Source organism: Rana temporaria, chromosome 10 (assembly GCF_905171775.1).
Source record: "Rana temporaria chromosome 10, aRanTem1.1, whole genome shotgun sequence".
Taxonomy (NCBI): Eukaryota; Metazoa; Chordata; class Amphibia; order Anura; family Ranidae; genus Rana; species Rana temporaria.
The window spans coordinates 126,432,130-126,542,422 of NC_053498.1; the positions used below are offsets into that span (position 1 = coordinate 126,432,130).

The 110,293-nt window shown below is 43.7% G+C and overlaps 1 protein-coding gene across 2 annotated transcripts; it reads left to right on the plus strand.

Annotated features, from left to right (window-relative positions):
- The first annotated feature begins 9,317 nt into the window (after positions 1-9,317).
- On the plus strand, positions 9,318-74,263 carry ADAMTS8 (ADAM metallopeptidase with thrombospondin type 1 motif 8). Of its 2 annotated transcripts, XR_005743896.1 has the most exons (10): positions 9,318-10,630; positions 28,487-28,723; positions 33,318-33,450; positions 41,314-41,481; positions 50,640-50,938; positions 53,596-53,779; positions 54,470-54,642; positions 63,619-63,794; positions 71,697-73,636; positions 74,149-74,263. XR_005743896.1 is itself a non-coding variant. In XM_040326225.1 (9 exons), the coding sequence occupies exons 1-9, from the start codon at positions 9,857-9,859 to the stop codon at positions 72,430-72,432; spliced, it is 2,880 nt and encodes a 959-aa protein (XP_040182159.1). In that variant the 5' UTR covers positions 9,318-9,856; the 3' UTR covers positions 72,433-73,637. The 2 variants fall into 2 exon arrangements, 1 of the variants encoding a protein (XP_040182159.1); XM_040326225.1 differs by lacking the exon at positions 74,149-74,263 and having other exon boundaries at positions 71,697-73,637.
- Positions 74,264-110,293: the final 36,030 nt, after the last annotated feature.

The following is a 110,293-nucleotide window of genomic DNA, read 5'->3' on the forward strand; positions in this document are numbered from 1 at the left end:
TTACGGCGGCGCAACGTAAATACGATACGCTGCGCCGCCATAATATTGCGCGCAGCTACCTGAATCTAGCCCAGGTAGATCAAAATCTAAGGTAATCAGCCTGTTTGGAAGGTGGAATAAGCACTCTGTGGTAGTGATTCATTTAGAATACCCGTGGATGCACGTTTCAGTTTTTATGGACTCGAATTGAGGTGGAAGAAAAAGGAGATGGGCTATTAATATATATATATATGTTTTTTTCACTATATATTTTTTCACTATTATCATTTGCATATAAGTGGATGTTACACTGCATTTTGGATTGGCACTTTATATTTTGGGATTTCAATTGTTTTAGTCACATGGATTTATTATTCATGCATTTGAAAGTGATTTATATGCTTTGTACATGGTTTCATTTTGTTTGATTACACAGAGTTTTAGTTATTTTTATTGCATTTTTTGGTGTGGGAATACATGAGAACAGCTGTAGCACAGCTGAAGCACAGGAACAGGGACAATCGAGGCAAAAGGAGCACGGCTACTGTACCACTTGTAGCACGCACGCTCAGAAATGCGTCGCACTATAATGACATCATCATCCTGTGCCACGCCGCTTGCGATCAAAGCCTCGTTTTGGCTCCTACACTGCACGGCCGTCCTCTATCTTTGCGGTGACGAGACAAGAGGTCTGATGCTACAGCGGTGATACCCTGCAAAGGACCCGATGACTCACTGCCCTCAATGCTCCTGGGATTTGATGTGCTGCTTCCTGCCAGGATAAAGGACTCTCTGCTACCTGTAGAACCTCCTGCTCATCCCAGTGATGCACCCAATGTCATTTATTCCATGTGAGTGGATATTGTACTTTACAATAAAGTGTTTTTGATATATTCTCAGATGCGCCCCTCTCCTTGTTTCTATCTAATAAACCAAAGAAATCCCTGCTGAAAAAAAACATTGTAATTAATAGGGGTGCACCGATATATCGGTGCCGATACATATCGGCCGAAAATCGTGATTTTGGTATCATGCCAAAACAACAGAAATAATTGCCGATAATGACCCACCTCAGAGCCGGACTTAATTACCGTCCGTACGGCTCATTTCCTGTTTCTCCTGCTCTGCCACTGCCAGCGTCGGCGTCGTGACATCGCAGCCAGTGACTGGCGGGTGCGAGTCCGACCATCGGCTGTCCATGCGGCTCCCCTCAGTCAACAGTGAAGTCCGCGTTCTGTGGGGGCTGGGCGCCATCCAACCTCGCGTGACTCCGAGCAAGCTGCTCATCACCCGACGGCGGGACTCGCTTACGCCAGCAGTCAAGGTAAGGTCTGTGACTGACTGTCACAGACCACCAGTCCCCGACTGTATGACTAATCTATAGTGCAATCTTTTGATTAATGTGCCCTGCGCGACTCAGCCTTTTTAAATGCAAGCCTGCAAGGTGCTGACTAGGTCTATATGTCATGTACCATTTTTTTAAATATAATATGAATGAAATGAATGCCTCGTTATTATCCTCCTCATATCTCACTTAGTGCAGTACACACAGACATCTAAGATCTTGTATATATTATATGATATCATTCATTAATTATATAAAGATGTCTGGCAATACACAGACATCTTTATATATTATATGATAAACGATGTGACGTCTGTGTATTGCACTAGGTGAGGTATGAGGCAGTTGAATTAAAATGGACAAATAAATAATGTCACACATATATACAACATATTGCATGATGAGGCACTGAATCTGAAGCTTCCCCTGCTATGCCCTCTGAGCAGTGACTGGGCAGCTCAGCTCCTCCTCGCAACAGTGAATTCACAGCTCATTTTTTTGTGCTTCTTCTCCTCTGCCTCCCAGTAGGGATTCAGCAGCTCAGCTCACCCTGCTCCCCCTCCCCAGCAGTGACTCCACAGCTCAGTGACTTCTGCAACCCTTCCTAGAAGTGACCCAGCACAGCTCCCCCTCCCCCCACTCCCTGTAGGAACTTGAAAACCTACCAGCTTTCTAATTTCTAATATAAACACAGAGCAGGTACTCTGTGTTTATTCACTTCATTACTGGTACTTTCACCCCCTTCCTGCCCAGGCCAATTCTCAGCTTTCAGCGCAGTTATGAATGACAATCGCAGTCATGCAACACTATATTCAAATAAAAATGTTTTCATATTTTTGAGACATATAAAGCTTCTTTTTTGTTGTGGTAATTATTCACCAATGTTTATTTTTGCTAAACAAATGAAAAAAGACTGAAAATTAATCTGCGCAAATACTGCAAGTAATTTTTCTTCTTCAATGATGAGCCCTGATAAGCAGCACTTGATGGGCACTGATGAGGAATCACTGACGAATCTGCACTGATGAGGCGGCACTGACAAGCTGCACTGATAAGCTGCACTGATGGGGCTGCACTGATAATCAGTGTAAATAATGTACTCACTGTGCTCTGTCAGACTTGCTGGTTATCAGCTCTCCTTTCCCCACAGAAGAGACAGCGTGTGAGGAAAGGAATGCCGATAACCGGCAAATCTGTTTACATGTGATCAGCTGTGATTGAACACAGCTGATCACATGGTAAAGGGCTGCTGTGATTGGCCCTTTACCGCAATATGTGATGACTTGTAGCCAAAAGACACATTGGTCACCGAGCACACTTGAAGTGCGCCTCTTCTATTTAGAGAACTAATACTAGTGTAAACTAGCAAAAAGAGGGGCAAGTGCTGAGACCAGACTTGAAAAATGTCACTGCTTCCATTGTAATTTTAAAAATCAATTTCCCCACAGTGCCTGCAGCTTCAAAGGCCAAAGAGGGCTTGTTGTAAAGCTTAGGTATATGGAAATATGTTTATGTCTATAGCCTGGTTACAGTTAAATTATGGTGGCTAAGTACTCCTTAAACACCCACACATTCCACTTACTCCTCTATCACTACACAAATACTGTATTTCATTCTTTCTTTGTTATGATAAAAATATTGAATTAAAAACTGCAGGAGAAATAAGATAACACAGTAACCGAAAGGGCAATTCATCAACCTAACAAGTCAAAGTCCAGTTTTTACCAACACAAACCTATTCTAAGAAGAGGCTTCATGCCACCAAATCAGCCTGAGCACCAAATGACCTCAGTAGTTTCATATTTTAATCAGTAACACGGGTATATTGATGCCTTGTCATACAGGTCATAAAATATTTAATTATTCAGCAGGTAATAGAGCTATTTCTGGATCTGACTGCTTTATTATTTTATAACATATAGAGTTCTATGTCTCAAAAGATTTGTCATAAGTGACTCACCTATATTTGGCATCACATCATGTCTCACTGTACACGTTTTCCTAAGCAAATCTTTTTTTCATTTTTTTTTTTATGCAAATCTGTTGCAAAATGTCATAGCTGGAGATCCTGCTAGTAACAGCCCTTCCTGTTGCAGCCTGCCATGTTCACTCCTTCGGTTGGCTCTTCGTTTGCCTATTGGGTCTATACAACTGAAAGCGTTCACACATTTTTGTCTGACAATGCTGCTGCATTGGAAGGTGTTGGTAGCCTGAAAACAGGAAATGCTGTTACTGGCAATAGTGGTAGGATCTCCAGGTACGAAAAGCAACAGATTCACCAAAAAATATTTGCTTGCAAAAATGTATACAGTAACACAAGATGCCAACTATATTGAAAAACAGTTTTGGGGTGTACGTACACTTTAGTCTTGTATATGGTCAACCCTTATCAGTTCACTGTCATCACTTTGTTATACATCAGAATGGTGGACATGCAGAGGGCTCCTATGCTAAGAAACATCTGTGCACCCTTCCAGGTTCATTGATTCAAATAGCTTTGTGAACTCGTTGGTCTGTTCCTACTTACAAAGTGCCTAAAGTGTTCTAATACTGCAAAGGCTACTGCCTATTGTCCTGTCGTGTGCTGTACACAGTCTTCACTATGCCATTCATTCCAGTTGTGCCCTGTCACTTGCAGGCAGCATGTGTTTTTGAGAAGCTAAGAATCAAAGGACCATCCAAGAACCAGAAAAGTGAGTTTGCATATGGTTGTATGATACTACCATGTTGTAAGCCCACTCATATATATCCCACCAGTGACAATTTTTTTTTTTTAGTAAGCCAACTCTGAAAAATATTCTGACTTTGGGGGAGATATGGGGGTGTGCCACGGTTTACAAAATTGTGAGTCTTTAACAAGCCAAAGAGGTAACATGGAAACCAGAAATATGATAACCTAAAAAAAAAGTCGCCATCTCCATGCATAGAACTGGCAAGGTCCTAGTTATGATCAAACACAAGAAAGAGAGCTGGTGTGAAGGAAGTGGCAATCCCTACACCTCTTAGTGGGGCTAAACCAGGATCCATGCATAGTGGGCAAAGCACCTGGCTGAGAATATGTGGTGACAAATTGTAGAAAGAAAGACTAATCAATCAGGCACCAGTATCTGTGTCCTACGCCACTTCTAGTCCCAGTAACAATGTTGTCCTCAGAAAGTAAAAAGGAGTCTCCCCAACAAAGGATACAAAACAGAGAATTAAGCCCTTCCCTTCTATTTCTCTCTTTATCTTTAGATTTTTTTAGAGCTCTCTTAAAAGTTTAGCTGAGATGGATATAGAAAAATAACAGTACAGGTGAAGTATGTCACCTGAAGGAAAACCTTCTGCAGTGCAAAATCGCATGTAATACAGTGAGTGTTTGCTCACATAGTCTTTGCAGGAGGGGGGAATCGACCAACCTGAACTTTGACTTTTTCCTTTAGCATAGATCACATGACCAGATGCCTAGGCTTTTGGATATGCAACCAGAATGGTAGGGAACCTGGAGCTGCTTTTTCTCAAGGAACAGTAAATATTTGAGCCATCCAATTACTCTTTATTAGGGATGAGCTGAACACCCCCCCCCCCCATTCTGTTCGCACCAGAACCTTCGAACGGACCGACCGTTCACGCGAACATTTAGAACCCCATTGACGTCTATGGGACTCGAACGTTCGAATTCAAAAGTGCTAATTTTAAAGCCTAATATGCAAGTTATTGTCATAAAACGAGTTTGAGAACCCGGGTCTTGCCCCAGGGAACATGTATCGATGCTTAAAGTGAAAAAGTGAAAAAGAAAAAAAAGAAAAATTACTTTAAATATCGGACCTGCTGGGTGTCTATAGTAGTGGCACATGTTTAGAACTGTCCCTGCACAAAATGAGATTACTATAAGAAAAAAGTCAATTTAAACTGCTTGCGGCTTTAATGTAATGTCTGGTCCCTGCAATATGGATGAAAATCATTGAGAAAAATAGCACAGACACAGACAGTACACACACCACGTAGCTTTAGGTGCACACTGCAGAGGACAATGGCAGTACACACAGCACGTAGCTTTAGGTGCATACTGCAGAGGACACGGGCAGTACACACCATGTAGCTTTAGGTGCACACTGCAGAGGACACAGGCAGTACACACCACGTAGCTTTAGGTGCAAACTGCAGAGGACACAGGCAGTACACACCATGTAGCTTTAGGTGCACACTGCAGAGGACACAGGCAGTACACCACGTGAGAATACTGCAGCTAGCACAATCACCTGCCTGCCTGTCAGTAAATTAGGAAGAGCGGATCTAGCTAAACTATACAGTGTATAAATATATATACAACACCGGGGATGCAAATATATCCTCTACACACTGTAACTTTAACTGACTAGCCTGCCTGCCTGCTCTATCTACCTACAAAAAATTACACTCTCTCTCTCTCTCTCTCTCTCTCTCTCTTCTCTCTCTTAACCACCGCAACACACTACACAAGGCCGACCTGCAGGCGGCCTTTTATAGCAAGCTGTGATTGGCCAAGCATGCGGGTCATAGTTCATGCTTGGCCAATCATCAGCCAGCAATGCACTGCAAAGCTGCAGTGAATTATGGGCCGTGACACGCCACTCGAATTTGGCGCGAACGGCCCAAAACTTTCGTAATTCGACGAACGATCGAACATACGATGTTCGAGTCGAACATTAGTTTTACTCGAATACGAAGCTCATCCCTACTCTTTATTTCATCCATGCCTCTTCAAGCGTCAGAGGCTGGGGTGAGGTAATTTATTTTTTTGCAAACAATTTGTTTACAGTTGCCTTTTTACAGCCATTTATGTTGGAGGAAGGGGGTAGGGGCTGGAAAAAAAGGACCTTCTGTTTGTCAGGAAAGGCTGGTTTACTGTATTATTTTTAATTTGCAGAGAATCAGAATTATGACTGTCAAGTTTTAGTAATAGAGACACTGACAGATAGACCCAAGTGCCTGGAACAGATTAGTTATCAAGTGTATTAAGCCCCATTCCCCTTGTGCTATTGCACTGTGGCAGATTACCGCACATATGTTAAAGCACACTTTTTTGCATGTGATATGCACAGCAATGAAACAAAAAACAGGCCTGATTTTTTTTTTTTTAAGTAGTTCACTATGGCATGTGAAGCCAGCCTAATGTTTAAATCTCATGACCACCAACAGAAGACAAGGCTGAGTGAATATTGCAGCGCACCATGGAAGCAGTGCTGGGAAAAATCCTTTAGTACCAAAGTGTGAGTCCCCCCACCCTCACTTATGCCGCATACACGCGATCGGAAATCCAGACAAGAAAAGTCCGATGTGAGATTTTGGTCGGAAATTCCGACCGTGTGTAGGCTCCATCTGACTTTTGCTGTCGCAATTTTCGCCAACAAAAGATTGAGAGCTGGTTCTCTATTTTTTCTCAAGGAAAAAAATCCTATAGGAAAATCCGCTTGGCTGTATGCAATTCCAACGCGCAAAAAAACATGCATGCTCAGAATCAAGCAGAAGAGCCAAACTGCCTATTGAACTTCATTGATCTTGACTAACGCCGATATACGTCGGCAGAATGGCACGGCTGGGCACAATCACATACCTGTACGACCCGGTGGAAAGCTCCGTGACCGCGATCGGTCCCTGGAGCTGAAGAACGGGGAGAGGTGTGTGTAAACACACCTTCCCCGTTTTTCACAGTGGCGCTGTCATTGATCGTCTGTTCCCTGATATAGGGAAAGGCAATCAATGATGTCACACGTCCAGCCCCGCCCCCCTACAGTTAGAAACACATATGAGGTCACACTTAACCCCTTCAGCGCCCCCTAGTGGTTAACTCCCAAACTGCAATTGTCATTTTCACAGTAATCAGTGCATTTTTATAAAAAATTTTGCTGTGAAAATGACAATGGTCCCAAAAATGTGTCAAAATTGTCCGATGTGTCCGCCATAATGTCGCAGTCACGAAAAAAAATCAATGATCGCCGCCATTAGTAGTAAAAAAAAAATTATTAATAAAAATTCAATAAAACTATCCCCTATCCCCACAAACTCGCTCATCCATGTCTTTATGGACCTGGCTTTGAGCACTGGTCCAAATCATTTGGTGGAGGGGAAGATTATGGCGTGGGGTTGTTTTTTAGGGGTTGGGCTTGGCCCCTTAGTTCCAGTGAAGGGAATGCTTAAGGCGTCAGCATACCAAGACATTTTGGACAATTTCATGCTTCCAACTTTGTGGGAACAGTTTGGGAAAGGCCCCTACCTGTTCCAACATGGCTGCGCACCAGTGCACAAAGCAAGCCTCATAAAGACATAGATGAGCGAATTTAGGGTGGAGGAACTTGACTGGCCTGCACAGAGTCCTGATCTCAACCTGATAGAACACCTTTGGGATGAATTAGAGTGGCGACTGCGAGCCAAGCCTCACTTCACAAATGTGCTTCTGGAAGAATGGTCAAATATTCCCATAGACACTCCTTGTGGACGGCCTTCCTAGAAGAGCTGAAGCTGTTATAGCTGCAACGGGTGGGTCAGTTCACTATTTAACCCTATGGACTAAGACTGGGATGCCATTAAAGATCATGTGCGTATAAAGGCAGGTGTCCAAATACTTTTGACAATATAGTGTATGTGCTCTAAACTACTTCAGCAGAAAAAGTCTCAGGTCTTGCCCATTTTTGCAGAACTTTCTATTCTCGTGCTGAAGCATCCAAGGCAGCTGCCTCTTCTGACTACCCCTCAGTCCAGCGCTGCTTGGACCTGTGAATAGCCACTACAATTAACAAATAGGCAAAACCGGCAAAGATAGTACATAGTATAGAAAGTCGTGTGTGTGTGTACACATTGACATCATTCCCTGCCTTCAAGGAGCTCACAATCCTAAACTGACAGACAGCATGAACTGGCCAAATTACGGTCCTTGCGTCCCCCTGTGTGTTCAACAGAAGCTGGTCTTGCTGGTAAACCATCATTAAGGCTGCATTCACACCTGAGCGTTTTGTCGCCTGAAGCGCGACGCTCAAAGACGCTAGAGGGGAAAAATAACATTATTCTCTATGGAGATGGTTCACATCTCCAACGCAAAACGCTGAAAGAACGCCGAACGCCTGAATTTCAAACAAGTCCCGAACCCTTTTTTGACGCGCGAATCGGGCGGCTTGGGCGTTTTACATTGATGCCAATGACCTGTACAAAACCGCGGGGAAAAACGCAGCGCTTTGTCGCGGCAAATCGCGGGGAAAAACGCCACAATTTGTCACGGTAAAAAACGCCGCAAATCGCCTACGCCTAGGTGTGAATGCAGCCTAAATCAGCACTTACAGCCAACGGCTGCAGCACTGGTTAGTGTATCCTGAAGGGGGGGGGAGCCCCCACTGTCAGAATGCAATAGTGCGGAGGGGAGATCCATGCAACCACATTGCTTGTGAGGATTCAGGAACCTTATGAGTATTTTTCGTTCAACCTACTGGTCGAATGAGAAAAAACTCCTAGAGCCCCCGCCAATTTAGACAGGAGACAGTTACCTACCAGTATGTATTTGGAGTATGAGAGTAAACCCACCCAAGCACAGGGGGAACATGCAAACAGCAGGCAGTGTCCTGGCTGGGATTGGAGTCGAAGGCTACAGGAAGAAGTGATAAATAAGTAAATAATTCAGCAGGGATTGCAAGGGGTTCCCTGTCATGGTGTCAAGATGTGAGAAGTCAAGCACAAAGATTTCAAAGACAACGAAAACCATTAGGGGGGGTTAACTCTTCAGCCCCAAACTGGTATCGTTTTCGTAGCTGATGTTGGAGTGGCCCTTTAATTAAAGCAATGCTGCAAAAGTGTGGGAGGAGGTAACCAGCAAAGTAATTCCGATAAGTGCAAGGTGCCAACTTAATCTTGCTCCAACAGGCCAGGGAAAGGGTTAAATCACTCAATGATCCTTTTTTTGTATTCATGCCTCTCCTCCTTCTCCTGTATGACAAGGAGGCGAGGAGGGAGGGACAAGAGTAACTAAAGATCAAAAATAAACCTCTCGGGGGGTGGAGGGAGCTGTGTGTGTGTGTGTATATATACTGGGATCTTTCCCAACCAGCTCTGGTGCTTCAACTATTTCTGGGAATAGAAGGAGAGCAAAGGGGGCTGAAAGATCCCACACAGACAATCACACACCTCTACTGCTACTGCTGCTGCTGCTGCTGCTCACGGGAAGAGAACCTGTCATCCATCACTTTCCTCCTTATTCCACCTTGGGACACATCTGTCTGGATGACACCTTCAAATGACCTCATCTGATGCTGCTGGTCACACTGTCACACTTCAGTTGCGTTGAATTGACTGTTCTGCAAAAAAAAGAACTAGGAGATTTAGTTGGTATCCAGTAAATGATTAACACATGTGGAACTTTTAGAGGGAAACTGGCACATTTTCAGCTTGTGTAGAGTCCAGTTACATCATCATTTATTTATTGCATAATACCCATGTATTGGCATTTTTTGTTTTTCAGTTAGCCGACTAAGAAGGAGCTGCTACGCACACCTGTTCACTTATTATACCATTTAGAAAAGTAGCGCAATGGCTCTCAGACACCTCTGGGGCTCCTGGATGGTGCTTTGGTTGATGGGTACCCAAGCTTTGCCTAGGGGAGAGGTGACAGTGCCAGAATTATCTTCAGGCGTGGATGGGAAGGTGACACTGAGGCTGACTGCTCTGGGTGGAGTGTTGGAATTTCAACTGTTCCCTGACCATGCTTTCCTGGCACCTGGGGTCCATATCACACACTTGGGCAGGGACGGCGCGGATGAGGAGGACACTGCTGGACTGAGAAACTGTTTTTACTCCAGCCAGAAGCAACTGGCAGCTTTTAGCCTATGCAGAGGGGTTCAGGGGGTTTTCCATAATGGTGAAGACAGGTATGTGGTCCAGCCTCTACGGACACTGGCAGGATGGGGGGCTTTAGGTCAACACATTGTATTCAAAGTGGGCAAGGCTGAGAATGTGGGCAGCAGGGCTGGAGAGAACAAAGAAGAAATGATCAGCCAAAGCAGGGAAGATAAAGACTATATCAGAGTACATAGGGAACATACAGCAGGGAAGTTAGGGAAGAAGAGGAAGAATAAAGATGTAAAATGGGGCAGACCTGGCTCTTTATCCACTGACTGGAGAAACTCCATACAAGAGGCGAAGGAACATTTGGTTCTTGACAGGAGCATCTCTGAAAGACCTATTAGCCATGCTGGCACCATTCCTCGAAACCGCCAGAGGAGGTTTGTGTCATCTGAGCGTTTTGTGGAAATTCTCCTTGTGGCAGACACATCAATGGTTCGCTTCTACGGGGAAGACCTACAGGTAAAATGCCAAACTTGTTATGCTTCACTGCTTTTTTTTGAGTCCCATTTTTGGATGATTTCTGTAGTTTACAGATGCTATAAAATTCTCATGCCGCGTACACACGATCATTTTTCATCATGAAAAAAACGTTGTTTTTAAAAACGTCATTTAAAATGATCGTGTGTGGGCTGCACATCGTTTTTCATCTTCTGAAAAACGACAAAAAAAAAATTCGAACATGCTGCATTTTTTATAGTAGTTTTAAACCATGTAGTTTTTCGGGTAGTAAAAAATGATCGTGTGTGGGCTAAAACGTTAAACGTTAAAAACCCGCGCATGCTCAGAAGCAAGTTATGAGACGGGAGCGCTCGTTCTGGTAAAACTACCATTCTGAATGAAGTAAGCAGACAGACAGAAAAGCGCGAATCGTCTTTTACTAACACTGAATCAGCTAAAGCAGCCCAAAGGCGAATGGAACTTCCCCTTTAGAGTGCCGTCGTACATGTTGTACGTCACCGCGCTTTGCTAGAGCATTTTTAAAAACGATGGTGTGTGGGCAACGTCGTTTTTAATGATGAAGTTGGAAAAACTTCGTTTTTTTTTCATGATGAAAAATGATCGTGTGTTTTCTTGTGAAAAAAAAAAATGATCGTGTGTACGCGGCATCAGAGTTTGTTAATGTGTGTTAAACATAACAGTGATCTTCTCTTATTTGCTCCCTTTTAATTTGTTAAATATACCATTAAAAGCATTTGGTTATATCTGTTCCATAATTGCAAGGAAAAAAATTGATTCTGCCATAAATCTAGTGAACTTTCTGTGCTCTTTGCTGCACTCTTATCAGATACATTGTTCCCAGCTATCCCTGAGGACTAAAGAACCCCACCCCACCCCCCTCCTATAGTTTTATGAAGTAGAGGAGAGAAGGAGGTGTTCTGTAGTACTGTCCTAGGGTGACAATGCTTTTCCTCTATAGACAGAGTACTGTAAGCAAGAATTGTCACCCTAAGACAGGAAGGGAGAGACTTACTAAAACTGGTGCACACAGAATCTGGTGCAGCTGTGCATAGTAACCAATCAGCTTCTAGGTTTTATTGTTACAACTAAAAAGTTGTTGCTGGATTTCGATATACTGTAATAAAAAATCTGGACGTCAGTCAGTCACATAAAAAAGGTCTCTAGCAGAGAACAGCACTGCCAAATACACACGCAGCATGTTGGATGAGCGCTCAGCTCTGCAGGTGCATGAAGGCTTATTATTCTATATGGGGGGGGGGGATTATAAATTGCCCAGCGCAAACAGGTTCCTTATTTTATTTTTACGCTGGTGGTAAAATACCAATCTCACTCCATTTTTGCAGCAGTTCCCATTCTGCACATTTTTTTGAAAATGCAGCAAAAGTTCTGCAGACTTGAAAACTCGGACTCTCTAGCTTCTCAGTTTTGGGTAGACTGACCAAGAAGGGAGGGGAAATCTAAAACAGGGATACAGACAGCAGTAAAAAAAAAACTGACAGATGTTTAGCCTTCCGTTTAAAAAAAAATATATTTCTGTCTGTGTTCCAATCCCAACCCCCCCATCCAAGATTTAAGAACAAAGTTTTGGCTACACTTAAACTTTAAGGAACCAGAGATAACTAGAGAAGAACCCTTGTTGAAAATGATTAATCTAAGGGCTGTACACAACGGATGCGAATCCCTTATCTGCAAGAAGAGAGTTCAATGCAATGGGAAAAATAGGGATTATTTTAAAAATCATAAAAGTGTTTATTCCCCATAGCAACAATCCTGAGCTCTTTTTTTTGTGTGTTGAAAATATGACGTCTGCAATCTAATCGGATGCTGCAAGCAACATTGGTGCTTTCCTACTCTATTATCTTATATCTGGAATAGGGATAACACAGTCCAGATGAATCTGGAGGTATGGAGATAGCTGTGTGCAGTGTTCTGCTGTCCAATGCAGAGTAGGGAGGCTTTTCCCGTATTGATCCCATTCCCAGAAACACGAATGACAAGTACTACCAAAATTCCGCATTATGCTGATACATGAAATGTGGGGAGAAAAAAACAAAATACATAATTGGAATGGTTGTCACCAGCAGCCAGTTCGTTGTTCCTTTTTTTTTTTTTTCTGTAAAATGAAACAAAAATCTGATGGTTGCTATGGGCAATAACTCCATCTTTGAGCTCATCTTCTTTCCTCCAGTCTTCATGAGTCAGATCCATAGTGAGTAGCACATTACATGGTGGACATGGGCACACCCTAATCACCCTGTGTGGTACAGATTGTCCCGAATTATACTGAGTTAAACCTGCACTAACGCACAGAAAAATACAGCATTAAACGGCACATAACACACTGAAATATACAACGTTAAACGCAGAAATATGCTGCATTAAATGTGCAGTAAAACACTGGAATATACTGTGTTAAACATGCAGTAATGCACAGAAATATACTGCGTTAAGCGTGCAGTAACGCACAGAAATAGACCCCTGATATTTCACCAAAGCAAAAAATAAAAAACTACTGACACTGTCAACTGCCCTACTGACACCATCAGTATACTGTATATACACATGCAAATATGTTTGAGCTTTGGGATGCACACCCTAATGCTATAGGCTGCGCACACCTATGATGGTGGAAGATCAACAGACACAACACACACCCCCCAAAAAAGAATCCCATGTAGAATATACAGTTTATCAGGGGAGGACTAGGACAGTACTATTGACATAGGCGTGTGTACAGGGTGTGCTAGCTGTGCCTGGGCATACCCTAATCACCCTATGTGGTGCTGATTCCCCCTGCTTCCGCGTCTCTCCCCTGTAGTGCTAACAGCTTCCCTCCTCTCCTCTCAGGAGTGGGGAAGGGGCTGGTAAATATTTCATTAACCGCCCTTCCTTTTCTGAATGAACACAGTGAGTGATCTATACCGATCGGTCCTGTATTCATTCCTAACTGTTTGCTGCAGGCTGCAGAGAAAGGGACTGGGGAATCTCTTAGTTTCTTTCTCTGTCTCAAAACGAAAAGACATTAGGGTTCTGTTTAGACCCTTAGGCTGCATTCACACCTTGGCGTACAAAATCGCGGCGTTTTGTCCCGCGAATTTCTGCGTCAAATTGCGGCGTTTTGTACCGCGATTTGCGGCGACAAAACGCAGCGATTGTGAATGCAGCTGTACCCCCTCTATGGAGATGGTTCACATCTCCTATGCCGAACGCTGCCTGAAAAAAAGGTCCGGGACTTGTTTTCAGGCGGCAGGCGTTCGGCGTGGAGATGTATCCATAGAGGGCAATGTGAAATCATCCCTCCAGCGTCTCAGGGGCGGCTGCGGCGTATATACGCCTAGGTGTGAACAGAGCCTTAATCTTTCACCAAAGCCCCATAATGGGGCTTGTACAAAATGAATAAACAATAATATTGTAAAAAAATATTTAAAAATAATAAAAATAAAAAAAAACTGCCCTACTGACACCAATCTTTGCTCGTACTGACACCGTACACTGCTCTGCTGATATACACACACGTGTGTTTGTGCTCTGGGGTGCACACCCTAATGCAATAGGCTGCGTACACCAATGACTATTGAGATATGTTGGGCTGGTGTTCTTTACCATTCAGACATTGATCTGAGCGGGACCTGCATGGTGAGCAATATGTAGCTACCTGTTCCCTATTGTAATTATAATGTGTAGCAGAGAAAAGGTTCCTCCCTAGCACTAAGATATCATGTGACCCAAAACCCCAAGTAGGCTGATACTAGCACATATGAAAGGGTGCATCATAATAACATAGCTCCCAACTGTCCCTGATTTGGAGGGACTGTCCCTGATTTGGAGCAATGTCCCTCTTTCCTCCTCATTTGTCCCTCATTTTGGTCTGATTTATATAGTTGTATATAAAATGCACTTTTTATCTATCAAAAAGTGTTTTCCAGTGCTAAACCCTCCATCCAAATTCTAAATGGCTGCATTTGTAAATTCCATGAGCCAATATAAAGGAATAGTAGTGGTAAAAAAGCACTTGTGGGTTTGAGAAATCTTTTTTTTTTTACAATTCTCTTTTAAGGGGGCGTGGCAAGGGGTGTGTCCTATGCCTGCATACTTTTGCTGATAGGTGTCCCTCATTCCCATCTGAAAATGTTGGGAGGTATGTAATAATAATAATAATAATGTTCTTTACAAATACTGTATACACTTTGCATTATACATCTTTAGCCTATCATGAAAGAGCTTGGTTGTGTTTGACCAACAGGCCAAAATTTCCATCATCTCCTGATATATATATAAATACTGTACATATAAAAATATGTACACTGCTTATACACTGATTATTACATACAGTTTGTACTAATACTATGAACAATGTATGCTTGTGTTGTATTGCTGTGAAGGTGGATGGCTGCTACTTATCACATTGTGCCTGAATCTCCACTGCCTTCACAGACTGAAACCTCTTGGATATAAAGCAATGCTAAGGATCAAATGTCTCCATCTGGAAATGGGTACCTCTTACTAGAACCAGAGGTTTCTCATCAGTAATATACAGTAGAAGGACATGAGCTGTATATCTCCCACACATTGACTCATCGTTCTCTGCAATGTGCCAGTCTGCCAACTCATACTGCAAAGATTTAAATTCTCTAATGCAAAAACAACAGAATTGGGAAGCGCAGATTCAGAAGGTGGCAAGGAATCAATTGGAGATGGAATCCATGTGAAATTTAAAACAAGGAGCCAAATTACTTTAGTTTACTTTCTGCTTCGCTCCTTGCTGAATTTCTCTAACGCAGCCTTTCTCAAGTAGGGTTCCTCCACAGATTGCTAGGGGTTCCTTGGGCAATGAGCAATTTGTGCCTCCTAGATCAATAACGACTGACATTCTTTTTAGATATCTGTAAGGGTGACATACTGAGTGCCAATTTAAAGCGGGGGTTCACCCAAATAATTTTTTTTAACATTAGATTGAGGCTAATTACGGGAAGCAGAATCAGGTGGTTTTTTTTAAATTTAATGCAGTACTTACCGTTTTAGAGATAGATGTTCTCCGCCGCTTCCGGGTATGGTCTTCGGGACTGGGCGTTCCTATTAGATTGACAGCCTTCCGACGGTCGCATACAGCGCGTCACGAGTTGCCGAACGTCGGTGCGGCTCTATACGGCGCCTGCGCACCGACGTTGGGCTACTTTCGGAAACTCGTGACGCGCTGTATGCGACGGTCGGAAGGCTGTCAATCAAATAGGAATGCCCAGTCCCGCAGCCCATACCCGGAAGCCACGGAGAACATCTATCTCTAAAACGGTAAGTACTGCATTGATTTAAAAAGAAAACACCCGATTGTGCTTCCCGTAATTAGCCTCAATCTAATGTTAAAAATTAATTTTTTTGGGTGAACCTCCACTTTAAGTGACTTTCTTCCCACTGATCACCAGTGTATTGTGCCCTTGTCCTATCGGTTAGCAATGTAAGAGCATCCTTCTTCCGGATCCCCAGAGTAGGAGAGCACTTCACTGATCACCTATGTAAGGGGCACTCTATTGACAGTCAATGTAAGCATTTCTCCTCAACCAATGTGAGCCAACACTACCATTTTCATTGTCTGCATTTTTTATCTGGTCATTATTATTATCTGTTTCTTTTTTCTTTTAATTTTTATTAAGGAAAATAATGTTGTTCTAGAGTTTAGAACTGCGTGTAAGATATGCGAAGTACACCACATTTATTAACTTTTTACTTCTTCTTCTATCTACAACTTACTGTTAATGATAATTTTTCCTGAGCTGTCGATATAATAATTGTAAGAAGCGGTTCCCTGAGACCTGAAAATTAGTTTCATGCCGCGTACACACGATCATTTTTCGGCATTAATAAAAATGTTTTTAAAAACGTAATTTAAAATGATTGTGTGTTGGCTGGGCTGCACATTGTTTTTCAGTTTCTGAAAAACTACAAAAAAAAAATTCGAACATGCTGCATTTTTTAACGTCGTTTTAAAAAATGATTTTTTTTGTGTTGTAAAAAATGATCGTGTGTGGGCTAAAACGACGTTTTAAACCCACGCATGTTTAGAAGCAAGTTATGAGACGGGAGCGCTCGTTCTGGTAAAACTACCGTTCATAATGGCTTAAGCACATTCATCACGCTGTAACAGACAAAAAAGCGTGAATCGTCTTTTACTAACAAGGAATCAGCTAAAGCAGCCCAAAGGCGAATAGAACTTCCCCTTTAGAGTGCCGTTGTACGTGTTGTACGTAACCGCGCTTTGTTCATAATTTTTTAAAAACGATGGTGTGTGGGCAACGTCGTTTTTAATGATGAAGTTGGAAAAACTTCGTTTTTTGGACATGCTGAAAAAATAAGTTTTCTTTCATGCCGAAAAATGATCGTGTGTACGCGGCATGAAGCCTCGTACACACGACCGAGGAACTCGACGGGCGAAACACATCGTTTTCCTCGTCGAGTTCCTTGTCAGGCTGTCGAGGAACTCGACAAGGCAAGTTTCTCCATTCCCGTCTCTCTTTTTGGCTTGTTGAGTTTCTCGACAGTTTCCTCTACGAAAATGTACACACGACCGGTTTCCTCTGCAAAAAAATATCTCCCAGCAAGTTTCTTGCTGGTTTTTGCCAAGAAACTCGGACGTGTGTATGAGGCCTAAGAGTTCCTTGTGGTTAAAACAGTTGAGAAAGGCTAATCTAAGATTTAGCTGGTTTCAATCCTCCAGAAAGCAAAAGCATTTGTTCGATGATGTAAGCAGAATGTACATCTCTGAATCCTACTGTTGCCTGTGCTCTGACCATCAGCAGCTTTGTGCCAATTGGCATGATCTGCCTTGTGTTCTGGCTGCAGAGCAATCTATAGGGAAGGAGTTCAGACACCTGTAACACATTGCGCAGCAGCCTGACAGTGGGGGAAACATTAGTGTTTGTAACTCCCTCGGGCTTGCCAGGGCTTGTGCCGTTTTCATTTCTTGTGGTTAGAGCAGATAGTCTGTGGTTGATGATGCATCTCAAATGGCAGTTAGGAAGGAAACATCGCTTCCTTATTTTTACAGAAGGTTAATCTCTTACCATATAAGCAGTGTGGATGCAGCTATGTCAGCACCTCATGCATACACCTATGTGCATGCTTGCCTCTGTATTGCCTATTTCAATCAATAAGAAAAAAAATTCTGCTATATACATCAAGTTTTATTCCATATTTAAATTCTATAAAAATCCAACCCGAGGTTACTTTTTGCTTTACTGGCCACCCAACCATTTTTATTCCATAATTTAAACAACTTTTTATTGGAATATCAAGGAATAAAAACAATCAATAAAAACCTATTCCAATAGGATTGTATCAGAAATTACAAAGAGAAAGGTTGAATAGAAGATATATATATATATATATATATATATACAACCATACTTTTTCAAATCTAAAATGATCAGAACTTTCCTGAGCTGTCTGACTTCTGAATCAACCCTGAACAATACTGGTTGACAATTGTGGTAAAGCACAGATTTATTGGGCCAGATCCACAAAGATCTGCCTATCTTTAGGCAGGTGTAGCGTATCTCAGATACACTACGCCGCCGTAACTTAGAGTGTAGTTTCCGTATTCAGAATTTGCGCCGTAAGTTACGGCGGCGTAGTGTAAATGTGTCGGCGTAAGGGTGCGCAATTCAAATGACTAAGATGTGGGCGTGTTTTATGTAAATTCATCTTGACCCCACGTAAATTAAGTTTTTTTTTTTAACGGCGCATGCGCCGTCCGTGGGGGTGTCCCAGTGCGCATGCTTGAAATCACGTCGCAAATAGTCAATGCTTTCGACGTGAACGTAATTTACGCAAAGCCCTATTCGCGAACGTTTTACGTAAACGACGGAAAATTCGACGCTGTCCCGACGTCCATACTTAACATAGCGTACGCCTCATAGACCCAGGGGTAACGTTACGCCGAAAAAAAAAGCCTTACGTAAACGACGTAAAAAAAAATGCACCGGGCGGACGTACGTTTGAGGATCGGCGTATCTAGCTAATTTGCATACTCTACGCGGAAATCAACGGAAGCGCCACCTAGCGGCCAGCGTAAATATGCACCTAAGATACGACGGCGTACCAAGACGTACGTCAGTCGGATCGAGCCCACATTCAGTCGTATCTTGTTTTGTGGATACAAAACAAAGATACGACAGGGCATCGTAGAACTTACACGGCGTATCAATAGATACGCCGGCGTAAGTTCTTTGTGGATCTGGCCCATTGATTTCACTTAGAGTTTGGAATATTATCTTGTCTTATATTATCTTCTATGATTGTAAATGAACAGATGACTATAACATTTAGCAGTCATAATGAATAGAAGGGGTGGGCAAGGGACAGCCAAGCTTTGGAGATAAGAACTTGATGATGCTGAATGTTCTCTGGCCAAGAAATTAGGAAGCTTTTATCGGGCTTGCTGCAACTTCTAAAGAACATTATGAGAAGCTCACTGTGTGCAGTGAAATCAGAGTAAGCAATTTCAGTACAGGAGAGGAGCCTGTACAACTGTACAAGACTGAAGGGAAGGCTGGAGATCAGCTTTAAGGATAAGCTTGTTAAGTAATGAGTCACCGCTAGATATTTATTACCTCTCAAATGTCAGAAATGCACTCAGATTTGTAAAATGGCAGGTTCACTTTAATGTAACCAAGGATAGCAACTCCTGTCTCTTGTAGATCTGAAGTTTGCGAGGCTGTATGTTGGCTAATGCCGCGTACACACGATCGGAATTCCGCTCATGCTTGGCTTGGCTTGCATACACACGGTCACACAAAAGTTCTCTGAACTTTCGATCATCAAGAACGCGTACAACAGTACGACAAGCCGAGAAAATGAAGTTCAGTGCTTCCGAGCATGCGTCAAATTGTTTACGTGCATGAGTCGGAATTTTGCGCATACAATATGCTGTCCATTGTATCATTTGCATAGGCATTTGAGGGCAGTGGCGGTGCGTCCATAGTGGGTGCAGGAGCGCCACCCCCTCTCTCTCCTGCACCCATCAATCAATACATACATTCATGCATTGCATGAATGTATGTATTGTCGCCGGCGCTGCTGCCGCCCACTATTCAGATGGCCGGCCCCCTGGCGAGCGCTGGCCATCTGAATTACAGCGGTGGCCAGCGGTGGGTGTGTTTTGGAAGTGCCTATCAGAGCCAGCGGCTCTGATAGGTTTCCCGATTACAGGCTGTGGGCTGTAATCGGCTTCCAAATAGTTAACCATAGGGCGCACAGCCACACGCCTCTCAGCCAATCAGATTCACCAGGTCTGGTTACCGGTAACCTGATTGGCTGAAGCGACTACGAGGGCGGGAGAAGACATCAAGGGAACGTGGAGGTCTGGAGGAGGATGGCTGACCCGACAAAGGTAAGGGTGGGGGGGGGGGGAAACTGGCGGTTTTTGTTGGGGCAAACTGGCGGTTTTTGTGGGGGCAAACTGGTGGCAATTGATGGCATGGCACAGTGGCGAAAATTGATGGCATGGAACAGTGGCGAAAATTGATGGCATGGCACAGTGGTGATAATTGATGGCATGGCACAGTGGTGACAATTGATGGCATGGCACAGTGGCTGCGTTTGATGGCACAGTGGCGACAATTGATGGCATGGCACAGTCGTGACAATTGATGGCATGGCAATTCTCCCCCTGTGTCTCCCAGCAGTGGTGTGATCAGTGCAGCTCTCTGGTGTGAAAGAGCCATTATGTTTCTGGAGATGGAAAATATTATAAAGCTAAAAGGAATGAGTAGATTTATTGTAGGTAAATAGGATGCTTATTCAAACAGACCTTCAAAAGAGGAAAAAGGGATACCAACAACTGGACACCTGGGAGATGTGCAGATAACAGTCATTAGTAATGCATTGATGTACAATAGTGGAGATTTCAAGCTGTATGGGAGACCTCCGCCACCAGTGCCGATTTTGCTGTGGAACTTTCCATGCCATTGCTGTGTCTTGTGTAATGTAAATACAAGCAATGTGTAATTAACATCATAGCACTATGTGGCCTCTAAAAAAAAGATTTGTCATCATAGATCACTCCACAAAATTGGCGTTCAAAAGTGTTCTTTAATCCCAGGACAAAGACTCCAGTGAACTGTTCCGACATCCTTTATGCCCTTCCACCCCCTACCTGGGCAACTATAGTTTCAGAGTCAGACTGTTCCCAGACAAAGTGCTCCGACTACCCCACAACGTCTCTTTCTTTATACAGGACACTCCCTCTCTCTTCCTATTACAGCTCTGTGGGAATTGCTATTGAAAGGCCAGCGGGTGGCAAGATGGGTCACAGCTTCCCATTAGTTAACCCTCATAGTACCGTGTTGGATTTATAATGTATAATTACTTTAATAAGCTAAAAGGGGTCACTTACCTGCAGGGAAGGACTGGACAGGGGGTCTGGAGAGCATTTGCTGTAAAATTAATATGTCAAACAGTGGGAACTTTTTTTGGGGAGTGCTATAAATAATGAAAGCCTTATTACAACTAATACCTAAATTAGAGATATAGGGCCAGATTCACAGACAAATACGTTGCTCCCCTGCGGCGTAACGTATCTGATCTACGTTACACCGCCGCAGGTTTACAGCGTAAGTGCCTGATTCACAAAGCTCTTACCTGTAAACTTGCGGCGGTGTAACGTAATTCCGCTCGGCACAAGCCCGCCTAATTCAAATGGGGCGGGCCCCATTTAAATTAGGCGCGTTCCCGCGCCGAACGTTCTGCGCATGCTTCGTGTTAAAATTTCCCGACGTGCTTTGCGCGAAATTACGGCGACCCGATGTTTTTTTTGAACGGCGACGTGCGTTACGGCGTTTCGTATTCCCGGACATCTTACGCAAAAAAAAGAAAATCGAAATTCGACGCGGGAACGACGGCCATACTTTAACATGGCTGATCTAAAGATAAGCCATGTTAAAGCAGGTGTGACTTTGCGACGGGAAAAAACGACGAGCGACGACGTACGAGATTGCGGCGAACGTGCGGAACTTTGTGGATCGCCGTAACTAGTCATTTGCATATTCTACACCGACCGCAATGGAATCGCCACCTAGCGGCCGGCCTAGAATTGCATCCTAAGATCCGACGGTGTAATGAATCAGCCATGAAGCTATGAATCAGCCGTCGTATCTCTTCTGTGAATCTGGCCCCTACTTCTTACCTTAAACTATAAAATGAATACAGTACCTGTATATGTTTGGATGGTGGCCCTGATCAACTTTATTTGTGACTCTGATGCCTTGTATACACAACCGTTTTCCTCGGCAAAAACCATCAAGAAAAATGCTGGCAGAGCTTTTTTGCCGAGAAAAACAGTCGTGTGTATGTTTTTCGTTGAGAAAACTGTGGTGAATCTCGACGAGAAACACGTTCGTGTGTATGCTTAAAAACCCGCGCATGCTCAAAATAAAGTATGAGACAGGAGCGCACCTTCGGTAAAAGTAGCGCTCGTAATGGAGATAGCACATTCATCACGCTGTAACAGACTGAAAAGCGCGAATCGTCTCTCACCAAACTTTTACTAACACGCAGTAACATAAGATTAGCAAAAGCAGCCCCAAGAGTGGAGCCAGTGGAATCGAACTTCCCCTTTATAGTGCCGTTGTACATGTTGTACGTCACCGCATTTGAGAACAACGAGATTTTGTCTCGACAGTGTGTATGCAAGGAAAGCTAGACAAGAATCTCGCCAAGCTTGACAAGAACCTCTTCTAGGAAAACAATGTTTCTTTTACAACGAGATTCTCGGTCGTCTGTACGAGGCCTGAGACTTTCTTTGTGACTCAGCGGAATACCGAGAGCTGTAAATTAAGTCACTGGTGGAAAAGTGCAAAACTTTAAAATGTGTTGCGGTCAGTAGTTTTGTGGCAATTTGGGCCCCAAAGCAGGAAAAAATTGCTTTATATTTCATGAGTCATGCCCAGGTTCGTTATGTGGATCCATTTAGTTGCGTTCAAAACTAATGGAACCGCAACACACTGCACTGTGCTTGGTGCACTAATGTGTTTGCAGTAATACAAGCTTTTTACCACACATTACCACATTGGTGCGGTGGTGTAAACAAGCCCTAAAGGAACGGGAATGATTACGATTATTTATGATGATGGCATGGTGTTTTACTTAGCGGTCCATATCATTTTCCAGGGCAGCAGTCAATGCTTTTTTTTTAGTATTTCATCATTAACAATTAATCCATTACAATCATCTTTTTTTATCATATATATTGTATGTAAAAAGGTGTGTTACAATAAAATATAGTCTTTAAAGGGGTTGTAAAGGTAAATTTTTTTCCCCTAAATAGCTTCCTTTACCTTAGTGCAGTCCTCCTTCACTTACCTCATCCTTCCATTTTGCTTTTAAATGTCCTTATTTCTTCTGAGAAATCCTCACTTCCTGTTCTTCTGTCTGTAACTACACACAGTAATGCAAGGCTTTCTCCCCGGTGTGGTGAAAGCCTCTTGAGGGGGCGAGCAGGAGTGTCAGGACGCCCACTAACACACAGCTCCTTTCTCTATCTGCAAAGTAGAGAGCGTCCTGACTTGCCTGCTCGCCCCTCAAGAGGCTTTTTCCACACCATGGAGAAAGCCTTGCATTACTGTGTGGAGTTACAGAAAGAAGAACAGGAAGTGAGGATTTCTCAGAAGAAATAAGGACATTTAAAAGCAAAATGGAAGGATGAGGTAAGTGAAGCAGGACTGCACTGAGGTAAAGGAAGCTATTTAGGGAAAACATTTTTTACCTTTACAACCCCTTTAAGACAACCCCCCACCTTTCACGATGGTAGCCAGTTCCCAGTCTGCCCCTGCGCACACAATGTGCCACATCATGGTCCATTACAGATGGCTAGCCCAGACTTTCCATTAATGTGGAAAATGAAAACAGTTTTGATAACAGAAGTAAAATCTGATTACAGGAACTTGCTAAGGAGTGTCGTGCTTTTCCATTGAGGTCATTAATCAGAGGATGGCTGGCAATCATTCAGAGTCCAGCTATTCCGGGAGAGATTACACCAATTATCGCGCCGTGAGCGTATTAACCCGGCCATAGCGATAAGACAAGGACAAAACACAGCATTTTCACACATATGTCATCATTCTACAACTAGGTGGGACATGAGAAGGGCAGAAATATAATTCTTTGATGCACCATACAGACATTCACTTGTCTTTCTTTCATGTATTGGATCACATTATCACTGACTTTTCAATTACTGATTTACCCGAGGGCAGTTCAGACCTCCACCCATCGGCCTTAGTCCAGTCGTACATACAGTATGACACTGACTCATTCTGAAGTACTGCGGAAGACGCACCCTGATCGAAGGATAACTTTGTAAAAGGAATGTGCAGGTTGGACCAATTATACGTGTTCCGTTATTTCATGTGGCCTTGAAAGGGTCAGCCTTTTGGTGGATGCAGGAGAGTTAAATTCACCCTTTGTCCTTCCCTCTCTCGCCCCTGCCCCCTAACATTTTTTTTTAAATGTATTTATTTTTATTAATTTATTTATTTTTATTTGAATATTTATCTTTTTTGCAGGGAGCTTTAGTCCAGTTGCATGACCTCATGGGTCCTGTAGGGCAGTCCTGAATGGTGAAAACACATTATGTGGTGCCCTTCCCTGCAGCATTCCCCTATAAGCTTAGGGCAGCTTCATGACATGACATGATGGTTCCTTGATGCCCTGCACTTACAGGAATTGGGTTGAATGGATGGGTGTCACTTTCATCCTGGTAGAAGATCGGTGTTGGATCCCAGAGCCACAGTAATCCAGCAGGTTCAAAAGCGCATAAATATATTTCAAATAAAATACACTAGATGAAATAAAACCACCTGGAAGACCCTCGTCTTTTGGAAACTCTAGCAGTGACATCTCTGCACTTGCATTCAATGGTCTGCACGCCTCCTTTGGTCATTACCAGACATCCTACACTCCCTGGTGCATCTTATTCTTTTTTTTTTTCAAATAACAATTTTTTTATTTATATAGAACAGTTCACAGGATACAGGTAAATGCAGGCAATAAAAAGACCAAAACAGACATTTATCCAGGAATGTAATTATTTCCTGTGCCCTAATTGGGCAGAAGGGGAGTTAAGCTTCCGGCCAATAGGGCCCAATTCTGAGAGCTAGCTTTTCCAACAGTCATGTCAACAAACTAGGCGTATCAAACCGTTTTCTATACTCTGGTGTCAACAGTGACAACAAAACAGTAGATTGTAAGAGAGGACAGGGAAGTCAAGAAGAGAGGAGAAGGAAAGAAAGAAAAAGTCCAGAAGAGAAAGGGGATTTAGGTTACCGCGTCTGCCACCTCGTCCGCCCCCGGCATATCCTCCCGCCGATGCCACTCACTCCAGACCTCGTTGTGGGCGTCCATGCCATTGCGTATCCTAGCTGTCATCCGTTCCATCAACTCCACGTCCTTGACCCTAGCGTAGAGGGCCTCCTGGGATGGGGGTGTGGATTTTTTCCAATTAAGGGCTATCAAGCATCTAGCCGCCGTTAGTATGTGCCTAAGTAGTTTTTTGTACGGCTTGGCCTGTCGGGGTTTCGGAGATGCCTAGCAAAAATAGTTTAGGGGTCAGGGGGATTGGAGTCTCAAAGAGATGGGTAAGCAGTTGTTGCGTGGACTGCCAAAACGGGGTAATGAGGGGGCACGTCCAGAAAATGTGGAAGAGAGAGCCTCTGTCTTGATGGCAGCGCCGACATCGGTCAGAAGTGGGTGCATCTTATTCTTATACAGAAGGCAACAGAAGGAGTGAGAGCACCACAAGGGAGTCAAGGAACACAAGGAGGGACTACGGCAGGTAGATATCTGTGCTGGAGTTCTCAAAGGGATAAAAAGACACAGGATGACTCAGCAGGTTCCACCCTTTTTAGAAGACTAAACTTTTAAAGGGTTGCAAAATATAACAGTCTACAATCTGAAGTAAAACACAAACAACAACCTACGAAGTATAGGAAAGAATGAAATAGTTTGGATGTAGGTCAACAATGTTGGCCATCTCACTTGCTTTTGTCTAGACAAGTGATTGGAACAAAGTGTGATTATTTCACTGTAATTCTGAGTCATTTTAAGAAACCATGACAACCAGTAAAAATACACTGAACATAACAGTTACTGTTAATATCTTGGGAAGTTTTCGCTCTAATAAGTTTATTAACGTATGTACCACAGCTGTGGTCATGATAACCTAGCTTACTATCTGGACTCTATAAAATTTGCAGCAATAAAATGATACACCCAGAGCACAGGTCATCAATGATAAATGAAATAATATTTTTATCCCTGGGTTAACTTTGTGCAGCGATAGTGTTCCTGGGTGTGATGGCTTGGAAAGCATCACTTTTGAAGAACAAATCTTAGAAATGAATCCCATTCCTACTATTCCTTATATCTGTCATAAATGAGCTCAGCACCTGCAGAGCAACTCCAGATATACCCAGCCTGGGTCCAATAATATATATTTTCCGCTTATATATTTTTTTATATATAATATATTATAATGTATTATATATATTTTATATATGATATATATTTTTCAGGTGGCTTTATTTATTTTTTTTAAAGCTAGTCAAACATACTTACCGTATTTATCGGCGTATAACACGCACAGGGGTATAACACGCACCCTAACTTTAAGAGGGAAGTTTCAGGAAAAAAACGTTACACAGCCCCCTGCGTATAACACACAGGCACAGTTTACCCTCTATTTTCAGGGTAAAAAAGTGAGTGTTATACACCAATAAATACAGTATATCTAACATATGTTAATAAAATCATTGGTACTAGGGGAAAGTTCGCCTGCAGCATTTTATGCCTCGTACACACGTACAGGACTTCTGACGGGAAAAGTTCCTGTCGGAAATCCAGAGGGGGAAGCTGAGAACCTGCTCGGTTCAGTCTTTTCCCTACACACGGACAGTTTTCCCGGCAGGAAAACTGCGATGGAGCATACACACGGCCGGGGTTCCCAGCCAAAGCTCCATTGCAGTTTCCTGCCGGGAAAACTGGCCGTGTGTAGGGAAAAGACTGAACCAAGCAGGTTCTCGGCTTTCCCCTCTGGATTTCCGACAGGAACTTTTCTCGTCGGAAATCCTGTACGTGTGTACGAGGCATAAAGTGCTGCAGGCGAACTTTCCCCTAGTACCAATGATTTTTCCCATAGAAAACTACCAAAAACTGCCGGACAAAAGTCCGTCGGTTTTCCTGGCGGGAAAAAAGAGAACTGCAGGCAGTCAAGTCATGCAGGCAGAAGGCGGGGTGGAGGAGGGAACATCCCTCTGGGCATTCCTAGCCCTTCGGTGCAAACAGTGCTGGACAGCAGGTCTCACCATGACACCATCCACAATACCACTTCTGCAGGTGGGCTCTCAGTGCAGCCATCTCAACAGTTCCCACTCCAGCTCCTACCCCGTGGCCTCTGAGTCCCGAGCATTCAAGCTGCATAGGGTGGGGTCAGAGCATCACCGGACTCTGGCCCTGCCCCACCCTGCTGGCTGTGAAATCGGTATCGTTCTGCACAGCACAGTGCACCGCTGCCAGCCTGCCTCCCTGTGTATCCATTGCTTCGTCATCATGGGGCCCCCAATTTTCAGGCAGCGTGGGCTCAAGAAGCAGCTGTTTTGGGGAAAGTGCAGGAACCCTCCCATGCAGCTGGGGCCCCTGGGCAGTGGCCATGTGTGCCCACTCATTTAGATAGCCCTGAAACCATATGGCCAAAAGTATGTGGGCCCCCCTCAAAATCATTGAGGAGTTTCCAGTGAAGGGTACTGCCGCAGCATACAAAGATATTTTCACTTCAAACCTTGTGGTAATGGTTTTGGGAACTCCCATTACTGTTCCAGCATGACAGTCCCCTCTGCACAAAGCCACCTCCACAATTACATGGTTTTGCAGGTTTGGTGAGGAGGAGCTCAAGTGGTCTGCATAGAACCCTGACCTCAAACAAAAAAATACCTTTGGAATCAGTGCCTAATAATGAGCCAAATACTCACAAGGCCTTACAAATACTCTTTTGGCTAAATTGGCACGTGCATAAACATTTTGTGGAACTCCTTCCTTTAAGTGAAGGCTGTTATAGTTTGTGAATGTAAGCCCAATAAACTCATATAGGTGTGATGGTCAGGTGTACGCAAGTGCATGAAGAAATGATAACATCCAATCTGAATCTCTCTTTAATTTTCTCCTTTTAAAAGTAGAGAATCTTCTGGCCAACAAGGAGTTCTTTCAGTAATAATGCTCACTGTATATAAATGTTTATTATAGTGGAACCTTGGTTTACAAGTAATGCGGTTAACAAGCGTTTTGAAAGACGAGCAACTTAAAAAAAAATCCTGACTCGGTAATTCAAGATAATAGGGTGTGCAGTACCACATTTGGCCAGAGGGCCGGGGGCGCCGGTTACACTCAGAACGGTTTGAAACCGTTTGGAAATACGCAGAATCACTCGGAAATACTTGAAAATACTCAGTTTCGAGATCAGCCAAGCTGTCCCCGAGTATTTCTGAGGCTCCCCCACCTCTGGCCACCTAGAAGTCAATGCGGAACTAATTATCTTATTTTCCATTGACTTCTATGGGGAAAACTTGCTTTGCTATGCAAGCACTTTGGATTACAAGCATTGTCCTGGAACGGATTCCTCTGTTTTAGATAAACATAACTGTGTTTCCTAGGTCTGACCTATGAAATGAGGGTTCTCTGGCTAAAGTAATGCTAAGCATCACATGGTGAAGGCTGAGCTCTTTTATTTTATGTATAGATGTCATCTATCTGCAATGTACTTATATCTGTAAATGGCAATAATAAACCAAACTGCAATAAACGAATGTTCCCCTTTAGCTCCATCTCCTGACATTGATGTCTGTGGCCTCTCGCATCTACAAGCACCCCAGCCTGAGGAACTCTGTGAACTTAGTTGTAGTAAACGTTCTGATCGTGGATGGAGATACAGGTCCAGAAGTGTCTGACAACGGTGGTCTGACCTTACGGAACTTCTGCAGGTGGCAGCAGAAGTACAACCCATCGAGTGATCGCCATCCAGAGCATTACGATACCGCCATTCTCATCACGCGTCAGGTATGTGACCCCTAGCAATGACACTTCCTAAAGACTGAGCTTCCAATATACAACACGTCAGGCTAAGAATATCACTTACATCTATTCCAAAACTGACTGCTACAGTCTAGCCACAGACTCAGGAATATGATACGCTGTACAGGAAAACCTCACAGGCAAAGCACTTCTCTTCTAGGTTACACTGCTAATCTGGGATTCCACACACATTATTATTTTATTCATTTTTTATTGTTTAGCTAGAGAGATTGGCCCAGATTCTTGTATCTCGGTGTATCTATGCGGCGGCGTAACGTATCCGATTTACATTACGCCGCCGCAACTTACACGGGCAAGTGCTGTATTCACAAAGCACTTGCTCTGTAAATTGCGGCGGCGTAGCGTAAAGCACCCGGCGGAATTCAAATTCGGCGGGTAGGGGGCGTGTATCATTTAAATCAAGCGCGTCCCCGCGCCGAACGAACAGCGCATGCGCCGTCTGTAAAATATCCCAGTGTGCATTGCTCCAAATGACGTCGCAAGGTTTCGACGTGAACGTAAATGACGTCCAGCCCCATTCACAGACGACTTTCGCAAACGACGTAACTTTTTAAAATTTCGACACGGGAACGACGGCCATACTTAACATTGTTGCGCCGCACTTATGCCACCATATAGCAGGGGCAACATTACGCCGGGAAAAGCCTAACGTAAACGTCGTAACTTTACTGCATCGGCCACGCGTACGTTCGGGAATTCGCGTATCTAGCTAATTTGCATACTCGACGCAGAATTTGACTGAAGCGCCACCTAGCGGGCAAAAAAAAATTGCAGTTTAGATCCGACGGCGTAAGAGACTTACGCCTGCCGGATCTAATGGATATCTATGCGTAACTGATTCTAAGAATCAGTCGTGTAGATACGACGGGTCAGATTAGGACTTACGACGGCGTACATGGCGCTGCGCCGTCGTAAGTCCTTTGAGAATCTGGCCCATTGTATCTATGTTACACTAAGGCCTCGTACACACGGCCGAGGAACTCGACGTGCCAAACACATCGAGTTCCTCGGCCAGTTCAGCACTGAAGCCGCCGAGGAGCTCAGCGGGACGAGAGCTCCCATAGAACAACGAGGAAATAGAGAACATGTTCTCTATTTCCTCGTCGAGCTCCTCGTCGGCTTCCTCGGCCGAAAGTGTACACACGACCAGTTTCCTCGGCAGAATTCAGCCAGAAACTCGGTCGGAAGCTGAATTCTGCCGAGGAAACTGGTCGTGTGTACGGGGCCTCAGAAGTAAAATATTCTGCCTATTTTGTGCACAGTATCAGCTTGCTATATTCACCTGAGTCACTTAATTTTTGTCTTGGCAAAGTTAACCTATGTTTAAAGTGTAACTACACCCTTGCTGCAGTCACATAATGAGGGGCCTCCAGCCCTTCTCCCCCACTAGTCTTATTCCTGTGACAATCTGATTGTACAATCTCCACTGGAGCGACCAATATACCACCTAGGCACAGACTGTATGGACCTCTAGTATAGTATGTGGTCCTCAGTGCTTATGAAATACAGAAATGACAAGTGCCCCGCTCTAAATATAAATCACAATACACTCAAGTGCAAAAATAAATGAAAATAATGTGTGCTAAACAATAATTACTTCTATAAAGATGTGCAATAAAAAACTCATGTGCAAATTACAATTTAAAAAAAAAAAACGCTCTTTGTTGTGCTATCAGTGAATGAATAAATATTTAGGTGCTCAAAAGTCCCTTCAAGATAAATGAAATAAAAGTCCCATAATAATTGTTCAAAACACATCCACAAAAGGAAAAATCAACCTAAAATCCCACTGTGATGTCAAAGTGCTGACATCAGGGAAATAAGCCGTGTAACTATAAAACACCTTCTTCATTTCACCCTGTACTCCCCATTGGGTGATACACTCAACAGATCTCCATGATCCCTTAAGTCAGCACAGCGGGTCCAGCACAGTCTTTTCCAGTGTTATATATCTCTCCAATCTACTCCCTTGGCTCCAGCTTAAAGGGGTTGTAAAGGTACAATTTTTTTCCCTAAATAGCTTCCTTTACCTTAGTGCAGTCCTCCTTCACTTACCTCATCCTTCCATTTTGCTTTTAAATGTCCTTATTTCTTCTGAGAAATCCTCACTTCCTGTTCTTCTGTCTGTAACTCCACACAGTAATGCAAGGCTTTCTCCCTGGTGTGGAGTGTCGTGCTCGCCCCCTCCCTTGTACTACAGGAGAGTCAGGACGCCCACTAACACACAGCTCCTTTCTCTATCCGCAACGTAGAGAGCGTCCTGACTCTCCTGTAGCCCAAGGGAGGGGCGAGCACGACACTCCACACCAGGGAGAAAGCCTTGCATTACTGTGTGGAGTTATAGACAGAAGAACAGGAGGTGAGGATTTCTCAGAAGAAATAAGGATATTTAAAAGCAAAATGGAAGGATGAGGTAAGTGAAGGAGGACTGCACTAAGGTAAAGGAAGCCATTTAGGAAAAAATATTGTACCTTTACAACCCCTTTTATTCTTTTAAGAAACCCTCAGAGGACCTGACAATGTCAATACTAAGATGAAACGCGTCAGTCAGAGCTATAGGTTTGGCACATCTGCCTATATTTCGCTGCGTGGAATGTACGCCCGGGGATACAGGAACTTGGGCCAGTGTGGGGTGCTTTTCCATATACTGGTAATTTTATGACATATTTGAACCTGGCATTATTTTTTTTAAAGTAAGTGAGCACATGGTGTATTAGTTTTAAGCTTTTTAATAAATTATACTGCACAATGGATTGCTCCTTGTTGTTTTTTTTTTTCTTGTGATGGTGAATTTGGAGCTGGAGGAGAAAACAGTCAAGGAAATAGATCAGAGAGTTGTACAACACTGGAAAAGGCTGTGCTGGACCCATTTGTTGAGATCTGGGGAGTGTATGACCTGATGGGGAGCACAAAGTGAATTGGAGGAGGTGTTTTATAATTCCACAGCTTAAGTCTTTGAAATCAGCACTTTGAGATCACAGTGGGATTTTGGAGTAATTTTCTCTCTTGCGAATGTGTTTTGGAAAAATTGGTGCAGGACTTTTATTTTATTTATTTTGAAAGCACTTTTGAGCACCTGAATATTTAATAAACAGTGATAGCACAATTTGCAGCTTTTTTTAATATTCATTTGCACGACTTATTTATTACACATCTTTTTTAGAAATAATTATCGTTTAGCACACATATTTTTCATTTATTTTTGCACTTGAGTGTATTGTGATTTGACTTTAGAGGTTGGCACTTATTATTTTTGTATTTCATCTAGTGCAGCAATTCTCAACCCTCTAGTGCCGTGACCCCTTGATAAAATTAAAAGTTGTGGGGACCCCCAACAGTAAAATAATTTTCGTAGCGTGGGTTGTCTGCAAAGGCAAGACAAGTATTTTTGCACCTCTAACCCACGGACATTTAGCGCTCCCTGAGTCCCTTCCACTCGTACAGTATTAAAACCTCTTATGGTGAATTTTAAAATGTACCACTCTTTCTTTGTTCTCCTTTCTTTCCCTTTTATCTCTTTCTATCCTAATTTCTTTTTTCCCCCATCCCTATCTCTAGCCGCCTTTCTTATTCTTTCTCTCCCCTTTTCATTCTTCCTTCCCCTGTTTTTCTCTCCCTTCCATGTATTCTCTATTTTTATTCCTTCTCTTACTCCTTGTTGGGGGGAATGGGGTCAGTGGCAATGCTGGGGGGAGTTCTGATCAGCCAACTTAGGTGCTCTTGATCAAGGTCATCTGCTGATCTGAGAACTGTAGTGGGGACTTTTAATGGCAACTATAATCACAGGTAGTGTTATTCTGACTTTGTGGTGTCTCGTAGCAGTGACACCTATGCTGAAATCAGATGATGGGGTCTCCTCCAGCCCTTCCCACCAGTCAGCTGACCTCTAGTCTCTGCCCTCGAGCCATGGTGTGAACTAAATGGGAGGCTGCAAAGAGCCTGAGTGGGCGGCCGCAGGCCTCAGGAACAGCCCAGCTGGGTGGCCACAAGCTCCAGGGACAGCCCTGCTGGGCAGCCGCAAAAAGTCTGGGAGAGGGCGGCAGGCTTCAGGAACAGGCCAGGATTCGGTGACCCCTGGCAAATCATCATTCGACCCCCAGGTTCAGAACCACTGATCTAGTGTAAAGGCCCTTGTTAAATTGATGGTCACTGTAGTGACGACTCACACTATCAATCATTGGCATGAAGAGTGCCCTCTGTACACTGGTTATTATTGGCAGTGAGTAAACCCCTTAACTAACAGAAGATCAGCGGTTTCAGAGGTAATTTACCTCAAAGATGACAGGAGTAATGCCTGTTCCTGGGTGTGGCAAGCAAAGAGAACCAGGGAACATGTCCCAGTTGCCTGGGCCTAGCTATGCCCACATGATGGTGGCCAAGTGTTTTAGACTTTTTAGGATTCAAGACCCCTAAAGGAATCTTGAGTACATTTTTTTTCTCATAGATTGAAAGTACTTTTTTTTCAATATCCCATTATTAATATACTGAGTTATATTTACTGTGAATTACATTTATTGATATTTTCCTGTAAAGATCACGGTTCAATTTTTTGTGTCAGGACTTTTGTGGACATGAGAGCTGTGACACGCTGGGAGTAGCTGACATCGGGACAGTGTGTGACCCCAGCAAGAGTTGTTCTGTGATTGAAGATGACGGACTACAGGCAGCCTACACCCTGGCCCATGAGCTTGGTAAATATCCTTCTCTACCAATCAATCACTGGTCTCACCTGGAAGATTAGCTATCAGGTCTAATGAGACTCAACAGATTTTTCATTTCAACACTTTCCTAAAACTGTAGCTTTTATTACGTCTTTGGGGCTTATCTTTCTCTAAAATGCAGTGCGAAGCATGTGAACCAGTATTATTTCTGGTATTTGCTAATAATGTATTAAATAGCTGAGGCTCAGGTGTCCTCTGTAACAAACGCTTGGGCATTGTAAATAATTCTGCAGCGTTGCCAACATAAAATAATGAAGCAGCTCCTTCTTTGGAATTGAAAGAAAATCAATAAAACTAGAGAAAACACACACATGCAAACTCCATGCAGAAAGTGTCCCAGGGTGGACTTATCCAGCAAACCCTTTGGGTGCTGAAGACTAGAGCATTGCACATTCCCTTGTTGTACAACAGAGGCAGCACTACAAAATTCCAATATAACCCCTTCTAGACTTTCTTAAACAACAAACAATAACACCTAACACCATGTACCAATAATCAAGTGTATTTTGGATGGAACCAGTGCTTTAACTGGGCCGGAACGCGGCGGTACTCAGTACCGCCACTTCCAAAAATGGCCCTGGAGAGTACCAGCACCTCTCCGTGCGCCCAGTACGTGGGTTTACAGTACCGGAACGCAGCCGGTGGGCTTGTCGAGTTGCGGGCCGGTAATGTGTGTCAGACAGGCAGCGCAGTCACAATAGAAACTGTATGCCGCTCCGCCGGAGCCGACTCACTGCTGCCGAGTGTGCTCCTGGCTCCCTTTCCTCTGTCCTGTCACTCCTGTCCTGTGTGTTTCCTCGACCCCCCCCCCATGGAGGAGAGTTGGTTCATTCCCCGGCGTGCGCCGCGTGACGTCACGCCGGAGGCGAGGTGAGAGGTGAGAGGAGGACTCGCGCAGGGAGCTGTGTCGGCAAGGAAAGAAGCCCAAGTCACGAGGAGCCTCAGCTCAGCCTGCGTCTACAGTTCCTAGTGCTGCTACTGTCTGGATCCTGGATTTAGGACTGCAACAGAAGAAAGTAAGAAACGAATTGACTGTATTGGAGGGAGGGGGGGTTGGACTGAGGTGACCATCAGTTTTTTAATAAAAAAATGGCAGAAAAAAATATTTTTGAGTTATTTTGAGCTTGCCTTCTCTAACTAAAAAAACCCCCCATTAATTGCAGCCTCACTGTGCCACCAAACGCAGCCACTGTGCCCATCAAACGCAGCCACTGTGCCATCAATTGTCGCCACTCTGCCCATCACACGCAGCCACTGTGCCACCAAACGCAGCCACTGTGCCATCACACGCAGCCACAGTGCCATCAATTGTCGCCACTGTGCCATCACATGCAGCCACTGTGCCAGCTCACACTGCCACTGTGCCATCAATTGTCGCCACTGTGCCATCACATGCAGCCACTGTGCCCATCAAACGCAGCCACTGTGCCATCACACGCAGCCACTGTGCCATCACACGCAGCCACTGTGCCATCACACGCAGCCACTGTGCCACCACACGCAGCCACTGTGCCACCATCAATTGTCGCCACTGTGCCCATCAAATGCAGCCACTGTGCCCATCACACGCAGCCAAGGGTATTTTCATGTTCAGTATTGGGGGGGGGGGGGAGCACCGGCGCCTAATAGAGTACCGGCACCTCTTTTGGCCCACTTAAAGCACTGGATGGAACATAGAAAGATTAGAATATAACATTTTACTGATGTCTTCAAGCCAGGAATAGAGGGTAAATCTTCAATTGGGGCACTTCATGGAATGACAACTTTTCCCAATATTGGAGAGATTTCCTCTCATGTTTTGTTGTGTCTCCAGGGCAGGGAGTGAAGGGAAATCACCCCAATGGGACATAGACAGCAAAAAAAAGAAAAAGAAAAATGACAGAGGTTTTACCCTCCCCTACACCAGTGGTTCTCAACCCTGTCCTCAAGTACCCTCAACAGGCCATGTTTGCAGGTTTTCCTTTATCTTGCACAGGTGCTTTAAATCAGCCAATGACTTGGTATTTTGGACAGCTATTTTATCTAGGAGAAATTCCCAAAACATGGCCTGTTGGGGGTACTTGAGGACAGGGTTGAGAACCACTGCCCTACACTATCCAAAAGCGAGAAAAAAGTTTTGGCTTCAGATACACTTTAAATATTCTTTCATTCAACCACATTAAAAATCTATTAAAATACACGTCATTACATTTGTTGCCAGTCGCCATACAGCTAAATGTCTTTACCATTCTGGATAAAATCTACAATTCTTGTAAAAAAGTAGAAAGTATGCCTGGAATTTATACAAGACACATTGCTGACATGATATGACCGAGCTCTACCAAGTGTTTCTGCAGGAAAAGAACTGCTCTGCTCCTTTCTGTGATTCACTACTTAACCACATTCCACTAGTCATACACATACTGTATATGTGGAAGCTAGGAGGTGGACCGCCATTGCTTTGTGCTAGAAAAACGCTGGATAGTGAGAAAGAATAAATCTAACTGCACTTCAGCATAAATGCAGCAAAGATTTATTAGGTGATCTGATGCAAAGCAGACCACCTGATCAATACCCTTTAATGCACTTCACCCATAATGAACTTATTCCCAGAGTTGAGGTGATCTGCCTTGCATGGGATCGCTTAAAGATACTGGTGGCTTTTATCCTGTAGCGGGACTACTTATCTTTCTCTTGATATTTTATGGAGAATAAACCACTTGGTGAGCTGGCAACCATGGATTCAAAGGTACGGGCAGAATATCTGTAGATGAACGCCCCATAATGCACTGTGCTCTGGCAGTAGTTAGTGGATAGTGTGTTTAGTCGGTTTAGTACAGTCAGTGAAGTGTACAGCCACATAGGTGTGCATAGCCTATGGCATTAGGGTGTGCACCCAAAAGCTCCAACACATATGCATTTGACATATTTACCGACCTCTTCCCTACTCGCCATTCTGAAACAATGGGAGGAAGGGAGAGCAAGATAGCACATGGGGGACCCGGGCACCAAGAACAGACAAGGAAAGGAGGGGGCATATATTAGTACCAATCCCCTATATTTTCCTTCTGTGGCAGCTGAATGTTGACAAAAGGGAGAGGAGGAGAAGCCTACTTTCAGCTGCTGCAGGAGGAAAATACAGATCGGTTCCACTAAATACCACCCCCGCCACTTCCAGGTTTTGAGTGTCAGCAAGTAAGGATTCCGGTTTACCTGTCACCTGCCCACCATTGACAGGTTGCCAACCCCAGGATTAGGGTGTACCCAGGCACACCCCTTGCGCACGCCTATATACAGGCATACTCTTTTAGGTACACAATGGTTCCAGAGCGTGTATGTAAAACGAAAATGTACTTAAAGTGAAGCAATAACTTGTTTTACTTCTAAATGCATGTTCTGCATTGCAATAGTCATTTACAGGCATTACTAATTACCTAGGTAAGCTGGCCAACCCAAAGTTGGATATATTGTAGTCCTGGGTCCCCTTTCTGTGTTTGGTGTCCCTGTCACTTATGGTTTGGAAGCAGTGCCATGTCAAGCTGACATGATTTCCCATAGACGCCAATGTTAAATGTTAAAAACCAGGAGCAGTGCAATGTTAAGCTGACCAAAATTTCCCATAGACGCCAATGAGCAACGAAAGCTGAAAATTGGTTGGGGCAGGAAGGGGGTGAAAGTGGCCTGTATTGAAGTGGTTAAGGGAAAACCTATGACAGAATGAAGAAAAAAAATGGCATGGTGTCCCCCCCAAAATCCATGCCAGGCCATGTGGGTCTGGTATAGGGGAACTCCACGCCAAAATGTAAAAAAAAAAACAGCGTGGATCTATACCAGGCCCTAATTTTTCTTATTTTTTATTTTTAATAAAGGACTTGTTAAAAACAGTTGATTGTGCTACATACTTTTGGACAATTGTTTGGTGAATGGGTAGGGGTATGATGTACTGGATACCCATTCACATGGGGGGAACTGGGGGCCCCCTTGTTAAAGGGGGTTTCAGGATTCCGATAAGCCCAGGGTTGTCAGAAAGAGGCCCTTGTCCCCATCAAGATGGGGACAAGGTGCCTTTGAGTGGAGCATCATTTAAGCATCACTAACCACTTCCCGGCATATTGCAGAATGACGGCTGGGCAGTGGTTGCGTTATCCTGACTGGACGTCATATGATGCCCAGCAGCCACCATTGCCACCTCATCGGTGCTGCCATATCAGTGCCCGTCAGTGAAGGAGAAAGCGTACTTATTTACAAAATGATATAATGGAAACAAAAGAAAACGTTTTTTTTCCAAATTTTCTGTGTTTTTTTATTTGTTTAGCAAAAAATAAAAACCGCTGAGGTGATCAAATACCACCAAAAGAAAGCTCTATTTGTGGGAACAAAATAATAAAAATTCTGTTTGGGTACAGTGTATCATGACCGAGCAATTGTCATTTAAACAGCGCAGCGCTGAAAATTGGCTTGGGCAGGAAGGGGGGTAAGTGCCTGATATTGAAGTGGTTAAAATCACTTCTCCTTTAAAAATGATTGTTTTTAAAAAAAAAGTTTGCATTGATACATGTCCCACACAGGGCAGTACACAGATCCCCATACACTTTTTATGGCAATAACTTGTATTTAAAGCGGGAGTTCAACCATTTCTTTTTTTTTTTTTTTTTTTTCCCTTAGCTTCCTGCTCGTTCGGTCTAGGGGAATCGGCTATTTGTATTAAAATATGATCCGTACTTACCCGTTTTCGAGCTGCATCTTCTTCCGTCGCTTCCGGGTATGGGTCTTCGGGAGCGGGCGTTCCTTCTTGATTGACAGTCTTCCGAGAGGCTTCCGACGGTCGCATCCATCGCGTCACTCGTAGCCGAAAGAAGCCGAACGTCGGTGCGGCTCTATACTGCGCCTGCGCACCGACGTTCGGCTTCTTTCGGAAAATCGTGACGCGATGGATGCGACCGTCGGAAGCCTCTCGGAAGACTGTCAATCAAGAAGGAAGGCCCATTCCCGCAGCCCATACCCGGAAGCGACGGAGAGGATGCATCTCGTAAACAGGTAAGTAATGCTCATATTTTAAAACAAATAGCCGATTCCCCTAGTAAAAACGAGCATCCATCTAAGGCTAAAAAATGCCCTCTAAGGGGGAACCACCGCTTTAATTAGGACTTTTGAGTTTTCATGTCAGTGTCCCATAAACTTTAATAGGGTTAATAGGGTTTGCATGTTCACTAGAGCTTTTTCCCTGTTTGAGATGTTCTGGTGCAAACCAAACATGGGCAGTGGTGTATTTAGGTTTTGTGCTGCCCTAGGCCTGACGAAACTCGTGCACCCCCCTAATTTAAATATGACCCACAGCTCCTGTCAAGGCCACACCCCCATTTAAGACCTGCCCTGACATTTTCCAGTGGGGACACTAGTTCTGAGGGCCTTGGGGGGGGGGCAGTAGAGTCCCCTAATTTGCAGGGATTTATTCTGACTTCCTGTCTTGCTTTGGAGCCCGTCAGCTGACTGTTTGACAGTTTTTAGCCTCCGACATGGCATCTGTCTCTCTCTAGCTGAGAACTCAGGTGGGAGGTCCACTGTTATGATAGGACATTTAAAACTAGAAGCAACGCAAAACCCCGCCCCCCAGTTGCGGAACGCCACCCGCCCACACAACAATTAATTGGTTGGGGTCTGACTCCCTAGCCTCCTTCATGTGTATGGGCTGGCCCCCCCGATGATGGCCCTGCCAGTATCATTATACCGACAGTAGTGTGGTCTCTTTATGGGGGCACTAGACTGATTTGCCTCCCGGCCCATTCCCCCAAAGTCTGGCGCTACACTAAAAGTGTAGCTCAAGCTACGGGGACTCTTTTCGTGCTGCCCTAGGCCTGGGCCTTGTTAGCCTAGGCCAAGATAAAGCATTGAACATGGCAGTGTTCGGCTCATCCCTACCTGGGATTCATATCTTCTCTCCATTCCAGGGATGCAGACTCTGCCAGTCTCATTGGCACTCAAGAACTCATTGTGTGTCAGATGCTTGTTTTCCCTGCCTTGATTGGTGGTTCAATTCTCTGACCCCTACATCACCACAGGACACGGTAGTGATGTGGGAGTTGAGAGAAGGAACGACAATGCGCAGCAAGGGACTTACACTTGGCACCTTTAAATATCAAAGAGACTGACATTCACTGCAGAGCTGGAACAGGGCAAAATAAGAGACCTAGGCCACCTGAAAGGTGAGTATAGTACCTCATTTATTGCAGAGACCTGTTTTGATTCATCTAGAAACCTGTCAGGGTCTTTGTATTACATTTTTTTTAAAAAGGGGCCCATTTATAACAATTGGCCTGATTTCATTTCACTGCACTTTGCCCTATTTCAACATGAAATTATTGCTCAATTTTGTAAGTTTGATATGCAGAGCCATAAAGAGAAAGAACAGCGAAGAGCAGAAAAATGGCTGCATTATAATTAATGGAAAGGTTCTACCTATAAAAGTGATAAATATTCCAGTTCCTGTACAATGAAAATAATGGACTGCACTGTGTTTAAGGCGACATAAACTACCAATATTAAAATTTCAGTGAAATACCAAACTGTAACCCATTAAAAAAAAATGACTGTCATTTTTAACTTTGGCAGAATATGAGCAGAGAGATTGCCCAGAGCTGCTTTATAATTATAGAGTATGTTTGGAGTATGTCCCAAGCTATATTTCCCAGAAAATAATAGCAGAAAGATATTAGTGATGCCATTCTGCAACTTGCAATAAAGCTCCGCCCTGGGGTGCTAAAAGAACAAAAATATAATATATTGCAGCTTACCAGTTCTATGATGTGGTGACTGCATTTCCTTTTTTTTTTTAGGTTTTATTTTCTTTAAAGTATAACTGAAGGAAAAACATTTTTTTTTTTATTCTGGACCGAGTTGAGAAGGATTAGTCAGTTTTTTGCGAAGGACATGTCGGACGGCCCGCTCATTTTCCTGGGTTGCAGATAGGGGTACACATAACAGTATTGAGGAGGAGAGAGCTGGGAGGCGGTGCCGGCAGTGCTTCCCCCCCTCCTGTCTGTACATGGGGCTTAAGACTGTACAGAGCTTAATTAATAACTACATTTTTGTATGTTACACGCACACACAGCAGCCCATTAAAAAACGTGCTGCATGGGAACGTACAAAAAAGCGAGCACGCTCAGACGCACCCCCTGGTGTGAACGAGTCCCCAGGACTGTATGCAATTTTTAAGGGTGCCCTGACTAAAGAAAGGTTGAAAAACACTGCTCTACAGAGAACAGTGAGCAAGTCACATAACGCTCTGTACCAGAGGAGCTTACACTGTGGTAATGTCCCCACCACAGTGTTATTATACATTTATACATGGGTGGACTGACACCTCATGGGGCCCCTGGGCAATAGAAGATTATGGGGCCCCTGGGATTACAGATGGCCACCACGCCAGGAGGCAGTGTAGAGGCGGGGCAGCTAAAATCTCAGGATTTTCACATCAAACGCATGTCGGTTTCGGACATATAAGGGACAGATGTAAAAAAAACACACATTTTTACATACTGTCCCTGGTATTATTGAGCCTGGCAACTCTGATGGGGCCCCCTAGTGGCATGGGGCCCTTGGGCAGTGCCCAAGAGTCCGAATGATCAGTCCGCCCCTGCATTTATATAGCTTTGAGAGTTTCCAAACTGCTGTACAGAGAACACTGATCTATTCACATGAGTCTCTATCAGAGAAGCTTACACTCCTACTTTGTTGGGAATATATTTTCAATATTACCATTACATGTGATTTTATTTCCTAAAGTGTAATTTTAAAGCCTGCGATCTAATAAATTTTAGATTATTTACAGCTCTGATAAATTACTTCTCTCTCCAGCTCACGTCCTCAGTATTCCACATGACAACTCCAACAATTGCAGGAAGGTGTTTGGTGATCTGGACAGACACCACTTGATGGCTCCGGTCTTTCTGCAGCTAAACAAGTCCATGCCATGGTCACCATGCAGTGCCATGCACCTTACAGATTTCTTTGAAAGCGGCCATGGTAAGAAGTGACAGAAGAAAGACGATTATCTGCTGTGGTAAAATAGGGAAGATCCTTATACATTCTTTAAAGTTCATTTTAAAGTTGATTTCACCAAGCCTTTCAGAGGAAGCATCACACCTCCTATGTGTATAGGTATACATTTTGCATATGCCCCATCCACTATTCCTATCAGGACAATTCATTTCATGGATGCAGGTTTAGATACTTACAATGATCGACATAAAAAAACATTTGGGGGAAATTTAATGCAAAAAAAACACATTACCCGATTTTTTTGTAAAATATAAAATATGATGTTACGGCAAGTAAATAGATACCAAACATGTCACGCCCTTAAAATGCGCACACCCACGCAACGGCAACAAATGTAAATTTTACCATCCCTCAGGCCTCGTACACACGACCGGTTTCTTCGGCAGAATCCATCAAGAAACTTGGTGGCAGAGCTTTTTTGCCAAGGAAACCGGTCGTGTGTATGTTTTTCATCGAGGAAACTGTCGAGGAACTCGACAAGCAAAAAAGAGAGCAAGTTCTCTTTTTCCTCGAGGGGAGTCTGAATTTGCTCGCCGTGTTCCTAGTCGGGCTGGTTTCCGACGAGAAACTCGAGCGTGTGTATGCTAAGAAACCCGCGCTTGCTCAGAATAAAGTATGAGATGGGAGTAAAAGTAGCATTTGTAATGGAGATAACACATTTTTCAAGCTGTAACAGACTGAAAAGTGCAAATCGTCTCTTACCAAACTTTTACTTAACACGCAAACAGTTGTGCCAATGGAATCGAACTTCCCCTGCCGTTGTATGTGTTGTATGTCACCGCGTTTGAGAACGAGGAGATTTTGTCTTGACCATGTGTACGCAAAGCAAGCTTGTCGAGTTCCTGGACAAGTCTAACAAGGAACTTGTCGAGGAAAACAATGTGTCTTTTCCGGCGAGTTCCTCGGTCGTATGTACGAGGCCTTAGCCACGCTTTCAAAGACTTTACAATTTACCACTTTAGATTTACAGAGGAGATCTGGTGCTACGATTACTGCCCATCATCTGACGTTCGCGTCCATACCTCACATGTGTGGGATGATTGCTGTTTGGGTACATGCAGGACTAACACGTAGGTTCGCCCTTGCATGCTAGCAGGGGGGGCACTTAATTTTTTTTTTTAATTAATGTGAAGGCTGGCCGCAGGCTAGCCTGTATTTGTAGGAGGAGTCTGAGGGCTATTTATCCCTCCTCCTCTCTCATCTCCTGTGTCGGATGGGGTTTCTGGGTAGGTGCGTCAGACCTGTCATCTTTTGTCCAATTCCCAGCCTGTTCCAAGGGGGTTCACAGACACTTGGGTAGGTTGTGTCATGCCATGTCTGATTCTGTCTGTTATCGTTGCATATCACTACAGCGTGTTGGCCTCATCCGTCAAAATCAGCAACTCATCTTTCAGGTATCCGGCTCTTAGACCCCCTTCCCTCCTATCAGTTCGTCCATTTTTGGCAGCTCTCCCTCTCACGTCCCCTTACCAGGTATGGTCAGTTAGGCCTGGGGTTGTGGGTGTTTTACAGGGCTACTTGTCTTGCGTCCTGTTGGATGGTGTTCAACCTTTGCATTATTTCACAGGGCTCCTCAGGTCAGCCCTTGGTCGCAAGTTCCAACGGATTGGGGTCCCTTCTAATCATCAATTCTTAGGATGCTGGTTTCTGTCATAACGGATGCTTACCGGATCTATTCTTGAGACCATCTGGGCGTGCGTTACTCTACCAGACAGATTGTACATGCCCTTCTTCTACTTTCTTATCACACCTCCTTCTGGGTCTTTTTGCCCACTTATAGGCATACTGAACAGCTAGGCTAAGGCACACTTCAGGCCTTGGTAGTTAGGGAATCGCATTCTTAAGTGAAGACTCTGACTACAAGTGTGAAGGCTGGCCGCAGGGCTATTTATCCCTCCTCCTCTCCTGTGTCAGGTACCCACCCACCCGTTCCCCCCCCCCCCTTTTTTCATATTATCATTTTCATCATTCATTTCTTCACTATCACTTTCAGGGTATGCCCACTTATAGGCATACTGACCAGCTAGGCTAAGGAATACCTCAGGCCTTGGTAGTTAGGGTATCGCATTTTTAAGTGAAGACTCTGACTACAATTAATAATTATCAATAAGACCCCAAATCCCTCCTCTGCACTTAAAAACATTTAAAGACACAGAGATCAGTATTTTTAAATGCATCTCATTATTTGAAAATGGTGCCGAAAAACATCCGGGCAAGAAGTGATGTCAGGTCATCTCTTCCGGGTTACCATCACGGACAGCCTATCAGAGCCTATCAGAGCTTTGTTGGGCTGGCCAGCCAGCTGGCAGGATGTGTCGGCTGGTCACTCAGGTCTCCCGGTGAGACGGGAAAGCCCAAAAGGGCAGCGGAAGGCAAAAGGGGGGGACGTCCCCTCCAGCTGCTTGTAATAGCAATCAAGCAGCTAGTTAGCAGCTAGTTAGCTGCTCTGATTGCTATTACAAGAGAGCCAATCGTCGGCTCTAAAAAATGTTACTAGGGTGATGCCTGTGGCTGCGATCAAAAGCCCCTTACATGTGTAATGTCTGTAACCCCTGATGGCGGCCCTGTATAGAACATTAATTTCCACAGATCTATACATCAGATGATTGTAGAAGGATGAGAGTTTGGGATCAAAAGATAGACAGTTCAGAACAAGGACATACAGGCTGTTAGAAATCACAGGGCCCCATACAGCCTACCTGATGGGGCCGAAATTACATAGATTTATCAGTCCCTTTTCTCTACAGCCTCAGCTGCACAGATGAATGAATAGGAAATACTTTGAGGCTCCCTGCTCATTCACAAACTGAAGCATAGTGAACACAGTTTACTATGCTTCAGCAATAAATGAACACATGAGTGATTGGTACCGATCGCTCACTGTGTTCATTCAGGAAAGAAGAGGACTAATAATAGGGTTGCCACATCAACCCTTTAATCCAGGACACATTAATTGCACAGGTTCTGAGGCTGATTTAATACAGATAATGCACCAAGTGAGTTTAATTACCGCCTTAATCAGCCACAAAACCTGTGTAATTAATGCGTGTCATGGATTAAAGGGATGATGTGGCAACCCTAGCCAGAAAATTACATATTTATTGGCCCCTTTTCCTGCCATCCATTCTGAAACATGCCCCTGTGTGCCCGCAACGGCTGCTGGTGGGAGAAGAGGGAAGCCAGAAATGCCACAAAGGGAAAGGGGCACACGGGGGGCCTGGACAGCAGATGGAAGGGGAACATGTGCTAGAACCAATCCCCCTGCAGTGCAGCCGGAGGAAAGGAGGGAGAGGAGGAGAAACTGGCAGCGCTGCAGGGGGAGGCAAAAGAGGATCGGTGTCTGTAATAAGACAGTACAGCTGGCCCTTCTGCTCCGTAGGTGCCAGTATTTTACTATTTTGCTGGAAGTCAATTCATATATGAGTGTAAAACCCAATAAAGCAGATAAAGATGTTACAGCACCACCATATACTTCAGTGCAGCACGACATCTGTGTGTCGTGGAGAGCTCAAATGTATGTGTGCTAGCAAGGTCCTGCTTTGGTGCAAACAGCACCAGTTTACTGTTTAATGTGGTTTGGTAAAATACAGTAAAATTTACATTTTACCGCATGTCACCACAATGCACAAGTCTGAATAAAATACAGGGGCTACTACTCACACATTTGTATTCTTAGGGCTAGATTCAGAGAGAGTTACGCCGGCGTATCAGTAGATACGCTGACGTAACTCTGAATCTGCGCCGTCGTAAATGTAAGCGTATTCTGGAAACCAGATACGCTTAAATTAGGCTAAGATACGAGCGGCGTACGTCTCCTACGCCGTCGTATCTTAGGGTGCAATATTTACGCTGGCCGCTAGGTGGCGCTTCCGTTGAGTTCGGCGTAGAATATGTAAATGACTAGATACGCCGATTCACGAACGTACGCTTGCCCGTCGCAGTAAAGATACGCAGTTTCCGTAAGAGATACCCCGCGTAAAGGTAAAGCTGCCCCCTAGGTGGCGTAGCCAATGTTAAGTATGGCCGTCGTTCCCGCGTCGAAATTTGAAAATTTTACGTCGTTTGCGTAAGTCGTCCGTGAATGGGGCTGGACGTAATTTACGTTCACGTCGAATCCAATACGTCCTTGCGGCGTACTTTGGAGCAATGCACACTGGGATATGTACACGGACGGCGCATGTAAAAAACGTCAATCACGTCGGGTCACCACCCATTTACATAAAACACGCCCCCCTCATCCTCATTTGAATTAGGCGCGCTTACGCCGGCCCCATTTACGCTACGCCGCCGTAACTTAGGAGGCAAGTGCTTTGTGAATACAGCACTTGCCTCACTTACTTACGGCGGCGTAGCGTAAATACGATACGCTACGCCGCCGTAACAATGCGCAAATCTACCTGAATCTAGCCCTTAAAGAACAAAGCGATGGACAAAAGCGCCATGATATACTGTAGGAACTCACGAGAGAAGAGGAATGAATTGCTTGTAAAATCCACAAAACAGGCACGGTCACATCAGGATTATAAAATCTTCCCATAAATCAAATCACTGACTGTAGCCAACAGTACATAGTAAAGATAACGTGGTTCCAGGGCCACGTTTCTGATGAAGGGCCTGTGGCCCTTGAACTGCATTAGCCTCTTAGTCACACTATTGTACGGTGTACCACTGTCTTTTGGTCGCTTTTGATTTACGTAAAGATATAACCATGGCCTGATTAGGCCTGTTTTAGCCTGCCGGTAAGTTTTACAAGCAATTTGTTCCTTTACTCCTGTCTTGTGAGTACCTTTTTATGAGTATTTTATAATTAACATGCACATATTTTTACGAGGGCGTTTAGTCTATTTTTTTGTTCTCTATTTATAGCAGACCTCCCTGTCTGTCTGTGATATGAGCTGCCTATTCTCTGTAAAGTTTGGACACCAAATAATGGTCTAGTCTGGTTGCATTTGCAAAGACTCTGGCAGTTGTTTCTAGCGCCGTGGAAATGACTTGTTGAGTTTTTTTCTGTATTCATACGGCATAAAAATACATTTCAAATAGAAATCACAATTTTTGTGGGATTGGTTCACATCCATGTGCTGCAGTTTGACATAAAAGGGACATTTAATGGGCATATTCACACCTACCTCTGTGCACTGCCGCACATACTGCAATGTACACCAATCAGCCTAAAGCTTCACACACACACGATCGGATTATCCAATGGGAATTGTGTGATGACAGGCTATTGGCGGAAAATCCGACCGTTTGTATGCTCCATCAGATAATTGTTGTCGGATTTTCCGCGGGATATCTCTGTGGGATAGCATGCTTTAAAATTGTCCGCCAACAATTGTGTGTTGTCGGATTTTCTGTCAGACAAAAATCCAAAGTACAAACACGCATGCTCAGAAGCACTGCTCACCATAACACAACATTAGCTGATTTTTCCCAAAGTGTGGCACTAAAGAGCTGAAAAAACACGTTGTTTCGTGTTTGTTTGCCGACAATTCTTTGCCGTTTGTATGCAAGACAAGTTCCTGGCCAACGCCCTTCGGAAAAAAGTCCTACGCTTTGTCCGCAGAAAATCTGATCATGTATATGAGGCTTTATTGTCTCTTCTCCTATATGGCAAGTAAGGCTTTGCACCGTGTCTGGGTTTCTTTAGAGCCAGAGTAAGAAGTATAGATCATAGAGGGTCTATGCTGTAAGGAGTAGATTGGGATCATATGGTGTCTGTATGATGTAAGCAGAAGACTGGGTCGAACAACATCTGCATGGACATTTTTGGGTGGACAGTATCTGTTTGATATGAGAGGGAGTTTAGGGTGTACAGTGTCTGTATGGTGTGAAGAGGAGATTGGGGTGTTGGTGTCTCTATGATGTAAGGAAGAGATTGGGGTGTTGGTGTCTCTATGGTGTAAGGAAGAGATTGGGGTGTTGGTGTCTCTATGATGTAAGGAAGAGATTGGGGTGTTGGTGTCTCTATGGTGTAAGGAAGAGATTGGGGTGTTGGTGTCTCTATGATGTAAGGAAGAGATTAGGGTGTTGGTGTCTCTATCGTGTAAGGAAGAGATTGGGGTGTTGGTGTCTCTATGATGTAAGGAAGAGATTGGGGTGTTGGTGTCTCTATGGTGTAAGGAAGAGATTGGGGTGTATGGTGTCTCTATCGTGTAAGGAAGAGATTGGGGTGTTGGTGTTCTCTATGGTGTAAGGAAGACATTGGGGTGTATGGTGTCTCTATGGTGTAAGGAAGAGATTGGGGTGTTGGTGTCTCTATGGTGTAAGGAAGAGATTGGGGTGTATGGTGCCTCTATCGTGTAAGGAAGAAATTGGGGTGTATGGTGTCTCTATCGTGTAAGGAAGAGATTGGGGTGTATGGTGTCTCTATCGTGTAAGGAAGAGATTGGGGTGTATGGTGTCTCTATCGTGTAAGGAAGAGATTGGGGTGTTGGTGTCTCTATGGTGTAAGGAAGAGATTGGGGTGTTGGTGTCTCTATGATGTAAGGAAGAGATTAGGGTGTTGGTGTCTCTGTGGTGTAAGGAAGAGATTGGGGTGTTGGTATCTCTATGGTGTAAGGAAGAGATTGGGGTGTATGGTGCCTCTATCGTGTAAGGAAGAGATTGGGGTGTTGGTGTCTCTATGGTGTAAGGAAGAGATTGGGGTGTTGGTGTCTCTATGGTGTAAGGAAGAGATTGGGGTGTTGGTGTCTCTATGGTGTAAGGAAGAGATTGGGGTGTTGGTGTCTCTATGGTGTAAGGAAGAGATTGGGGTGTTGGTGTCTCTATGGTGTAAGGAAGAGATTGGGGTGTTGGTGTCTCTATGGTGTAAGGAAGAGATTGGGGTGTTGGTGCCTCTATCGTGTAAGGAAGAGATTGGAGTGTTGGTGTTCTGTATGGTGTAAGGAAGAGATTGGGGCGTATGGTGTCTTTATAGAGTCCCCCTTACATCAGAGTCTCCTTTAACATCAGTGCCCCCTCTTACACCAGGAGTCTCCCCTGATACCAGAGCCCCCCTCCCAGAATCACTATTATATCAGGAGTCTCCCTTTACATCAGTCTCCTCTTACATCAGAGTTCTCCTTACATTAAAGTGCTCCTTTATATCAGAGTCCCATCTTACATCAGAGTGGCCTATTACATCAGCTCACCCCCTTACATCAGATTCCCCTATAACATCAGAAGTCTCCCCTTACATCAGTCTCCTCCTACATCAGGACTCTTACATCAGAGTCCCCTACACTACATGATCACTAGGGAACAGCGGTTCCTTACTGCTAGGTAATAAGCATCTTTCTGTATCAGTTCACATAAATAAATCCTCCGTGCAAACTCTCAGATAAATTGTGTAAAACACACTGTATTGCACAATATTCTCGTCTGTGGATGGTCAATTATAGAGTCACACAGTAATCTCCCCTATTAACATTCCTATAGGTGAAGTCACGATATTAAGCATCTCGTGGGTTGTTGCACTCTTTAAAGAATGACATATTGATCTTATTTCAAATAAGATCATCTCCTGCTTAGTTCCTCCATCAACTGAACCTTATGCCTTAATTTCAGACTCATAAACGTGGCTCAAAAGTAAAATTCACAGCTGTAATCAATTCATTATGATGAATTGCAAAATCTTCTGTGATTGCCAACATGCTACTATATAGATAAACCAGGTGCAATACTTTGGATATAAAGGGCCAGATTCTTAAAAGAGATACGACGGTGTATCTCAAGATACACTTTCGTATCTCTGTTTTTGGCCCCGGGCATCTATGCGTCTGATTCCTAGAATCATTTACGCATAGATACGGCGTAGATCCGACAGGTGTAAGTCACTTACACCGTCGGATCTTAGATGTAATTCCACGCTGGCCGCTAGATGGCTTTTACGACGATTTCTCATTTGTCTATGCAAATGAGCCTGATACGCCGATTCCTGAACGCTTTTGCGCCGCCTCGTCGTCGTTTCCGTAAGTGTAAACTTACCCCTGCTATATGAGGGGTAAGTTTACGAAGGTCCGTCGTATGCCATGTTAAGTATGGCGTCGGGACAGCGTCGTCTTTTTCCGTCGTTTACGTCGTTTTACTAAGTCGTTTGCGAATAGGGCTTTACGTTAATGACGCTCACGTCGGCTTCAATGACGTTTTCCGTCATGAGCTGGAGCATGCGCACTGTGCTATTTTTACGGCCGGCGCATGCGCAGTGCGATCGTCGCGGGGCACGCTTAATTTAAATACAAGCCGCCCCCTTTGAATTACGCGGCCTAACGCCGGGCCATTTACACTACGCCACCGCAAATTACGGAGCAAGTGCTTTGAGAATAGGGCACTTGCTCCAGTAAGTTGCGGTGGCTTGGTGTAAATGGCTTACGCTACGCCGCCGCGGATTCTACAAGAATCTGGCCCAAAGAGTTTTAAAACAAAATGAAGAGATAGATCCCTTACTCCCAGTGAAAAGGACTTTTCCCTACATTTAGTCCTGGACACCAACGGTCACCAAAACAAACAGAGAGGGTGAATCTTCTTGGGGGGGACACAGCAATAAAAACCTGACAGGGGGGTGCTTTCCCACTGCTTCCAAAACATAGAAATAAAAATTGGCTTTAGATACTGTACAATTTACAACTGAACTAGAAAGCTCCATTATCCATCTCCCCTCTAGTAATGTGGCAACTGCAAGCTCTCACGCAGGTGCCATCATCTTTGCTCAGTCCTCTTCCAGGTTTAGTGTCTTCAGACTTCTTGATTGACCATCATGTGATGATGTAAATCCCTGTGCATGGGTATTACATCATCTCAGCACCAAGGCATGTCGAGAATGTACACGCATCAGAGCAGATAATTTGTCTTCTACACAAAGTTCTACTTTAAATAAAAGTGGGAACAGACAACGAATTATCCCAGGAGCAGATTTAAAAATAGGATAATCTGCATTTTAACAAATTTAAAGCTTCAGGAACTGACAAAATGTTTTCTTTACTGTAAATTGTAGGAACATTCTAACTACTGAATTCTAAAATTCTGATACAGCTGCAATGTTTCCTGAAAACATTACCATTGACCTTTTCCATAGAGCTGATCTTTAATATTGAATAAAAACAGAGGAGGAACAGATGACTAACATGTATTTTCCTCGGCAGGGGACTGTTTGTTGGATGCACCAGGCAGGATTCTGGACCTTCCCCAGGATCTTCCCGGAACATCAGCTCAATACGATTTGGACAATCAGTGTCGTCAGGTTTTTGGCAAAGAGTTCTGTCACTGTCCTAATACCAGGCCAGAAGATATCTGTGCCCAGCTCTGGTGTAAAATCCAAGAGGATCAAGCTTGCCATACCAAAAATGGCAGCCTGCCCTGGGCTGATGGGACGCCTTGTGGGGACGGGCACGTTTGCTGGGAGGGAATCTGTCAGGAGGAAGAGGATGTTCTTAAACCAAAGGTAATTTCAAAACTAATCCTGGCAGTGGTTACACCTTCCAATTCATAAAACACTGCATGCAACGCCTATAGTTGTCACAAGATCATGAACAATTATATGATGTAATGAAATTATATACTGGATCACATAATGGTCACTACACTACAGCCAGGAGCTTCTAAAATGAAATACGATGACTCAGCTTAGACTTGCATTCTGTTCTGTAGAGACACATTAATGGGAAATGGATAAAATCTCAGAACTAAAAAGAGCCAAACACTGGAAAATCCTCTACCCTTTACTCACTGTGAATCATTTCTCAGAGGAAATTACGTTCAACAACTCCAATATAGTAATATCACAGCCAGAATGAATAATAAAAATGTTTTTTCAATAATGTTTGAGCATGTTATAACTTCATTAATGAATAGGACAGCCATAAATTATGTAGCTATAGTTGCAATTCCAACTATCCTACCTAATATAAGAATGCCAGTGTTCTTTTCTTTTTCCTGTTATAACATTTTTGATTTTATATATACAAGTGTCAGTTCTTTTACACTTTATGTTCACACCAGATGCAGTTCCATTCAGTTCTGCATGCTTTTTTCTGCACTAAAAATGCATGCACAGTGTTTTCCATGTATTCCAATGGCTCTAGTTCACACCATGCAGTCAGTTCCAGTTAGTTTCTGGTCAGTTTCCGGTGCAGAAACTGACCGCAACTGACTGTATTGGTGCAGAAGAAAACGGAACTGCATCTGGTGTGAACTGACCCTAAAAAAAAAAAAAATCCTGCAAATAGTTAAAGTTTTTGAATTGCATATTAGTTCACTTGTTCAAAACCCTTTTTCACTCTGCAGGGCTTCCCGGACAGATAAGAAGCTGTCCAAGAAGCCCTAGAGAATGAAGGGGGAGAGGTTCAGGGATTTTAAATCCCCAGACTTCTACACTGGCTGCATGGGCACTGGGAGGTAAGTACAGTGAGGACCGGGCAGGTGAGGAGGGTGTAGTGTTTCTCAACTCCAGTCCTCAAGGTGACCCAGCAGGTCATGTTTCCAATATTTTGCACAGGTTATGTGATCAGATTCACTGACTTATGCTGGCCATACACCATACGAAAAATCGGCTGAAATTCGGTCATTTGGCCAGTGCGTTGGTTTTTCGGCCAGTTAATGGGCACAAAATCGATAATCAATGGCACGTTTTTGAGCTGAAAATATGAAGGACAAGTTTGGAAATGTTCTGTCGAACGAACGATAAACTGAAAGGTTAATGTGTTTGCCATCCAAACTGTTTGCTCTAGGTATATGTAAAAAAAAAAAAAAAAAAATGTATTCATTTATGTCCACCGAACGATTTATCATTCATTACATGATGGCACTATCATTTGCTTCCACTGCCGAATGTTCGTTTTTTGAAAATGGGTTCTGCCGATTTTTTTTTTAATTGCCACAGCTGTTTCATCTGGGGGGAAATCCTGAAAACATGACCTGTTGGGGCGCCTTGAGGACTGGAGTTGAGAAACACTGTTGTAGGATATTAGTTCACCTTTTCAGTTTTTTTTATTTGGTGAACTAACACTTAAATCTTCAGCATTTAGCATTCTTTAATCACTCTTTGAATAAAATGATAAAATGATCCCTAGTGCTCCTAAAATGGAGGTCTATTTTAAGGCACGTTCTGTTATAGGGTGACAATGTCACTGTCTCTCATTTCCAGTTCTGTCTCATCACCCTGTTACATAAGCCTCTGGTGGAGACTGCAAGCAACTGTGCCAACAAACATGGTCCCCGCATGGTTACAATTGGAAAGCCTTTGCAGGGCAATGATGTACTCCAGCAATGCTGGAGCGATTGTATGTAAACAGGAGGCAGTTGGACCAAAAATAATTTAAGCCGAATACCCCAGAGCATCAAACAAGGGACCTCTAAGGCCCCGTACACACGAGAGGATTTATCCGCGGAAACAGTCCGGGGGACCGTTTCCGCAGATAAATCCTCTGGCGGATTTTGATCTCATGGTTGTACTAACCATGAGATCAAAATCCCCGCGGAATTCCGTCCGCGGTGATGTGTCGCGCCGTCGCCGCGATGATGACGCGGCGACGCTGTCATATAAGGAATTCCACGCATGCGTCGAATCATTACGACGCATGCGGGGGATGGATTCGGACGGATTGATCCGGTGAGTCTGTACAGACCAGCGGATCAATCCGTTGGAATGGATTCCAGCGGATCGATTTCTTAGCATGTCAAGAAATTTTGATCCGCTGGAAATCCATCCCCGGGGACAAAAATCCACGGAAACAGATCCGCTGGATCGTACACACCAGGTGATCTATCCACTGGAGCCGGTCCGCGGATCAATTCCAGCGGATCGATCCTCTCGTGTGTACGGGGCCTAAGACTAGGGTTGGTGCACAAATTTTAGGGTTGCTCGTTGGGTGTGATCATTTAAAGGGGTTGTAAAGGTACAATTTTTTTTTCCTAAATAGCTTCCTTACCTTAGTGCAGTCCTCCTTCACTTACCTCATCCTTCGATTTTGCTTTTAAATGTCCTTATTTCTACCTTTACAACCCCTTTAAGTCTAAGATTACAATGGTGTATAATTCTCAAACAATGTAAATTGGGCTTGAAATCAACTACCATTTCCTTGTTTGATTTTTGGCTCCTAGGTTCCTGTGGATGGAAATTGGGGAACTTGGGGTTCCTGGGGCGAATGCTCACGGAGCTGTGAAGGAGGTGTACGTTTTTCCTATCGAGAATGTAACAATCCAGAACCTGAGAATGGTGGCAAGTACTGCCAAGGCCAGAGAGCCATCTATGAATCATGCAACACCCAGGAGTGCCCCTTGCAGGGTAGGTATATTCCCATTGACCAGCTTTATCCTGACTAAATACCCAGAACTAAATCCTAAACTAATATTTTTTTATCCTATCATAGACTGTACATAGATGGTGTGTGGTAGTTTTTTTTTATTCCTCGACAGTTACCTTTTTGACTGTAGAAGTCCTCTTCTAGTCTCTGTGCCCACACAGTACCTGCAGATGCATCTCCAATTATGTAAAAATCCCACTATGCCATGAGCTCCTTGTGGACCCCAAGCTGTTTTGGAACACTGGTATCAGCTTGTAGTCCCCAGAGAGTGCACATCCTAACATCCCTCCTGTTTAGGGAGCTGTTCAGGGTGTTGTCATCGCTAGGACCAGAAGTCTGAAAACTGACAGGATCACCAGATAAAAAAAAAGTAAGAAACTTTTAAAATGAAGAGGCAATAGTTATGTGGCTGGAACAAGGTTTGTTACTATCTTATTTATTTTAGTTATACTCTTGTTTGGTATAGAATAGAAGTAACGTGTAGGCAACCCGGGATCAGCTTGGCTTTCCAAGCATTTGGAGTGTCCCATCTAAGATCACAAGGTACAGAGTGTATGGTACAAAGTGATTTCACATTCCTGGCAGACACATTCACATTCCCCTCTTCCAGCACATACCTGCATGGGCTCTGGCCTCTCCTCACCTGTGTTACGTTGTGTTGTGTTTTGCAGAGAAGAGTTTCCGGGAGGTGCAGTGTGAGAAGTACAATATCTATAACTACACAGACAGACAAGGAAACTTCATTGAGTGGATTCCTAAGTACTCAGGAGTCTCCCCCCGGGACCGATGCAAGCTCATGTGCAGGGCACGTGGGGGCAGCGAATTCAACGTTTTCCAACCTAAGGTGAGATTTTGTGAACTGCACTAAAAGGTGGGCCTGTTCTTTTCTCTGACTTACAAGCTACTAATAACTGAATGATTACATGTTTCAAACCCATCATCACCTTTTTATTTCCCTCTTTTCCCTGATACCTGGCTTACAAACATGGTCATCTGTCCACAAATGATATTTGGAGAGTTAAAGTGTATCAAAAGGCAAAAACGTTTTTTTAGTATTGAAAGGAGTAAGGACCGTCTAGAACCTCTGTAAGATTTTTATTGGCGTCTTTATCCCTGCTGGGGAGATTTGTTCTCTCAACCAGTGTTACCAGGATTGAAAGTGATGGACATATTTAATGACACGGTTGTCACCAGAACAGGAATAAAAGAGAAGTCTTCCAATGCGGACATCTGTTCTGGTGATAACTATCTAGAAGACTTCCCTCAGATTGGAAAGATTTCCTCTTACTTCCTGTTGTGTCTACAGGACAGGAAGTGAAGGAAAATGTCCCCAATGACACAGATACTTTAAAGTCCAGTTCTAGCCTAAGGGGTCCTTAGGCTAAGGGTTTCTATCTTTCTTTCTTTTTTTTTGTATTGGATAAAGTAGGGAGGGATAGGGTCATCAATAGGGAGGTGGGTAAAGCCCTGAATAAGGAATGAATAGGGCCCTTGTAAGAGTTTCATACTGTTGCCATTAGGTATATTTGCTTTTGCTTCCCTCGCTCAAAACTAAACGAAATTAAGTGATTGTAAATCTGTCCAATTGTGACAGACAAAGTAACAGAAACATTTTCCCTATAGTAAAGTGGTTAAGGGTTGAAACCACTTTCAGGTTTTTATTTTTGTGTGCACCTCTCTGTCTTTGTGACAAGATTATACTAAGACCCCTTTCACACTGAGGAGTTTTCAGGCGGTACAGCGCTAAAAATAGCGCTGCTATACCGCCTGAAAAACTCCTTCACTGCCTACTCAACGTGAAAGCCCGAGGGCTTTCACACTGAGGCGATGCGCTGGCGGGAGAGAAAAAAATCTCCTGTCAGCAGCATCTTTGGAGCGGTGAGAGGAGCGGCGTGTATACCGCTCCTTCCCATTTAAAACAATGGGAAACCGCGGCAATACCGCCTGCAATGCGCCTCTGCAGAGGAGCATTGCGGGCGGTATTAACCCTTTATCGGCCGCTAGCGGGGGTTAATACCGCACTGCTAGCAGCCGATTCCCGCGGCAATCCCGGCGGTATAGCGCCGCTATTTTTAGGGCCGCTATACCGCCACCGCGGCTCCCGCTCCAATGTGAAAGGGGCCTTAGGGTTTTTGTCTAGATTAGACCAAAAAAAGGGAGGCTATTATCTGCAATCTGCATCTTTTATCAAACTAATCCCTAGTGATCCTGCCATAAAGGTCCTTGTACAGGCACTTCCAGTTAGGTGGTGACAACTGTCTCTCAACTGTGCTCTTGTGTTGTCTCCCTACTGTCACATATGAGCTTGCAATGGAGACATCAAGTGGCCATTTCAACAGGCATGCTGTCATTATCAGGAGCCATCACAGGGCAATGATGTGCAGTCAACGCTGGAGCGAGAGTTTCTGAAAGAGGATGGAGGAGATCAGCAGCACTGAAATAAGAAAAAAGGTAAACACAAAAATATTAAGGCTGGGTACACATTTCTATGCTGCAAGAACGCACACATTACCACAATGTGCGAAAACACAAGTGTTGCACATTAGGGTGCTGCAGTGTCCTTTATTGTTAATGATGCCCCGATGCACCTCTCCAAAAGATGTGCGTTGTAACAAACTCCAATGCATAGTAATGCACTACTGTGATTTGTGGTGCACTACATAAAAAAAAAAAAACGATTTTTGGTGCTTTTTGATGCTTTAACCACTTAAGCCCCGGACCAATATGCTGCTAAATGCCCAAAGGTGTTTTTACGATTCGGCACTGCGTCGCTTTAACAGACAATTGTGCGCTCGTGCGACGTGGCTCCCAAACAAAATTGGCGTCCTTTTTTCCCCACAAATAGAGCTTTCTTTTGGTGGTATTTGATCACCTCTGCGGTTTTTATTTTTTGCGCTATAAACAAAAATAGAGCGACAATTTTGAAAACAAATGCAATATTTTTTACTTTTTTCTGTAATAAATATCCCGCAAAAACATATATAAAAAAATATTTTTCCTCAGTTTAGGCCGATACGTATTCTTCTACCTATTTTTGGTAAAAAAAAAATCGCAATAAGCGTTTATCGATTGGTTTGCACAAAATTTATAGCGTTTGCAAAATAGGGGATAGTTTTATTTTTTTATTTTTTTTACTACTAATGGCGGCGATCAGCGATTTTTTTTCGTGACTGCGACATTATGGCGGACACTTCGGACAATTTTGACACATTTTTGGGACCATTGTCATTTTCACAGCAAAAAATGCATTTAAATTGCATTCTTTATTGTGAAAATGACAGTTGCAGTTTGGGAGTTAACCACAAGGGGGCGCTGTAGGAGTTAGGGTACACCTAATGTGTGTTTACAACTGTAGGGGGGTGTGGCTGTAGGACTGACGTCATCGATCGAGTCTCCCTATAAAAAGGATCACTCGATTGATGCAGCCGCCACAGTGAAGCACGCGGAAACCGTGTTTACATACGGCTCTCCCCGTTCTTCAGCTCCGGGGAGCAATCGCGCCGTCGTCCCGGATCGCTCCCTGCGGGAATCCGACCGCCGCATGTAGCGGGGGGGGGGGGGGTCCGATCGGACCCCCGACCCGCGGAAAGGCAAGGACGTACCTGTACGCCCATTTGCCTGTACGTGCCATTCTGTGGACGTACATATACATGCGGCGGTCGGGAAGTGGTTAAGCAGCCCATTCAAATGAATAGGCTGCTCTAACACAATTGGGTTGATTTATTAAAGACAAATAGACTGTGCACTTTGCAAGTGCAGTTTCTCTAGAGCTTAGTAAAGGAGGGGAAAGTCTGTTGCCTTCCATTATCCAATTATTTTATTATTCCTTTCATGTGATTGGGTATTCTTTGCAAAGTAAAGCTTCATCTCATTTACTAAGCTCTGGTGCAACTACACTTGCAAAGTGCACAGTCTATTTGCCTTTAGTAAATCAACCCAAGTCCCGTTAAAGTGCAAAACAACTCACATCAACGCACTTGTGTTAATGCACCCAGCCCAAGGGTCTGTTCACACTTGTCAGTTTCCAGAAGAATTTTGCAGCATGAAAAAAGTAGTTCTTTCCTGTTCACTGCAGTTTAGTGTGCAGAGTAAAGAAAATTGAGTACTGTCCGTGATACTTTTTTTATTTGCACTAACATACAATTTTTCAGGACAAGCTTTCGGGGTGTTACCCCTTCTTCAAGGTCCAAGCAGTACTGATTCACAATTTTTTGGCAGAATGTTAAAACAAAACAAAAAAAAGGAAAAAAAATCTCAGAGGGAAAGGAAAAAAAACAAACACATACAAATCAATGGTAATAAAGATAACATCAGAGTTAGTGAGATAAGACAGAGGGAGAGCTAAAGACTTGAGGGGGGGGGGTTGTTAGTCACAGAGGGGGGTCATAAAACTGTAGTATAATGGGTAAGGAAACCAATATCTAAATTTAGGCCATTAGTTTTTGTGTCAAAAAGAATTATCATTCTTAGTTCAAACGTTTTCCTTTCCTGGATAGTTCTGAAATTCCCTTTAAGAACTAAAACATTAAGGTCTTCTATAATGTGGTCAGGTTGTGAGAAGTGATGTCCCACAGGTGTGCAGAAACTGGCCTAAATTTAGATATTGGTTTCCTTACCCATTATACTACAGTTTTATGACCCCCCTCTGTGACTAACAACCCCCCCCCCCCCTCAAGTCTTTAGCTCTCCCTCTGTCTTATCTCACTAACTCTGATGTTATCTTTATTACCATTGATTTGTATGTGTTTGTTTTTTTTCCTTTCCCTCTGAGATTTTTTTTCCTTTTTTTTTGTTTTGTTTTAACATTCTGCCAAAAAATTGTGAATCAGTACTGCTTGGACCTTGAAGAAGGGGTAACACCCCGAAAGCTTGTCCTGAAAAATTGTATGTTAGTGCAAATAAAAAAAGTATCACGGACAGTACTCAATTTTCTTTATCACAATTGCACTAATACGGCTACAATCACGTCAGAGTAAAGAGATAATTAATAGTGTTTGTTTTTTAACTTCACAAGTGGGACTTTGGACTTTGGAAAGTGGTTTGATACAGAAAAATAGAACTTTGTATTTCTGGCTGAGTACCATTTTTAAAATATTACCTTACAGAAAATGATTTTAAAATTAATTAAATGCAAAATTCAGACCCCATGCAGGTGTAGTATGGTGGCTACAAAACAGACAGAGCTCAGCAATTATCTACCCTAACATCTGGAAAACATTTACACAGCTCTCACATTAAAACTCTGCTGAATGTCAAGCTTAGAATGTCTTATTCAGTTATCCAGATTACTGCACATAGCAGTCTATTACATCAGCCTAGATGTGTGTCTGTGTTGGGAAAAGCTCACTATACAGACTGTTGGAATCGTCCCAACCTGAATGTAACTGCAAGTTATTAAATGCATATAGGTTAGACAGTGTTAAAGCCAAAACTTTTTTTTATATATATATATATATATTTAGGGCCAGATTCAGAGAAGAAGTACGCCGGAGTATCTGCTGATACTCCGGCGTACTTTCAAATTTGCCGCGTCGTATCTTAATTTGTGATTCACAAACAAGATACAACGGCATTTGGCTAAGATCCGACAGGCTTACAGCTTCGTACGCCTTCGGATCTTAGGCTGCAATACTTCGGCCGCCGCTGGGTGGAGTTTGCGTCGTTTTCCAGCGACGGGTATGCAAATTAGCTTTTACGCGATCCGCGAAGCTACTAGCGTGCGTTACGTTGTCGCAAGTTGTTTTTTCCCATCGCAAAGTTAAGGCTGCTTTTTCATGCCTTAACTTTACACCAGCCATGTTAAAGTATGGGCGTCGTTCCCGCGTCGAATTTAAATTTAATTTTTTTCGGCGTAAGTACGTTACGCACGTCGCCATTCACAAACACGTTGGGGCGCCGTAATTTCGCGCAAAGCACGTCGGGAAATTTACTAACGGAGCATGCGCAAAACGTTCGCGCGGGAGCGCGCCTAATTTAAATGGTACACGCCCCATTTGAATTAGGCGGGCTTGCGCGGGACGGCTTTACGTTACACCGCCGCAAGTTTACAGGTAAGTGCTTTGTGAATCAGGCACTTACGCTGAAAACTTGCGGCGGTGTAACGTAAAGACGATACGTTACGCCGCCGCGATTCTATCTGAATCTGGCCCATAATTTGGATGGAGAAAGGAAGGGTTATAACCTGTATTAGTATTTAATTTTTTTTGCCATCTGTGTCCTATTGAGGAGATTTCTTCTTACTTCCTGGAACAATAGACAGAATAGGAAGTGTGACCAAATCCCTCCAACGTGAGGGAAGTACCTGGTTGCACCAGGGTCACCAGAACTAGTGTTGCCATTTGAAAATTTCCTCTTTATTCCTTTTATGATGTCAACCAAAAATGTGGGATTTTCTTTCACTTTCAATGATAATGGTAAACAGGACAAATAGAGAGGGTGAATCTCCCTAAGGGGGCACCGACAGCAATAAAAACCTGACAGGTACTATATTTCCTTTCCACTCTCTGCGAAAATAAAAGAAAATAGTAAAAAGTAAATATTTAACCACTTAAGGACCCCTTCACGCCGATTTACGTCGGCAGAAGGGCACGGCTGGGCACAGGCATGTACGTCGCTGCCGGCGCGCTCGCGACCTAGTCCGGAGCTCCATGACCGCGCCCGCGGGACCCGATCACCGCCGGTGTCCTGCGATTGGGTCACAGTAGCTGAAGAACGGGGAGAGGTGAGTGTAAACAAACCTTCCTTGTTCTTCTCTGTGGCTTGTCACTGATCGTCTGTTCCCTGTCATAGGGAACGACGATCAGTGACGTCACACGTCAAGCCACGCCCCCTACAGTAAGAAACACACAAAAGGAACACACTTAACCCCTTTGGCGCTCTCTAGTGGTTAACCCCTTCACTGCCATTGTCATTTTCACAGTAATCAGTGCATTTTTAAAGCACTTTTCGCTGTGAAAATGACAATGGTCCCAAAAATGTGTCAAAAGTGTCCGATGTGTCTGCCATAATGTCGCAGTCATGAAAAAAATCGCTGATCACCGCCATTACTAGTAAAAAAAATAATTATTAATAAAAATGCTATAAAACTATCCCCTATTTTGTAGACGCTATAACTTTTGCGCAAACCAATCAATAGACGCTTATTGCGATTTTTTACCAAAAATATGTAGAAGAATATTGCAAAATGAAGGAAAAACTTTCTGGACAGCCGCACTTTTGGAGTTCGGCTGTCCAGAAAGTTTTTCCTTCATTTTGCATCAATCCATGCATTGCCAGCACCCATGGCTTTGGATCAGGTGAGGAGACTTTCTGATTAGTATCCTAGAGCGGTGATTTCTCTTTTTTATGTAGAAGAATATGTATCGGCCTAAACTGAAGAAAAAAAATGTTTTTCTATATATTTTTTGGGGATATTTATTATAGAAAAAGGTAAAACATTTTTTTTAAATTGTCGCTCTATTTTTGTTTATAGCGCAAAAAATAAAAACCGCAGAGGTGATCAAATACCACCAAAATTAAGCTCTATTTGTGGGACACCAATTTTTTTTGGAAGCCATGTCGCACGACCGCGCAATTGTCAGTTGAAGCGACGCAGTGCCGAATCGCAAAAAGGGGCCAGGTCCTTTACCTGCATAATGGTCCGGGTCTTAAGTGGTTAAATGATCCATTCACCTGTAATTAGAGTGGAACGTGTAACATGTTCCAGCAGCTGCAGACTATCCCCTGTTTCCTGATGGTGACAACAGTGTGCCATGTCTGAGTAATGTGTATTGTATCAGCATAGGTGTGCGCAGCCTATGCATTAGGATGAGCACCCCAAAGCTCAAACACACACTACCGATCACTCACGATCTTCATTCAGAAAGGGAAGGGGCCAGTAAATTACATACTTTACCGACCCCTTCCCCTACTCATTCTAAAACATCCCCACAGCAACAGCCAGTGGTAGAGCAGAGGAGGGAAGCCAGAAGAGTTGTAGAGAGAAGGGTAGGAGCTAGGGCAGTAGGGGGAATTTGTGCTGCACAGGGTGATTAGGGTGTGCCTGGGCACACCCTATACGCACACCTATGTCCATCAGGCACATTTATTCTCAATTGGAAGCCTGTGGGGAAGGGTGACAGCGCAGGAGCATGATTGGGAGACAGGGACAAATGTTGTGATCCTATAACAGGAAGTGCCTGAGCAAGGACCTTCATGGCAAGACCACCTGGTGCACTGAAAAAAGTAATGTAGTGATTTCAGAAAAAAATAAAAAATCAGCTCACATCAGCAATGGATTTTGACTTGTCCATGTGTTAGGGCCGCGGTGGAGCAGCCAATGTGCTAACAATCCAATGTTAGTACAGCTATCACCCCGATGTTCTATTGCATTCTGACAGGGGGATGAGCCATTGGCTGAGAGCGCTAATCGGAAGCCAGTTGGCAGACCTTTTTTGGTCACGCTTCTTCAACAGAAGCTGGCTGAATGTCCGGCTTCTGTCGGACTGGCAGCAGTACACACAGGCCGAATGTGGCCGGTATCTATTGAACCAGACAATGCTGTCCGACATTCAGCCTGTGTGTGCGCGGGGCTTTACACTCTGTAGAGCTCAGTGTGCAGAGCTCTGAGAGCGGATTGAATGGAAGATACACACCCTTCTTCACACAGCACACAGGAACAGAGCTGAGGCTGTCAATCAGCTGGAGATTCCTCCTTGTCACCTTTTTTCCCTTGGTGTCAGGGAAAATTGTTAGGCCTCGTACACACGACCGAGTTTCTCGGCAAAAACCAGCAAGAAACTTGCTGGGAGATATTTTTTTGTCGAGGAAACTGGTCGTGTGTACATTTTCGTCTAGGAAACTGTCGAGAAACTCGACGAGCCAAAAATAGAGCAAGTTCTCGATTTCCTCAATGGGAATGGAGAAATTTGCCTTGTCGAGTTCCTCGACAGCCTAACAAGGAACTCGTCGAGTACCTCGGTCGTGTGTACGAGGCTTTAGAAGTGATTCATGCTGATAGCACAGGAATGAAGCATCAGACAGAAACTACACTTAAACTACACTTACACTACACACGATCTGACCTTTGTCCGACCAAATTCACATTGGAATTCCGACGGAATTCCATCAGAGGAAAAGAGAACATGCTCTCTATGTAATCTCTGATGGAATTCATCGGAATTTCCGATGGGGCATACACACGATCAAAATTTCCAATGGAAAAAGTCCGTCTGACTTTTTCCATCGGAAATTCCGATCGTGTGTACGAGGCCTTAGTCCTCTTAATAGAGACATTCTATAGAGCAGTGGTCTCCAAACTGCGGCCCGAGGGCCAGATGTGGCCCTTTGCTAGCCTTTATCCGGCCCTTAGGGCACTATTCCTCCCACTGACACCAACAAGGGGGCACTATTTTTTCCACTTATACCAATGATGGGATACTATTCCTCCTACTAATAGGGGCACTACTTCTCCTTCTACTAACCACCAACCTTTAAGGCCATATTTATTCTCACCGATGCTGGGCCCATGACATTTTCTGCCCCCCACTGGCCACAATCCGGCCCTCCTAAAGTCTAAAGGACAATAAACTGGCCCTTGGTTTGAAAAGTTTGGAGACCCCTGCTATAGAGCATATGCTTTGTTCATATTTCATGTCGGAGGTTTACGACTACTTTAATTCTTCTTTACACAGCAAGCTGTAGAAGACTAAAAAGCTAAGCCAGAGCTTCATTTTGTCCTGCCAGGAACGCTATCTGTACACAGCGTACACTACAGATGAAATATACACAGACTGCTCATCTGCCTGCTTATTAGCTTCATGTCCATCTCTTTCTCTGCTAGGTGATAGATGGCACCCTGTGTGGTCCAGAAAGCCTATCGGTCTGCGTACAGGGTCAATGCATTAAAGCCGGGTGTGATCATGTATTGCATTCCTCAAAGAAGCTGGACAAATGTGCAGTGTGTGGAGGGGATGGATCGAGCTGCAGGAAAATATCTGGATCGCTCAACAAGTCCAAGTAAGAACTTTTGGGTGGGGTCTGCATGCAGGGTCAGGATTTACTTTGAATTCACACAAAATAGAAACATAGTCATTTTTGACATGCTAAAACACAGATATTCTCCAGCCGTATCAATTACTGAATCTGATTTATTAACAGGACAAGTGCGAGGACGTATATTGTATTCTGGTAGCTGAATTACATTATAAACTGTAATGATAGCATTCAGAACAGGAATTCTTTTTTTTTTTTTTTTTACAAGCCTATATCTTTCTCTACATTTACATTTACAGAGCAAGCAGTCCAACAGTTACATTGGTACGACGTCGCACAGAATGGTGGGTGTAGCTGAACTGCAGTATCAGTGGAAAGGTCCTATAGGGGGGTATGGCTAAATAATGCCTGAACCCACTTGCTGTACATATGCCACAGTTGTTGTACCCACACAATCTAATGTCATTATTGTGCTACAAGCAAGAGTCTAATGCCGCGTACACACGATCGGAATTTCCGACAAGAAAACCGTGGATTTTTTTCCTGACGGAATGTTGGCTCAAACTCGTGTTGCATACACACGGTCACACAATTGTGGTCGGAAATTCCGACCGTCAAAAACGCGGTGACCTACAACACTACAACGAGCCGAGAAAAATTATTCAATGATTCCGAGCATGCGTAGGATTTTTGTGCGTTGGAATTGCATACAGACGATCGGAATTTCTAACACAAACTTTTCCCGTCTGAAAATTTGAGAACCAGCTCTCAAATTTTTGCTGTCAGAAATTCCGACAGAAAATTTCCGACCAAAAGCTTACATCATGAACTCCTAAATTCCGATCATGTGTACGCGGCATAACAGACATGTACGACTCTCAGCACAATGCTGGAGGTACCGGTACTGAGTATAAGTGCGCTCCAGCTGGAAAAAAAGCCTTGCTTACAAGTCTTGTTCTCCACCTACACCGTAGGTGTAAAGGCTGATAAGTCAAGTACTTACACAGCTTGCATTCAAACTTGTATTACCGTTTACCGTTGGGGTCCCCCAAGGTTCTGTCTTTGGACCTCTGCTATTCTTGATCTACACATCCACCTTGGGTCAGCTGATGAGCTATGCAAGAGGCTGATAATCCAAGTACTTACACAGCTTGTATTCAAACTTGTATTACTGTTTACCGTTGGGGTCCCCCAAGGTTCTGTCTTTGGACCCCTGCTATTCTTGATCTACACATCCTCCCTGGGTCAGCTGATGAGCTTTGCAAGAGGCTGATAAGCCAAGGACTTACACAGCTTGCATTCAAACTTGTATTACCGTTTACTGTTGGGGTCCCCCCTGTCCTTTGACCTCTGCTATTCTCGATCTACACGTCCTCCCTGGGTCAGCTTCCACTACCATTTATATGCTGATGACACCCAAATCTATCTCTCTACCCCTCAACTAACCCCAACAGTCTCCTCACGCATCACTGTTTTACTAACAGACATATCAGCCTGGATGTTACACCACTTCCTCAAACTGAATCTATCTAAAACCAAGCTCTTAATATTTCCTCCCCCACGTGCCCCTTCCCCTGACTTCTCTGTCAAGATCAATGGCACAACTACCAATCCTTTCCCACATGCCAGGGTGCTAGGGGTAACCCTGGACTATGAACTGTCCTTTCAGGTCCACATCCAATCCCTGTCCAAATCATGCCGCCTTAGCCTCCGCAACATTTCCAGAATACGCCCCTTTTTAACCAATGACACCACCAAGCTTCTAATTCACTCCTTGGTTATCTCTTGACTTTTGTAACTCTCTCCTCATTGGATTACCTTTACATAGGATACCCTCCCTTAAGTCCATAATGAATGCTACTGCAGGACTCAGCCACCTTGCCAACCGTTCAGTGTCCTCCCCCCCCCCCCTCTCTGCCAATCCCTCCACTGACTTCCACTCACCCAACGAATAAAATTCAAAGTACTTACAATAATTTACAAAGCCAGCCATAACTCTGCCCCCAGCTACATCACTAACCTAGTTTCAAAATACCAACCAAGCCGCTCTTTTCAGTCCTCCCAAGACCTCCTGCTCTCTAGCTCCCTTGTCACCTCTTTCCATGCTCGCCTCCAGGATTTCTCCAGAGCTTCTTCTATTCTTTGAAACTCCCTACCCCAATCTGTCCGCATGTCCCTTAATCTATCCATCTTTAGACGATCCCTCCCAAGACCTCCTGCTCTCTAGCTCCCTTGTCACCTCCTTCCATGCTCGCCTCCAAGATTTCTCCAGAGCTTCTTCTATTCTTTCGAAACTCCCTACCCCAATCTGTCCGCCTGTCCCCTAATCTATTCATCTTTAGATGATCCCTGAAAACCCTTCTTTTTAAAGATGCCTATCCTGCTTCAAATTAATTACTTACTCCATTAGCTCACCCCCCTATTGTGCTATTACCGTTTGTATCAATTGACCCACCCTCTTAGATTGTAAGCTTTAACGAGCAGGGCCCTCTGTTTCCTCTTGTACCAAATTGTACTGTAATGTCTGCCTTCATTTTGTTAAGCGCTGCACAAACTGTTGGCGCGATAATAATCCTGTATAATAATACAATTAAAATATATATATATATTTAATAATATATTACTGATTGCAAAGCTTCATTCATTTATGTCTTTAATATCTTCCTGGGGGTTTAAAGGTCGTGTGACATTGTTTCTATAGCCGGTACATAGATTCTTCCATCAATTTTAACATCTGTGTGGCAAATGAAATTATAAAGGTGAACACTGCTTGTTTTTGCATCAAGTCACCACATGTTTAAAGGGGAGAGGAAAGTGCCTAAGGATCACATGACAACTATTCAGATACACATATCATGTTTACAGTGTCAGGTTTTTAATTATAGTTGTATTCCAGATACAGAAACTTGAACTAAAATATTTTCCTCAATAGGCACAAAATATATAAATACCCTCTATGTTCGCCAGATTCCTTTGCAAACCCAATTATTACCTTGTAAAAGAAGCAGTGAAATCATTACTGTGCTGTACATAGTCTGTGCAGCGAGCAAAACTGTGGAGGAGCCCAAAAGGTCCACCCACTACTGACTGCCTGCTGATAACTACAGGATGGGGCAGAGATAAGACCAGCAATCCCACACACGGAGAGAGAACAACAATGACTGGCTTTTTTTAATGGAAGCTCCTGCACAAGGGAAAACTTCCAGGCTGGATTACTGCACAGATCGGAAAGACATACACAAAAGGTGCCATGATTAAAGTAGGAATACATACATTTCTAGGTAATATTTGCTTATCCTAGTGTTGCACCCTCTAGTGTGTGCTAGGTGTTAGTGTAGATTGTTAGTGTAGGTACATTTATTTTAGCTCAGGGCTAAGTCTGAGCTGTGAATCTGGGTCAGGGTTTAGTGGCTCAGGGCCGATTGTCTCATCCTAGCAGCCTCTCTGGTGCCTCTCCCTGTTTTTTTGAGCATTGGAGAATGTTCTGGACATAGTGGGTGGAGTCTAGGAGGATCTGCTTGGAATATTTATGAGGACCTCAACCAATCCCCAATAAAGGGCTGTCAGGGGGCAGGCCACCTCATAAATAGGCATGAGTCATGCCAGCGGGGGCAGATCGGTGGAGGATGGAGTTCTAAGGAGGCTGTTGGTGGCCCTTGAGGGTGCCCCCTAGTATGGTGGTGGGGGGACTCAGGCCAGAGCTTTGGGGCTGGAAGGATCTTACCAAAAACACAGGGAAGAAGCCCTTCCTGGAGGCATGGGAGAAAGAAGAGAGGACAGCAGGAACAGGTCAGCACTACCGGGAGATCTCCTTAGGCCGCGTACACATGGCCGAGAAACTCGACGGGCAAAACACACAAGTTCCTTGTGAAGCAGCCAAGGATCTCGGCAAGCCAAATTTTCCCATTGCCGTCAAGGAAATAGAGAACATGTTCTCTTTTTGGCCCAACGAGATCCTCAGCGGTTTCCTCGTTGAAAAGTGTACACGCGACCGGTTTCCTCTGCAAAAAAAAAAAAAACAGCAGGCTTCTTGCTGGTTTTTACCGAGAAACTCAGCCGTGTGTACGAGGCCTTAGAGTCAGCAGAGTGGGCTAGTGAGTGTCAGTCTGGAAGGGCTGTGGGGAGATGTTGGCCTGGAGGACACTTCTTTTTTCTACACACACAAGGGGCCTCAGCCTGCCTGTAATGGGCCAATGCTTAAAATCTGACTGTGAGCCTGTCAGATCTTCTCAGTGATCCAACTAAGTTCTGCAAGCAAGTGAGTGCTGGAGGAAGAGGTGGAACTGTATATAGAGACTGTATATAGGAACCGTTGCCCTGAAGTTCATTGTTAAAGTCAATGGGCATCCCATAACCTCCCATCCCTATCCAAGTTATTACCCTTAATAATTAACAAATAGGAAGGGGGCAAATTCACTGTGCACTACAAGTGCAAAGTGCACTTGAAATTGCACTGAAAGTGCTCTTGGAAGTGTAGTGGCTGTAAATCTAAGGGGTAGATCTAAAAAGAGGGGAATCCAATCCAATCATGTGCAAGCTAAAATGCTGTTTTTTATTATCCTTGCATGTCCCCGTTGGATCTACAGCGATTGAACTTCCAAGTGCACTTTGCACTTGCAGTTTGCACTTGTAATACAAAGTGGATTGCCTTTAGTAAATAACCCCAAAAAGTCATGGACTGTTCTCTGACTCTGGAGTGCTTGCGAAGATTCGGTGTGCCTTGCTGTCTAGGGTGGGTGATCCCATTTCATCTGCGGCCCTTAAGGGGCTGCGCTACACTGGAATTCAGCACACCAGTCACTGTCTGTCGTTGACCACTGTATATCTTCTGAATATCAGACATACAGCTGAATGCTTCCATCTTGTCTCAGATCTTTTTCTCATTGTTGTGGGGCTCCTGTACAGTCATTTTTGCCATCATCTCAAAAATGATTCTGGAGAGAAATATCTTCTGAACTTTGCTTAAGAGGAGTTATTTGTAACTTGTACATCCATTCTAATTTCCACTAGCCACTTAATTTATCCTTCATAGCAATTTAGAATTATGTTAGATATTTTAGTGAATTAGAGAATTAAATAAATTGCTGTTTTTTGTGTTCCACACACAACAACTCAGGCTAGGTGCACAAGGGTGCCCTGGGATTTTAAGGACCTTAGCAACACTCTGCGTGGTGGTACACGAGGAGGTACATTTTGTAAAGTGACAAGTTCTAATATGCTGGAGGCATTCTGTGTTCCTGAATATGGAATTGTCCATTTTTCATTAGCCTGCTAACTTCTGGTCCAACAGAATGACCAGTTCTACAAAAGCCTGCATAAACCTGCTATATACTCACTGATATAATATGTAGACTTAATGACCAAGAAAGATATCGATGCACTCACATCTGCAAGCCATTTCCTTCTCTTGGTTTCACTTAAATTGAGAGCAGAATGTAGGAGCAGGGTTCAGACGATGCATATAACATATTATGAGTTAAAGCTGCGTCTTTACCCAGTATAAGCCTCATTAGATGCAAGTATGATACTTCTAGAAGAGCATAACATCTCATCTGCAGCTTTTCCAAGAAAGCCCAGCCCCCCACCCAGACTTGAATTACTGACATTAGCAGAGTTGGGGTGCTCAGTGTTAATCCAGTTATATATATTTACTAGGGCTGTTACTGATCAAAATGTTTCTGTTCGATTAATCTATTTTTTTTTAATCGATTAATCAACTAATTTCGATTAATTATAACGCACATACAGATCCAACTACTTTTAGCTGATCTCCTTGCAGGCTGATTCCCAGTGCAGCTACCAACAACTGGAAAAATAAATAGCAGGATACAAATAAACACACAAAGGCAGCGCTCGATGGGAATAGCATTAAAACTTTTATAGTCTTCAAGTAGGTAACCAAATAAATATTGCACTGGAGATAAAATCGATGCAGCTACATAAACTGTAAAAATGGTGCGAGTAATACCAAACGGGAGCAAAAGCATGTAACTAAGTATGATACTGGTATAAAAATGTGTACAACGATACCACTGCTGAATCCAGATGAAGAGAGGTTAACATCAGTCCGTCGGCATGTAGATGTCCCGTGAAGGGAACTATCGCAACTCCCAGTGGATGCCTGTAAAATCCCAGGTTGATAGAGGGAAGTGTAACAGCCCTTGCGTGTAGCAGATAGTAAGGTCCCGCCGGCATGCAGATATGAAGGCACAGCAAAAGAGCCCTTCAGATGGACACGGCAAGCCCCGCCGGTGTCCGTGACGTTGCAGGATCTCCGACGGAACTCCCTGAAGGTCCAGAAGCCAGCGGAGAGGTGAGTACCAATCAAGATAATTTTAATTGATCAAAAAGATTTTGATCGATCAAAAAAATTAAAGATTAATCGATTAATTAAAAGTTAATTTGCACAGCCCTAATATTTACCAATAAATGTTTAATCATAGATTTTATCAGTCCCAAAAAATCTTAAGCTTAAGAATTGATAATTAAACACAAAAAAAAATATTTGGCGACATGTGATTGGATTTTCTGCCTCTACAAATTATAATTTAATTGAACATTACTATTTTACATTCTATCATTAAAAATTATTGCTTATTGAATGATGGTATTAAGCATGTGGTCAGTGTAAAGATACCCTATTTCACGAAATACTCAGGTTTCCCAGTGCCTGTGCTGCCTAACTCTGCTCTGATCACTAGAACTGTACTGGGGTAAGGGGATCTTTACTAGTGGGGGGGAGTCTTAACTAGGGGGATTTTGGCTTGAGGAGAAAGGTAATATATGTTATACTCTCTCTACTGATTTGTGTGTTATGCATTACAGACCCCGACCCCTGCATTATGTGCATGATACACTCCTGCCCCTGTTAGACTTTGCTTGTGGCACAGTAGTTAAAGAATATGGGGTAGATTCACGTAGAATGGCGCAACTTTGTGCGGGCGTAACGTATCCTATTTACGTTACGCCTCCGCAACTTTTACAGGCAAGTGTCGTATTCTCAAAAAAAAATAAGCCCACCTAATTCAAATTGTGAAGAGGTGGGCGTGTGTTATGTAAATCAGGCTTGACCCGACGTGATTGACGTTTTTCCCGAACGGTGCATGCGCCGTCCGTGGAATTTCCCAGTGTGCATTGCTCCAAAGTACGCCGCAAGGACGTCATTGGTTTCGACGTGAACGTAAATGACGTCCAGCCCCATTCACGGACGACTTACGCAAACAATGTAACTTTTTCAAATTTCGACGTGGGAACGACGGCCATACTTAACATTGGTACGCCGCACTTACGCCACCATATAGCAGGGGTAACTATACGCCGGGAAAAGCCTAACGTAAACGGCGTAACTGTACTGCGTCGGCCGGGCGTACATTCGTGAATTCACGTATCTAGCCGATTTACATATTTCTAGGCGTAAATCAGCGTACACGCCCCTAGCAGCCAGCGTAAATATGCAGTTACGATCCGACGGTGTAAGAGACTTACGCCTGTCGGATCTAATAGATATCTATGCGTAACTGATTCTAAGAATCAGGCGCATAGATACGACCAGCCGGACTCAGAGATACGATGGCGTATCTGGAGATACGCCGTCATATCTCCACTGAGAATCTGGCCCTATGTTTCTGGGTACCAGAACAGTGCCATATGTTACCATGTACACAGCAAGTGTTTAATGCCCCTCCTATTGATAGCTTAATTTTGCCATACCCATAATTTTCGGAATGCAACCTACCGTTATTATTTTTCCCAAAGCTCCAAAGATTGAACCACCCCACAGAAAACAAATAATCCTGGTATTGTGGGTTAAAAATTGCAACAGGGTCACTTTAAGGCTGTTATACAAGCAGTAAATAGCACTGTGATAGGCGTACACAGAGACCATTGTCTGGAATGTATTAATAAATACTTTTTGTCTTGACCCAGGTATGGATATTCAGATGTTGTCACCATTCCAGCGGGAGCCACAAATATTGATGTGAAGCAGCGCAGTCACCGTGGCATTGTATATGATGGGATCTACCTGGCAATCAAGAGAGCTGATGGGAGCTATCTTCTGAATGGGGAGTTAATAGTTTCCTCAATTGAACAGGATGTCCATTTAAGAGGAACAGTTTTATTATACAGTGGATCCAACACCACCCTAGAGAGGCTTCAGAGCTTCCATCCTCTCCCTGAGCCTCTGACAATACAAATCCTTCGAGTAGCTAGTGAGAACGTCCCACCCAAAATCAGATATACATTTTTTGTGCCTAAGAACTTGCCGTATGGACGACAAAAAGCCAAGGATAAGGTATCTCATCACTCACTCAGGCCTCTACTAACTGCTCAGTGGTTTTTGGGAGACTGGTCTGCATGCTCCAAGAGTTGTGGTTCTGGGTGGAAGAGAAGAACAGTGGAATGTCGAAACATGGATGGAGGGGCCTCAGATCAATGTCCACAAGAGCTCAGACCTGAGGACATTCGGGCTTGTGGGGACTTACCCTGCCCCATGTGGAGAGCAAACGGCTGGTCACATTGCTCTCAAAGCTGTGGGGAAGGAATGAGGACACAGAGGATATCATGTGTGGACTATACAGGAAAAGAGACAGAAGATGATAAATGTGACCCAAAGAAACTTCCTGCAGCGTCTGTGACTCCTTGTAAGCTGGAGGAATGCTGAGGACCTTTCAGGGTGGATAAAATCCTGGCAGCTACAAACATTAGCCCCATTGCTGCTGGTAGAGATGGATGACTTGGATCAATCGGGATAAAAGACTTTGATGTGTGATCTAAAGCTGTGCTCTTCGTGAAACTGTAATACAGGGTCTGCCAGCAGCAATGAAAGCAACTGTGCACTATATGACAAGAGCGGATATTGCTCTGCCTTAAAAAGACTAACTACAGAACGGAGACACGTTTTGTGTTTCAGGATAGAAATCTACCTCACTAGAGAATATGTAACCTTTTGTATCAGCTCCATGTTCTATGTCTTTCAGCGACTTTTCCAGGAAAGCTCAGAAGAGTTAGCTATTGCTCTTCATGTACTTTCTTCTGAAAGAAGGTCATACTTTGTGTTGCAGCATGTTGAAATCATGTTGCATAATTATTTCAGTGTACTTTTCCTCCAGGCTAGTGCCATAGAAGGGAAATGTGTTTGTAAACTTGCTGTTTCACCATGCACCATGAACTTTCATATAAGCATTTATTTATCCCAAACATGTTGGGCATTGTTTGAGTTATGGAATAGTACCAGAATCTATGTAAATGCTGTTTGCTGGTTATACACATACACTTTATGGCCAAACGTATATGGATGCCCCCTCCAAATAGGTTCAGGGTACATTTTGCACAATTTTGTGCTTTTAGCCTCGTGACAACAGATTTGGAAGGCATTTCACCTTGTGACAACAGTTTGGAGGAAAGCATGTTTCTGTTCCAACATAACTGTGCCCCCACGCACAAAGCCAGCTCCATAAAGACATGGATTCACTAGTTTGGTGTGAAGGAACTTGAGTGACCTGCACAGAGCCTGATCTCAACCCTACTGGACAGCTTTGGAATGAACTAGAATGCTGATTGTGAGCCAAGTCTTTACATCCAACATCAGTACCTGACTTCACAAATGCACTTTTTGATGAATGGGCACGATTTCCTCCATACACAACAAAAAATCTAAAATCGATCTTCTCAGAAGACTGGAGAATGTTATATCTGCAAAGGGGGAATCTCCTTATACATGTCCATGATTTTGGAAAGTGATGCCCAACAAGCTAATTTACAGTGGATGTTATGGGCGGGGGAAAATTTACCTTTGGCCATAAAGTGTATTTCTGGGCAAACCTAAATAATGCCTATAAACAGACTGCAGCAACAACAGCATTAAAGTGGAGGTTCACCCGTACATGACCCTTTTTCCCCTTAGATTCCTGCTCGTTTTGTCTAGGGTAATCAGCTAGTTGTTTTAAAATATGAGCTGTACTTACCGTTTTCGAGATGCATCTTCTCCGCCGCTTCCGGGTATGGGCTGCGGGACTGGGCGTTCCTATTTTGATTGACAATCTTCCGAGAGGCTTCCGACGGTCGCATCCATCGCGTCACGATTTTCCGAAAGAAGCCGAACGTTGGTGCGCAGGCGCAGTATAGAGCCGCAACGACGTTCGGCTTCTTTCGGCTACTAGTGACGCGATGGATGTGACCGTCGGAAGCCTCTCGGAAGACTGTCAATCAAGAAGGAACGCCCGCTCCCGAAGACCCATACCCGGAAGCGACGGAGAAGATGCATCTCGAAAACGGTAAGTACAGCTCATATTTTAAAACAACTAGCCGATTCCCCTAGACAAAACGAGCATCCATCTAAGGGGAAAAATTGTTTTATGGGTGAACTCCCGCTTTAAAGAAAACATCCGTGTAACACATAAAGTTTGGCAGTAAAATGCTTATGCTGTACAGGATGCTCTGCCACTTGCTAACATCAAAAGTTCTACTAAATGTGCCAATGTCATTTTATTTAATCAACAAATCCTGAATCTTTTGCTTCTCGCATTGCTTCTGGTAACATTGCAGTCTCCTTATTTCGGTGCTGTACAGCTTTTCTCTGATGCCCCATAATGTATGTGTCTTCAGTGAGTAAAAAGAGAGGATGGTGCTGGAATCAGGGACCATACTATATTGTTACCAGCACAGTTCAAAGGATATGGATATCAGAAAATATAGAACCATAGCACAAAGAAGTTGGGAAGTAACATATCAGTATCAGTAACATTTGCTACTTGGCTCACTTTTAGAATTTCAAGAAAATCACATTATGTCAGTCTTGATATGATAAACTTCAAATCAGGTGTCAGCAATCTTTCTTGGCATTAAAGCTTAACTCCAGGATTGCTATCACTTTAAGCTGCCCCACGCCCACTTTAAAGTGGAACTTTAGGTCATAAATAAAAATGGGCAAACAGGCAGGGTTTTTAATGCAGAAGAGACACGCTTTGTCTCTTCTGCATTAAAATTACCTATCTGCCTCTCCATCCCTGCAAAGGGGCCCCTGCTGAAGCCGATGGAACTTTCAAGCATGCATGGGAGTGACATCATCCCTGCCCAGCCAAACAAAGTGTCTGGCATTCGATACCCAGTATCCGGCTCTCGAAGATGTCAGCGGGCAGAGGGGAGCTCCGGGACATTGCATCACTGGAGCCACGGGGAGTATAGTTCCACTGCCCCAAACTAACTAATAACTTTACTAATACATGTGGCCACTATCAGCACTGTAGAAACTGTATGCAGCATGAGGTACCTAGTAGTGTTCTGTTTTTAGCAGCGTGGACTTCCCATCCTGTTCCCGCAACAAAACAAGTTGGGCTGAACACTGCTCAACCATTCACAAGGAGTCTTGTATTTTATTAATGAAAAAGAGGCTTCCTCTGAATGTTTGGGGTGGAGATAGTGACATAATCTGCCAACCTCTCTACCTCAGAGGAAGCCTTGTATTCATTCATAAAAATACTTTCTGTGAATAGCTGAACAGTGCTCCAGGAAAGGGACAGAAAGTACCAAATCTGCTGCCGGAACACAGCGCTGTATATTGTATGTATCCAATGCTACATATACTGTAGTTTATACAGCGCCGACAGTCGCCACATATATTTGTAGAGAAAATAGTTCTATTTTAATCCGGCAGAATGGCTCCCCTGGGTGAGCCGCCTTAAACTGTACGGCAGGCCTTTAAAGCGGAGCTCCGCCCTAAAGTGGAACCCTCCCCCCCTCCGGTGTCACATTTGACACCATTCAGGGGGGAGGGGGGTGCAGATACCTGTTAAAGACAGGTATTTGCACCCACTTCCAGCCACAGTCTGCGGGCAAGACGTCACCTCCCCCCCCCCCCCGTTGTGTTCTGGGAACACTCGGCTCCCAGAGCACAGCGGGAGCCAGTCAGCAGGCGCAGCGTGACTCGCGCACTTCCTGGAGCGCTTCACTTCCTGGTTCCCCCATCGAGGATGGCGGGGGGGGAAGCAGAGTGATGAGCGATCGCTGCGGACGGTGCTGGACTCCAGGACAGGTAAGTGTGCCGATATTAAAAGTCAGCAGCTGCAGTATTTGTAGCTGCTGACTTTTAATATTTTTTTGTTCAGCGGACATCCGCCCACAGCCTGTGCCCAGAGCCGATGAAAGTGCCCGGCGGGCACGATGACTGCCGAGCACCCGTGATCGCTTGTGACAGAGCGAGAACAGGGATCTGTGTGTGTAAACACACAGATTCCGTTCTTTGAGGGGATAGGAGACATATTGTGTGTTTATACTAAGTATGAACACCGATCTCTCAACTCCCCTAGTCAGTCCCATCCACCCACAGTTAGACCACACCTAGGGATCACAGTTAACACCTTGATCACCCCCTAGAGTTAACCCCTTCCCTGCCAGTGACATTTATATAGTAATCAGTGCATTTTTATAGCACTGGTCGCTGTATAATTGTCAATGGTCCCAAAAATTTGTCAAAAGTGTCAGATCTGTCCGCCGCAATATCGCAGTCCCGATAAAAATTGCAAATCACTGCCATTACTAGTAAAAAAAATATTAATAATAAAAATGCCATAAATCTATACCCTATTTTGACGCTATAACTTTTGCGCAAACCAATCAATATAGGCTTATTGCGATTGTTTTAACAAAAATATGTAAAAGAATACATGTTGGTCTAAACTGAGGTAAAAATTAGTTTTAAAAAAAAATTCGATATCTATAATAGCAAAAAAAAAGATATTGTGTTTTTTTCAAAATTGTCGCTCTTCTTTTCTTTATAGCGCAAAAAATAAAAACCGCAGAGGTTATGAAATACCACCAAAAGAAAGCTCTATTTATGGGAAAAAAAGGACTTCAATTTTGTTTGGGTACATCGTCGCATGACGGCGAAATTGTCAGTTAAAGCGACGCAGTGCCATATCGCAAAAAAGACCTGGTCATTAAGCAGCCAAATCTTCTGGGGCTGAAGCGGTAAAAGTGATTGCAAAGCTGAAGTCAAGTATCCTGTTCACAAGCGTTAGACAACCAATGTGCCAGTAAATGACAGTGCTTTGTAGTCTTAAGTTTGCTTTCAATAGTTGTCCTGCTAATAGCAAGTTAAATTCATAAATTATTAGATAATAATGATTAAAGCGGAGCCCCACCCTAAAGTGGAACTCACGCTGATCGGAACCCTCCCCCCTCCGGTGTCACATTTGACACCTTTCAGGGGGGAGGGGGGTGCAGATACCTGTCTAAAGACAGGCATTTGCACCCACTTCCGGCCACAACAGTCTCGGACAGACTGCGGGCATTACGTCACCTCCCGTCCAGTCCCGTTGTGTGCTTGGAACACTCGGCTCCCAGTACACAGCGGGAGCCAATCGGGAGGCACATCGTGACTCGCGCATGCGCCGTAGGGAACCGGGCAGTGAAGCCGGAGCGCTTCACTTCCTGGTTCCCTCACCGTGGATGGCGGGGGGAGCATTAGAGTGACGAGCGATCGCTCGTCCTCTGCTGCGGACGGCGCTGGACTCCAGGACAGGTAAGTGTCCTAATATTAAAAGTCAGCAGCTGCAGTATTTGTAGCTGCTGGCTTTTAATATATTTTTTTCCAGGGAACATCCGCTTTAAGTTTAACTTTCTATTAGCAGTAGAACTGTGAGTGCAAATATGTACCAACTGGTGCATAAAACAGGTGTACCTCCAATTCATGTACTTCAGACCTCAGATCAGCCTAGTCAGCTGTCAATTACAGCCAATGGCAGCAGGTGCCAGGACAAATGGCATTGTGTGCTATGGGTTGCCGACACCTGCATTATATCTTCTGGCAGACCAAGGGTGGGGAAGATTCAGGTGTCTGCTAGCTGAGGGGTAAAAAAAATAGGTGTTTTCTTATATAAGTTGCAAGGCCAAGCCACAAACCTGTACCTGTTCATGTTATTATTTGATATTCCTGCAAGCCATTTTATTGTTAAATGGTCCATGTGGGATGTTTGCCAGTGACTCCTGAGGCCAGCAGAGAGAAGACAGGAGCAGCTGCTTCATATACAAAATGACTGTTTCTTGTTGAAGCTGTTTTTGCTCTCCTCATTCTTACTCAATTCTTAGCCTCTCCTAAGAGCTCTTCCAATTCCCTGGCATTTATTTCTACTGATATTTATTGTGACTTTCACGCAGGTCAAATTCAAGGAAAATAGCTTCATAGAAATAACAGCTCGGCAAGAATTTTATAATTTTTCATTTGCAATCTGGCACGAAAAATTAATTCCTGCCCTCAGTTCTTGTATAATATGTGGCATTTCCAATACTTTCACCACATTAAAGATAGGACTGTTTTAGCTGACTGAGAGTAAAGATCACTTGAATGGGCCCCAGGCATTTTTGTAAAAAAAAAAAGGGGGGGGGATTTAATCTTTACTTTTACATTGCATCTCATGAGGATGCCTGACTAACTTATGGAATTCTGGGAAACATCACAACCAGTAGTCCTAAAAACTTTAGCATCGTTTTAGCTACGTGAACCGGACGAGAATAGATAAGGTTTAAATATTATACCGGATATATTTTTAAATGTTTTGAGAAACATCACAACCATTAGACCTAAAGACTTTGGCATCATTGTAGCTTTATGAGCAGGACTGAGAATAGATCATTTTCAAACATAACACTTGCTATATTTTAAAATATGACCAAGCATATTTAAAGTGCATCTGTAGCCACATCTTTTTTTTCTGTTTTAGTTTTGGATAGAGTGAATAAGGATTAGAACATTTTACTGCCGTTGGAGACTCTATTAAAGAAAATCCTTCACAAAGGTTGTCCCAAGGAGACAGAAAATAAGGGGGAATCTCTCCAACAGCAACACAGACAAAAGTAGACATGCTTTTTTTAGGTTAAGTGAAGGAAATACTAGAACATCTTTCAGAATTTTATTGTGGTCTGTTTTCACTGTTGCAGTGTTTTGTCAATGGACGAAGGGAGATCCTGTCATTCATCCACCCTTTCTTTCCCCTCGTCTATACACAGAATGCCTTGCATTCTGTGAATAGACAAGGGGAGACGAAGAGGAGGGTGGACGGTGACTAATCTGGCATCACCAAATTGTGCATTTTTATATTTACCCGGCAGCCAGAAGGACATATGGACTACTTCAATAGAGGTAAGTTATTTGTTGGGTGCTGTATCCCCAAAAAGTTATTATTATTTTTTTTTTTGGACTGGAGGTTAGCTTTAAGGTCAGACAAGTAGCTCAAACTAAAATAAATAAATAAATGGGATCTCTTGGCCTTCTGGAGCAACAGTGGACTTCGAAGTGTGAGCTCTTTTATGGCCTCACAATCCAAGCTCTGTTACTTGCAAAGGTCCCCTTTTCCTGGTGGACCAATTCATATTTTCCCCCTTTTTAGCCAACACTGGGTGGATCGTGTGTTAACCTGGGGACAGCACTGATATTGTGTTCACTCGCTACTTGAGCGCCTAATCGTTATGTTGGTCTGGTAGAGGGTCAATCCACTAAGGGTGTCCAGAGCAGAAGCAACGCTTTCTTTTTATATTACTCATAATGTGTTTACTTTCTACAAGGAGAACAGTGGGCAGACAATTTGATTGGCGGCAGATGGCTTCTCTGCGCAGCTCCCTTACAGTACCTCACATTTAGGGCTGCTGTTGTGAATTTACTGGGAACACTAAAATAGATTTGTTGTGCAAGAATCTTGATCTCTTCTTTGCCAAGTATGCGTTACAGTTACAGTGTGACCCTTGCTGTGCTGTATCGTAAGACAAATCACTTTGTCACAAATCAAATTGTTTGCTCTTTAAAAAAACAGAAGACACAGATTGCTTTGAAAAATGTTGTAATTAATTGCATCTACAAAGGAAGCATTTTCCTTCAGGAAGATGTTTTGTGCTGTATACAGCTTCTGCATTTATCATTATAAGAATAATAATAAAAAAAAAATTAATCTATAGAATGGAGAATTAAGTATGGCACTCCAGTGTCCTTGTGCTTTAGCTGACAGCATTTTAGGTCCTACACAATTCAAAGCACTGCTGGGATCATTGTCAGATATTTACAGATATAACAGATCTATTTTCTGGTGCAATGGTTAATATTAGATAAGTGTTCCTAGGGTGGTTCCTCTGTTTCTATGGACAACAGCTGGAAAACATGTGGCACTTCTGTGCAAATTTCCAAACAGGCTGCCAAATATGGGAATACACGTGTAAAGGGAGTGTGGTCAGAGCAGATGTACTGACACAAGGGGTCAGGCTGTAGGAGTTGCTCATTGCAAAGCCTTCACATTCAGGCACCTTATAAGTGGGTGTTGTTTTTTCCCCCCGAGTTCCATGAATCCCTTATCAGATGGCTGTAGCGCTTTCCAGACATACAATTCGAAGGGCACTGGGATTTTTTTTTTTCAGGCATGTTTAACATGCAAATCAGTAACTACTATAAATTCACTTCTAAAGGAAGGAGGACCAGAGGTGATGATAGGGACCTTTTTTCTCGGAGGGAAACAAAGCCAAGTAGCCTTGTGATATTAGGTACAGGTTTCTGTGTTCTGAAGAATGTATAGCTCGCAAAGTGTGCCATGGTGCCTCATTGACAGCTGGGCACAGTTTCTTTTGCGGCTATTAAAATCTGGTCACATGACACCTCAAAGGCAGAATGGAAATGGCGCTGGATGACTTTCCCCTGCCAGGTGCTGTGAAAGCAAGTCTAAACAAGGTGCAGATAGCTTTACAACACCTACCGTGTGTCACCGACTTTGGATCCTACGGTAATAGTTCTCTGAATAGTGAAGAATCGCAACTCGGGCCACCAGCCAAAAACATGTTATACAAACAATGCTCCCCAGTCCATTCCCCACTGCATCTTCAATTATACATTTTACAGAAAAAGAAGAGAGAGGACAGCTGTAAAATAAATGTAAATATTTTACTCAAAGATCAAAGTCTTAAAACGCACTTAAAGGAGAAGTCATTAAAAAAAAAAAACATACTCATCAGTGTGATGCTACAGCTGTCTCCCGCTGGCTCTAAGACCCAGAACTGAGTGATCACATGACCACTGATCACTCAGTTCTCAGTTTGCTCTGAGCAGAGAGTGGTGACTTTGTTGTTGGACTTTAGCCCACTGTCCGATGATTCTGGGTCACAGGGAGACTCAAGTGCACTCCTGTGACCCACAAGAGAAGTATGGCCAAAAAAGCTTTGGCCACACTTCTGTTTTAAATTTACCAGAAAGAAAAAAAAACATTTGTGGAAAGGAGGTAATGTATTGTCTCTTCAACTTCATGAAGTTGATGGGAAGAGAATGCTGAAGCAAATTTAATAAGCCCAGGAGAGACACAACTTAGACACTTCCACCGATTGGTTGTGAGTAATAGGCCAGCCATTAACGACGACAGGGGCTTAGTGCACTCACTGGGATGTAGAGATGCACACTAATAACCTATTAAAAAACTCTATGTAAAAACCTGTGCATACCCAGCCACAATCTGATATTATAATTGCTGTACCTTTATATCTACCAAAACTATGTAGTAAATGCTCTACATAAACAATCTAACTAATTTGTAATCAGTCAGGATGGCACACCAATGATAAAATTATTGGTAGGTCTTAAGGAAATTGTACAAACATATTGCAAGGTGAATGACCAGCCTTAAAGGAACACTAAAGACAAACATTTTTTTTTTTTTTAAATAACAAACATGTTATACTTACCTCCACTGTGCAGCTAGTTTTGAACAGAGTGTCCCCTAACCCTGTCTTCTGGGGTCCCTCGACGGCTGTCTCGGGTCCTCCTCGCAAAAGCTTTCCACCTTCATGCGAGCGTCATCCGCTGTGATTGACAGCAGCGCCAGCCAATGGCTGCGCTGCTATCAATCCGTCCAGCCTAGCCAATCAAGGGCCAGGCTGGGAACCAAAGAGGATCACGTGGACGCGCGCAGAACATTTGAGGGGTCAGGTAAGTAAAACGGGGGTTCGGGGGGGGGGGGGGGGGACCGTCGGATGTTTTTTCACCTTAATGCATAGGATGCATTAAGGCAGGGGTCTCCAAACTGCGGCCCGAGGGCCAGATGTGGCCCTTTGCTAGCTTCCATCCGGCGCCTTGGGGCACTATTCCTTCCACTGATATGAGGCACTATTCCTCCCACTGACAGCAACAATGGGGCACTCTTTCTTCCACTAATACCAATGATGAGATACTATTCCTCCTATTAATAGGGGCACTACACCTCCTATTAACCACCAATCCTGAGGCCATATTTATTCTCAATGATGCCAAAAATATTGCCCCTGCTGGCCACAATCCGGCCCTCCTAAAGTCTACAGGACAATAAACTGGCCCTTTGTTTAAAAAGTTTGGAGACCCCTGCATTAAGGTGAAAAAACATTTACCTTTACAACCCCTTTAACCACTTCCAGACCTGCGCACGACGATGTACGTCCTATTTTTAAAGACGGATATCTCGGTAACGGCAGCAGCTGCTGTCACAACCGAGGTATCCATCTTTAGGGTGCGCGGTCTGGAATCCGATAATGGCGGTCTCCGCGGCGGATTCACCGCGAGATCGCCGTTATCGGTGGCGGGAGAGGGCCCCCCCCCCCTCCCGCCGCTCTCCCGTGCCCTCCGCCGCTTACCGGAGCCGTCGGTAGCGGCGGAGGCGATCGGATGCTGTCGGCTGGTGAGCGGGGACGGGACTGAAGGAAAAATCTCCTTCGCCCGTCCCCATAGCTCGGCTGGGCGGAAGTGACGTCAAAACGTCAGTCCCGCCCAGCCTCTTAAAGAGACAAATTTTTTTTTTGGTCATTTGAAAAAATGACATTTTTTATTTTTTTTCTATTTTTTGCATTTAAGCCCAAATATGAGATCTGAGGTCTTTTTGACCCCAGATCTCATATTTAAGAGGACCTGTCATGCTTTTTTCTATTACAAGGGATGTTTACATTCCTTGTAATAGGAATAAAAGTGATAATTTTTTTTTTTTTTTTTTTTTCAGTGTTAAAAATTCTAAAATAAATAAAAATAAATGCGAAAAGCAAAAAAAAATTTTTTTAAAGCGCCCCGTCCCGACGAGCTCGCGCGTAGAAGCGAACGCATACGCGAGTAGCGCCGACATATGAAAACGGTATTCAAACCACACAAGTGAGGTATCGCCGCGATCGTTAGAGCGAGAGCAATAATTTTAGCCTTAGGCCTACTCTGTAACTCAAAAAATGCAACCTGTAGAATTTTTTAAACGTCGCCTATCAAGATTTTTAAGGGTAAAAGTTTGACGCCATGCCATGAGCGGGCGCAATTTTTAAGCGTGACATGTTGGGCATCATTTTACTCGGCGTAACATTATCTTTCAAAATATATAAAACAATTGGGCCAAATTTATTGTTGTCTTATTTTTTAATTCAAAAAAGTGAATTTTTTCCAAAAAAAGTGCGCTTGTAAGACCGCTGCGCAAATACGGTGTGACAAAAAGTATTGGAATGACCACTATTTTATTCTCTAGGGTGTTAGAAAAAAAAAATATATAATGTTTGGGGGTTTTAAGTAATTTTCTAGCAGAAAAAAATGTTTTAGTCTTGCAAACACCGAATCTGAAAAACACCTAAGGTCTGGAAGTGGTTAAAGGAGACGTACAGCCAAAGCTTGTTCGGCTGTACTTCTCCTATGGATCACAGGAGTGCAGTTCCTGACGTCACAGAGGCGGTCCAGGTTGGGAAAGATTGCGACCATATGGTCGGGATCCACCCATGAGCCTGGACAGGCACCTGGCTCAGCCTCTCACCAACCTGCAAAGAGCCTGAGCCAGCAGCTCTCGCCCCCTCCACAGCCCAGTGCTTCAGTGAGCGCAGAGCAGACAGCTGGAGACTGACAGTCAGAAGCTTTCTGCTCACAGAAAACTGAGCAATTAGCGGTAAGTGATCGCTCAGTTCTCACTAGAGTGTAGGCAGGGGAACGATGCTGCTTTTACAATTATATGTATAAATAAAAAAAAAATTAAAAATATAACTTTGTGTGACATTCCTCTGCAATTTGTCTGAGATATTTGGCTGCTCAGCTATGAAGAAAGCCAGGAAATCTCCAAATGCTAAGCAGATATTAAGTGTACCGATGACAGGTGCCCTTATTTTTATGACAAAGAAAACGTGAGATGCCCATTTTCTGCAGTAGTAGATGTGTGATGACGACTTTCAACTTGTTGGAGAAAATTTGTTCTAGAAAAGCTAAGGAGGCAGCTCAGGGAAAACTTGAGCTCTACCAATAAAGTATTTGGATCTGATAATCAGCTCTGCATCAAAGATGAAGTCTTATCTGCCAATAAATGTGATACATCTTAATCCCACTGGCTGCCTTTCTTCTGCTAGTAAAGTCTGAGTTACTCAGTGGTCTCCACTGAATGATGAGGTGATATAGAAGTCTAGAATGTATTTGTCCTCCAAGTGTCTGTAACAATGCTATTTGTTTTAGATAAATAATGTAACATATTTTAATAAAACTCTAATTTTGTAGAAAAATATATGGCTGCTGCATCATGTTTTTTTTTATCACTTAAAGCGGGGGTTCACCCTATAAACCCCCAAAAAAAAAAAAAATGTTTTGTTCTACCATAAAATCAGGCATTGTAGCGCGAGCTACAGTATGCCTGTCCCGATTTTTTTTTCCCCGTACTCACCGTTTACTCGTACATCGAAGATACCGACTCCCCTCGGTGAATGGGCGTGCCTATGGAGACGGAGGATGATTGACGGCCGGCTCTGGCGCGTCAAGCTTCTCCGGAAATAGCCGAAATAGGCTTGGCTCTTCACGGCGCCTGCGCATAGCCTGTGCGCAGGCGCCGTGAAGAGCCGAGACCTACTCCGGCTGTCTTCGGGGAGAGTGATGTGCCAGGGCCGGCCGTCAATCATCCTCCCTCTCCATAGGCACGCCCATTCCCCGCGGGAGCCGAAATCTATCATGTACGATTACAAGGTGAGTCCGGGGTTAAAAAAATCGGGACAGGCATACTGTAGCTCGCGCTACAATGCCTGTCTCGATGGTAAAATCATGTGAGTGAGGGTGAACTACCGCTTTAACCACTTCTGCTCAAGAACAATTCTTTCATTTTTTGCGCACATGTACAATCTTTGTCTATAACACGACTTAAAACCTCCAGAACATTATACAGTATCTCACAAAAGTGAGTACACCACTTACATTTTCGTAAATATTTTATTAGATCCTTTCATGTGACAACGCTGAAGACATGACACTTTGCTACTATGTAAAGTACATTTGCTGTCCCCTCAAAATAACTCAGCACACAGCCATTTATGCATAAACCGCTGGCAACAAAAGTGATTACACCCCTAAGTGAAAATGTCCAAATTGAGCCCAATTAGTCATTTTCCCTCCCTAAGTCATGTGACTTGTTAGTGTTACAAGGTCTCAGGTGTGAATGGGGAGCATGTGTGTTAAATTTAGGGTTATCACTCTCACTCTCTCATACTGGTCACTGGTTCAAGTTCAACATAGCACCTCATGGCAAAGAAATTTTTTTTTGCTCTATGTCGTTTCCCCAAAAATAAGATCTGGCATTATTTTCCAGGAGGGCTGCAATATAAGCCCTACCCCGAAAATAAGCCCTAGTTTAAAATGCTTGTAAAATCCTATAATCCAATCTATTACAGCAGTATATAATGTACAATGTGTGTGTTTCTGTAATATAACTGCAGGGAAGAGAGCTCTGGCTGGTCACAGAAGCGCAGAGTGGCACTGTAACATTTGGCACAATTATATTACAGAAACACACACAATGTACATTATATAATTCTGTAATAGAGTGGATTGTAGGATTTTACAAGCATTTTAACTCGGTTCACACTGGGGATTCCTGTCACGCAGGGAGAGAGAAGACAGCACATTACATGGTAAGACCTACTCCGAAAATAAGCCCTACTGTGTCATTTGTTGCCAAAATTAATATAAGACCCAGGCTTATTTTTAGGGAAACACAGTACATAAAGATGGCCTAGGATATAAGAAGATTGCGAAGACCCTGAAACTGAGCTGCAGCATGGTGGCCAAGACCACACGGTGCTTTAATAGGACAAGTTCCACTCAGAACAGGCCTCGCCATGGTCAACCAAAGAATTTGAGTGCACATGGTCAGCGTCATATCCAGAGGTTGTCTTTGGGAAATAGAGACATGAGTGCTGCCAGCATTGCTGCATAGGACAGACTCTCTGCCTACCCTGCCTGCGGGCCAACCGCCATAATAGTCGGGTCAGAGATCAGATTTACCTATGCTTAAAGCGATGGAGTCCCTGGCTGCTACTGTAACTGAGCCAGTTGACTTTTTGCTACCTGCCATCGTAAGAGTCGCACCGTTACCGCAGGACTTGCTGGTTTCATATCTGCCACAGCAACTTGCTGTCAAACCTTCTTCAAGTACATACCTACAGAAATGAGGGAGCTGTGTGAGGCACCATCAGACATCTCCAAATTCCTAGACTTTGGTCGCTGTGCTTTGCACTCCTTCCTCCCACCTGGGTCAGTACCTTTTTATGCCTGCATCACCATATTGGCCACAAGCACCTAGTTACAGGAGGTTTGGGTCTCTTCCCTGACCCTGCTGTCAAGGATACCGAGTACTGGTATCCTGTGAAACAGGCGTGACCAGAAATGTGTGGACTTGCACAGAGAACACCAGGCACAAGTATGATATAAATAATGTGATTTACTAAAGATAAAGTGAATAAAACAACAATATAAGCATATATACTCCCAGCAATCAGCATCAGGTGATACTAATTAACAAGGGGAACCCCAGACCCCCCTATGTGAATTGGTAACGGGTACCTACCATTTCACAAAAAAGTGTAAAAAATGGCGAAAAACACAGGAGACAGCTTGGGACAAGTCCTTTATTAAAAGAGGGGGCGTGAGGTCAGAGGGGGGCCAGGTCACCCGCACACGTCACTGGGTAACCCAGTGGCCTTTCCCCGTGGCTTCAGAGGGGGGTGGGGTCACCCGAACACGTAACCGGGTGGCCCGGCCTCAGCTATATAACAGTTGTCATAGCGGTAGACGCGTCACTCTGCGGGAGCTGCCCATGGAAACAGAGCTAGTGCGGCGCTTTTTTTTTTTTTTCGTTCGTTCCGGAACTCGAGAATGGATTTACATCACTGGAATATTTGATTTTTATTTATTTCTTAATAAAGGACTTGTCCCAAGCTGGCTCTTGTGTTTTTTGACATTTTTTTTGGTGAAATGGTAAGGGTACAATGTACCCCCGTTAACAATTCACATAGGGGGCGGTATTTGGGGTCCCCTTGTTAATGGGGGCTTCCAGATTTGGATAAGCCCCCCACCCGCAGATCCCCACAACCCCTGGGCAAGGGTTGTGGGGATGAGGCCCTGCTACAGGGAACCATGAACTTGTGGAAAATGTATAGCAGCCGGTTGTGATCTGTGGTACCTGGCAAAGGTGACAGGTGCTCCGGTAGCAAGGGGGTCAGGGATCTGGCTCCCTCCCTAGAGGAGACCCCATTTACCACATGGTATGGGAGAGAGAAGGAGTTAAGTGAGAGCATGCATGAGGTCCGTGCTAGGTACCCTGTTCTGTCACTAGGAGTGAGATGGCAGAGGTGCGCTGGGCTGATGAAGAGGGCACAAGCTCAGCAGTGTCCCTGCTAAATGCAATATACATCGAGAGAACATTACACCCCAACATGATCAACCACTGGACATTATACTAATACAATTCTATTATATTCTAAACATAGAAAACTATGGGGGTTATTTACTAAAGGCAAATTCACTTTGAACTACAAGTGCAAAGTGCACTTGATATTGCACTGAAAGTGCACTTGGAAGTGAAATCGCTGTAGATCTGAGGGGGACATGCAAGGAAAATAAAAACTTTTTTTTTTTTTTAGGTTGCACATGATTGGATGACAAAATCAGCAGAGCTTCCCCTCATTTCAGATCTACCCCTCAGATTTACAGCGACTGCACTTCCAAGTGCAATTTCAAGTGCACTTTTAGTTTGCACTTGTAGTGCAAAGTGGATTTACCTTTCGTAAATAACCCCCTATTCCTCCAACATGACCAACCACTGGACATAATCATTACACAATTCTTTTACACGTCACACATAGAACACTACACCCCCAATATGACTGACCCCTGGAGATGCTCATAATACAATTCTATTGCTCTAAAACGAGAACACCCTCAATATGACAGATGACTGGATTATATACATATGAAACTTTGCTTGTGCAAAATACCATCTACATTTTATTGCTTGAAAAATACGCAATTTCTCACAATTATTTGTCGTTTATTCCTGAGGAAATAGTTATGACGCACGTAGTGATAATACTTACTGCCAAATAAATTATGAAAACAGTTTTGAAAATAAACTGAGATCTGTAAAGTCGAGCTATATTTCTCAGGAGTCAGACTGAGAGAGGTATGTAACTGTATGAACTGCTTTAATTTCCACAATTCAGGACAGATAGTGCTATCAAATGTACTAAAATGTAAGTATAACATATATTCTAGTGAGGTGTATATCCCAGTGAAGTGCAGTAACATGTATATATCACTTTTGGAATTCTAGGAGAGACATATGTAGGTACATCAGAGAAAGCCGTGCAGGTGTATCTGAGGGATTACTGGACAGAAGCAGTACTTACAACCAGGGCTTTTTTTCAGGGGGAACTTGGGGGAACTCAGGGCCAGATTCACAGAGGAGATACGACGGCGTTTCTCCTGATACGCCGTCGTATCTCTGTTTCTATCTATGCGACTGATTCATAGAATCAGTTACGCATAGATATCCATAAGATCCGACATGTGTAATTGTTTTACACTGTCGGATCTTAGGATGCAGTACCGCGGCCGCCGCTGGGGGGGAGTTCACGTCGTAAACCAGCGTCGGGTATGCAAATTAGGAGTTACGGCGGATCCACGACGGTTTTTCGCGTTCGCTACGTTGCCGCTAGTCAAGTTTCCCGTCGCAAAGTTACACTTTTTTTTTGGTGCCTTAACTTTAGTCAGCAAGTGTATTGCTGTCTAAAGTATGGCTGTCGTTCCCGCGTCGAAATTTAAAAATCAACGTCGTTTGCGTAAGCCGTCCGGGAATACGGAAGTACGCTACGCGCGTTGCCGTTCAAAAAAATGACGTCACGGCGCGCAAAGCACGGCGGGAGTTCGGAAACGGAGCATGCGCGGTAGGTCCGGCGCGGAAGCGCGCCTAATTTAAATGGCACACGCCCATTTAAATTGGCCGCGGGTGTAGTTTTCATCGCAAGTGCTTGGTGAATCAGGCACTTGCGATGAAAAATTGCGGCGGTGTAACTTATCTAGGATAAGTTACGCCGCCGCGATTCTACGTGAATCTGGCCCTCAGTTCCACCACCTCTGGCTCAGACCCTTTGGTGGCTGCTCACCACAATCACTTGTAAACACAAAAGTCTGGTTTCTGTGTTTACAAGTGACAGTTCTGTACTCTGTATGTAACCCCCTGAACTCTGCACTCTGTATGTAATGCAATCCTGGTATTTAATGCCCCTTTAAGACCCTTCTACTGTGTACTTGTGACATCTGAACGGGTCGTATTTGAGTTCCTGCACCTATTTTCTGAGAAAAAAAGCTCTGCTTACAACATCATATCATCAAGCTCCAGGCAGATACATATAAGACACAAATTACATACCTCCCAACATTTTTAGATGGGAATGAGGGACACCTACTAGCAAACATACGTAGGCCTAGGACACGTCCCCTGTCACACCCCCTTAAAGGATAATTAACCAAAGAAAAGATTCATTAAATCCACAAGTGCTTTTTTTTTACCACTACTATTCCTTTATATTGGCTTTTCAAATGCAGCAATTTAGAACTTGGATGAAAGGTTTAGCATTGGAAAATGAGGGACAAATGAGGAGGAATAAGGGACAGAGGGACATTGCTCCAAATCAGGGACAGTCCCTCGAAATCAGGGACAGTTGGGAGCTATGAAATTAATGCAGCTTGGTTATTTTGAATACGTCTTCAAATTTTTTTTTTTAAATATAGTCACTGTAAGTGACCTAGCTTCAGTCTCATGCAGTTCCTACACAACAGAGCTCAGATTGGGACAGGCAGAAGGTGTCAATTACTTGTGCTGCAGTGCACTATGCATGCCGATAGGAGAAGAGACCAGACTGGCCTGAGAGATAAGCTTATTAGTCAACAGTAATGAAGTGTGCGGGGGAACCAAAACCAGGGTGGGCCATACGCGGTGTGAATTTCCTTCCTGTAACCACGAGTTGCAGGAAAGAAATTTGCACAATTTCCCCATTAACACAGACAGTGTTACAAGGGGAATAAGCAATTGTCTTCACCCAGCGGGGGGCAGAAGTGGAAGCCACCCCCCCGCTTACAGTGGTTATCGTTGGCGGCTATAGCAGCTTCTAACGATAATCGCAAGCGAATTCGGCAGGCTGGTTGTACCCAAGATGATCGATCGATCATCTTGATACATTCAGGCTGCTCATTAACGATTCGAATCTCGGCCGGTTCAGCAGGAACCAGGCGAGATTCGAACCATGTATGGCCAACCTTAGGCCTTGTACACACGGTCGGACAAAACCGATGAGAATGGTCCGACGGACCGTTTTCATCGGTTCACTGCTGAAGTGGCCTCATAGTCTGATGTGTGTACACACCATCAGTTCAAAATCCGATCGGGTCAGAACGCGGTGACGTAAAACACACGACGTGCTGAAAAAAACGAAGTTCAATGCTTCCAAGCATGCGTCGACTTGATTCTGAGCATGCGCAGGTTTTGAACCAATGCTTTTCTGTACTAACCATCGGTTTGGTCCGATGGGGCAGCGGTCCATCGGTTCTGTTTTGAAGCATGTTTTAAAATTTTGGACCGAAGGAAAACAGACCGACAGCCTATACACACGGTCGGTTTGGTCCGACCGTGTGTACGGGGCCTAAGGCCCCATACACACGATAGAATCCATCCGCTGAAAAATCCCAGCAAATGGGTTTCAGCGGATAGATCCTATGGTGTGTACACTCCAGCGGATCTGTTTCCGCGGATATTTATCCCCTGGGATGGATTCCAGCAGATCGGATATTTGCTGACATGCCAAACAAATCTATCTGCTGGAATCCATCCCAACGGATGGATCCGCTGGTCTGTATAGACTCACCGGATCCATCCGTCCAAAGGGATCCCCCGCATGCGTCGTAATGATTCGACGCATGCGTGGAATTCCTTATATGACAGCGTCGCGCACGTCGCCGCGTCATAATCGCGGCGACGGCACGACACGTCATCGCCAGAGGATTTTGGCGCGGATTTCAATGCGATGGTGAGTACACTCCATCGCATGAGAAATCCGCTGAAATCCTCGAGAGGATTTATCCGCGGAAACGTTCCGCTGGACCGTATTCGCGGATAAATCCTCTCGTGTGTACGGGGCCTAAGTGTTACTGAACTGCCCAGACAGAGCTGTGATGTGTGGCAGAGGTGTGTAATGCTCAGGACTGGGTGAATAGAAATACATATGTTTTAGCAGGTGGACCGGCTTTTATGTATTTCACCTTCAGAATTTAAATAAGTAAGAAAATAAGATTATACATTTAAAAAGAACTAAAAAAAAAGAACTGGTCACTATAGTGTTTGGGGATACATACACTCATCCCGTCATTAAGTGTCCAGCATAATCCTATACTGTAATACCAAATTCCAATTGACTATCACTTGCAGCATCTAACATTTTTTTTTTTTTTACAAAAGCCAGGAAGTCATATTGCTAATTTTCTACTCTTCATTATAAGCATGAAAAAACAGCACAATTTGTAAAAAAGTTAAATTCATTGCTACATCCTGCCCTGTAACACGGTGATCTTGCTTCACATGCAACAGGTTTTCTAGTACAGGAAATCTGTGCTATGTGAAATTTGTATTTCATTAAAAAGACAGTTGCCTGGCTTGTCTCTCACTTCATTTCTTTAACATGCTCACCTAGAATAAGCAGGCAACAAGCAAAGTCTGTGTAAAATCTGATTCCGATTTACATACTTGTTTCAGACATGTAACTCAGAAAGTACTAAAGCCACTGTAATGCCCTGTACACACGGCCGGTTTTCCTGACATGCCAAAACCCAACGTTTTTCCCAACGTAATTCCTCCCAAGCCTGCCTTGCATACACACGTTCAGTCAAAAAAACGCTTGATCAAAGCGCTGTGACATTCAACACGTATGACGGCACTATAAAGGGGACGTTCCATTCAAATGGTGCCACCCTTTGGGCTGCTTTTGCTGATCCTCGTGTTAGTAAAAGTTTGGCGAGAGACGTTTCACGCTTTTCAGCCTTGTGCTTTTCAGTCCGTTAGAGCGTGACGAATGTGCTATCTCCATTACAAACGCTAGTTTTACCAGAACAAGCGCTCCTGTCTTGATTTCTGAGCATGCACGTTTTTTTCCCCCTCGGAAAAGCATACACACGAGCCGTTTTCGCAACGAGAAAAAGACTGACGGGAAACACGATGGGAAAAAAATAGAGCAGGTTCTAATTTTTTTGCGGGCATTTTTCGCGTTGGGAAAACTGCTATGGAGCATACACACAGCCTGTTGTTCCGACCAATCCAAAAAATTTCAGTTTTCTCATCAGGAAAACCATTCATGTGTACGAGGCATAACAGCATTATAGTCAGGAAACCATCATTTTCCAAGTGTAGCAGAATCTCTAAACCTCTTCCAGTCTAATAAGAACCTTTGAGGCCACAGACCGCTGACATCTTCAATATGCAGTGGGTTGTGAGGCATAGTGGGTGCAAAGGTGGTAAAAGTCATTGGGCGCCAGACAGACACTTCTTGGATGCAAAAGAGGTTTTATTTCTTTTAACAGTCCTTTTATATTTTGCAAGGGAAAGAGGGTCAGGACGCCCTTAAGTAGTTGCAATTTCAATAGGCAGACTCTAAAGCCCCATACACACTATCAGTTTTCCTGCAGGTTTTCTCTTCAGGTTTACCAAAACCATCTAATATGAGGTCAAACCTCAAGAGTTTCAATTTGTATGCAATCAGGCAGGCCCTTGCACTACATGGTTTTGGTAAACCTGAAGAGAAAACCTGCAGGAAAACTGATAGTGTGTATGGGGCTTGAGACTTTAATAGTGCAGGGAAAAGCCCCAGCAAGGTGCCACTTCTGCACATGCAGGTTTTCTGTCCCTTATGGCTACAGTACTTAACAGTTCCTAATTCAAACGTAACAGTTCTCTCCGCTTTACTACAACTTCTACTTGTAGTTCTTCAGCCCCTTGAGCTTCTGGTCTCTCGTCGGACCCTCAAATTTACTAACTCTGAATCCAGTGAGCACCTCAAAGCTTTTGTGGTGGTATCTCCCTCAAGCATCACCTACGCTTCCCTGCTGGGTCCCTAGCTTTGCACTTTGGATACCTTCAAGCTTCACCCCTGCTGACCTGCTCGGTCCCTATCTTGACACACAAGGCTGCTCTGTGAGCGTCACCTTCACTGGTTGGGTCCTTGACTTGATCACCGCCTGAAGTTTCCCGATTCCCCACCGTGCCCGTTCGGTGAGAATGTTGCTTCGGTACTTGCTTCAGGTTGTTCCCTTATTGACGACAGCTTCCCTTCTACCACCGACCACGACGGGTCGGCAGAACTGTCATTTTGGGTTGGACTGCAAGCTGCATGTCCAAACCCTACGCTGCCCTCTTACTTCTGAATAGACCCTCACACAGCCTGGCAGCCAGATGCCCCAAGGATAGGCCCTATGTCCAGCCTAGCAGCCCGGGGCAGACTACACGCGTCCACCCAGACGGCAGTCAATGTGGCACAAAACATAGATGATCTGACTAAAATCCGAATATATAGGTACTCCCAGCAGGCCAAGGGATTCAAGAAAACCCCTGCCCATTGGCCGAAATACCCCATATACCCATAACCTGACCTTGAGTTGTCCTTCTCATATCTAGTACCAACATGTGCCCAGCCACCTAGTGGTAGAAGAGAAAAGTAGAACAAGGCCAAACTTAGGGATAAATCAACGTATCTGTAATAATTTAACTATGGTAGCTGCCCCTGACAACTAATTTGTTATTTAAAAAACAAAACAAGGGTTTACAACCCCTTTAATGTCTGGGGACCCAAAATTTTGATATTTTGTTTCCCAAGCCACTTGGTTATCACTTTTGCCTTATGGCAAGGTGCTCCATCATGCTGGAAAAGGCATTGTTCATCACCAGACTGTTCTTGGAAGGTTGGGAGAAGTTGCTCTTGGAGGATGTTTTTGTACCATTATTTATTCATGGAGGTGTTCTTTGGCAAAACTGTGAGTGAGTTCACTCCCTTGGCTGAGAAGGAACCCCACACATGAATGGTCTCAGGATGCTTTAGGCCTCGTACACACGACCACTCGTGTGTATGTTTTTTGTCGAGAAAACTGTTGTGGATCTCGACGAGAAAAAAAGAGAACATGTTCTCTTTTTTCTCGTCGGGAGTCTCAATTTCCTCGTCGTGTTTCTCGTCGGGCTGGTTTACGACGAGAAACACGTTCGTGTGTATGCTTAGAAACCTGCGCATGCTCAGAATAAAGTATGAGACGGGAGCGCACCTTTGGTAAAAGTAGCGATCGTAATGGAGATAGCACATTTGTCACGCTGTAACAGACTGAAAAGCGTGAATCGTCTCTTACCAAACTTTTACTTTTTGCTAACATGAGATTAACATGAGATTAGCAAATGCAGCCCCAAGGGTGGCACCAGTGGAATCGAACTTCCCCTTGTACGTGTTGTACGTCACCGCGTTTGAGAACAATTGTTTTTTACTTTTAATACTTTTTTTTATTATTACAGTTAAGTGTAAATGAAAGACCCCAGATCTCACATTAAAGAGGACCTGTCATACTTTTTTCTATTAAGGGATGTTTACGATCCTTGAAATAGGAAAAAAAGTGATCCAAATTTTATTTTTTTAAGGGGACAGTGTAAAAATAAAAAATAAAAAGTAAAATAAATAGGAAGAAAAAAATATGTTAATCGTCCTGTTCCTGCATGCTCGTGCGCAGAAGCAAACATACATAAGTCTCACTCGCATATGTAAACTGTGTTCAAACCACACATGTGAGGTATCGCCACGATCGATAGTGTGAGAGCAATATTTCTAGCCATACCTCTGTAACACAAAACTGGTAACCTGTAGAAATGTTTAAATGTCGCCTATGGAGATTTTTAAGTGTCAAAGTGTGTCGCCATTCCACAAGTTGGCACAATTTTGAAGCATGACATGTTGGGGTTCAATTTACTCAGCGTAACATTATCTTTCACAATATATAAAAAAAATTGGGCTAACTTTACGGTTTTCTTATTTTTTTATTCAAAAAAAGTGTATATTTTCCCAAAAAAATTGCGTTTGTAAGTCCGCTGCGTAAAAACTACCGCCATTATATTCTTTAGGGTGTCCGAAAAAAATATATATATAATGTTTGGGGGTTCTAAGTAACTTTCTAGCAAAAAAACATGAGTAAAAAATAGGCCTGGTCTTTAAGTGGTAAATTATTTTTTTCATGCCCAGAGTTCAAGCTTGTGAATAGAAAAAAATGTGGCTCTTTGAGTGGCAAATTTTATATTCTGTTTGCACCTGATTTTTTTTAATTTTTTTTTTATAGACATGAATGACTGAATGCATGAGTTTAGGAACCACAGCTTAAAAAAAATATAAAGTACCAAAACTTGTAGGTTCTCCACTCCCACCCCAGCCTGCGTTTTCAATAAATAATATGTAACAAAATGAAAACAGTCCTGTGGATCTATGTTTGATGGCTGGCATATATCCTGCACAATGTTATTGTTACATCAGTGATTTGTTCCTGTGCTAGGCAGTAATTGCTGCACATTAGTGACCCTGCACACTTATTAAAAAGATTATAGGAATATAACCTTAACACTTCTCTTATGTCAAACACAAACTAACTACCACAACAGTAAAATCATGGGATCTATGTAAACTTAAAGCTGAATTCTGAACACACAATACACAGATGAAATATACAGATAAATATATATATAAAAAGTGCCTTGAAAAAGTATTCATACCCCTTGAAATATTCCACATCATGTTACAACCAAAAACGTAAATGTATTTTATTGGGATTTTATGTAATAGACCAACACCTAATTGTGAAGCGCAAGGAAAATGATAAATGGTTTTCAATTGTTTTTACAAATAAATATGTGAATGTGGCTTGCGTTTGTATAGCGCCCTCCTGAGTCAATACTTTGTAGAGCCACCTTTCACTGCAATTACAGCTCCAAGTCTTTTTGGATAATGTCTCTACCAGCTTTGCACATCTAGAGAGTGCCCATTCTTTTTTGCAAAATAGCTCAAGCTCTGTCAGATTGGATGGAAAGTGTCTGTGAGCAGCAATTTTCAAATCTTACCACAGATTCTCAATTGGATTTAGGTCTGGATCTTGACTGGGCGATTCTAACACATGAATATGCTTTGATCTAAACCAATGTTTCTCAACTCCAGTCCTCAAGGCACCCCAACAGGTCATGTTTTCAGGCTTTCCATTATTTTGCACAGGGGATTTAATCAGTTTCACTGCCTTAGTAATTACCTCAGCTATTTCATCTGAGGGAAATCCTGAAAACATGACCTGTTGGTGTGCTTTGAGGACTGGAGTTGAGAAACACTGATCTAAACCATTCCATTGTAGCTCTGGCTGTATGTTTAGGGTCATTGTTCTGCTGGAAGGTTGAACCTCCACCCCAGTCTCAAGTCTTTCGCATATTCTAATGCCCCGTACACACGATCGGAATTTCCGATGGAAAAAGTCAGACAGACGTTTTCCATCAGAAATTCCGACCGTTTGTATGCCCCATCGGAAATTCTGATGAATTCCATCAGAGTTTACATAGAGAACATGTTCTCTTTTCCTCCGATGGAATTCCGATGTGAATTTGGTCGGACAAAGGTCCGATCGTGTGTACGGGGCACTACAGGTTTTCTTCTCAGATTGCCGTGTATTTGGATCCATCTATCTTCCCTATCAACTCTGACCAGCTTCCCTGTCCCTGCTGAAGAAAAGCATCACCACAACATGATGCTGCCACCACCATGTTTCACGTGGGGATGGTGTGTTCAGGGTGATGTGTAGTGTTAGTTTTCCACCACACATAGCATTTTGCTTTTTTTTGGCCAAAAAGTTACATATTGGTCTCATCTGACCAGAGCACCTTCTTCCATATGTTTGCTGTGTCCCCCACATGGCTTCTCGCAAACTGCAAATGGGACTTCTTATGTCTTTCTTTCAACAATGGCTTTCTTCTTGCCACTCTTCCATAAAGGTCAGATTTGTGGAGAGCACGACTAATAGTTGTCCTGTGGACAGATTCTCCCACCTGAGCTGTAGATCTCTGTAGCTCCTGCAGAGTCACCATGAGCCTCTTAGCGTCATCTCTGATAAATGCTCTCCTTGCCCAGCCTGTCAGTTTAGGTGGACGGCCATGGCTTGGTAGGTTTGCAGTGGTGCCGTACTCTTTCCATTTTCGGATGATGGATTGAACAGTGCTCCGTGAGATGTTGGGATATTTTTTATAACCTAACCCTGCTTTAAACCTCTCCACAACTTTATCCCTGACCTGTCTGGTGTGTTCCTTGGCCTTCGTGATGTCGTTTGTTCACCAAGGTTCTCTAACAAACCTCTGAGGGCTTCACAGAACAGCTGTATTTATACTGGGATTAAATTACACACAGATGGACTCTATTTACTAATTAGGTGACTTCTGAAGGCAATTGGTTCCACTAGATTTTAGTTAAAGGTATCAGAGTAAAGGGGGTTTAATACAAATGCACGTCACACTTTTTAGATATTTATTTGTAAAAAAAAATTGAAAACCATTTATCATTTTCCTTCCACTTGACAATTATGTGCCACTTTGTGTTGGCCTATTACATAAAATCCCAATAAAATACATTCATGTTTTTGGTTGTAACATGACAAAATGTGGGATATTTTGAGGGGTATGAAGGCACTGTGTATGTGTGTGTATATGTATATATATATATATATATATATATATATATACACACACACACACACACACGGTATATAAAAAAAATCTGTTTTACCTTCCACACAATTTGTATTTCTGTCCAACCGGTTGGTAGATTCACTCATCTCTGTCACACAGCACAACCCTGTCTGGCACTGCAGAAGACTTGATTTTTCTTTGCTGTAGCTCTCTCCTCGTTGGCACATGCGCCCTGTAGCACAAATGATTGGTTATTAGTACTGCTTCTCCGTCCCCTAATTTGAGCTCTGCTGCACAAATAACTGTAAGGCTGATTCTTAGACCCCTTTTACACTGTGCCGCCCCGGGCGTCGGCGGTAAAATGCCGCTATTTTTACCTTACCGTCGGATTTGCGGCGCTTTTTGGGCGATAGCGGGGCAGTTTTACCCCCTCTAGCGGGCAAAAAAACGCTGGCAAAGCGCCGCTACAGCAGCGTTTTGCTGGCGGTATGGCAAAGCTGCCCATTGATTTTAATGGGCAGGAGCGCATTAGGAGCGGTGGGTTCACTGCTCCTAATGCGCTCCAAAGAAGCTGCTGGCAGGACTTTTTCTGATGTCCTGTCAGCTCACCGCACCAGTGCCCTCGGGCTTTCACACTGGAGTGAATGGAGCAGCTGTTTTAGGACGTTTTTCAGGCGCTATTTTTAACGCTATAGCGTCTGCAAAACAACCCCCAGTGTGAAAGGGGTCTCAGTCATATTCAGATACTTACACTGCTTGCTTTAAAAAAAATAGGAAATTTGACTAACCCGTACCATAGATTATATGCAGGCTATCATTAGGTGACTAGACACTGTCAAAAAATCTGATAGGGCCACCCCTAGAGGACACCCATGTATCACCGCCACTATTTGTGAGACTTATTTTTAGTAAACAAAAAAGAGTTGTCAAGACACAGGTGAGAGATCTATGTCTTGTACGCCAAGATAAGGGATATACAGGTAAGTTAAAATTTCCTATTATCTTAATCACACAGTACAGGGGATAGGACTTGTATTCACAGACCATGGGATGCACCCAAGCAATAAACTGAGAGGTAGGCAACAACATAGCAAATAGGAGTGTAGGCAGGTGCAGTCTATTTTCTCCACTGCAGGTGGCGCTCAACTGCAGCAGCAGTGCAGAGGGAGAGGAAGTCAGGCGTAACATAGTTCCTCTACAGTAGTGATCTCCAAACTGTGGCCCTTTGCTTGTCTTTATCTGGCCCTGCTATAGGGCATCATTCCTCCAAGTGACATCAACAACTGGGCATAATTCTTGCCACTTACACCAAGGTTGGGGAGTTGCTGCTTCCCCTCTACCAACAATGTGGCACTATTGCTTCACCTAATACCAACAACGAGACACTACTCCCTCCCCTCATAGCAACAATGGGGCACAATTCCTCCCACTGATACCAATGATAGAGTACTGTTTACTTCCGTTGACACCAGGGCATTTTCTACTCAAACTGGTCACAGTCTACCCCCCCCCCCCACAAGTCTAAAGGACAAACTGGCCCTTTGTTTTGAAAGTTTGGGAATCCCTGCTCTATAGTTTCCTGGGTCACTGGTGTAGCGATCCGTGTGGATGTTGACAGCCCATGTAATGCTAAAGGCCATCATGGGCCAGGCACAGTGGAGTCACTAGGGTTTTTGTCACCTGGTGCGGTAAAACATGATGTCATCCCCCTCCCCCAATATTTTTTTTCCCTATTTAACAGATGCTGGGAAGGCTTGTTTTGGGCCGGCAGCGCATGATCAGGGTGTACAACCCAAGCCAGTGTCTAAATGATGCTGTTGGTGCTGGTGTGCTGATTCGTGTGCCAAGACATATGCTAGAGATTACTACACATTACCGCCCACTATTTGGTTGCTAGAGGTTACTGCTTACTGATTGGTTGCTTGAGGTTACTACACATTACCACTCACTGATTAGTTGCTAGAGGTTACTATTCATTATTGGTCACCATTCGGTTGCTAGAGGTTACCACACATCACCACTCAACATTTGGTTGCTAGAGGTTACTACACATTACCGCTCACCATTGGTTACTAGAGGCTACTGCTTATTGATTGCCTGCAACTCTGTGTTCCCCCTGCAAGCTGCTCAGTCCTGCCACTGCTTTATTAATTCTCCCCCGCCATGGCCTTGAGTCACAATACAAGCTACTACTGGAACACCTGGACATTCTTTTCCAGGACTATTCCCTGCCACAGCAAAGGTTGCTTCCCAAACAGAGTTTACAAACATAAGGCATGCGAAGAATGGCGCGGATTCTGAGTTACGACGGCGTATCTACTGATACGCCGTCGTAACTGTACATGAATCCAGCTATATGTCTGCCAGCTAGACCCAGACAGCTCTAACCACATCCAAGCAATGTAAGGACATCTCCTTATCATATTTTTGGGCCAGGATAGTGGGAAGAAAGAACAATGTTCTTGGTGTGAAAATAATAGATCACCTAAGGTAGGAAGGAAGGTTTTGGTCAAAACACCACCTTGTCCATTCGCAAAACAAGAAAGGGCTCTTTACAAGAAGGAGCTGGCAATTTGGAAACCCTCCTAACAGTTGTTATAGTCATCATGAGGAAGGCTGGGTTCACACTACTACACTACTTTCATCCTACTTTGCTCTGCTACATTGGTCCTACATTTATCCTACATTGGTCCTACATCCATCCTACTTTCATGAACAGGATACTACTTTGGTCCGACTTCAATGATATTCAATGGAAGGTTAATGTGTTTCCCGTCTGAACTTTCTGCACTAGGTATATGTAAAAAAACGACCCAACTGATCGATTTATCGGTCATTACATGATGGCACTATCATTTGCGCTCGCGACCGAAGTTGGTGCATGGTGGTCATTAAATCTGCTGTCTTTTGGCCTGAAGCTGGAAGATTGGAAGAGAAAAAGCGAGGAGGGTGCAGGGATAGGAAATATATTTTGTATCTCTTTGAAATGAAATTGGACCCAGAGGTCCAGGATGTCTTGAATCCCCACAGACACCAAGGAGTCGGGGGCACCCTTATTATTGTGAGAAGGGCTTCTGGGTTGACTTGGTGGACTTGGGATTCCAGATCTTGAAACAAAAGGAGGTGCTAAACCCTGGTTTTTAAGTTCATGCTTAGAGAGAGCAAATATGTCCCTTTTGCTGAGTAGAGGTAGTACCCACAGGAGTAGTAGACATTTGCTTATTTTATAGGGTAAGAGTAAAGTTCTATTTTGTGAATTTATCAAGGGAGTTACCAAAGGATTTCCCAAACAGACATCACAAACAAAAGGCATGAAAAGAAGATGCCTTTTACAAATAGGTTGGGCAGACCAAGCTTTTAGGGTGCAGTTTACCTCAGTGGGGGTTCTCATTAGCTGTGAGTAGGCAGATTGCTGTGTATTTGAGTCCATCCAACTTCCTATCAACTCTTACCAGCTTCTCTGTCCCTGCTGAAGAAAAGCATCCCCACAACATGATGCTGCCACCACCATGTTTCACAGTGGTGATGGTCTGTTCAGGGTGATGTGCAGTGTTAGTTCTCCGCCACACATAACGTTTTACTTTTAGGCCAAAAAGTAAAAGTAAACTTTGGTCTCATCTGACCAGAGCACCTTCTTCTGCTTGTTTTCTGTGTCCCCCACATGGTGTCATGGATATGCAATAAAGTCTGGCAGCTTACCTGTCTCAAGTGTTCATTAGAGGCCTGACCCTCTTTCTGGCTGTCTTTTATCACCTTCCTCCCTGTATGGCCCCACCCAGAAAGTTTATATTAACTGTTGCAGTGCTGTTCAACCTTTGTTTGTAGCTTGTTCTTGTCTGCAGTGTGTTAGGTTTATCTTCCTGTGTACCGACCTTGGCTCATCTCTGACTTCTCCTGTTTGCCTGTTTCCCTGACCCTTGGCCTGTTCCTTGTTTACCCTTGTCTGAATGTTGCCCCGACCTCGGCTTACCCATCACTATCGTTTGTCCTGGTTGCTGCTTCCCCCTCTCCCTGCGGAGCGTGACCTTGGGGACCCCAGGGGTCGCGACCTGGATCCAGCTGCGGCGAAGGCCATCCTCACCACCAGAGGCTCTGGTGAACACAAAGCTGGGTCTTAGACTCCGCGCCCTGGGGAATCTTGGGCTCACGCTTCCTCTCTGATCGCAGCAGTCGGCCATAGGGCTCACTACCCTGTGGTGCATCCCTGACCCCAACGGGGTGCACTTGTCACCTGGCCACAGGTGACCTGACACATGGCTTCTCTCAAATTGTAAACGGGACTTCTTATGGCTTTCTTTCAACAATGCCTTCCTTCTTGCCACTTTTCCATAAAGGCCAGATTTGTGGAGTACAGGACTAATGCACAGTACACACGATCGGTTCATCCGATGAAAACGGTCTGATGGATTTTTTCATCAGATATCCGATGAAGCTGACTTTCATCAGTCTTGCCTACACACCATCAGTTAAAAAAACGATCGTTTTAGAACTCGGTGATGTAAAACACAACAACGTGCTGTGAAAAATTAAGTTCAATGCTTCCGAGCATGCCTCGACTTGATTCTGAGGATGCGTTGATTTTTAACCGATGGATTTCCCCACAGACGATCATTTTTTCTATCGGTTTCTTAACCATCAGATAATTTAAAATCAGGTTCTAAGTTTTTTCACCGATGGCAAAAAAAAACTGATGGGGCCCACACAAGATCGGTTCGTCAGTTGTCCTGTGGACAGATTCTCCCACCTGAGCTGTGGGTCTCTGCAGCTCCTCCAGAGTTACCATGGGCCTCTTGGCTGCTTCTCTGATGAATGCTCTCCTTGCCCGGCCTGTCAGTTTAGGTGGATGACCATGTCTTGGTAGGTTTGCAGTTGTGCCATACTCTTTCCATTTTCTGATGATGGATTGAACAGAGCTCTGTGAGATGTTTTTAATAACCAAACCCTGCTTTTAAACCACTTGCCTACTGGGCACTTAAACCCCCCTCTTGCCCAGACCTATTTTCAGCTTTCAGCGCTCATGCATTTTGAATGACAATTGCGTGGTCATACAACACTGTACCCAAATGAAATTTGTTTAAAAAAAAAAAAATACTGATTTAAAAAAAAAAAAAAAAAATTCTAAATATTTTGTTATAAAATTTTGCAAATGGGTAATTTTTTTCCTTTATTGATGTATGCTGATAAGCTGCACTGATAGGCACCGATGGGCTGCACTGATGGGCACCTATAAGGCGACCCTGGTGGGCACTGATAGGCGGCACTGGTGGGCACTGAAGAGCATTGATAGGTGGCAATGGTGGGCACTGAGAAGTGGCACTAATAGGTGGCACTGATAGCTGGCAGTGATGGGTGGCAGTAATGGGCACTGATTGGCACTAGTAAGTTACTATGATAGGCAGCACAGCTAGGTGGCACTGATTGGCACCACTGGTGGGCATTGATAGGTGGCACTTGTGGGCATTGATAGGTGGCACTCGTGGGCATTGATAGGGGCACTGTTGAGCACTTGCAGGTGGCAATGGCACGGGGTACTGACTGCACTGATGAGGCGGATGTGCCTCCTTCCTCTTCGGGACTAATATCCCTTACACATAAGCCGGTGATCGGCTTTTTTTTCTCCTCGCGCTGTCAGCGTGAGGAGAAAAAAAAACAAACGCCGGCTTTTGTTTACATCACGTGATCAGCTGTCATTGGCTGACAGCTGATAACGTGGTAAGGGGCACGCGGGGAGCGCGCAAAGAGGAGGACGTCAATTGACATCCTCCTGGCATTTTGGGTCCGCGTTGTGCCCACTATTCGGCTATCACACTGGAGAGACAGCAGTGGCTGTTTCAGGTCGCTTTGCAGGCGCTAATTTTAGCGTTATAGCACCTGTAAATCGACCCAGTGTGAAAGGTCTTTTCAGATCTTTATTTGTAAAAAAAAAAACTTGAAAAACACTTATTTTCTTCCCATTTCACAATTGTGTGCCACTTTGTGTTGATCTGCCACATACAATACCAATAACATACATTTATGTTTTTGATTGTAACATGACAAAATGTGGAAAATGTCAAGGGGTATAAATACTTTTTCAAGGCACTGTAAGTATTACTTTCAGTGATTTATTTGATATTGCATGCTTTGTGCACCTAACCTAGTGTGTCAGAGGGTCTGAAGTTCTTTTTTTTTTTTTTTAACATTAGATTAAGGCTAATTATGCTAAGCAGAATCGGGTGTTTATTTTAAAATCAATGCAGTACTTACCGTTTTAGAGATAGATGTTCTCCGTGGCTTCCAGGTATGATCTTCGGGACTGGGCGTTCCTATTTGATTGAAAGGCTTCCGACGGACGCATACAGCACGTCACCAGTTGCCGAAAGAAGCCGAACGTCGGTGCGGCTCTAAACGGCGCCTGCGCACCGACGTTCGGCTACTTTCGGGAACATCTATCTCTAAAACGGTAAGTACTGCATTGATTTTTTTTAAAAACACCCGATTCTGCTTAGTAAAATTAGCCTAAATCTAATGTTAAAAATTTATTTTTTGGGTGAACCTCCACTTTAAGGAGGTTGAGGAAAAGAAGAAAGGACTCATCCTAACCAGTGGCCTCTGTGGGGGGTAGTGCTACACATGCCTCGTTCCATCACATATCCCAAACAGAGAGATATTCTTTATTTCAGCACAGTGGGTGGAGCCATATAAATCATTCTTTTGTGGCCCATCAGCCAGATGCACATCTAGAACCAGAATCCAATGGTGTATAACGCAATTATAGCCGAATAATATAGAACCATTTATTCCAAACTGCATTCAGCTGTTTCAGTTTTTTAACCATATAGAGATGATGTCAGCATTTTGATCAGAAGTATGTTTACAAATGTTGGATACAGCAATCAGCCCATAAGAAGAACATATCTCCCCCCACTGAATACTGAACATTCTATTTATTTACAAATTCTATCTTAACTTGTCACATGTTGCTTATTACGGTAAATGACTGCTACAAGTAGTCTAGGCTTACATGTCAGAATAGAACTAGAGTAGGAGACGCTGTGTGAAATTGTTGTGAGTATGCCAAGTGTTAAATAAAAGGGTGCGCTTTGCATAGCACATTCCCTTGACGAGGGCACTTTGCATTCAGCTCAGCAGAACTGATCAAGTTCACCTTCATATCTCTTTATACAGGTAGAGCTCGGAGGACATGTGTACACTGCTGTACATACCCTAGTGTGCCAAGCCTAATAATACCAGCACACTCTGAGCCCGACTATATGAGGAAGTGAAAGTGTTCTGATAAGCCCCTGCCACTGACATGTTGTTATTACACCTCTATGTTAATCTCAAGTGCCTGGAGTATTAGTGTTCTATAATAACGTCAAATATCAGCATTCCCCAGGCCAAGGTTGTAACCAATCCAGAACCTTTATACAGGCTATTGCAAAACTCTAGGTATACAAACAATATACAAAATATGTATATATATCACCGCGCTACCTAAACTTACATATAAATGGCAGCCAACACCACAGAATAAGATCAATTCTGCAGGTAAACAAACATGTGAGACAAAAAAAGTGTAGCGCTAAATATATGTGAAACAATGAGGAAGACTTTAAACCAGATCTAAAAAACATGAATTGATAACACCATAAGTGCTCAAAAGTCCGTGTATAAAAACAAACGTATATAAATCAGGATTGAATATAAAATCCCATAGAAAATTCCAAATCAATAGGTCCAACATAAAGTCGAAAAAAATTAAGTGAAGATTGATAGTAGATCCACCACCAAGGTAAATTGGAGGCTTACCAGAATATATGGACCCAATTAAGCATATACTTATTAGGTCATATAGGCTAAAAGATGACGGTGTCCTGGTTCCAGAAATGGCTTGAATGACAAACAGGAAGGTGGTTTCCACTGCGGTGCAGTATAAGGTATAACGGAGGAGGAAATTAACCCAATATCGGCCAGTAATGACAATAGGCATATATCAATGTCAGCAGATCCAGAAGCTCAGAGTGTGGAAAAAGATGGAAGAGAAAACGAAGATGCACATAGTGTAAAACTGTATAAATGATTTACTTGGCAGCAAAAAATTAAAGTTTACACTCACATTTCAGCAGATAAAATCAAGCATGTAATCATATAAGCAGTAGGGTCAGCGGGTCTGCTTACAGAGGTAAAGAGTCTACCTAGCTAAGCAGTAGGGTCAGCGGGTCCCGATGCGTTTTTCGATCACTAGATCGTCATCTGGGGTCACCCCAGATGACGATCTAGTGATTGAAACGTGTCAGGACCCGCTGACCCTACTGCTTATATGATTATATGCTTGATTTTATCTGAGTGTAAACTTTAATTTTTTGCTGCCAAGTAAATCATTTATACAGTTTTACACTATGTGCAACTTCGTTTTCTCTTCCATCTTTTTCCACACTCTGAGCTTCTGGATCTGCTGACATTGATATATGCCTATTGTCATTACTGACCGATATTGGGTTAATGTCCTCCTCCGTTATACCTTATACTGCACCGCAGTGGAAACCACCTTCCTGTTTGTCATTCAAGCCATTTCTGGAACCAGGACACCGTCATGTTTTAGCCTATATGACCTAATAAGTATATGCTTAATTGGGTCCATATATTCTGGTAAGCCTCCAATTTACCTTGGTGGTGGATCTACTATCAATCTTCACTTAATTTTTTTCAACACTAAGTCACTTTCTGTTGGACCATTGATTTGGAATTTTCTATGGGACTTATATTATTATTTTCAATCCTGATTTATATACGTTTGTTTTTATACACGGACTTTTGAGCACTTATGGTGTTATCAATTCATGTTTTTTAGATCTGGTTTACAGTTTTCCTCATTGTTTCACATATATTTAGCGCTACACTTTTTTTGTCTCACATATTGCAAAACTCTGAGTTTGACTACAAAAATATTGATAACAGTTGATAACAGCATATGTGTGCATGGACACATTGGATAACATGCTGGGGAGTTTATTGACTGTAGAAAAAAAAGTTTGAAGCCAAAAACAGCAGCTGTAAAAACATCCAAGGAGTATAAAAAGATTACTATGCCTGGCATAGTCTGTGTCCCATTGGGTAGATTTAACTTAACTTTCTGTCCTGTAGGTGAAACATGATATTAGAGAAAATCTCCCCAAAGTGAGGGGATTTTCCTTTTAGACCGTTATCATTGGAAGGAATAGGTGTCCCCTAGAAAGATTTGCACATTATTCATGTTCTGGCAACAACAGTAGCGTTTGTGATCTCCAATAACTTTCTGTTTAGAAGACAGATAGACTAGAAAAAGTAAATTTCCCCATTGGGGACACAGAAAGGAATAAACACCAGACTGTGATTCTAAACCTTCCCCATTTCATACACTTTACCCAAAGAGTTGTACTCTAGTATCCTGAAAATACATTAATTTTACATAACACGACCTGTGCTATAGAGAGAAAAGTCATTCAAGAGCCACAGCATTTTGTATTTTGTAAGTAATGCATATTTAAACAGGACAGTTGGTCAGTGGCCACTCCACAAGATAAATCTACTAACACAATCTATAGAAGGCCAATCCGGCATATTTTGATTGTGCAATGCTCCTTAGCGGCTCACAAACATGCACATAGCTGTGTTCCTCCACAGTTGACTTTTGAACATATAAATAATTACACGGAGGGGAGCTTAGAACAAGAGATGAGCTCATAAGGGATGAAGTCCAGCATTAGTGAAGAAGGCTTGGCGCTGCCAACTCTCCCAAAGCAGTGAGAATGCTGTAAGACAAAGTGGGTGCTATTTGTACATAGAGCCGGATCTCATCCTCTAAGCTCTTGTGATGCCAGAGCTGGAATGATACTTGGCTAAAATAGGATGGATTCTGTCCTGGGGTGACTGCCTGTTAAATACCAACAGCCTGCTTCTCGCAACTGACCCAGTGCAACTTGGCACCCAAGCAAATGTTAAGGAGATGACTTCATTCCAGTATTTTTCTATCTGCCAGAGGCTTAAACTGTTAACTGTTCTCTTGCTGTAGACCTGCATTGCTTGATTTGATTGGCCCTTGTAAACCTCTGATTGACAGCTTCTAGCTGTGGTTAATCAGACTTTGAGGAACAGCATGTTCTATAGAGTTGTCATTGCAGTATATACATTTTTTCTTGTCTTTTTCCTTACATCATACAGTAGGCCCTAACAATGTGTATAGAACCCCAGTGTTGAAAAGCACGAAACCACTAAGACATGGAGCTTCCTGTCCAATTGTTGCGTTTCCCTCAATTTGAGTCCCTGTAGCATTGGTCACCAGGAAGAGCAGAGAGGGTGCATCTTCACAATAGTGATACAGAGAGCAATAAAACTGGACAGGGGGCTCTAATCCTTCTGCAGACCATCTTAAACTAAACCAAAAAGGTTTTGGCTTTACATTCACTTTAATTTTAAAGTATAATTTAAAGAGCTTAAATATAAGGCCTCGTACAGACGACCGGATCTGTCCGTTGGGATATATCCGCGGATCAGTTCCAGCAGACAAATCCGGTCGTGTGTACGGCCTAGTGGACATTTTTCGGCGGAGATTTCTCCAGCTGACGGTTTTCAAGCGGATAAAAATTTCTTAGCATGCTAAGAAATCTATCCGCTGGAAACCTGTCCATTGGACTGATCCGGTTGTCTGTACAGACTCACTGGATAAGTCCAAGCGATCCCCATCCCTCGCATGCGTCAAAGTGATTCGACGCATGCGTGGAAGTATTTACCTTCCAGGGTCGCGCACGTCGCCGCGTCATCGTCGCGGCACGTCACCGCGTATGTTTTCCGCGGGGATTTTGATCTGATGGTGTGTACAGCCCATCAGATCAAAATCGGGAGCAGAAATGTCCGCTGGAAACGGTCCGGCGGACCGTTTCCAACGGATATCCTCTCATCTGTACGAGGCCTTAGTATCTATATTGTCCCAATTAAAGTGGTAGTAAACTCAGTTTTATCACTAATACCTACAGGTGAGGCCTCGTACATACGATCGAGGAACTCGTCGTAAATGAAACATCGTTTTCCTCGACGAGTTCCTTGTCAGGCTTGTGGAGAAACTCGACAAGCTTGCTTTGCGTACACAGACTGTCAAGACCAAATCTCCTCGTTCTCAAAAGCGGTGACGTACAACACATACAACGGCAGGGGAAGTTCAGTTCCACTGGCACAACCCTTGGGGCTGCTTTTGCGAATCTCATGTTACTGCGTGTTAAGTAAAAGTTTGGTAAGAGACAATTTGCACTTTTCAGACTGTTACAGCGTGACAAATGTGCTATCTCCATTACAAACGCTACTTTTACCGAAGGTGCGCTCCCGTCTCATACTTTATTCTGAGCATGCGCGGGTTTCTAAGCATACACACAAATGTGTTTCTCGTCGAAAACCAGTCCGACAAGGAAATTGAGACTCCTGTCGAGGAAAAAGAGAACTTGTTCTCCTTTTTTCTCGTCGAGTTCCTCAACAGTTTCCTCGATGAAAAACATACACATGACTGTTTTCTTCGGCAAAAAAGCTCTGCCACCAAGTTTCTTGATGGATTCTGTCGAGGAAAGCGGTCATGTGTACGAGGCCTAAGCCTATAAGGCTTACCTGTAGGGACTGTGAATATCTCCTAAACTGTTTAGGAGATATTCAGTATGTGTATGCAGCCAGTGACGTCAACGGCGCATGCGCTCTGAAGGTCCGGCGTACCATGCTGGACCTTCAGAGCTCGTGCCGTAAACGTCATGTCATCGCGCACCCGGCCACTCATGTACCCAGAGGCCGCAAACCCGGAAGAAAGACCGGGTGATGATGGAAGTCCTCTTAGCGATGACAGCCTTCCGCTGGAAGGCTTCTTTTTAAGGTAAGTCTCTCATAATGTGCTAGTATGCTAGGCCTACTAGCACATTATGACATTGCCTTGCAGGGGAATTATTTTGTTTTTTTTAACTGTGGTTTACTACCACTTTAAGGCTGGTTCAATCTGTATGTGGTGATCTGTGATTTTCTGCATAAGAACAGTGCAGATCACTGCTATGCAATCCAATGCAGAGAAAAATGCAGACATGCTGCCTTTTTCCACACCACATGTCCAAGCTTGTCAATGCACTGCAGCTCAGCTTTTATGACACTTCATGAAGTTAAAAGAAAAAAATGTAAACAATGTGATGCGCTGAAAACGCACATAAAGCCACCCCCTCACACAAAGAACACTCCTAGACACCGTAAAATGCTGTGGGCTAGTGTGATTGAGCACTTAGACTGTACAACTTCCAGAACAACGTTGTCATAAATTAAAATGTCTGTTTAGGCAAACAGTCTTGAGCGAGTCTTGGCTGCTGGTGTGTTGTTGTACTTTTAGGAAGGACTGCACTTCTCCGAGGTGCCTTGACAGGGCAGTGCAGTTTTATATGTATTGGCTGACATTGTGCTGCCTGGGACCAAGAATGAAATGCTGCCCCCCGCCCCCCGCCGGCGTAT

Excerpts from the sequence above, each read along its gene's own strand:
- ADAMTS8 (XM_040326225.1), top strand. The coding sequence starts at position 9,857 with ATGGCTCTCAGACACCTCTGGGGCTCCTGGATGGTGCTTTGGTTGATG. Across the intron at positions 10,631-28,486 it reads TCTACGGGGAAGACCTACAG|CTCCATCTCCTGACATTGAT; the intron begins GTAAAATGCCAA and ends GTTCCCCTTTAG. Across the intron at positions 54,643-63,618 it reads TCAACGTTTTCCAACCTAAG|GTGATAGATGGCACCCTGTG; the intron begins GTGAGATTTTGT and ends TTTCTCTGCTAG.